General features: G+C 48.4%; 1 protein-coding gene and 1 long non-coding RNA gene across 6 annotated transcripts; both read left to right on the top strand.

The window, feature by feature from the left end:
• The first annotated feature begins 25,238 nt into the window (after nt 1-25,238).
• On the top strand, nt 25,239-28,684 carry MAFB (MAF bZIP transcription factor B). Its single transcript, XM_025470069.3, has one exon. It carries the CDS (start codon nt 25,673-25,675, stop codon nt 26,642-26,644), a length of 972 nt encoding a protein of 323 aa, XP_025325854.1. The 5' UTR covers nt 25,239-25,672; the 3' UTR covers nt 26,645-28,684.
• A 2,869-nt stretch (nt 28,685-31,553) lies between these two features.
• On the top strand, nt 31,554-142,818 carry LOC112673950 (uncharacterized). 5 transcript variants are annotated; one of them, XR_007405605.1, is made up of 8 exons: nt 81,141-81,634; nt 128,084-128,273; nt 128,404-128,884; nt 132,588-133,035; nt 134,249-134,348; nt 138,773-138,902; nt 139,183-139,349; nt 142,122-142,818. It is a non-coding gene; the product is annotated as an uncharacterized LOC112673950 (long non-coding RNA). The 5 variants fall into 5 exon arrangements; XR_004809122.2 differs by lacking the exons at nt 81,141-81,634; nt 128,084-128,273; nt 128,404-128,884; nt 132,588-133,035; nt 134,249-134,348 and adding exons at nt 31,554-31,664; nt 72,421-72,500; nt 72,615-72,664; XR_004809119.2 differs by lacking the exons at nt 128,084-128,273; nt 128,404-128,884.
• Nucleotides 142,819-143,499: the final 681 nt, after the last annotated feature.

The raw sequence follows: 143,499 nt of genomic DNA, 5'->3' as shown, positions 1-143,499 counted from the left end.
GATGAGGGCCACATCCATGCTGGTTCATTTTGCACATATTATCCTGTTGAGTCTTAATACAGTCTGGCAGGGATTATTACAGATGAGGAGGATGAGCTCAGAAAGATGATGTGATCCCCAAGGGATTGAAGGGAGACTTGAACTCTTGATTTCTGACTTCACAGGATGAGCTCCTCCCCCGCCTCCCGACTCTCTTGGGAATGGGGAGAGGAAACTGAACCGCCGGCTTCCTCATCCTTGGCGGCGGCAGGGTGCTGCACAGATCCATCCTGTAAGCAGTACTTACAACGAATCTCGCTCCGCAGGACAACTCAGACAAAGACCTAGTTCACGCAGCTGGATGTGAAATATGGCTCGTGTCCTAGGACGTTTGTATAAAATGACTATTTCTGTAGTGTCATGGCTTCAAATCCACCTCTTATAGGAAGGAGTCCTGCCTTCTTACCAGAGGCCGATCTAGAAGGCAGAAGACTGGGGACTCCTTCCATGAACTCACCGGGGGGCCTCCGGTAAGTTTCCTTCCATCTCTGGGCCTCGCTTTATCCATCTATAAAGGAATATGGTTTTCTGGGTTGATTTCTTTCCCCGGGGTAAAGAAACCTAGGTAGAAATGGCCTCCCTGGTCTGACTCTATGATGTTCAAAAAGAGCAGAATTTTTGGCTTCTGAAGCTGTGTCCTTGTCCTCCTGGCTCTCCCACATTTAGAGGAATCAGCTAGGTTCCCGGTCTAGGGTGAGGGGCCCACCTTTGTCTCTGTCTGATGACTTTGCAGGACCCTTCTTCCTTCCAGCAACACAAGTAAGTACTGGTAGGTGGGGGGTGGGGTGGGCACTAACGTTGGCCTCCTGGCTGTCAGAGGGGCTTCTAGAAGGAAGACACAGCCCTGGAAGTGTATTCTCCTGGCACTTTCTCTTGGGGGCTGGGGGGGGCGGGGAGGAGGGCATCGGCATCTGGTTACTGCTCCCAACAAATCAATATGTTGATAGAGCCGCTCTCCTGTGTGTCCAGTTTAAACACCGATCCCTGCGTGGGATTCAGGCTGACCCACTCCGTTTGCCAAATGCAAATGCATTAACCTTACAATTGGGTAATCTAATAAAAAGGATCAATGGTCTGATACGGTGCTTATGGAGTCATTTACTGCAAGCGAGAGCAATTGAGCCAGGACCCAGACGAGCAGCTTGGGGGAAGCGGAGGGAAAGGCTCGGGCCGGCTGTCCGGGCTGATCCCCTGCGAGGCCCACTCCGCCTGGAGACGCTGGGCCCAGCGGGTGAGAGAACGAGGAGGGTGTTATTCATTCATTACCACCACTTTAATCACTTAGAGGTTCAATTAAGTATAAATCATTAGTGGTATTTCAAGTTACTTTGCCCAGGCCCACACGTAGCACACTTGACTGGCGGTGGGGAGCTTTCTGTGTCGAGATTTAGCGTACGAGTGAACAAGGCAGTCATATGGGTTTTTCTGCTATGAAATTGATAAATGAAGCGGGCATTCGAGGTACAGCAGTAATTTCTGTGGTGCAGCCAAGTGCTCGCTCCCTTGTCTCCTCCAGCGATGAGGGCATGGGCCCCTTTAATACGGCAGCTTCCCCCTGGGGGCCCAGAGGCCAGGCTGGGCGGCAGGCCTGTGCTTTATTTCCTTGCAGAACTTCCCAGAGCGGGCCCTGGTTCATTAGCGGGAATATACCTGGGGAGAGGGAAAAACGAGCAGAAAGAGGGGAAAGGAGGGTCCTTCACCCTCATCCTGGCGTCGATCCTGTCATCATTTCTTCAGAGCAGCGAGCGGGCAGGATGAGAAGCACGGAACTGGGCTGTCTCGGCAGCTGGATCCCCTCTTCCCAAGGATGCACTTGGCCCCCAGTGGCCGGCATCCCTGTCTGGAAAGCATATTTTCTCCTAATCGGTTTTACAGCTCTTTTAAAGTAATATGTCAGATCATTTTCCCCATATACATAGTTAATGAAAGTAACCCTACAAATTCATTTTAAATAGATGGAAGTTGTTATAACCCTGATCCAGAATTTATTACGTTCATTACAATCTTGCTGAAGTAGGTAATGTAATGGACTATTACTTTTATTATCTTTTTAATCCCTCAAAATTATTAGGAACTGACTAATATTTGGCATCACCCTGTTAATGTTTAAACAGAAATTGATACTTTAATTCGTCTAATAAATGATGGGGGCACTCTGGGTGGAAACAGAAGCCTGATGGAGTTTATCTCGATCAGTCCTAAAGACTTGTAAGTGGGACTTAAGGGTCTGAATGCAATTATTTCCAGGCATCGGATCTGCATCAAGTACTTAGGAAGGACAGAAGACCGAAGATGGGCAGAGTGACACAGAGACCCAGCCGGGGACAAAAACGGGGCAGACAAGCAAGAGGGGGGGAATTTGCACTCGTACATCCAAACTGTAATTCTGATTCACAATAAGCTCTGCTTGGAGCTGCCACCACACCAGCGGGCTCTGTGTCTTTTCCATCTTGCCTTCGTCCTCCCCTCCTTCCCAGATTAAAAGGGTTTTTCCCCCCTCAACCATTCCTGTGTTAGTAATCAGCTTTATGGCTAAGAATTCTCAAGTGCTCTAGAATCGGAGCATTGCTGTGACAAATGATTGGGTCACATTCTCCTAGCGAGGAGTGGAGACCCTGCTTGCTCCTCAGAAAATAATGTTGGCTGCTCAATTTGCAAATTACCAGATCTCACTGCGAATCCGAGGGGGCGGGAGGGGCATACTGTTGTGTCTCTTCCAGAAGCGCCAGGGCTGGGTACTGTGTTTACCCTCCAGAGCTCCCTGACCGGTTCCTGCCGGGAGGGTGGCAGGTGGGATTTAGGAGAAATTGAGCCCTTGCACTTTCTTGTTTCTACAAAGCAAAATGCAATGGTGGCTGCTTAAATTAAAAAGAAAGGAAAAAAGGAAGAAGGGAAGAAAGGAAGAAAGAAAGAAAGAGAGAGAGAAAGAAAGAGAGAAAGAAAGAAAGAAAAGGCCTACGAATTCTAACAGGGTGAGAGGAACCAAGTGCTTCCCTTTCTGGCTTGATAAAAGCAGGAGGGAGGTACATTTGGGAGTAAAGCTGGCATTTTGTGTCACTCCAAGGCAAGGGTGTGTTTTCTAACAAAGAAAGCTTCCAGTTAGCAAAGTCACTAATTAGCACAGAGAAGCTCATTAGACTTTAAAGCTGCTTTACTGTATCATGGCTTTGCTCTCTCTAAATGCCCTGAGTTTCCAAAGCAAGAAGTGTATTGATTAAATTGACTCAGCATGAAATGGATCTCGTTTGTGCTGACCCATAAAGAGGTGGCTTCCCAGCTTTCCTGGCACAAGAGCTTGCCAGGAGTCCCGTGAGCTGGGCCCAGGCCGGTGGGCTGGGGACAGCATCCTGCCTGCCCGTTGGCCGTAGCCCCATTGAGGGACCGGTTGCCCATCATTCCCCGAAAACCCGTTTTGATCAATGGAGGGGAAAGCTGCCCTTAACTAAGTTTGTTCCTGACGTCTTATAAATCGTGCTGGTTGCTTTCGTCAACACCGAGTTGACAAGGGCTACACGTCGTTTGGAGCTTGATAAAGAGACTAAAAGGCAGCTTCTCAGCATGTTTATTTTTAATAGACATAAAAAATGAAAAAAGGGGCTTTCTCACTCCTCCAAACCCTCGTTGACAGAAAAATACCGAGTGCACGGAGGTGGAGATGTGCATCGGAGATCCTGGAGCGGTTGTGTCTGTGCGTTTGCTAAAATATCCTTGTAAACACAAGGACAGCTCCAGGACTGAGAATGGGAAAGACTGGGCTCCGGAAAGCTCCATCATTTCCTTCCCCGGCATGATGTGCCAGGTGCAGCGTTCAGGCATCAATGTGTCCGAGCTGTGACAGCATCCTCTGCGCGTCCTGGAGCTCAGGCTGCCTTTCTGGGTATGATAAACCCCATCAATTCCTATTGCGTCTATTACAAATGCAGCATTGTGGACCGAAGCCATGTCTTCTGAGGCACGTCGTTGGAAATCACCCCCCTTTCCTTCTCTAAACCTTTTCTTAATAGAAATAGCTCCTAGACATGTAGGCAGCTTCACTAGATGTGTATGGCACTAAAATAATTTGATGAAGACCATCAAAGCAGAAGGAATATACCTTTAAAAGCCAATTCAAAAATATTCAACAGAAATGTGACGAAGGGCTAATGTTCTTCCAAAAAAAAAAAAAAGAGAGAGAGAGCTCTTTCGAATTGATAAGAGAGATATCAAAAGTCCAGGAGAGAGAGGAGGAAAGTGTGTGAAAAAGAATTTACCAAAGAAGTTCAAGTAGCTAGTATTTATTGAACACTTACTACATACCAGCTATAATTTACATGGGATCCCTCACCCATTCTTTACAAAGAGACCTGATGAAGTATGTGTTATTATTCTCCTCCCTATTGAAAGATGAAAAGAAAAAAGCTTCAAAAAGTTAAATAGTAGCTCCCAATCATACAGATTGCAAGCAGAGAGCCAGGATTCAGGCAGCTTGATCTTTGCTAGATCATACTTGCTGTATGCTAAATTGCTCTGCTGTGATCCCACAGATTCATAGATACGATCAGGTGACGAAGTTGAAAAACAAGTTCATGTTTACTAGTAAATACAAATATGTTAACTTAAAATAACAGTGAAAATTTTCATTTATCAAATTAACAGAAGAGTTTTAAAAATATTAATATTCAATGCTGGAGAGGTTGGATTGCAACAGACCCTCTTAAATAAGAATTGCAATTGGACAATCTCTATCAAGAGTTTTAAGAATGTACAAGTCACTTGACCCAGTAACGCCCTGATAAATAATTTATCCCAAGGAAATAAAAATATAAATGAACCTTTAGGCACACATCTGCATTAAAGCACAGGAAAATAGATTAATACTCCTCATTAGGGGAGTGGTTAAGTGGATTATGGTTGCCTATTCAATGAAATATTAAAAATAATTAAAATGATGTTGTCAAAGGTTTGTGATACCGTGGAGAAATACCTATTCTGGAGGGGAGGGGTGAGGGTAAAGCAGGTTATAAAATTGCATGAAAAATGTCTATCATGTAAAATATGGAGAGAAATCAGAATGGAAGGAAATGTAAAATGTGACCCGGGGAATGTTCTCTGAGTAATGGGATTCTATGTGGTCATAGTCACAGTTTTTTTTTCTTTTTTTTAAGATTTTATTTATTTATTCATGAGAGACACACAGAGAGTGGCAGAGACAAAGGCAGAGGGAGAAGCAGGCTCCCTGCGGGGAACCTGATGCAGGACTTGATCCCAGGACCCTGGGATCATGACCTGAGCCAAAGGCAGATGCTCAACCACTGAACCACCCAGCTGTCCCCATAGCTTTATGTTTTAAAGTATTTTCAAGATTTTCCTGTAGTAAACATGTTCAGCTTCTAAATGGGAGTGAAAGGCATCCTTTATGACTTTAAAAAGTCAATTTCATAATTTAAATTCCCTGCCTGATGGGAATGAATCACTGGTCCCCAGAGCACCACATTAACCCAGGATTCTGGGTATTTTCTCCCTGCATGGGTCCGGGACTACCTAAAAGCAACCCGTGTTCTTCAGCAATCTGAGCCTGCTCATCACCTGTGACATACCCGCTCCTGGGGTTATTGGGAGCACAGAATATGTGTAAAGGCCCTTGAACAGTGCCCGCACAGTATGAGCACTTAATAAACATGAATAGTAATAATAATAGGAATGCAGTAATGATGTGGCTGTCGTTTTGTTAGTAGGAAGGAAACGCCAAGTACCCAGTAGGCGCTGAGAAGTGTGCATAGATTGGCTTGTCCTGAGATGAAACTTGAAGTAATAGGCACTAAAAGTGTCCAGTGCTAGAGCTGAGCTCCTGATGCTGTCCAGGTGTCTAGGCAGCTGCTGCAGAGGCAAAGGGGATGCTCTTAAGTGCACCAAGGACCTCTATGCAGATGCTCACTTCACCCCCACAACCTGGGCACTTCCTTTGGGCCAGGCACAGTGCCGCACCTCCACCCACAAGGATTTTCTCCCCTACAATTTTGAGAAGCAGGTTTCATTGGCACCTCTCTGCTTAAGGCTCGGAGACTAGAAGTCACTCTCCGGGGTCACATAGCCAGTAGATGGCAAAGCTGGAATTTGAACCTATGTTGATTTGGCTGCAGAGATGCAGAAGACTGGCAATAATGGCTGAGAATATGGCTCTGGAATCAGAAAGACCTGGGGCTTTGACTCTGTGTGGCTTCAAGCAAGTAAGAAAGATGTCCAAACCCCAGTTTGCTCATCTGTAAGATGGGACAGTACTAAAAAAAAAAAAAATGGGACAGTACTCCGTCTCTTAGTCCAAAAAGCCAACGATTATATGTTGCACCATTGTTTTATGTCACACTAAGAAACACAAAATCATCGCCAGTTAAGCCATGATCTCATGCTTTCTTATCCCTGAGACTTTTAACTTTATACTTATGGAGAGTATTTTATTTAGACATAGATCTTTATCACAAGGCCTTTGTACAAACCTAAGAAGGAAAATACAAGGGAAACAACTCGCTTAAGGTATTCCTAAAACCTCTTCGTGCTCAGAGATGGGCTCAGAATTGGCGATGTCCACGTTTTCCTCACCCTTCTCTTCTGCAACATCGCAAGCATTAGGAGTGGGGTTTCTTTTAAAACCTCTCCTCTATTTTCCTCGGACTTGGAGCCGCAGATGCACATTCTGCAAGTTCTTTTTTTTTTTTTATTGGAGTTCAATTTGCCAACATATAGCATAACACCCAGTGCTCATCCCATCAAGTGCCCCCCTCATTCTGCAAGTTCTGATGTGTGTTCCCAGACGTGACAATGACATCAAGGCTGCTTCCCAGCTGACAGTGATTGTAAAAAGCATCTCCATTTCAGAGATGTTAAAGTGGAGAAAGGAAGTGTATATGTTAGAATCGATGAGACGTGGTAGCTATCTTCCAGGGTTGTTGGGAGGATTGAATGAGGGGGTGCCTGGAAAGGACTCAAGACGCAACGTGGGACATGTGGTATGTGCTCCGTGTCGCTGCTGCCATCACTGTCACGGAGTTCCTCCCCTCTGACGTGTGCCGCGTGTATGCGAGGCTCGGGCCTGAGCAGCGAGCAGTGCTGATGAACTAACTGCCTTGTGCTGGGGGAAAGTCTGCTGCATTTCTCTTCCCGTCTCTCGCCCGCCCTACCTGCTCCCAGCCTTCTCTCCCTGCCTCCCCGTCCTCTCTCTACTTTTCTCCTCCTCCTCCTCCTCCTACTTCTCTCTCTCCCTCCTCTCCACCCCCTCTCCAACTCCTCTGCAAATAAATGGCCCTGTCACTCCAGCTCTCTTGTAGGTTTACAGTGAATGGAAGTGTCTTTTTGAAAAGCTTGTTCTGTCTGACATTCTTGACCAGCTCAGGAGAGGGGTCCTTTGCACTCGCCTCTTCTGCTCAGAGATTTGCTCATTTAGTTAAAGATTTACAAGGCTGCTTCTAGGCCTCGAGGGCTCCACCCCACAGCAGAGGCAGCTGGGGTGTGTGTGGGGGGAGGCCAGGGGCAGTCCTGGAGGGGTGTGTCCGTCCCCGGTCCTGTGTCTGGTGGCTGTAGGCAGACCGGCTTAGGGCCTGCCTAAAAAGAAACCATCTATTCTCATTTATGATTCTTTTAAAAAAGAAGTTCACGGCTTTTATGATGAGCCTGATACATGCATTTAATGACATCAAAGTATTTGATTATTGCATTAAGAAGAGGTCTGTGAGCTCTCTGGTGTCCTCAGTTTTAAGTGTATTTTAACTGCCTACAATGAAAGGAACAAGACAAAAAACGAGCTGTGGCAGCCTCGTCATAAATTCTGGGCTGTAATTGACACACCTTTGCTGGCACCGGGAATGGTCCAGGCAGGTGGACACAGGAAGAGGACCAGCAGGGTCTACTTTCTCATGGGCCTGGGTACCGAAAGGAAGGCGAGACCAGCCACCCTGCAGTGCAGATCTTTAGCCAGCATCCAGGCCAGGGAAAAGCCTGGGACCAAGATCAGTCCGGGCTCCACACTGTACCCACCGCTGTGCTGGGCTCTTTATACCCATTACTGTGTTCGGCAGGTCCTTGCTACAAGCCCCATTTTCCAGAAGTGAGGCCACGTGTTCCAAGCCTGCAACTATCAGAGCCATCATCTGAAAACCAGTCTTTCTGACTCGAAGTCTCTGCACCACTGCTGGCTACAGCGCTTGGATGGCTTCTGTCTGGGAAATGGTTAATGGAGAAGGAGGAGGGACTAGGTGCTGAGGCCGAGGGAGCACAGGCCTCCAGAGAGGAGGCACCGTGCCTCCTTCCTCCCACCCGCAGGGCCCCTAGCCCCTCGGATTGTGGTGGAAACAGAATCAGGACAGAAAAAGCCACTTGAAATGAACTGCGCCCAGACAGGCCGCCATGGTGGCGTGATTGATACTAGAGCATGCAGGTGTAATGAAACTGATGCCGGCTCCTCTGCACCTGTGATTTATTGAGGACAAATTTAAGATGAGAAAGGGCCCCATACCAGGAGCTGCATCTTCCCCTCCAAGGGAGGGTGGTCATCCATCACCAGCCATTGCAAGGGCCCATTGCGAGCGGCTCATCAGATGAGCCAATAGTCTCTTTGTTGGGGTTCCTAACAAGTGTTGGATCAGCAAAAGTCTATTTATGCTGGTGGACCTTTCAGGACCAATTTGTAGTGGGTCACTGATTCTGCTGGGGTATTATCTTCTTTACTACTCGGGCCAGTTGGGGAACGCGGCAAAGATTAATGGTTTTGGCTGCTGACTTGCCGCCGCAATCTACTGCTTCTGGACCAAAGATTAAGTTTTTTTGTGTTTTACCAGAAAGGGCCCACCTTGCGTACGAGATGTGCTTTGATTTACTGACTTGTTTATGGGGCAAGGAGTTGTGGAAATGTACTTGGTTGTGGTGAGGATTTGGCAGACGGCTGTGAGGCCTGGCATCCACACTCTCCCTCCTAAGACCCTGGACAGGGAACAGGCACCTCCTGGTGCCATGCGTGGTGTGGGTCCCGCAGGCCCTGGGCAAGTCTCCTCCAGCTTACACGACATCCGAGCCTTGTCTGGCTCCCAGGAGCTGGCTCTGGGTTCAGAGAGGCAGACGGTGCCCTAAACTTTATTATTTAAAACTATGTTACTAAAAAAAAAAAAAAATCAGTTACAGCTTTTCCTTATTATTTGGAAAATGGCACATGCTCCTGTAATACATCTTGGGGAAAAAAATTAGAGAAGCAAATAAAACCGTGCATAAACCAATTGCCCAGCACTAGGACTGTTATTTCATTCAGGATTTTTTTTTTTTACTGTGCACAAATGTATGCATGCTATTTGACACGATTAGAATCAGACTGGAGTTATGCCAGTTTTTTTTTTTGTTCTGTGGTTCTATATTTTGCTTTTTACAATGAACATTCTATCAGAAGCATTTCCCCATCTCTTCGTCATGTTAATAAGTCATCTTTCCTTTTTCTTTTTCCTTTTTCAGTTGGATTTGTTGTAACACCTCTGGTGCCAGAGGTGGGTTCCTTTATTCAGCAAACGGTTTGCCGTGAACCTCTTCTGGGCCAGGGCCTGGGCCGGGTTCAGGGAGCTGAATCAGGCATAGTGCTCATGAGGTAGAGGTACGGCATCTGCTCATGGGATGAATCTGTGGCCTCCGGGGAACTGCTTCGCCTGCACCTCTCACGAGGGCCCAGAACACCGCCGATGGTTTAGAGGTAGGGGCCTGTGGCTCGTGACCCCTCCAAAGTCCCAATAGAATCATAGTTTCAGAGGAGGAAATGAGGCCCTGCTTCCACGGGAGAGGAGGCTGCTGATGGCTCCAGATGTCCCAGCTTGGTGTTTTAAGGTGATTTGGGGACTGGGAGCTAAGTCCTCCTGCCTGGGTACCAGCAGCCCAATGTTGGAAGACTGGAGGAAAAGCCTTGCAGCGCCCAAAGGACCAGCCACCCCAGGCAGCTGCAGAAACGTCCAAGGAGGCAGGAAGATACAATAAAAGAGTGTTGGCTCGGAACTCAGGACCTCAAAGGGACCTAAGTTTGAATCTCCTGCCCAGTGACCTTGAGCAAGTCACCTTCCCGAGTGATCTGAAAAGTGGGACATGTCCCTCTCAGCTCCCAGGCTTCTGTGTCCATTGACCACATGGAAAGTCCTGTGTGGATGCCAGTGCTCAGTCCCGGCCAGCCCTGCCCCAGGGCCCATTTTCCGGATATCACGCTGACTCCAACAGATGGATGGGCTCTAATTGTTCCAACAACACGTGTGCACTTCACAGGGTCTTTCCTGGGAGGCTTTGTCTTGGGGCCATAAATCACTGGACAACTGTCCCCACGGTTGGCTGGGACTTCCTTCCCCTGACTAGGCTGGCTGGTGGAGGGAGGGGCTGAGCAGGGCACAGGCTGCTTTTGGTTTTTACATCTCTAATTGGGAGTCTTCCTTACTCAGCATTCTCCAGGTTCCCTTTGTAGTGGCCTTGTCTCTGCCCCGGGGCGGGGTCCCCCCCTTCCCCTCCACCCTGTTCCCAGATTAACATTCTTTAAGTGAGCAGAGCATTTTCACTAGACTACTCCAACACTCGCTTTCCCAGCGCTGGTCGTGGTAACTTGCAGGAACATTTGTCCGCTGACCCAAGGCCTGGATCTCTATGTGGCGTGTTGTTTATGGGGGAGAGGTTTCTCTTGGTCCAAGCAGAGCAATTGATGCCCTCAGACTTTCCCCAGCCTACGGGTCCTTGTCTCATACCCACCTCCTTACTCCCTCTCTGCTTCTGCCAACCCTCCTGGACTTAACATTCCTGAAAATCCCTCCCACCCTGGGACATCTGCCCTTGCTGTCCTCTGAGCTCCTCCCTGGGCTCTTCACATGGTCATCGCCTCACTGTTCAAGTCTCAGGAGAAATGTCACCCACAGTGCTTCCCTGACCATCCCTCACACCAGACCAAACCACGTCCCCCCATGTTAAACTGCTGGTTGGCATGCAATGCACTTCATTCAGACGTCTCACGGTCTGTGATGATCTACGTGCGTGATGGTATTTTAACAAGTTGACTGTCAGCACCTCCAAGACAAAGATGATGATCACCTTTGTTCTGGTGAACCTTTCTCAGGGTCTGGCACATTGGAGCCTCTCAACAAATGGATGGATGAATGGATAGATGGATGGACTGGAGAGTAAATGAGTGAACAAATGAATGGATGAGTGGGTGAATGAATGAATGATTTCTAGGTTTGTGTGCAAAGATCTGTTTTTCCTTCTTTGATGGACAAGGAGCAAGGGAGTCTCCCCTGGCCCTCTCATCTCCAGAGGGGACCAAACCTCACTCAAAACCAATGTTTCCGGGATATCTGGGTGACTCAGTGGTTCATTGTCTCTCTTTGGCTCAGGGCATGATCCCGGGGTCCTGGGATCGAGTCCTGTATTGGGCTCCCTGCAGGGATCCTGCTTCTCCCTCTGCCTATGTCTCTGCCTCTCTCTCCACGTCTCTCATGAATAAATAAATAAAATCTTAAAAAAAAACATTTCTGAAACCTGTACTTGTAGCTTTTCCAATATAGTGATCCATCTTCTGCCCTTTTTCTCCTTTTAAACTATGTATTACAAAAATTTCCAAACATACCCAAAAGTAGAGAGAATGATAATAAAGGCTTGTGCACTCCTTATGCCACCTCTGCCCTCACTGGAGTGTTTAAAACACATCCCAGACACTATCTCACTTCATACATAAATATTTTAGGGGGGCATTACTGATAAGTAATGACTTGAAATTTTTTTAAAACATGACCACAATACTATTATCACATCTAAAAGATAATTTAAAAAACCCAGTTCCTTTAATATCTGCTCTTTGGTTGATGTTCAAACATCCCCAGCTGTCTCAAAAATGTCTTCTTAACATCTAGGCTATTCAGTTAGGTCATCAACGTTGCAGTTGGTAGATACATCTCTTCAGTTTTTAAAAAATCTGCAACTGTCCCCCCGCTTCTCCCCACATTTTAAAAGTCATCTTTTCTTTCTTTTTAAAAATACCATTAGTTTCTTGGTGAACCTGGGAGGTTCATCCTGCAGACTATCCCTTGTTCCTGATGAGGGCCTCCTTATGGTGTCATTGACCATGCTCCTCTGTCCCCTGTGTTTCCTGGGAGCCGGCAGTCACATTCGATTTTGGCTAGAAGCCGTCGGGGGTGGCGCTCTGCACGCCCGTTGCCTTGTGTCCTAATGACCTGTTCTTCTTTAAAGATATTAGGATTGATCGGTGGCTCGCCCTGCCTTCCTAATGAACTCCTGCTCCTGTCTCTGTTTCCACTGCCACATGAGCCTGTTTGGTAGAACACGTCAGTTGAGAACATTGATGGTATCGAGCAGATGTGGGAGCCGTCAGGGTCTGGTGGCGAATGCCCTGATTTAGAGTCTCAGTCCCAGATAAGAGGTTTCATTTCCCTGCCTCTCGGTTTCCTTGATTGTGAGTTTGGGCAAACAGCAGCGTCTCGGATCGCTAATACGTGGGGGGAATGTTTGGTACCCCGCTGTGAACACACGGCACTGAGTACTTCCTGCGTGCTAGCTCGCTTAACGCTCCCAGTGGTTCCGTGAGGTGTACGAGCCATTAACCCCATTATACATAGTGTGGGGAGGAGACACAGTGGTTGGGTAACCTGCCAGAGGTCACACGGCTAGGAAGCAGCAGAGCTGGGAGGTGAACCCAGGCAGCTGGGCTCCAGAGCCCACGCTCGTCGACGCAATGCTGTGTAACACCCACCAAGTCGGCGGGAGGTTCCCTGCTTTCCTCTGTGCCAGATACTTGTCCAGTCATTGCAGGGACTGGGCATCTGTCGGTTCCTATGCTACGGTGCACGTGGAGGGGTGGACTAAGGTAGCCCCAGTGGCCAAAAGGTGTTTGCCCTTTGAACTTGACAAAGTCATAATTCTGTTCTCTCACTGCTCTGAGGTGCACCAGAACCAGCTTGACAAACTCACATGCAGATGAGAGGTCTGGAGACATAAGGTCCCACCTCCATTTTGGTAGGATTTGACCTCTGCTGAAGCCCAGAAAGGTTAAGTGACTTGCCCAAGATCATGTAGTAAGCCTGTCACTGAGTTAGGATCTCATGAGCCTTGGGCTGTTGCGTCCGGCTCTCCAGGTCGTCTCATGCCCACGTAGAGAGGGCTCTCCCTCTACTCCCCACTCCCATATGCCCTCAGTCATTCAGACAGAAACTCCTCTGGGGGTAACAGTGGACAAACACGCCTGCCAAAGGCACTCTGGCTGTTTAGGGCTTTCCTGGCACATCACAAACATTCTCCTCTGGGTCATTACTGTACAAGTCTAGGCCTGCTAACCTCGCCTTCCCAAGGGCATTCTAGAACTGACCTGGCCTCTCCCTGGGCCTCAGTCCTGAAGCAAAAGCAAATCTTGCTGAGCCGGGATTGGAACCCAGTTCTTCTGATTCCAAATTTGGAAGAGCCAGAAGTGATGCCAGCACATCTGCCATGACTACAGCCCCGTCTTCCCCGTAAGGGAAGTGAGGCCCAGAGAGGGGTGGTCACTGGGCGAACTCCCAGAGCCTTACCTACAGCCGTGCTACAGCCTGGGCTGGCTGTTCCCCCGCAGCCCTGGAGATTCCCAGAGTGGTCTCCTGTTGGGCTCGTACCTACATTCAGACCTGAAGGGGGTCTGGTGAACTCAGAGCAGCAGCAGGGCAGGTGACTGGGGGCGCCTTCTGAGCCAACTGAGCCAGCCCACAGTCTGTAGGTCCAGTTTGTCTGGTTACAAAGGCCAAGACAATAATTAAAGATGGCTTTGGATTCCCTGCGCAGGATCTGGCGCCGACGTCTAGTGGCTCTGTTGGCGCCTTGAGCCGTGGGCACTCGCTAATGGACTGTGGCTGATCCTGGGACTGATTGGCAGCCAGCCTCAAGGTCCTCAGGGGAAACCTGGACATCGTGGCCTCCAGCCTGGAGACGCTTTCCCTTCTGGGAGCCACAGGGGGGCTTCTGGTTGGCCCAAGGCAGGAGTGCCTCTGAGCCCACGGGGTGAGGGGAAACAAACGGTGTGCCTCCCTACCCCTGGGATGGAACAGTAAATGAGCCTTCCAGGCTGCAAAATACAGAAAATTGTCAAAATACTGACTCCATATTTCTTCTCCCGGCTGCTCCTCTGCTCTGCAATCCTGGGCTGGCTAGCACATTATTCTCCACCCTTGCCAGAGTGGGAGGGGGCCCAGTAACAATGCCCAAAAGATGTCCTCCAATACCGCATTGGGGCACAGTGTGGTCCCAGGACAAGCCAGGCTTCCTTCACTCCTAAGGCAGAGGAGAGAAATCAACCCTTTCGGCCACCTCTGAGACCACCCCTGCTTTTCTGCCCCCCCCCCCCCCCCGGCACAGCACAGGCAGAGGCATAAACATGCAGGGAGCAGTCCAGGGAAGAGCATTAGGGAGGCGAGGTTAGAGGAGCAGGCCTTAAAAGCAATGCAAGAACCTCAGACCTTACCTGGTTGGCAATAGGGATCCATTGAAGGTTTCAAAGGGAGAGCAGAAGAGAAGAAACTGGAGTCAGCCCAGAGTCATGGCTCTATCGTGAGCACATCAGGCAGGGTTGAAAGGCAGATACAAAACGGAAGCATCTGACCTTTCTCTAGGACACCCAATACTTCTGCGCTTTGCTCATCACCCAAATTTTATTCATTTACCCAAAGAGTGCGAAAAAGGCGCTTTAGGAAACTGCTATAAATCCAGTGCGAGTCACCATGGTAACCTGATTAGCAGCTAAATTAAGTTCATGATTAAGAAGAAATAAATAAAAATAACTCTCCTCCTTGGCTGGGGCTACCCACTGGGCCACTTGCAGCCGAGCAGATGCCAAGGCCTTGGACAGCCTGGGCCTGGGCCCCCTGCAGAGATTCTGGGGCAGGGGTGGGAGGCATGAATCTACCTCCAGAGAAGCAAGGGCCAGTGTTTATCCTGCCTGGGGGTTGATGAGGCCCCTTGCGGCCAGGCTGGGAATGCAGACTGCTCTTCTGGAGGCCAAACTATGCTTGTCACAAGGGGCCCATGACCTCTAATTGTGCCTTCTGGACCAGTCTTCATTTGTCAGGTCATCTCTTCCATGAATTGCTGCCCCTCCAGTTCCAGGGCCCTATGTGCTGGGTGCCAGGGACCCCAACATGACTCAGACCTGATTTTGGTCCTGGAGGGGCCCCAGTGTGTAGTGAAAACAGATTTAATGGACATTTTGGGTACAGTTTGAAAAGCCCTGATGGAGGTCAGCATAAGGTGCTGTGGACACATGACGCAGGTAGGACTCTGGAAGGGGTGATGATTGAGAAAAAGCAGTTACATGGCCGCTGGAGACTGCCTACTTCAGGTGAGCATTCTGGGCCTTTTGTTTGGAGCTGGCTAGCAGGCTGTTGGTGTCCTAAGGCCAACTTCGAATGGGTTGCCATTGGCCCTCATGAGACCTGAGGGGTCTTCTTGGAGGCTGTGTTGTTAACACATCACAGCAATCGGCAGGAGGAGAGACAGATACAAAGAGAGGAATGAGCCTCCCACTGACCCGAGCCTCCTCCTGGACAGAGCAGCCTAGAGCCAAACAGGCTTTGGATCCTCTTTCTGTCATTTGTTGGGTGTGGCTTCTAGCAAGTGATTTAGTTTAGTCGGGCCTTAGCATCCTTGTCTGTAAACTGGGGGCGAAAATAACAGTAGTTCCTATCTTGTGAGGTCATGGTGGGGGATGAAGTGAGATGATACTAACCCTATGCAGTGTGGGCCTTCACACGTAGAAAACACTAAGATGGTTGCTGCTATAGCTTCACTACCCAGGAAGTCTGCCATGACTCAGTGGAAGGGGTGGTCAGGAAATGCCCTGCTTAGGTCTCTTTCAAGGGAAGTTGCTCTGGGGAGTGCAAATGCCGGACTCCCCCAGCATGCTCAGGCTGAGGCTGCCTTTCCTTCCAAGGGTTCTCAGCCAGTGACTGAGCACAGGGCAGGAGGGCAATGCTCGTGCTGGCCCGTTCCTACAAGATGTGGGGCTCCCAATGGGTGACTTTGGCCCAGGACCACCCTGTGAGCCTGGCTGACACTCTCTGAGCAAGCACTGCGGTCTGAGTTGCCTCCCTCCCAAGTTCCCTTCTTCCCTATCTCCTCCCTCCCACAGATGTCAGGCCTGAGGGCTCTCCTGCCTCCTTCTGCTCCCATCACATTTATCCTTCACAGGTGTCTCCCCCATTTGCATGCCAAATGTCATTTTGGTGTTGGCTTCTCAGTAGACCCAAAATGATGCAGAGGATCAGAGGAAGAGTCTCAGAGGTGGGTGGCAGTGGAGCTAGGTACCTGTGGGTGGGGAGTCAGGGCCTTTGAAGACTCCAGACTCTCCTCATGTCTTGTCTTCAAGTGTGTGTGTGCACACACACATGTGTGTAGGGGGCGTGGACACCCCGCATGCCCTCTTCCATTATTGTGTTGACTATAGTGCAGTGAAAAAGTCTGTTCCCACCAGAAGAAGATGAGCTCTTCAATCTGTTCCCAGATCTTAGGGCTGCAGAAGCCCTCATGCATGGCAGATGCTCAGTCAAAATATCTGAGTGCCTGGGACTTGTATCTTCAATTTTTCTTTGAACAAAATTTTGTTTTCATTTTCTGGTATTTTGAATTGCATCGTTAGCTTATTTAAGCTTTTCAGTTCTTTGTGTGAAGAGACATAGACACATGTATAAATCTTTACACCCACCCAGAAGAGAAATAGCAGCCTTGCTCCGTAGAGACTGCACCTGCCAGCAGACCTTAGAGCCTGCCCCTCTATCTGTGCTGAGCCCTTTGCCATCCCCTTTCTAGAAAGGAGCTTGGGAGTCCCTCAGTTCTGCTCTAGTGGATGAATCTTTTCTGGGCCCTCTCCCCTTCCCTCTCTCCTCTGGCTCCCAGCTTTCCCCCCATCTCTCCCTCCCTGCTAGGCAAGATCAGGGAAGCTGCAAACCCAACCCTTACATCAAAAAGGAACTTGAAAAATACTTGGAGCAAAAATTGCTAACTGTGCATCCTTGCTCTGTGCTGGCTCTGATATTAAATCAGGAAATGGCACTGAACAGCCGCTCCAAACACAGAAACAGGGGTTGTCAACACAGAAACCAAAAGCAATCTCTAACAGGCAGAGGTGAAAGGGACCTGGCACCAGGCCGGAATGGGGGGCTGAGGCCCAGAAATGGATTCCTGAGCCTGGCTTGTTCATGCCGTGTCTCCAGCGTACAGAATGCAGCCAGGCTCACAGTCCCTGGCAAAGAGCACACCGTGTCTCCGTGGGAAATGAAAGAGAGTTAAGATGTTACTTAAATACCTTCGGGATGCTCCTTTTCATTTCTACAGATATATATTGAGCACCTACTATGTGACCAACAGTGACCCAGGAAAGATGCTTGCCCCATGTGGAGATGATCTTCTAGCCCTTAAGATAGGGGTCTCTTTGGCAAGGCATTCAAGACCCTTTAAGCAGGGGCTCCTGCAGAACCATGAAGCTCTATCTCTAGCCTCCTGGAAATAGCTCCCCAAGTGCCTGTGACAGCGCTCCTGCTCTGTGCCTTTGAGTTGGACCTACCAGCAGGTCTTCCTGCACTTCTTGGACAATTTCCGCTCAGCCTTCGATGCTTTAGTCAAGTGTTACCTCTGCTTTGCAACCCTGGTCAGCCAACTCCTCTTCCCACTCCCCATAGAACAAAGGGCTCATTTGCTGGGGATCTACTGGCATTATGGATGCATCTCCATCATACCACCTCTCCAGCTGCAATGGGAAGGTCTGCAGTTTCCTGGAGGGGAAGAAAGAAGCCATGCCCATCCCTGTGTCCTCACCTCCTAGTACCGGTCACAGAATAGACACAAATAGAGCTGACACAAAAATGAAAGATCTTGATAAAATCCATTGTTGGTGTGGCTGTGAGGAAAAAGTTTGCCTTCACATATTTCTGATGGGAAATTAAATAGGTACAACCTTCACAGAGGCTAATTTACCAGCATGAACATTACAAATTGTGTTCATCTTTCAACCCAGCAATTTTATTTCTTGCTATCTCTTCTGAAGAAATACTTGCACACATGCAAAAAGGAACTATTTGTTGTGGGATTGTTTGCAAGAGTGAAGTACCAGAAATAGCTTAAATGTCCATAAATACAAGACTGGATAAAAAAAAAAAACCCAGCAACACTACAGAGCATCCACTGGACGAATTGCCACGCATTAGTTAAAAGGAAGAAGCTCTCTGTGTATTGACGCAGAAGTTGCTGAGTAAAAATAAAAAGCAAGCTGTAGCTCTAGACAGAGATGTTAAAACTACATTGTTGCATTTTTTACAATGAGAAAGTAGGCTTGTATATCTTGTATAATTCATTTTCAAAAGAGGAAAGGTAAGAAAGAGATTGAGTGACCACAGGAGCTCCCAGCTGAGATGAGCCTGGGCTCAGGTACAGCCAAACAGCCTTATTCTCTCCATCAGCCCCTGGCAGCAGGTTCCCCCCAGTGTGACAGTGCTACCCACACCCCTGTGCCCAGAAGCTTGTTCCCCAAGCTGTGATGAGCATGTGGTGGGGAGCTAGACCCCTGCAGCCCTGAAGAACATTAAGACAGAGGAGGAGAAAAGAAGGGAGGCCAGTAGGATGGGGTCACTCAGGTCATCCAGATGTGCTCTGAGTTGGTCCCTGGTCTGCAGAGGAAGGAATAGGATTGGTTCAGGAATGAATGATTGTTAACTAGGGGAGAAGAGAGGACTGGAGGGCATGCAGGAAAGGCCTGGGGGTTCTGAGACAGCATACTGCAAGGAAGCACTGGTGTGTGTCTAATTGTTAACTTCATTCATTCATTCATTCATTCATTCATTCATTCTTCCACAACTGTCACTGAGTTCCTCCTGGGATGGGCATGGCACCGGCTGCTGGGGACACACAGACAACTCTATCGCAGTGTCTCCCTCCAGAAGCTCATGGTCAAATTCCATCTAGTTTCTCAAAGGTCATTTCTGGGACCCCAAACATCCAAATTACCTAAGGAACTTATTAAAATGCAAATTCCTGGGCTCTCCTCTAGACCTATAAAGTCAGACTGTGCCCAGGAATCTGTTTAACACATTTTCTCAAGTAGAAAGCATTTGGACTAACTGGCCAAAGCCTTTTCTTGACCTGTATTATCTGTCAAGTCCTCTCCCAAAGTTGAGGTCTGCGTAATCTAGCCTGGGAGGGAAGGGATTGAGGGAAGAGCCATGCCATATGACTTCAGTGTGTGAGATTTCCTTCAAGTGACTGGGACCTTGCCCTGGCTCCTGGACTCTTCTCCCCATGTCTATTCCCAGGTAGGTCCCTCTGAGGCCTGGGAAGAGCCATAGACTACATCTTCTAAGTCCTTCAGAGCAAGAAGACTAACTCATATTAGGCAGGGGGAATGGCCAGTGCAAAGGTCCTGTGGAAGAACATTACTTGGGCTGTGGAAAAACTTACAGTAGGCAGTGTGCTTGGAGCACTTTGAGGGGAATACAGTGAGAGATGAGGTAAGAGATGCTGGCAGAGCAGGGAATTCTGGGGATGAAAGCCATGCTAAGGAGTTTAGTTCTTTGTCCAAGTATTGAAAGAATTTGTAGGTAAGCTGGGGGAAGGTAGAATGGATGAAGGTAGAATGGTCAGATTTATAGAACATGAAAGCTGGCTTCATGACTCTGTGGACAAGAAGAAAGTCCCTGTGTAGTCATCTAAGTGAAAGCTAAAGCAAGAGAGGGAGGACCCAAGATCTTGAGATGGAGCGATGGACAGATAGGTGATGGTTGGTCTGTGGGAGGTGAAGGCCTTGGCCTTGAGGAAATGATGAGGTTTCAGAGTCTCCAATGATGGCTCTGAGGTCATGGGCAGGTGGTAGTGGGAAAGGGAGCCTTGCTGGTCATCCCTCACCGGCTCTGAGTGGTAGTGAACTTCTCATCAGTATCGGGCCATCTCTCTCTCTCTCTCTCTCTCTCTCTCTCTCTCTCTCTCCTCTCTCTCTCCTTCTTTTTCTCTCCTGATAAGAGATGGACAAATAGGAGCTGAAGGGCAAAAAGGCTGAAGGTCAAACTCAGACCAGAGAGAGGCAGGACGAAGGACCAAGGCCAAATGTAGAGGTCAGGTCAAGGCCAAGGGTAAAGGACAAGGTAAGAGGGCGCTGCAAAATTTCTCTCCTTTGGCTTGCATCCCACCTTGATTTCTCTCCCATCCTGACCCAGTGCCACAGAGTCAGGAAAGAGGACAGGGAAAGAAAAAGGGCTCAAAGATGCTTGACTACCCTGCCCTTCTCACTGAGCTGTCTGCAGAGACTTGGCAGGGAGCAGAGGCTCTGCTGTGACCTGAATGGAACCACTGAGGCTGTGAAGAGTTGGAAACCCTGACCCAGACAGCAGATGGGGAACTATGCTGACACCTGGGCCCCAGGACGCCACCTAGTCCCGACAGAGATCACATACTTCATAGTATTCAGAATCCTGGACTCGGGGCCAGAAGCCCCAGCTCATTGCTGCTGTGTAGCCAAAGAATTCACTTTGCCTCTCAGAGCTTCCTCTGTGTAGGTATAGATAACCCTCCCCACCTGAAAGTGCAGCGGTGAGGACCAAACAGGTTGATAAAACCGCTATGTGTCTGTACTTACCTGCTTGCCTACACATCTCTGCAAAATAAGGATAATAATAGTTGCTACCTTATAGGAGTTGTGAGAATTGAAGGAAAAAAGCTTTGCAAGTCCCCATCCAAATGGGAGTGAATATCACAAACCAATACCCCATCTCTATTGGAGGCAATATTGCCCAGTAGGGTGTCTAACACAGCGCTGTCCAATAGGAATAAAGTGTAAGCCACGTAATGTAATTTAAAAACTTCTAGTATTTATGTTAAAACAAAATAAAAAGAAGCAAATGAAACAGTTTTAATAATAAATTCTCACTCCTAAGCGTGTTTGTGTGGGTGGGGGTGGTTGGGGGTGTCTCTGGCTCCCAGGAGAGGGAGTGGGGGGAAGGGCTCTGCAAAGTAGGGTCACTCTGGCTCCCTCCTGAGACCACGGAGTCCTTTGGGTGCTCAAGGCCACCAGGAACCAGAAGCCCAAGCATACCTTTCTGGAAGCACTGGGTTGGAATCTGATGGGCATTGTGTGGGGCAGGGGACAGTGGAAGTGACAGCTGCCTTTGGGAAAAAGGAAGAGGAGGAAGAAAAGGCTCCTGCCTCTTCTTAGGTCTTAGGAAGCTCAGAGGGAGTGGGAGCAACAGAATCCTTCCGGCTGAGCCTTGAAGAAGGTGGCAGAGACCTCTGGGCATTTTGGAGGAGACAGGTGATGGACTTCTGGGTGACTCGGAAGCAGAAGGCTAGCTCCTCTCTGGTCGAACTCATTCTGGGGCGGTTGGGACCACTGGCCTTTTTGGAGACCCGGGAGAGTACAATCCTGCAACCCACCCTGCACTTAGGCCAGGAGCTTCCGGCTCTGTGATTCCAAGCAGTGCTTGTGCCCTGCTTACACACACACACACACACACACACACACACACACACACACTACTGCTCCTGCACACCTCCCACCGCACTCATGCACGCACACAGACGCCGGCTCCTGTGCCAAGCACCGCAACCCTTAGGAAACGACGGGAGTACCGTGCATCTAGAGGCTGAGCGCGGCTGCGGGGCTGCGGGCGGCGGGGAGCGGCGCGCCGGGCTGGAGGCGCACGGAGAGCGCGCCGCGGGGCCACTCTCGGGTTAGCGGGTTGCCGAACAGCAGCCCGCAGGAGCAGCGCAGCGAACCTCCAAGCGGGCGGCTGGCGGAGGGTAGTGCTCCCTTGAGAAGAACTTCTCGGTGCACCCCACCCCGAGGGCCCCGGGGTTCCGCGGTGGCGCGGGCAGCGCAGAGCCTTCTCGCTCAATCAGATACAGCTGGAGAATCCCAAAGTGGTGCGCCCAGGACGCATCGCCTCTGGCCCAACTTGGTGTGCGTAGGGAAAGAAGGTCGAGCATGGGTGAAAACTTCAGATGGGAGTTTTGGGGGCAAGAGACGCCAAACTGTTCAGTAGAGGGCTCTGGCCGCCAACAACAGTCCTCGGCTCCAGTTCAAAAGAGCCTTGGGGGCTCCACGCCCCACTCCTGTGTCTTGGGCCTCGGTCCCTCCCTCTGCTTCTCCTGGACTCTCCACTTCTTCCATCATCCATTTCCTATTCTTCCCCCCCTCCCGCTCCCCCCCCCCCAGCTAGTCTTTTAGGCCAGGAGCGCAGCCTCCAGGAACTGCCCCCACTGACCGACCCCGGCGCACTGATCCCCAGAGCCCCAGCGCAGAGAGGTGGCAGCCGGTGGTGGCTGTGGGGGAGCGAGAGAGGCCAGAGGGTTTGGGGCCCGCCGAGACCCCCCGGCGGAGAGTTGCGGGTGTGGGGGAGGCTAGGCCGAGAAGTGAGGTGGGCTGCCCTGCAGCGGCCTCTGTTCAGGAGCAACCTGCGAGCCTCGTTTACTCACCCAGTTCCAACATTTTTTTGGAGGTGGTTGGGGGGTGGGGTGGGGTTGGAGAGGAGGCACTGGCTGGGCTGGGAGCGTGGCAAGAAACCAGGTTTGGGGGGAAGGTGGACCTAGGGATAGACGCAGATAGCGCAGTCCGAGCCCAGGGGATGGGACAGACCGCAACGGAGACAGAGGTACAGGGACAAAGGAGGAGCGCATCTGCCCAGACAAAGCCCGAGTTCCAGAAGCCCTGAGACGGCCGCCAGACGCCCCAGAAGAGGGGGATGTTTGGATCCTCAGGGCCGGGGCGGAGGGAACCCCTCGGGCCTTGAGAGAGGCCACACTGCGAGATTCGGTTCCTGTCCTGGACAGCGAAGGTCAAGCAGCCCCGGGGCTGGGAGTGGGAGGGGGGACACTGGCCCGACAGGCAGCCTCGGTGCAGACGCAGGGGTCCACAGCCTCAGGTGTGCTCTCGGAGCCACCAGGCTCCTTCCCGGCCCGGAAGGAGGGCGCGCCGGCTGGGGGTCAGCGGCACCCAGAGCGCCTAGCGCGCTGTCCGGCCCTGACCGCCTCAGCCCGGAGCCCCAGTCTGCACAGACCCGGACGGCCTCCAGACGTTCCCCCGCTGAGCCGCGGTGCGGGTGTGCTCTCACCGTGTGCTAACACGACCCGGGCAGGGAGGGGGCTGGTCCCCGCTGCCCGGCTTGGGGCAGAGGTGGGGCGGCTGCAGGGCCCAGGCTCTGCCGGGAGACCGCCGAGTGGTTTCTGCCGAGAGCACGCTCCTGCGAAGGGTTGAGGACGGGCTCTTCCAGCGTTACAGGTTTGCTGATCCAAACCTTTCAGTTCACGTTTTAGTTCAAATATATTCACTTTACTAAAAACAGGCGACTTGAGACCACACCCCACCCCAGCTGCACCGAGGGCGCAAAAGAATAGAGTTTTCAGATTAACTGGAGGCAAATTATTTTACCTTCTCACACTAAAAATAATAATAATAATAATAATAATAATAATAATAATAATAATAATAATTAATAATAAATCTGCCTGTCTCCGCACGGGTGTGGCCCACCTGACCCCTACGCGCGGTGTCAGTCGTGCTGGCTCTGCACGGGCAGCGGCCGGGACACACTCACCCAGGGCGCGCTTCTGCCTTTCGCTGCACGCGCCCAAAGCTGCAGAGCAGAAGGCGACGCGGGAGGCGGGTCGGGTCTCCGGGTACAGCGAATTTGCGATTTATCCGGTTCCTGCGCCCGGGCTGGGGGGGTCTCGGGAAGAGACTTTCCCCCCCCCCCGGGCCATGCTGAGCCCGAGTCAGGAGGGGTACGCAGCGCCCAAGCCCCGCCCGGATGCCTCGTGCGCCGTGGGCTCCCCGTCTGCGCTCCGGGGAGGTTTCTCATCGGACAGCCCTGGGCCCCTCCGCTGTGGCCGTTCCGCTTTCAGCCACTGGCGTAACCCGGCCCCTGACCATCCCGCGCAGGGGGCTGCCCAAGGGCATCCCAGGGTCCCTCCCGCATCCCCTCTGCCCCCTTGCCCCGAGCTGGGGCGCGCGCTAGTTTCACGCGCGGCGATCAGCGCCGAACTCGCGGCGGGGTCCCGGGACGGGACCCGGGGACCCGCGCGTGGCTCTAGGGGAACCAGTCCTGGGCCGCGGTGCTCACACAGCCTCAGTTCTGGGCCGGCCTGGATCGGACCAGTTGGGAAGACCCAGCTGGGCGCGAGGCGTCGTCCCAGCCTGCGGGCGGCGGGGCGGGCCGGGCCGTGCCGCGCGCCTTTGCGCACAGTGGCCACTTGGGGTCGCACTTTATGTCTGTTTGAGACTCGCGGCGGGCTGACGCCGCGATCTGCTAAATCGTTACAAAACGTTCAAACAAAAACAGGGTCGGTTCCCCAGCAGCCGCGAGCCGCCCGGAGCACCGTCCTGCACCGGCCTCAGCCCCAGGCCTCGGGAGCTCGGGCTCCGCGCGTCCGGCTGCGGAGAGGAATTCAGAGCCCTCCGGCCGATTCCTCCGCCGCTCCCGTCCTCCTTCTGCTTCTGTGGGTGGGGCGGGCGCGGGGAGCGGCGGGGCCCCGGGAGTCCTGTCTCCGGCTCGGCCGCGGCCGCCGCACCCGCCGGGCGGGGAGCGGCCCCTGCTGGGCCCGAGGAGGGTCCCCCGGGGCTGAGGCTTGGGTCTGAACACAACTCTTGGAGCCGCAAACCCACCCCCAAGACGCAAATACGCGCAGCCCCGCAGAAGCGCAGCCAGGCACGGCCCGCACCCCCGCGGCCCGCAGCAGCCGCGCGCCCACGGGACGTGCCCCACCGGGCGGGGGCCGCGGGGAACAAAGGGCTCGGGGGGGGGGGTCGCGGCGCTCCTCGCGGGCCTCCTGGGGGTGACACGGGCTGGGGGTGGGGGAGCGAAGGGCAAAGAGCCAGGGGAGCGCGCGAAGGGGTGAAAGGGGCGGCCCGGCCCGCGGGCGGGGGGGGGCGGGGGGCGCGCCCCGCAGGCGAGACGGTGGGGGCCGGGCCCCGCAGGGGGCGGGGGGCTGGGCCGGGGCGCGCCGTCCCACCGGGCTCCAGCCCTCGCCAGGCCTCCGCCGCTCTCCGCCGCTCGGGCCGCCAGTCAGCTGACGCGGGGGGCGGAGGAGCTGTCAGGCGCGCCCCGCCCTGCGCCGCCGGCCGCGGGGGCCGAGCAGCCATTGGCCGGCGCGCTGGGCCGCCCGGGCCCCCGCGCCCCGGTGACATCAGGAAGGCGATAAAAGGCGGCGGCGGCGCCGGATCGAGCACAGCTGCACCGCCGGGCTGCGAGCGGCTGCGACCGAGGGAGCCCGAGAGAGCAGGGGAGCCAGAGAGCGAGCGGCGGGCGCTCGGCCGGCGCCTCCCCTCCGCCCCGCCGCGCGCCCCGCTCGCTTCTCCGCCCCTCCCGGCGCGGCCCGGCCCGGCCCGGCCCGGCCCCGGCGCGGCCCCGGCGCGGCCCCGGCCCCGGCCCGAGCTCCGGGGCGGCGCAGGCAGCCTCGGGACTCTCCGGCGCGCCGCCGCGTCCCCAGACAAAGGCTTGGCCGGCGGCCCCGGCCCGCTGCGCCCTCGGCTCCTCGGCTCCCCGCCTCCCCGCCTCCCGGGCTCGCCGCTCTCCGCCCCCGCTCTCGGCTCGGCGCGCCCCGGCCGGCCGCAAAGTTTCCCGGGCGGCAGCGGCGGCTGCGCCTCGCGTCCGCGATGGCCGCGGAGCTGAGCATGGGGCCCGAGCTGCCCACCAGCCCGCTGGCCATGGAGTACGTCAACGACTTCGACCTGCTCAAGTTCGACGTGAAGAAGGAGCCGCTGGGGCGCGCGGAGCGGCCGGGCCGGCCCTGCACGCGCCTGCAGCCCGCCGGCTCGGTGTCGTCCACCCCGCTCAGCACGCCGTGCAGCTCGGTGCCCTCGTCGCCCAGCTTCAGCCCCACCGAACAGAAGACTCACCTGGAGGACCTGTACTGGATGGCGAGCAACTACCAGCAGATGAACCCCGAGGCGCTCAACCTGACGCCCGAGGACGCGGTGGAGGCGCTCATCGGGTCGCACCCGGTGCCGCAGCCGCTGCAGAGCTTCGACGGCTTCCGCGGCGCGCACCACCACCACCACCACCACCACCCGCACCCGCACCACGCCTACCCGGGCGCCGGCGTGCCCCACGACGAGCTGGGCCCGCACGCGCACCCGCACCATCACCACCACCACCAAGCGTCGCCGCCGCCGTCCAGCGCCGCCAGCCCCGCGCAGCAGCTGCCCACCAGCCACCCGGGGCCCGGGCCGCACGCGGCCGCGGCGGCGACGGCGGCCGGCGGCGGCGGCAGCGTGGAGGACCGCTTCTCCGACGACCAGCTCGTGTCCATGTCCGTGCGCGAGCTGAACCGCCACCTGCGGGGCTTCACCAAGGACGAGGTGATCCGCCTGAAGCAGAAGCGGCGGACCCTGAAGAACCGGGGTTACGCCCAGTCGTGCAGGTATAAACGCGTCCAGCAGAAACACCACCTGGAGAACGAGAAGACGCAGCTCATTCAGCAGGTGGAGCAGCTTAAGCAGGAGGTGTCCCGGCTGGCCCGCGAAAGAGACGCCTACAAGGTCAAGTGCGAGAAACTCGCCAACTCCGGCTTCAGGGAGGCGGGCTCCACCAGCGACAGCCCCTCCTCTCCCGAGTTCTTTCTGTGAGTCGTCGCGGGTCCCGGCCCCCCCGCCCTTGCCCCGGCCCGGACTCCCCGTCCCGCGGTCCCGCGTCCCCAGCCCCGGACTCCCCCGGATCCTGTCCCCGCCTCGGCCCCGGCCTTGACCTGTGTGACTTGAGGGAGAGGGAGGGAGGAAGGGCGCGCGGGCCGCGGGCGACGGGCGGGCGCGCGGGCAGGCAGGGGACCTTGGCCAAGGCGAGAGCGGCGCGCGCCAGCGCCGCCTCCTAGACTCGAGCAGGGCCAGAGCCAGACGAGGGGGTGGGAAGTCCCGGAGCAACTTTTCTCCAGGCTGGAGGGCGGCGAGGCATAGTCCCGAGGAGTCGCCAAGGCCGTCGGGAGAGTCCTGGCTTCCCGAACTTTGCGCGCTAAGCCGAGGCCGCTGCCGCGCGCGGCCCCGGAGCGCAGCCCTGACCAGGAGGAGAGCAGCGAGGAGAGGAGAGGAGAGGAGAGGGACCCTGGCGTCCCGGCAGGCGCGAGGCGAGGCTGAGCGAAGGAAGGAAGGAAGGACAGACGGACCTGTCCGTCCAGGGTCCGGAGAACACTGGCTCTCAGCCCCGAGACGCGCGCGGGCCTCAGTTAGGACGTTCTGCGCGCAATTCTCATCAGTTTTATTGCCTGCTCGATTATATAGAAAAAAAAATACGAAAATCTGCATTAAAAATATTAATCCTGCATGCTGGACATGTATGGTAATAATTTCTATTTTGTACCATTTTCTTGTTTAACTTTAGCATGTTGTTGATCATGGATCATAACCCCCTTGTTTCTTTGAGTGAGAAGGGATGGCAGTTCAGAAACTCCGGCGGCTGCTTTGCCGGGTTTCAGTCCCGGCTGTCGGCTTGTAAATACCCGCCCCGCCAAACCGCTTAGAGAACATGGCAGCAAGCAGAGTGTCTTCGTTTGGGTTTATTATTATTATGGCATTATATTTTGTAAGTAAAAAAAAAAAAAGTTCTGGGCATTTTGCATCAGAAAACAACTTTGTCTTGGGGCACCCTTGGAAGTTGCATGTGTTCTCCCCTTTCCTGTCTCCATTCGGTCCCCCTGTCCCTTCCACTTGAGTTTTTCCATTTTGGTGGTGTTGAAAGAAAGAGGACTCTGGGGTCCCAGCTCCTGGGTACCAGGGCAGGGCAGCTGCGGACTTCCCGCACCCCAGAGCCAGCCAGGAATATCTTCACTCCCACCTCATCTTTTCGCTAAAATGGACACCCCTAACAAGAAGCGAAAGGAAAACAGATCTTATTTGCCTTTTTAATGCCATCCAAATCGCCCCCAGGATCCCTTCAGAAGCCTCCAGGCTCATGCTAATTGCTGTGGCTGCAGTGCTCTTCGGGTGAGCGGGCTTGGCCAGCCCTGACACTGCCCAGTGGTGACCTAAACTTGTGTTGAACCAACCGCCACACTCAGAAAGTACCGGAAACCCAAACATTTGGCAAGGAATTTTGCAACTTTCAAGCGCGTCCTTTAGACCAACACGTTATGTGTGTTTCTTTCCCTGCTTTTTGAGATAGCAGGTGAGTTATATTGGTGGTGTTTCCCTCCTACCCCCCTTCAGTTGTATAGTAGTTATAGGGAAAATCTGGGTGTTTTTCTTTATTACTTTTTTTTTTTCCTGCAGGTCAGTAAAAGGATTTAAGTTGCACTGACAAAAATACCAAAATGAAAGCGTATTTTTTAGTTTCCATTTGAAATTGCTGGCGCTGCTGGCCGGATGCATTTTTTGAGTTTGTATTAGTTGATAAATTAACAGTAATAACAAGATTGTATGAACCGCATGGTGCTTGCAGTTTTAAATATTGTGGATATTCGTCCTGCATCAGAAACGAGCTTCGGTTTTTACGGATTCAACTGTGTTGAAATCAAATTTGCTGCAACAGAAATTTGTTTTTATTTCATGTAAAATAAGGGATCAATTTCAAACCCTGCTTATGATATGAAAATATTAAAACCTAGTCTATTGTAGTTTTATTCAGACTGGTTTCTGTTTTTTGGTTATTAAAATGGTTTCCTATTTTGCTTATTAAAACCATGGAAATGGTGTTTATTTAGAGGATTCTGCGTTCGCCTGACTTTGACTTTCTTCTCTTGCTTTTTTAAGAGTTGCATCAATTTGGGGACACTCTCACCCTCCCTGGCCAATGGAGAAACAGACCAAGTCTGGGCAAATCTCTCCCTTGCTTGTGAGTGTGTACGTACATGAGCCTCAAATGTGTTTCTGATTCTCACTCTAGGTAGAGACTCCCATTCAGGAGCTGGTTTGTGAGCTGAGGGGGGGGGCACACTTTTTTGGGGCTTTCAGACTTGGGGATGAGGACCAGCCTGCTAGCCTGCCGGCTCTGAGGTAGAGATTGGCTGATCCCAAGCAGCCAGGAGCCCCTTGATAGGGAAGCAGGGTCTTTTTTGGCCATCAAAAAAGACAGTTGGTCCTATCACTCTGGCCACTCCACCTGGGCTGGAAGGCTCTCGACTTTCTCTTGCCCAGTTCATCTTGCTGCCCAGAGCAAGGATGCCTGTCTGCCCTGAGTAGAGGCCTATGCCCCATCACCCAGGGCTTGCAGAAGCAAGTGGAATCCAGCACAGGTCTTGGGGCAGAAGGCCCTTCAGACAGGAAGCCCTTCCTCATGGACCTGTTTTTTGGGGGTGGTGTGCCCTGGGCACACATGCCTCTCAGGCCACTCAGATCTGGAACCCTCAGACCCACAGAAGAGCACTGCATGGCTGGACAGGGATTTCAGTGACCCTCCAGACTGGGGGCAAGAAGGGGCTTGGGGCATCATTTTGATACAGTGACTCTGACTGCAGACTGGGAGCTGGGCCCAATACCTTTCCTTTCCTTTTCCAGATTCTTAGAGTCAAGGTGTCCCGCCTAGGTTACGCCAAACCCCTCTCAGCCTTCTCCATATCCTGCCTATAATTTAGAGTTGGCTTCAGACATTCCTGAGAGTTGGAGTGGGATTCCCACCGTCCCTCACATCCCTCCCGGATCCAGAAGGCTTCTCTGCTCCTTTGGCAATGGATGGGTTCAAGGGGCATCTCTTCACCTCAGACGGAGTATCTGCAGTCCCAGGGACTCAGTCTTCCAGCCCTGGGGTTCTCTGGCCCAGAGTTCCTAACATGGAACTTCGGGACCTGAATGGGGAGATGTAAAAAACCCGGCTGCAGAGCCCCCAGCCGGGAACTAGAGTTAGAAAGAACCGAGAGAAAGAAGGGAAGGCTGAAACTAGCAGGGAATAGCTTTTGGCCCAGGATCGCTGGAATCCTGGGGGTGGTGGTTGGGGTCTGGTAGAGACAGACCAGGGAAAAGGCCTAAAAGTAAGGATGCAAATACTAGCAGCAGTGATTTACATTTAACAGTGCTTTGGTGTTGTTTAGTAGAAGTCAGGTTCTGGCTTGAATTAAATTCCAAGGCCCAGTTCATTTCACTAACCCAAAGATGTACCGGGCACAGAAGTCTTTGGCTGTGATCGGGGAGGAGGATGGTGGCTGAATTTGGCTGTGAAGTAGCTCTACCCGAGTGCAAGGGAGCAAGGGGATACGATTAGTTGGGTAGTTGTGTGTACAAGTGCACACGTACAAACTTGATAAGAACATGCCCACATGTACAAGTGTATCCCCTGTGGGGCGAAAGAAGGCTCGGCCAGGCTGAGCACCAGAAGAAGCCCCTGCTGCGTGGATCTGGAGACCAAGATCGCCTTGATTCCTTGTGGTGGAGGTTTGACTCCCTTTGGAATAATCCCGAGAGGACTGGCATCTCCCACTTCTAGAGTCTCCTGGCCTCTCTGCTAGAAACAGCCTCTGGTTGTAAACTCCAAGGCATTGGTTTCCCTTCTCCAGAGCACAGAAACACAGACACCAAGCCAGTGAGGCCAGCATCTAGAATGACACCGTGGGTCAGGCCGTTTCAGAGTGACCCATTGCATCTCTGAGAAGCTGACCACCACACCACGTAGTCCCAGTGACACACTGACACACAGACACCCAGACGCACAGACACCCCATCCAGCACCCACACGGGGTGCCCTTGCAGGCGCTCTCAATCCAGGCACCAACCCATTATTTGAGCGCCAGTCGGCCCGGGACGCACGCAGGGCAGAGCCGACAGCGCACGGGAGGAGGCCGGGACCTCCAGAGGCTCGGGGCGGGCAAGCCCTGGCCGCGTCTCAGCCCGCCGCCCGCCGTCCCGACCCGCCGCGACCGGCAGAGCCGGCGCCCGCGAGCTCAGGAGGAGCGCACGGGGTCCCGAGGCCGTCCGGCCCGCCCCTGCCCGCCCCGCGGCGCCGCGCAGCCCGCGGGCTCCTTTGCGGCCCCCCGCGGCCCGCGGGCCCCTGGCGATCCTCCGCGACCCGGGGGCAAGATCCCTCCAGCGCCGGGAGCCTCCCACGCCAGTGCGCATCCCCAGGGAACAGGCCTGCGCCCGCACCGGGGGACCCACGCCAGTGCGCATCCCCAGGGAACAGGCCTGCGCCCGCACTGGGGGACCCACGCCGGCTCTCTCTCTCTCTCTCTCTCTCTCTCTCTCTCTCTCTCTCTCTCTCTCTCACACACACACACACACACACACACACACACACACACACACACACGGCGACGCACGCGGGGCACACGCGGGCCCCGGGACGGTGGTTCGCTCCAGGCCGGTCCCGGCTGGAGGAGCGCCCCCCACCCTGCCCAACGCCGCCCTCGGGCCTTGCGACCCCCGCTTGGCTCGGTTGTGCGGGAGGCTGGGGATGGGCCGCCGCCAGGGGATGGCGAGGGGTCGGGGATGGCGCTGGGCGCGCCGACCCGGGAGCCCCGGTCCCGACCCGCGCCGCAGGGGTGGCGGCGTCCGCCCGGCTCCGCGGTCTCCCGCGTCCTCACTCTGGCCTTCCCCTTCCCCGCAGCCCTTCCCTGGTAAACTCTTCACTTCGGAGAACTTTGTCCCCACGTCTTGGCTCCTTGTCCCTTCTTCCCTTCCTCCAGGCGCAGCCTGGCCACCGGAGCTCCGGCTGCGGGCTCCGAGGTGTCCGGTAAGTGCGGGGAGCGGCGCGGGCCTGGGCCTGGGCTCTGGAGCCCCGGGGCTCGGCCGGCTGCCCTGGGCTCCCGCCCTGTGGGCTGCGACGGACCCCCCAGCCTGCCCTCCCCTCTCCCCACGACCGCGGCAGCGGGGCTGGTGGGGACTGACGTGGTCAGAGCTGGGTCCCGCTGGCGAGAGGGCCGCCCGGCTGTCCGGGGGTGCAGGAGCCGGGGAAGCCGCCGGCCCTCGACCCAGACCTCTCATTTGGTCACCGCCCGGCTTCCTGCGACCCAGGGTCTCTGGGCATTTTTGTGGCAGGTGGAAACCCCCCTCCCGTCGGGGGTGCCCACCTCCCTCCCACCCACACTCCAGCTGCGCCTGTCCGAGGCTCAGAGTGGAGCTGCACACAGGAGCACAGCAGCAAGGTCCTTTGGCTCCCCCCCACACCCCACTAAAGCTACAGTTTCTGTCAGGCCAGGCCAACCCCCACTCCCCCACCCACCCACCCCTACTCCTCCAGTTCTTTCTCTGTGGGCCCCCGGGGGAAACAGCTGGGTTTAGAGATTCCACTGGGTCCCTTGCACGCTTAGAGATGCAAATCCCGCTTCAGAGCCCCTCTGTTTTCAGAAAGGAAAACCCAGAACTGGCTTCTTGCGTAACCCTTCCCCATACAGCGGCTGTCTGGTGGCCTGGCCTCTTCTCCCAGAGATAGTAGTGTTTGGATTTGTTATGTAAGGAAGGGAGGATTAGAGGTTTACTCTGCCCCACCTCCCCCCACCAAAATAAAAGTCCTCAAAGGGTGCTTTTTGCAGACAGAGTCTTTTCCATCAGCAGCCCTTCTAAAAAAAAGTCCCGTTAGGAGAGCTGCTCCCAAGCTTGGGCCCAGCACAGTACCCTCCGGAGACATGCTAGCTTGCAGCAAAGGGAGAGTCCTTGGTCCACGCTGGACCTGGTCGGCGGAAGAAGCCACCATAAGGCTTCCCAGGCTGGCGCTGGTGTGGAGGTCTAGCTTCCTGTTAGAGAAGGCTGCTGCCTCTGCTGCTGCTGTTGGTGCTGCTGCTGCTGCTGCTGGAATTTCCTCCCTTCTGCTCCAGGGAGCAGGCGTCCAGGCCACAGAGAGCAGTCCTTTCAGCTGGGGAGCACACATTCTCTGGGCCTTGCACACCTGCACCATGTTCTACATGCCTTTTCCATGGATCCTCCTACTATCTTAATGCCCTTCTCCATTGTGCTGCACGTATTATCCTAAAAGATGCGTTTAGATAAGAGAATCAGAGTTTGCTGTTCTCACTTCCAAGAAATTAAATGCTGGAGATAAGTTGCCGCTCCAATTTGGAAAACCACCTAAATTATTGATAGGGGTTTGTTCCGAAGCACAACTCCGTGTTAGCTGCCCTTCTGCATTCTTTGCATGTGAAGTTGTTTTCCTATTAAATAACAGCTGCTTGTTACACATTCTCTTTTATTTGTATCAAAAGGAGGATCCTGTCCTTAGGCTGGGGGGGGGTGGAGGTGGGGGGGGGCCGGGTGGACAGCCACTGAGGCCAGCTGAGGCAATAGGAGGAGGCCTGGTACTTTCTGAGAAGTCAGTTTCAGTGTGAGAAGGGGGCAGAAGTGCACAAATTCAAAATTTATGTTGCCACGCTTTCTCTTGTAGAATTGAGCTCTGCATTTTACTAGGGTTTGCACTCCTTCCAGTAAATAGATGGTGGTGGGGGTGAGGGAGGGGAAACCTGGAGGGTGCTCTTTGCTCCTTTCAGAGCTGGAGAGAGCAAGGCAGGCATGGGGCCTGGCCTGTGACCTCCATCGGGAATCAGGAGCTCACTTTTCAGGTCCCCTTGTTTCTCCTGATGTCGCTTTCACTGCCTTGACCCTGCCAGGGTTACCTGCACCTGTTTCCCACCAAGGTGGTGCCCCTGGGCCAGGATGGATCTGGGGACTCAGCTCTGCTTTCCCTGAGTGGGCAGCAAAGGACTTCACTTCTCAACACAGGGCTTACATCTTCCCTCTTTTATGTCCTGGGAGCTGGAGCCTGGTACATATGTCCCTTTCCACTGACCAGGGGCAACCAGGTCACAGAGCACAAGAGGTGTGGTCAAATCATGAGGTTAGTCCTGTCATGACGTTTCACTGAACTCTGATATGTGGATTATTATTGTCCATGTAGATCCGAGATGGATAGGTAGGCCCAGAGTAGGCACCTCCAGGGTCACCCCGTGGAGGATCTAAAATTTGAGTGCCGTCCTATCTGATATCAAAATTTGTTTTTTTTGGCACCAAACTCCACCAAGTTCACAATCTCTTATCTGAAACACCTGGGGGGACGGGGAACTTGGGGAAAATTCCTTTCTAATTCCCCTTGCATGGGGTAGTCATTTCTTGGGGGTGTGATTACTGTTCTCCATCCATGAGACTTCCTGCCCAGACACAGAGATGGGCAGTGGGCACTTGGAGATCCAGCAGGACAAATGTGACAAGGGGGTTGGAGGGAAACTCTGTCTCCTGTTTCAATCTCTCACAGAGAAGCCAGCAGCTTAGGGTGGTCCTGGTGTGTGTGTGTGTGTGTGTGTGTGTGTGTATGTGTGGGGTGGGGGAGGCCCACTTGGGTGTTGCTAGCTTGGGATACTGGTGCTTTTCATAATTAATTAACAGACCCCTCACCTTTCATCTGTTCTCAGTTGAACTTTTCAGTAAATGGATCATAATCAGCAGAGCAAGTGTCTCCAGAAGCAGCAGCCTCTAGGTGAGGCAGTTTTGATGGAATTATCCTTAGTTTAACCATAGCTGTTTCTGGTGTGGTGTGGAAACGTTGGACCAGCACATAGATACAGACACATGCATAAACACGCATGCAACTCATGTTTATGTGCACGGAGGCAGGCATGAAGGTACACACACTTAAACCCACATGTACTTATCTGCTATATATATATATGCCGTCTCACACAGCATGTGCAAAATGTGCACACTTACGCATATACCTGTGTGGATTTACACTTACACTGAACCACAATGATTATGTATGTATGAACTCTCACAAAATGCACATGGGTCCATGCCCATCTTTGTATGCTCACATGCACAGACGTACGTGCATTGTGTGTTGAACACTGGCCCTCACATTCATTCACACACAAGAACCGTGTAACGAGTGAAATGTGGCACCGGCGGGGTTAATGGAGGCCCAGGCTCCCATAAATATTTATATGAAGCACTCAGGATCTCAAAGTGAGAGAGGAGAGCTCGCCCCACCAGTCCCTGTAAATCACGCAGCTGCTGCGTGTTACCTGTCAGATCCCGGCTGTGCGATCGGACTTGCTCTATGAGGGTGATCACATACGTGCTGGTGCACATGGCCCTCTCCGCGCCTACTCAGACATCCCAGCAAACGTGCTTAGGTTGGTCCCCACTCCCAGGATTCTTCTGCGAGCTTCAAAAGGAAGCATTTCAATGCGGCTGCTTCTGCAGGTGCAGAGTTGAAGGGGGAGCAAAAGCTTTGTCATTATCTGAGACTTGCTTCCTCCCGTGAAGCCAGAAGTTATCCACACAGCACGTGGGAGCAAGAGCGAGGTGGGGCTCCCCGGCCGATCCAGGTTTGCCACGGCCGGGCCTCCAGCTTCTGTCGCTGCTCTGACTCACCTAAACTTTGGGTCCCAGGGGCCTACGGTCCCACTTCGCCACAGCTACTGTGATCCTATGTTCGGTGAAAACTCTGCTTCCAGTCCTGCCACCCAAGACTATTCATTCAATCACCGAACAAATATTTGTTGTTTCTTCCATGTGCCAGGCATTGTGCTAGATGTTGGCAATATAACGGTGAGCAAAACCCAAAATCATCCCAGTGAACAAATCCTCATGGACTTTACAGTCTAGCAGGAGAGCTAGCGAAAGTTAGCTCTTAAATGAATCGGTGTACAGTTTCAAAAGGAGAAAGCAAGCTGGACCTCTGAGAGCATCTATACTACAATGAAGCGGACAGAGACTGGGGAAAGAGTGGTCGGGGAGGGCTTCCTGGAGGAGGTGATATTTGTACTAAGATATGAAGCCTGAATAGGCATTACTCAAGTCAAATGGGTAGGAGAAGAACATTCTGGGTCTAAATTTCTTTCTGGAATAAGCTGATTATTCTCTTTGCATAGGATGTGTGCTTGAGCTCTTCCCTCTACCAGAGTCATCTTCCCCCAGATAAAGCCGCGGCAACCTCCCTCACCCCCTTTACCTCCTTGCTCAAATCTATCTCACCTGACCAGCCTACCTGATGTAGCATCCTGTTCCCCCCCTGGGCACCCCCCCCCCCTTTTTAAGGATTTTATTTATTTATTCTTGAGAGACACAGAGAGAGAGGCAGAGAGAGGAGCAGGCTCCATGCAGGGAGCCCGACGCGGGACTCGATCCGGGGACTCCAGGATCACGCCCTGGGCCAAAGCAGGCACTAAACCACTGAGCCTCCAGGGCTGCCCCCTGGACCCTTCTGATCAGCCTTATTCTGCTCTGCTGTTCCTAGTCTTCTCTCCTCCTGCCCCACCCCTTCATAGTGCTAATCACCTTGGAGCACTGGATTATTTATTCATCTATTGCTTACTTCCTGCTTTTTCCTGCCAGTGCATGAGTTCTGTGAGGTCCGTGTCTGATGGCTGTTTTGTTCACTAATGTTCCTACATGAGTGGTACCTGGCACTTGGTAAGACCCCAATAATCCAGTAATTGGTTGAATGACTATGTGTTGAGTAAAATGTATTTAAAGAGGAAAGGGGTAATTTCTGCCGAAGCATGGCTTGAAGGTCCTGGTTATTTGTCTATCATATCTTATCTATCTCTGTCTATCTATGATCTATCTATTATCTATCTATCATCTATATCTATCTAGTTTTTTGATATTCCTTAAAATACAAACCGCTAATTTAAAAAAAAAAGATTGTTTGCATATCATCCCCCAAAATCTTGTATCCCTCAGTGGTACACTTTGGGACACATCCAGATATCTAGTCTGACGTGAGAGGCAGGTTGGGAAGCCCTGGGGTGGGATGGTAGAGAGGAAGGTCGGAGGGGGGGGCAGTATCATTGTTTCTCCTTAGATTCTTTGTGGGTCTTTGAAGAGAAAAAGCCAGGGGTGAGTGGATCAGAGATGAGTCTGGTTGTGATTCAGGGGGCAGGGAAGGAACCAGCTTGCCTCCTGTTTCTGACCACCCTCCCTTCCTCAATTTATCCACAACCCCCCCCACACTCTAATCTCAGGCAGAAAAAAAAAGCTCCTCTTCTCTGTTGCTTTCTGTGCTGAGAAGAAAGCCTCCTAAATACTTTGTCCCCTTGACAAGTTATTTTTAAAAAGAAATAATGTCTCTAAATCTAACATTTGTGACGATTTTTTTTAAAAAGAAAACACTCCACAAATCAACAGCTTTCTTGTTTTAAGCAATTGCTAGGGTTTGGAGAGCAGGCTGCTTGGTAAACACACTTGGTAAACATCCAGAAAAGATTGTATTCAGTGTCCTCAAGTCAAAATCAACCTTCCCCAAGCTCCTGCTTTGTGTTTCATTGATGCAGGAAGAGGCTTTCTAAAAGTGGCACGCAGATGAAGAGAGGTTGACGCGGTTCCCGAGGACATTTCTTGTGCATAATCGGGGCTGGGAAATGGAAACACATCTGTGAACAGCCCCCGACCCCACCCCACTCCTTTGCCTTCTTCATGACTTTTGGTTCTTTACCTCACGCTGGAAGGGATGAGGCATCAGGGCCATTTGACAGCTAGGTAAATAGAGTCAGGGGGCTCCTGTTTCCAAGCGAAGCTGGGAGAGAGTGTGTGTTCAGGTGGCAGCTGATACCACTGGCAAGTGAGCTCCTCCAAGTCCGTGTTCTAGTTCTTGAGAAATAAGCCGATTTCTTGGGGCCAGATCTGCTTTCATATCCCTTCTGTGATGCATGCTTCTGGCTTTTTCCACCACCGCACCTTCGTTTGGAATGTCCCCACTTCGTTCTGGGTCAGTTCCCAGAGTCTCATAAACTTGCCTTCCAGGCCCCACCCCAGACTGGCCCCTCTCAGACTGCCAGGGTCCTCCTCCAAAAACTTACCTCTGGTCTCGTCACTGTCTTATTGGCAAAATCAACAGCCCACTAGTTTGTCTTTGCTCCGGAAGAGAGCAGTGTTCCAAATTTCAGTTCCACCTAAACCGTGGCTTCGGCAGGCCAAGATGCTGAGCCAGATCCTGAGGCGATTTAGGGAAGGTCAGAGGGCAGAAGCAAAGCACAGAGGCCCCTGGGAAGAGTCTGTCCTGGCCCTCAGATGAAAACCTCAAATGGAACCCATATTTTCCTGCCTGTCCGATTCTGTCTCCTTTAGAGTTAGCAGAGAGTGACCTCTCCCTGGGTTTTATACTTTTATATAGTAGGAAAGTCACAGCTCAGTGGGATTACGGACTTCATAGATCTAAAAGACTTTCCTTTTGCTGGAGATTTCCAAAAAAAAAGGTCGGCTGCATCATATTCTCTCGGGTGGCCCTCCTTCCTTACTCTGTTTGCCTGAGGAAGAAGAGTATACCAGAAAACCAAGAGAGTCCAGAAGTCCTGCTTGCAAAGAGGAGAAGCATTAGTTTGAACCTGGTTAAAATTGTTGCTGTGTGGTAGATGCATTCTGTGGATTACAGACCTGGGAGCCTGAAGTTGGTTCTTGGCATGCTGCCAGGGCGTATTTTTAAAGTGATGGTTCGTTGGTAGTAAACGCACTTGGTGAGTAGTGGGACCCAGAATGGGATCACTGGGAACATACTACATCAGACTCCTCCTGCTTCCATCTTTGAGAGGTAGACCAGGGGCTCTGGCCTCTCAGCTCCTTATGCGACCTTTCCATATGCCTAGCAGTTAAGCGTTTCTCAACTATTAATTCATGGAACCCTTACACTTACTCTGTGAGCCAGGGGGGATAGCGCTATCCCCATTTGCTGGATGAGGAAACTGGAATTATCACAGAGAGGTTGAACAACTTGTCCAAGGTTGCACAGCTAGTAAGTGGCAGTGCTGGGATTCAAATGCGGGCTGTCTAATGCAGAGTCTGTGCTTTTGACTCTAATACTCTTGGGCCTGGGGGCTGGATGATGGGTGAAGTAGAATTTGTAACTGGCTGAAAAATGTTTCTAGAATTTTATTCAGTGGAAACTTGACTCTGAGAGGACAGCACCCCCCACTCCTCCAGACCACCCTGCACCATCCTTTTGAGCCACCTGTGCTCCACTGGGGATATTCCTTTTTTTTTTTTTAATCTTTTTATTGAAGTAAAATTAACACATAACTTTATATTAGTTTCAGGTGTACAATATAATGATTCAGTATTTGTATATATTACAAAATGATCACTATAGTAAGTCTAGTGAACATCTGTCACCATACGTACTTATAATTTTTTTGGTGGGGGGATGAGGAGAGAGTTGCTTTCAAATTAATTTTTCTGAGATACTGGCCACTAGTCCTGCTCAGAAACCATCTATGGCTACTCATCACATCCAGGGCCCATTCCAAATTCTTTGACCTGGCCTCCAGGGTCTTGTACCATAAGCCCTTGCCCCTCCATTCTTCATGTCCTGTGCTCTGGCCACACCAACTCTAGAACCTACCTTGGGATCTCCAGCCTCCACACCTTGGCCTGAGCAGTTGCCCCATGTAGTTCTCTGCCACCCATAGTCCCCTCCTCTCCACCTCATCTCTTTCTCAATCATTTCTAGGCCATGGATGCCAAAAGGAAGACACTGTCTTCTTTCTGAAATCCTCACTGGAGCTGGAGTGGGGGCCTAGAAGAAGTTCAGGTGGCAGAGCCAGGTGGACCTGGGTGTAGACCCAGCCCCTCCTCTTCCTGACTGTGGTCACTTAGGACATTCACCTCGCCTCTCTGCTAAGTGGGGAGTCTGTTGCCCTCTTCTTCTGGCTGCAGGAGGGATGTGTGGGGATGCAGCCTGTCAGTGATGCCTGATGGCTGGTGGAGTGCAGTGAGTGCTGGCTGCTGTGATTATGGTGGGCATGGCTGGTCTCTGTCACCCCAGGAAGATGTAAGCTCAAGAGAGGGCTGCAAAGGAGGTGGGACTTCAGGAAATGCTCCCAGAAGCGACTTGGAAGGATAGACTTAGCCGCAAGCCCAGACTCCCGCATTGCAGCTGGGAGACTGTCAGGCAGGTCTAACCAGTTCCTCTGGCCAGGATCTCTGGCTGAATTCACATGAAATTGATTGGCAGGGAAGGCCCTGGAAGGCGGTGTGCAAACCCCAGCCGGAGCTCCTGGGAAGTGGGATTTACAGCTGTGAACATACTGTGGGAAAGAAGCTGGAGTTTCAGCCCTGAGTGCGAATATTCTCACCCCCACCGGCTCTTTCCAGATGCTCAGAACCCAGGGAGCTTTGACTGACAAGGACTTGCCAGCATTTTCTGGCATGGTCGCAATGCAAACTTGCTGCCCACCTAGGGAACCACTTTTTGGAGAGAACATCTTGAGTCCTTAGGCCAAGAGCTTGGGTCCCTAACTTGGTGACAACACAGTTGGGCTTTTAGAATTTGTGTTTCCACAAGCCTGTGTGGAGTGAGTGTGTCCTGGTGCACATGTGTGTACAGTCACAGGAGCACAGTGTGCCTCTGTGGGGCAGATGGAGGACCCGGAGTCAGGCCTCCTCGGTGTGCCAGCTGCCCCTCTGCACTCCTCGGCCCTGCAGTACTGGAGAGCTTGCTTCTTCTACCTCAAGGTTTCAGATTTTATATCAGCGGAACGGAACTATAATCATGTCAGAGTTAAATCTCTCTTGTGCCTGTGGGGTGCCTGGCTCAGTTTCCTGATGCATAGTAGGTGCTTGATAAATAGTGATGGCTTTTTTTCATTGTACTTTAAATCTAATTAGTACCATTGTAGGTAGGTGTGCAGACTCTGAAACCAGAATGCCAGATCCAGCACGCTCTAGCTGTGTAATTTGGGACAAGTTACTTAACTGCTCCCTGTCTTGGTTTCTTCATCTGTAAAATGGGATGATGATACGTGTACATGCCTCACAGGGTGTGTCATAGAGCGCTTAGAACCGTGCCTGGTAGATAGGTAGTGCTGTGTGTGTTAGCTCATGACCACTACGACCACCACCACCACCACCATCATCATCATTATCATCTTCTCTGTTGTGATCATTGCCTTATGGGCCCTTGTTGATACCCACTTGCTCCTCCAGAGGTGAATTTGCTAATCAGGAGACTTCTAAGTCACTCTATGTCAAACCTTCGAGAAAGGCTTGATGAAGTCTCCAGGCATCATCCAGGGTAGCACATGGCCCTGAATTCGAGTGCTGCCCCACTGCTGCTTCCCCCTCCCACCCCTTGGCCCTTCTGTTCACAAAGCACTGTCACCTATGGCCTGTTCCTTTCAAGGCATGCTGGGTGGTAGGTGAGCAACTGGCCCTCCACCCCACAGTTTGCCTCCTGAGATGACGATTGGCTCCTTCCCGGCCAGGATGGATGCAAGAGCCTGGCTGGCCCAGCTTCCTGGGCTCTGAACAGCTGATTGCTCTTCACTTTTGCCTTCTTGTAAAGGTTCTCCTATCTCAGCCTCAGGGGGACTAGGGCCAGCCTTCTACCTCTGACCCAGGCAGGGGATTCTCACTGGGGCTGGGGAGGGTCCTCACCCTGTCACATGGGCAAGGCCCAACTTCTGCAGGCTGACATTTCTGGTCTGAAGCTCTGACACTGCCATCTGGGTGAAGGGGCAACTAACTGGGGATCAGGTGATCTTTCTGAGCCCCACTTCCCTCGTTTGCAGCATGGGTGCAATTATATTGATCTGGCAAGGGCAATAAAGAGCAATGAGGAGGGAATGAGGAAATGCATGTAAACTGGTAAGTGCAGCAACCCACACAGGTCAGGCTGTCAGCAAATACAGCCTGGATCTACCTGCCTCTCCAGCACCCTCCAGGCCTTGGAGGGTCCCAGGGGGACAGGAGATGGACAGAGGCTTGAAGAAGTTAAAGGGGCTCAGACTTGCTCCCCAGCTGGGCCTTCTGATTTCCTTGGTGGAGAGGAAGAGGATGAGCAGGGCCTGTCTCTTCTGTAGAGTCACTGCTCATGCTGTGTGTGTGTGTGTGTGTGTGTGTGTGTGTGTGAGCTTGCTGCCTCTCTCTACCTACAGGAAACAGGTTAGAGAGTCAGAAGTCAGGGCCCCTCACCCTGCCCTTCCCGATGCCCCCATGAACAGGAATACGGGCCACCACCCAGTGGCTGAGAGTCGAACATGTGTGTAAATTAATGAAAACATGCTCATCTTCAGGTGCAAATCGTTCATTCATTCAACAAACACTCGGTAAGTGCTGTGTGCTCCACATTTCTGCATCCCCGACCTCACTCCCATGCACTCCCGCCATGCCTAGAGTGACTGGGAGGCTGCGCTGCCCTGTGGCAGCTCAGAAAGAGACTGAGGGGGTATGCCCAGGGCCTCCTGCTAAGTGGCTGAACTAGGATTTGAACTGAGGCTGGCCTGCCCCCAAGGCTTTGCCTCCTTGCTTCAAGGTCTCTGCCTTCTGGTGGTCTAGCATCCCGAGAAGGCTATCAGCGCCTTATGGGAACTTGTGGTGCAGGGTAAGAAGGAGCCAGATGACATCGATTGGGAGCTGGAGGAGGGCAAGACCTGGTGGGGCAGTCTGAGCAAGCTTAGGAGAGGGAGGAGGCAGCATTTAGGTTGGTCATGCACCAGGGCAGACAGAGCTGGAGGAAGGGGCCTTGGGGGCAGGGGGTAATTAGCCTGGGTGAAATCTCGAAGATGACAGTGAAGGAAGTTTCCAGAATAGCAAATGGATTAGCAAGATGTCTTATTTGGCTTCAGACTGAGGCACAGGATGGTGGCTACGACTGGAAAGAGGAGGCTACACAAAGGTGTTGAGGGGCTTGAAGGCGTTGATGAGGAATTTGAGCCTTAGCCTGGTGTCACGTTGCCGCTGGGCCAGGCACCCCCATCCAGAGCTCCTCTGCACCGGCCAGCCCGTGGACACGGCTGCTTGAGCCGGGAGTGGACACCTGACCCGAGCGGGGCCAACAAGCATTTACTTCCTGGGAAATTAGAATTTGGTTACTGGGCTGCTGATCAGAGTGTGGTGGAGCTTGAGTGAGAAGACGGGGAGCTCGGGCAGCATCGCCTGGGTCTTGTGCGTGAGGAGCCAGAGACAGGCTCTCTTCTGAGAGCAGGAGGTGAAGCAGACATGCAGAGAATGCTGAAAAGGTTTCAGATGGCTTATTGGGGCTGGGTATAATAGGGTGAGCCAAACCGTATGACAAATCCGTAAAAACAAAAGGAGGCAGAGAGTAAAAGCAGGGTAGAAGGGTGAGAGTGAACAGAAGTGACATTATGGATCCCATAGGATATAAAGTCATGTGGGATGGGCCCCTGAAGTGACTCCGGGCTTCCTGGTGGCCAGTGGGAAGAGGGAAAAAAGATCACCTTTGAGACCTATAGTGCTCCTCAAGGAAACACAAACAGACCCTCTGCTCAGGAGAAATATAGGCATTGCTGGTTCTGGGGCTGGAGGGAAATTTCTCTGGTGGACTGTCATGTGCCCGGAGAGATTTCGGTCAGGGAGGGGGTGAGTGCAGGCAGGATCCTGCTTTAGGCATCAGAGACTCGATTCTGCTGTCAACTTCATGGTGACCCTAGGTGGTTGCTTAGCCTGCCTGAGACTTAGTTTCTTCTACTACAACACGAGACATTTGTTGTTTAATGATAGCTGAGAAGCTTCGGGTGGCAACAGAGCAACAAAGTGAACATTGCCTGTGTGCAATGTTCTAGCTGCAGGGTCCCGTGTGACCACACAGGTCACGTGCCCATGAAGCTGGTCTCGATTCTGTGACAGCAAGGGCATTGAAGGTATAGTTGACTGCTGCTTCCTCCTGGGCCTGGACAGTGCCTGGTCCGTCTTAGCATCTCACTGAAACATCCAGTGAATGAATCGGTGAAAGCAGATGCACGAGTAGAAGTTACATAGCCTCTCTGAGCTCCCATCTTCAAAGTGGGAATGTCTTGCTTTCCTCGCAGGCAGGCAGTGGAGACTCTCAGTTTTAGGGTCATGGGATCATGTGGCCACAGGTCCTGGAACCAGACAGATGCAGGTGGTCAGAGGACAGAGGCCAGCTCTGTGTGGGGCCAGGGCAGCCCGGCCTGATAAGGCCAATGGACTCTGCTCTCTCCAGGCAGCCAGCCCATTTCTGGTGACGTACTCTTACTGGCTGGACGCCAGGGCCTGGGGAGAGGCTAGGATTTCTCTTCTTTAGAAACCCTATTTATTGGGTATCTACCACATATCAGGTACTGCACGGGATATTTTTTTCATGCATGATCTTTTACCCTCATTTGGCAGATGGAGAAATCAAAGTTCAGAGAGTAAAAATGGCATGCCCAAGGCTGCTACTCAGTTGGCAAGAGGCAGAGTCAGCCACGGATGCCAGATCTGTCATCTCTTAGACCAGTGCCCGCGGAGAACGAAAAGGATGCATCACAAGGTTGGGGGGGGGGGGTGTTGCTTGCAGAACCCTGCATGAGTGTGTGTGTGAGTGTGTGCTTGTTTGAGTGTACAGGCCTTGGGCAACATTTGTGTCTTGGCTCCAGACGCTGCTGACCTTCTCCGCGGCCTGCCCACACCTGAGGTCAGCACAGATTCCTGACCAGCCTTGGCTGGTGTCAGTCACTACCAGGTGTACCCAGCAGTGTTAGAATCACGGATTTTCCTGGTGTACCATCTCTCTACAAATATTTGATTATATATTTACTTCTGTGTCTTTATTTTTTATGATTAGAGAAATATAGGTTTTTAAGCTTAAAACTGTACTAAGACTTTTGGGATATCTGTATAAGCTTGTTTTAAAAGATTGAGAAAAGGCAAAATGTAAACAGAAAAAATAAAGGGACAGAGGACCTGGTGTCCTTCGCTCTGACTACCAAACGTACTTCTCCCCCTGAGACACAGACACACACAAAGACACACAGACACAGACATACACACGCAGAGACACACACAGATATACATGCAGATACACACAGACACACAGAGATACACACACAGACACATACACACACCCCTTTCACATATTCCAGGGGCCAAAAACTGACTGTCCACTTTGAGAACTGGGACTTGAATGTTTTACGTGGAGGTCCCCCTGTGCCACGTGACCTGGTCTAACTACCCCCACCCCCGCCGGAGTCTCATATCTGCCCACTTCTGCCCTTGTGACTTGAAAGCATTTGCTTTCTGAAACTTGGCAAGATGCTTTTTTAAAAAACAAAAATGGGTCCAACCTATACCCAGTGTTATGAAACTCCTTTTTTTCTTTTGCTTAACAGTATGTTTTGGACATCTTGTCTGTACAAAGTCTGACCTCACCCTTTTTAACAGTTGCATGGTGTTCCAAAGAGCTGCAGCTTGAAACATTGTTCTTTATCAAAAGACAGCCATGGAAGGTCTCTGGAACAGAATGTGTTAAACAGCAAACTTCAAAGAAAAGTGGTGCTTGGGGCATCTCACCGTGGTCAGGCTCCCAGAAGCCGGGGGGTCTGTGGGTGTGTGACTTTGGCCTTCTGACTTGGCGGGAGGCCGTGGGCCCGTGGGAAAGAGCATGGGGCTCAGTTCTCCAACTGCTTTTGTAAGTATGAGCCCGACCTTCTTGTCCCTAGGATATAAGATGCCAACTGAGCCTTTGCTGTATGCCTAACACTGTCCTGAGAGCTTCATGTGCCATAGTGCACAGTCCTCAGAACGCTTTACAGATGAGAAAATTTGAGGTTCAGACAGGAAGTGTTGCCCTGATGGACACACAGCAGGGCAGGGGCAGAGCCTCATCCATACCTTGCTGTCCTTTCAGATCTGAGAGGAGTTGCCCAAACCTGGCCAGATGTGGGATCTGAGAACCTTAGCTGGGAGGCTCTTGAACATGAGAGCAGCAGCTTGCCCATTGCCAGCCTGCCTACCTCCAGCCTCTTATAGTACCCAGGGCTCTAGGAGCCAAGCGGAAGACAGAAGACAGACACTTACTGGTGTGATTCAGTTGCAACACAGAGCCTTCTCCTGTTTATTGGGGGCAGAATGATCCCTACCAGGTCTGTGTCCAAATCCCCGGAACCTGTGAATATGTTATCTTACTATGGAAGAAAGGACTTTGCAGATATGATTAGGGTTAATGACCTTGAGATGGGGAGATTGCCTTGCATTACCTGGGTGGGGCAAAAGTCATCACAGCGCTTCTTAAAGGTGAAGAACCTTTCTTGGCCCTGAGCAGAGGGAGATTTGAGGAGGGAAGCAGGCTTGGGAAGAGGAGGAAGGGGGTGTGAACCAGGGAGTGCAGGCAGCCTCTACAAACTGGAAAAGCAAAGGAGGTAGATTCTCTCCTAGAGCTTTCTGCAGGCACCTTGCTTTAGTGTCAAACTTCCGATCTACAGAGCTGTGATTAAAACTGTAATATTCACTCACCATTCATCCAGGAAGATCCATTTATTCATCCAGAGTCCTTCTTTGGTCATATCATATGCACACATACACACACACTCCCACCCGCCCCCCCACCCCCACACACATACACAGTCAGTACTACTCGAGTTAAGTGCTGGTGGGTCCAGGCGTGGCTGTAAGTAATCATCATAGTAATGATCATACTATTACTACTAATACTACCAATACTGATACAGCAAACACTTAAATCACACCCACCATGTGTACTTTGCTTTACATTTATGAATTCCTTCCGTTTTCATGACAGGTCTAGGAGGCAGGTAGGTTATACTTCATGTGTCCATTTTACAGGTGGGGAAGCCAAGTCACAGAGAGGTTCAATAACTTGCCCAGGGTCACACAGCTAAGAAGGGATGGAGCTGGGATTTGAACCCAAGCTATCTGGCTTACATTTATATGCACACACACACACACACACACACACACACACACACACATCCCCTTGCATTCACACTCAGAATCACACACTCACTTCACACTTCTAAGGCCAGTCTCCTTCCTTCCCCCTCTCCTATCACTGGCCAGGGAGCATGAGGCAGAGAAAACAGAGTCTGGAAATTCCCTCTCAAAGGGATTTTCGTGGATTGTTTTCAGGTCCAAGCTTCAAACAATGTTATTGATAAGAAAAAAACTTGCTAATTCTGCCCCCCCCCCCCCCGGATTTTGCATCTCCTTTATGAAACTTCACTCATTTCAACCAGATGATTGGTTCAATGTGTAATTAAATGTGAGTCAATGTGTCTGGCTTGGCAGACTTCTGCAGACCTGTTGAGTCCCAGGAGAGAGCTCTCAGAAGCTGCATCCGTGGTTGGTGTTCCTGGACGGTGGGGTCTGGAAACACTGACCCTGCTTCCATGGTGTCCATCTTCCTCTCTACCTCCCACCCCCACCCCAGGCCACAGAACGGGCTGGCTGAACAAGCCAGTGGACTGAAGAGTTAATTAGTGTTTTCAGGCAGCCAGCAGCTGGGGGGTCACCCCTCCACCTCCTTACCTGCCTCTGGGGCAGGGCTGGTCCCCTGGAACCTGTCGGGCTGGTTTGGAGGCTGTTATTACCAGGACTCCCTGGGAAGGGATGGAGAGCTGGAAGGGGGAGGGGAGGGTGGACAGGAAGGAGGGATGGGGAGCAGCGGGCTGGAGAGGAGGAGTGTGGGAGGGGAGCACTGATGACAAGAAGGGGGCTGGGAATGAGGAGGGTAGGGACAAGGAGAAGGAGGAGGAGGGCCGGGCTCACTCCTGACCTGGCCTGATTTCCCCACTTCCCATCCTCTCCCAACTCCAATCCCAGGAGAAGGACGAAATCTGCTTCCCTGGCTCAGCACAGGGCCTGCTATATAATGAGGGAGGCAAACCACTTTGAGAAGCCCCGAATCCCAGGGAGCCCACCTGGTGGGGGTTTGAGGCCTGCTCTGCGTCCTGGGGCTCCCCACTCAACCCAGTGAGCAATGTCTGGAGCTCTGAGTCTGGTGGGCCTTGGGAGAGGGGGCCAGAGCGGCATGGGGTCCACGCATGGGGACCCTGAACAATGATGGGGTTGTTACACAGCACTGGGTACTGGGTAATTAGGTTAAATGCAGTCGCCTTTCTTCTTGCCTCCAGTCATTTTGGGCCTAATTAACAAAATCATTAAAGCCCAAGTTATTTTTTCACTGTTTCTCCAAGTCCAGTCCCATTACCAACCCCCTACCACCTTCTTCTGACGCATTTCCTTCTGTCTCCTCCCTCCCTTCCCCCTCCCTCCCTCCCTTCCTTCCTTCCTTCCTTTTTTCCTTCCTTCTTTCTTCCCTCTTTCCAACAATTTCCTCCTTCCAACAAGCACCACAACACCACCAGCCCTGTGTTTTAGGCTGGGGTCCAGAGAAGACTCAGATCCTCCCAGAGCTCACAGACCAGGGACTCCCAGAAGGCATCACAGAAGAGGTGATGTTTGCGCTGAGGTTTGCAGGGTACACAGATGGGGGTAGGTAGTGGTGAACATCCCCTGAATTCCCACTCTGCCTGTCACTCTATGTCTTCTTTCTCAGTGAATTCTCATGACAAGGGTATGAGGTAGGCCTTGTGGCTCCAAGTTTACTGTTAAGGACATCAATGCTCAGAAAAGGTAAGGTGACGCAGGGTCACCTTGTCCAAGGTCACACGATGGGACCCAAGGGCCAAGGTGGCGGTCAGAATCAGGCCAGTCTGTCACAATGCTGTGTTCAATTGCTAGAGAACCTCCTCTATCTGCTCCAGGTTGAGAAATGACAGGGAGGGGGGTTAGAAAGATCACTGATGGCTCTGAACGATGGCTCTGAACGGTGGGAGAGAGCCCGATGTCATGGCGAGGCAGGGGGCAGCAGTGGGAGCCCTTACAGGATGTGGACAGCCAGGGTCAGACAGCCATGAGAGTCAGGCTCGGGACTGGGGAATAAGGAGACATAGAGGAATCTAACTGGGACAGTAGCCGGGGCCTGGTGCTTGGAGAACTCAGGGCTCCAGAGCCAGCTTGGCAGGTTTGAACCCTGACCAGGCCACTTACTGCTGTGTGACCCTGAGCAAGTCCCCAGACCCGTTGGACTCCATCATGTGGCAGTGATACCACCTACTTTGTGGAGTTGTTCAGGGCATTGAATAAATATAGTGTTTAGCACAGAGCCTGGCACAAATTAAATAGAAAATTATTCACATTTTTTTCAGAAAGCTGAGGACTGGGGCTGGGCTGGGGGATTGTCAGGAAGCCCCAGGACGGATGGTTTCAGTTTCCAGAAGAGACATGTAGAGGCCGAAGGAGGCTGGGGGTGGTGGTGAGAGTGGGCGGGGCAGGCCCTGGAACCCCCTCCTCAGGGTGTGGACTGTTCCTGCCCAGGAGCTCCAGAGGGATGGGGGTGGGGCTGGGGAGGGAAGACAGATCAGAGATGCCAAAGGTCACCATGGGGCCCCAGCTCCTCCCAGGGAGACAGATCCAGGAAGCCAGTCGAGGGCGAGGGCGGAGGGCAGAGGGCAGCTCAGCATCTCTCCACCTGCCGTGCTGGGGGAAGGGCGGGGCTGGGGCCTGGGGCAGCCTGGATTTTCCTGTTGTTTCTCTTTGTGCACAAAATCCGCCTGGTCCAAGTCCCCTCCATGATTGAGCTTTTCCCTCTTGACAGTCCACCTGGAGGTGAGAATGTCTCAAGGTCTGGAAGATGTCCTGCAGGCTCTGGCACGTGCTGTGAGACTATTCTCCTGACCTTCTGCTTGGCTTCCAGGTCTACACCCTAGGAAGTGTCTTTGCTTAGTTTGCAAGGGGACCAACTGCTTTCTTAGGCATAGAGATCACATGCCTGAAGCATCTTTGCCCAGGATTTATGCCCCATCCCTCAGGCACAGCAGCTAGTGTGTGCCTGGGGCCCCCGTGATGCTTTTGGGAGTCCCGTGGATATATTTTTATTTCTTTAAATTCAGGGGACTATTTTTTTTTAAGATTTTAAAAATTATTTGTTTATTCATGAGAGACAGAGAGAAAGAGAGGCAGAGACACAGGCAGAGGGAGAAGCAGGCTCCATGCAGGGAGCCTGAATTTCTTTAAATTCAGATGAAAAAAAGATGAATATAATTCAGCCTGGATTACATTTTTCTTCATACCAACACAGTTCTAATATATTGTTATGGAAGTGGGAGTCCATTAAAGCAAAAGTTCTTAGGTCACATGAAAGTCATGATGTAGCCTCGTCTTGGCACTTCCTCCTCCTATAGGACAAAGTACTAGGGGACAAAGAGTTAGGTTCTCTGGATTCACACTGCACTGGATTTCAGCCCTGATTCTAGCACTTGCCAGCTTTGGGACCCCAGCTAAGCCACTTAGCTTCACTGGGCCTCAGTTTCCTCTTTTGTAAAGTGACATAATGAATGGATGAGGGGCCTTTAGCTAGGTTACCTCTGAGCACATAAAAGCATCCAACTTATCAAAGCTATAAAAAAAAAGCCATTAGCCTGGTATTCAAAACCATTCTTTGTTTTTTTATTTTTAAATATTTTATTTATTTAGTCATGAGAGACACAGAGAGAGGCAGAGACATAGGCGGAGGGAGAAGCAAGCTTCCGACGGGGAGCCTGATGTGGGACTCGATCCCAACACCCTTGGATCATGACCTGAGCCAAAGGCAGTCTCTCAACTGCTGAGCCACCCAGGTACCCTTCAAAACCATTCTTTTAATAGATTTTTACTGAGTACCTGCTATGGATTAGGTTCTGGCCTGGTCCCTAATTATTTGGCTGCTGCATGTTCCTCAGCCTCTGCAGGCCCTGGTCCCTACCCCATTCACATCTGTACTCCCATCATCCCACTCCCCATTCTTGGATTACAGAGACCCTTATGGTTCCTGCCTAAGTCTCTTTTCCTTCCATCTCTCTCAACTCCCTGTTTGCTACTGGATCCTTGGAATGGTCTTCCTGGTCTGGGCAGGCAGCCCAGATCTGGACCCAGTGGAGGTCAGCTATCTTCTCCTGGATTTCTGCTCACTGCAGAGGAGCTGCCCCAAGCTTAGTCCCGCCCTCTCCCCCTTCCTGCTCTCCCCTCCCCCCCACCCCTTGTGCCCCCTGGGTCCCACTTGGACCCAAGACCCTCTGCCCAACCCTCTCCACAGAGCCACATTCAAATTCAGCCCTGGAGTTGTCTGTGTTCACTTTTCTCCAACAATCTGCAGAAACGGAGGTCAGGCAACCTCCCATTTGAAATGTTGACAAGCTCAGCTTCCTAATAAAATAAAAGCCTGTTTTCTATCTTATTGCTGCCAAAGACATCATGAATGATTGATTGATTGATTTAAAGAAATTAAAACATGTCACATATTTTATAAGCAACTACCCACCCAAGCTGGAGTTTGGGTACCTGACATAAAGATTCCAGCTTTAGATGTGGAAATAAATATTTTTCAATATCGAAATCAATATAAAATATGAAAAGCTGAATAGTGAGCAAAAATAATTTCCTTTTCTCTTGGATGACACTAAAAATTTCTGGAGCCCTGGGTTTTCCACGGTTGGGATCTGTGGCTTAAATTAGGGGAAAGACAGATAAACTAAGAAAAAAAAATAACCATTGGCACAAAGACACTAGGTCAATGAGTTGAAAAAACCCTTCCCTCATTCCCTTCTGCTCTCAAGCCCCCAGAACCTTCTGAACCCCTGCTCATTGCTTGAGCCTTGTCTTTTCAGGGCTCCCTTCAACCTCCCCACCCAGTGAACCCCATATTCTGCACCCCCAAGATATGCCTCCCACTTCCACCTGTGTGGTTCCTTCTGCCTATGGTTCCCGCTCTCTCTGCTCCTCTTGGATGTAAGTCCCAGGAGGGCAGAAATCTTATATCCTTTATTGATGGATCCCAAACTCCCAGAAGGGTGCCAGGCATGCAACAGGTGCTTATTAAATATTTGGGGAATGCGTGGTCAGCCTAGAAAACTCCTATCTACACTTCAGAACATTAGTCAAATGTTCTTATTTTCGGTGTCGTCATCCCTGACCCCTTGGGAGCTGTGCTCCCATGCTGCTTTGCAACACCTTCTCTTAGAGCAGTTTGCATGTGGACATGTCAAGGAGCTCCTGGGTCTCTGCAGGAGGCAGATCTGCATTCTAGGCTTGCCTTTGACCCTTCATTCACCCACTCACTCGCTCACTCAACAAAGATTTACTGGGCATCTGCCTCTCGTGTGCCAATCACTGGGAATTAAATGGTGAGCAAAGTGAGTCTGGCGCCTGCTTCTTGTAGAACTTCCTGTAGGCACGTCCATTAGCCTGTCCTCAGCTATGACATGGGTACTATCCCCTTCCTCAGCAGGTTGTTGTGCAGATTCAATTAGAAGTCACAGCTTGGCTGTTGCTGCCTGGCAGGTGCTTGTAGATTTTGCCCAGGCCCCAGCTCCCTCACTGGACTCTGAGCTCCTTCTTGGGGTAGGGGAGGTTCCCATTCACTCTCTCTTCCCCTGGGCACAGAAGAGGTGACAATAAACTGAGGATGATTGTGTTGCTCTTTATGCCTGTCTCTGGGGCTCTCTCTGACACACACTGACACACGCCCGTGCATACACGCAGTCAGACCTGGCCTGACCTGACCACACAGGCTTTTCCAAGCCTCAGGACCATCTTCCACCTCTGAGTGGGCTGGTGCTAGGGACAAGAAAGAGTGCCAGAAGTCCAGGATTCCCAGATCTGGAATCCAGATCTCAGGGCAGCGATGCCCTGGGGCAGGGTGTGCCCAATCTCTGACCCGAGGCAGCTGCGGCCCAAGATACGGTACACTTTCACCCAATTTCTCAGAATCCCTGGGGACAGCCCATCCCACCCCCACTCCTGCGCCTGTGTGGCCATTCACACACCAATGCCTGACATGTGGCCAGAGGGCCATGCACCCGCCCCCTTGAGCAAATAGCAGTGCATGTGAACAGTGTTTGGCTTCAGGTCTGGATGTGGCCAGCTGGTCACTCAGGACTCCTGCCCCATTCTGCGGGGGTGGAGGGGCAGACGGAGTGCCTGGACGCATGGGTTCTTGCCTCAACCTCAAGTATAAGCCAGATCTGGTACATATCCCTTCTTGTCTCTAGGCCTCAGTTTTTCAATCTGTACCAGGGTCTGGCTGGTTGGCAGGAGGAACAAGACTCCAAGCTTTGTTCTACCAAATTTTTCTACCAAATTCTTGGGTTGGGTGGAGAAGAATATGTGGACATTTCAGGTTTAGGTTCTATACATATTTCTTATGCACCTGCTGTGTACCAGCCTTAGTCATTTCTGGAGTCACCCCCAAACTCATTTTGTCTTGAGTTCCAATCTGACCAACATGCTGTCTTCCTCATGTCCTTCCAGGACTTCTCACACTCTTGGGGACCTCTCAGGTTATGGTGCCTCTCACCCCAAAGAAGTAGAGTCTGACATGTTGGCAGGGAGTGAGAACTCCTGCTCCAAAATGGAGCAGGAGGGGATCCTTGGGTGGCGCAGTGGTTTAGCGCCTGCCTTTGGCCCGGGGCACGATCCTGGAGACCCAGGATCGAATCCCACGTCAGGCTCCTGGTGCATAGAGCCTGCTTCTCCCTCTGCCTATGTCTCTGCCTCTCTCTCTCTCTCTCTCTGTGACTATCATAAATTTAAAAAAAAAATAAAAATAAAAAAAAATAATTTCATTTCAAAATGGAGCAGGAGATTCTGATTTCTTAAGGGTGGCTTAGGACTATAAGAATATTTAAATAAAGTGGGAGTTGTATGGCATATGACACAGCCTAGGAAATCAGATGATGTCACTTCAGCAATATTCTATTGATCAAAGTGGTCACAGGTCCCTGTTTCAAGGGGAGGTAGCACAGACTCTACATTTCATTGAGAGTAGTGTCAGAGAAATTATGGCCATGTTTGAAAACCACAATACCATGGCAGACTTGGGGGTTGGGCCCATGAGCAGATGGTGAGGTAGATGACCACGTATGTCTCCCACGCAACTTTGCATCAGAGAAACACTTTGAAATCTGTCAGGCAGAGGAAGAAAGGGGCTTGAACCTGCACAGGCCTGAGTTCAAATCCTGCTGTTGTCACTTAACTTTCCTGAGTTTCCATTTTCCCAGCTGAAAGCCAGAAGTAAGTACTGTCACTTCCTCAGGCTGGTGCTGCAGTGAGAATTTAGTGAGCTGATGGAGGAGGCTCTAGTGTATGGTCTGCGGTCAACAGCAACTGCTCTTTGGTTTCATGGATGCTTTTGTACGTAAATGACAGTGAGAATAATACCGTACAAGCTTCCCCTCATCCACGAGTAGAAGTGAATTCAACGTATGTTCTTGGGCCAATCGCTCTGCAAGGATCTGGAGATACAGAGATGAACACAACAGAGCTGTCAGGCCTTGGGACATCCATACCCAGGGACGGGGGAGAAGGAGGGGTGGGGTGTGTATGTGGGTACTCCCACAGCATGGTGCTCGGTGGGCCCTGGGTCTTGGCGGAGGTCTCCTTTGGTCCTGTCTTAGTTCACATATTGCTCACCGATTCAGTTACATCTAAGAGCCTCCTGAAGTCTTTGAGAATGACCAGAGAGGAAAAAGCCCGTTTGATAAGAACTCCTGTGAATAAGGCACAGTTAGGGCTCTCAGCTGGCTTCTCATGCTACCTACCACCCCTCCAGTACTGTGCTCAGGGTTGTTCATGAAGCATGTAACCAACAGCTTTATGAGACATGTCTCTGTATTACTGCACTTTATAGACAGACACTGAGACTCACAGAAGCCACATGGTGGTTTGTCCAGGGCCACATGGCATCAGAGCTGCCAAAATATGAATAAAACTCCTGACTATGTGGATGGAAACAAAGTGTCCTGAGCATGGCAGAGATACATGGTGTTCTGTGCACATTAGAAGCTCCCCCCTCCATCCCCCCGCCACCAGGGGTGATTCTCACTGAATTCCACTGGGATCCATCCAGGGGAGGGAGGGGGAAAGACTTCAGAGCCATGGGGGTGGGCACTCTCCTCGCTGTGGGACACAGAGGCCTATGAGGCAGATTATTCCCTCAAGTCTCCAGGGTACTCTTGTGGGCCAAAGAGCTCCATGCTCACTGAGAGGCAGAACTTGACCAGATATTAGCCATTTAGAGCTGTCTGACAAGCAGCACAGTTCGCCTGTGGAGTAGTGAGTGTCCTGTCACTGGGGGTGTTCAAACTGCGTGAAGCTGGCAGTGCTGCTGAGGGTTGGGTGTGCGTGAGGCCTCTAGCCTTGCTTAGCATTGAGCAGGTGCTCACAGCAGGGGGCCTCCAGGGTTCAGGATCCAGGTTCTCTTGGTTGCTCAGTAGGAATCACTGTTTGGATCCAGGCAGCCCCTCACAAGCTAAGGAGGCAGGAATTATTTTCACGATGACCAAGCATCTTACATGCATTATTTCATTTGAACCTTGTCTCAATGCTAATCGTTATGCAGATCTTCGGGGATTATTACGGTTGAGGAAAGTGAAGCACAGAGGGGTTGGTTATGCAACTGGCCCAAGGCCATGTAGTCGTTGGCAGAGCTGGGATTTGAACCCAGGCCCCTAGCTCTGCTCACTATTGTCCTTGCCTAAGGACCCAACAGGGGCAGGACTGCCCCTTGGAATCTCTGGCCAATGCTGATAATAAGGCAAGTTGTTCTATCGATAGGACCCCTGAAGCACCGCTGGGCTGCGGGACCCTCAGCAGGACGCGGTTCTGACCCGCCCAATGTGCCTGCATGCCAGGTTCTGTGCTGAGCCCCAACAGGGCAGCAGGGAAGAGGCAAGCGCAGGGCAGGGTGGGTGGAGGGTCTGGGATGGGGGAGGGCCCCAAACAAGGAAAAATGGGACTGGCTGGAGGTCACCTGGTGGACACCCGGCTCCCTCCCCCAGGGGAGGCAGCTCAGCCAGGACTGCCCCACTGGAACCCTCCGCTCCCTGTAGGGGTGAGTTCCCCTTTCCCAGCGGCTGCCTTCATTCCCAGTCTCACCTCCCACCTCCCCGATTAGGTCATGGGACAGACCTGGGGGACTCTGTGAGCCCAGAAGAGGGGCAGCTCACCTGGCTGGGCTGGGACTGAGGTCCAAAAAAGAGCCCCGAAGGAAGAGAAATGTAAACTGAGGCATCAAGGGTGAGTGGGAGGGAGCCAGCTAAGGAGGGTGAGCAGAGAAGGGAGGGTTAAGTGTTTCAGGCAGAGGCACTGGCATCTGGGGAGGTTCGGGGCCAGTGGGTGGTGTGACAGGAAAGGGGGGTGGCCGGGGAGCTGAGAGAGGTGAGGCGGATCCCAGACCACACAGAGACTTGGAGGCCACAGGGAGCAATCTGTATGTTGTCCCTGGGGACCCGCTGAGTGCTGGTTGGCAGGGGGTGTGTGTGCAGCCAGGGCCAGTTAGAGAGGGCCTGGGAGCTGGGGAGGGTGTGTGGAGGCCTGGCATCAGGGGGGCCGCCTGGACTGCTCCCCTAGCACCCCCCTCGGGTGTGTGTATGTGTGTGTGTGGGGGGGCATTGAAACGATTCCTGGGTCCCTTTCAAGGAACTTCCTCTTGCCGCCTGGTCCCCCATCTCCAGGAGCCCATAAAGCCAGTACTGTGGGTAATTACAGGCTGCAAGAGGCCCGGGGCAGGGAGGCTGGGGACGTGAGGGGGGCGGGTGGGGTGCCAGCCAACAGGAGCCGTCACGCCGGCCTGGCTGCCCAGGAGAGAGGGTGCAGACACTGAGGCCCCCGTAAAGTTACTCCAGGGCAGGCCGTTTTTACAGGCATTCTGGGTGGGGGCATGACATCATTGGGAGCCAATTGGGGCCCCCCCAGCCCTTCTTTCTTCTCTGAGGCCTATCTCTGTGGTTGCCGATGTACATTCTTGGGAACGTGGTTGCCTTCCTCTGGAATGCTTGGACCCAGTGGGTTTTGCAGCCACTGGCTGTGCCGGTCCTCTTTCAAGCAAAATCAGCCAACCCCTGTGTCCTACTTCCAAGTCCTCCCTTGGCCGCTGAATGGGCCGCCTTGAGTTCCCTTCAGGCTGCAACTTCCAACTTCTTTTAAAGAATCAGTTTCTTTACGTTCTGTCTCCCTTTCTGATATTTCCCACACATTTCTTCTCCCTTCCCTTGTAAAGACTGCTAACTCTGGGAAACGAACTAGGGGTGGTAGAAGGGGAGGAGGGCGGGGGGTGGGAGTGAATGGGTGACGGGCACTGGGTGTTATTCTGTATGTTAGTAAATTGAACACCAATAAAAAAAAAAAAAAAAAAAAAAAAAAAAAAAAAAAAAAAAAAAAAGAATCAGTTTCTTTTGAGAAAAGTCATCAACATGGATGGAGGAACAAGGCAATAAAAAACAGAGACAATGGAACAGAGGGGTCTGGGTGTGAGTCAGTCCCAGCTCTACTCCTTACCACCCGTGTTGTTCTTGGTTAGGTCTCCACGGCATCCGAGCCTCAGTTGTCCCCGCTGTAAAATGGGGATAATACCATCCGCCCAGCAGGGTGGTTCTGGATGGGTATTAAGTATTCAACGATCTCTCACCAGTGTTTTCCACAAATCCATTCTTCCTCACAACTCTTGATTCAAAGATTTTAAAAGCCTTCCCAGGTCTGCCTATTTCCCACATGATATTTATGGGGCAGATGATCTTAAGGAAGACGGAAGTGGGGCCCAGACAGGCAGAGGGTCTTGTGAAAGCCATGCCGTCTAATTAAGCCCTGTTTGTGGTTCTTTTGTGAAGCGTGATTATTTGTTAGCTCCGGTTAAAAGAAACTATAAAACCAATATACGACCCAACTGAAAATTTAGAGAACGAGGGGAAAAAAAAATCCTTCCCATCAGGCTACCAGCCCAGCATTGCAAGTGCAGTGACTTTTATGTTAACCCAGAGCATGTACTGCTGGTCTTGATAATAAACTGGAGACGTTGAATGTGGCTTTCTCACTCACAGTCTAAAAGCACCTTTGCCTGCCGCTCCAGCCTTACGGATTATCCTATTAATGGATCCCTATTATTTCATGAAATTGGTGTTCAATTTTACTTTCAATTTTTCCCTCTTCTAAATAACGCTTTAATGAACAGGTTTCTTTTTTCCACAGAGTGTTTCTCTTTATTGGTCTCATTTCCTTAGGATAAATTCCCAGAAGTGGAATCAGTGGGTCTCAGGGTAGGAACATTTTTGTGGTTTGTGATACATATTTTCCAATTTACTTTCCATAAAGCCTGTTCTAATTTACTTTGCCTCCAGCGAAGTTTGCCTGTTTAGCAATTTCAGGGCAACCTCACCAGCATTAGGTATTACTGTTTATAATTTTGTTTGCCATAGGATAGACTGTGATTCCTTTTTTATTTTAATTCCTGTTTCTTTGTGGGTGAAAGATATTCATGTATGTATTATATGTATTGATGGATTTGCATTCCCTTTTAAACATTATCTGATATTTTTGGTGTGTTCGAGTAAGATGAGTCTCTTGCTACAAAATGCAAGACTATCATTCCTACTTGCCCGTGAAAGGCGAGTATATTGTCTTCCGTGTCTGGCACTAAGAGTTGTAATAAACTGGGGCTGTCGCCAAGGTTGAAATAAACAAATGGTTACAGCAGACAATAGAAGCGCAAACCTGACCCTGATTAATGAAGTTGCTAATGTGGCTTCCTGGGGTGGATGTCAGCCAGGGGCTTCCCCCGTGACTCGCACTAGGTCCTGGTGACAGTAAGTGGGGGGGGTGTGATAGGATGCTTGCGGGGCTAGGGAGGGGGGTGGGATTTGGAGCAGGTGGGTGGGGTTTGCTTTCTACAGAAAAGGGCTGATTTGGCAGGACCTCACCGGGAGAGGAGTTTGCATGGGGTGCAGGAGCAGACACGAAGGAGGAGGACGTGAGGCAGGGTCCTATGGTGCTTAGATTGGCCATCCCAGACCGAGTCCTGTAACCCAGCCCAGAACTGAGCATCCCGGCTGGGCCCGACAGAGAGACTTGAACAGCCAGACCCGGATTTACTGTGGACTGAGGGACATTCAGGAACCCAGGCAACATGGCCTGCCCCCTTCGCTTCCCAGCTGGGTCTGGCCCTCCCCGGCTCATGTCCTCCTTGTCCTTTAGTGGGCTCCCCTTTTGGACAGCTTATCCTCCTCTTGGTTCAAACAAAGGCTTCTCAGATTGCTGTCCTCAGAGGGCCTGTGCACTCGATGCGTCCACCCCGCTTGTGTGGCCCCAGACTTGCTCACTCTCTAACTAGGGAATAAGTGCCTTGCTCACACTCATGCCTGTTCATCCTTGCAGTACCAATGCTAGCTCCCCTTCCTCCAGGAAGCCTGCTTGACCTCCCAGGTAGCTAATGACTCCCTCCTTTGTCCTCCTTTGTGGAAACTTTTATTGCTGTTCTTGTCACACCAGACCTAGGATCTCCTGGTCGCAGGTTGGCCTTCCTTCCTAAGGGCTGCCGGAAACTACGTCCAGGTCTGGGCCTCCTTCACCCATCCCCAGCACCTGCCAGGACACGTCACAGGCACTCAACGGACATTTGTGCAAGAGTGAATGACCAGCACTCTGCCATTTATGAGACCTTCTCCCCACATATTATCCCGATTGGTAGAAACATTGTAAAGGCAGCAGGGCTGAGTGTCGGTATGGGCATTTCACAGAAGGCAATAACAAATAAGCCAGCAGCGTCTCAATGTGCCAAGACAGTGCTCAGCATTTTACAAGTAGTCTCTCCTCTTGGGAGGAGGCTGGGGCTTGCTGAGGTCAGTAACTTGCTAAGGTCACTTAACATAGGGACGGAGCTGGAATCTGAATCCACGTGTCCCTGAAGCTTCCACGCTGGTAGGCGACACCTCCAAATGGCATCATCTTCCCTGTCTCCATGTCTGGACCTTGAATTCTGAAGGGAGGGAACAGTGTCTTATTTACCCCTGCACCTCTGGTGTCTAGCACAGGGTTGGGCACAGGTAGGTGTCAATAAATGCTGATGAACTGGATGGACGGAAGGATGGATGGATGGATGGTTGGATGTCTTCCCCAGCTCTGTTGCAAGCAGGGAGTCTCTGCTTTTGTGCAGTACGGACGGGAGATGGGAGTTGGGTTTAAATTGGGGCTGATCCCGCACCTGAGTGATTCTGGTCATAAAACACAAGGGTGTGTCCTCACAGGGACACAGTGAGCAGCGTGCCTGCCAATACATCGGATACGTCTTGCCAAACACCAAAGGAAAAATGCAATGTCCTAGGAGATCAAATAGCTGCCTCCCTCCCATGCCAGATGAGCAGGATCATTTTGCTCCATCTACATATGTGGTCCTCCCCTGGCGATGGCCTTGGGAGATAACGTATCCCATATATGTCCCAGAGCGTGGGGAGCAGCTAGCATGAGCGTGATGGGTGCTGCAGGGGTGGGGAGGGCCCCCCTCCCTTTCCAGGCAGCAGACACACTGGAGGGAAAAGCAGGGGTCCCATCCTGGGCCTGCAATATCAGGCGGGGCCTGCTGGGGTCAGAGTTAGCCTCTCTGCCCAGCACTGGCAGGGCCTGAGTACCTGGCCAGTGGACTCTAGCCCTCGGAGATTTGAGCTGGAATTAGTTGTTCTATTCTAAACCCTGCTTGAGGCCCACTGGCTGGACATGCAGCTTAGTTCCCGATCTGTATCTGAGGTCCAAGAACAAAGCACAGGGCCCCCATTTTCACATGTATCCTGCCAGGGCACTCAGCTTCACCAGTCTGACCTCCTTTGGGTTCTGAGCTGGACAATAATAAATATGAGAATAGCTAAAATTTATTGAGCATTGACTTTCTGTTAAATGTGAATCTCATCCAGGCTGTTGATATTTCAAAGTACTTAAGGGCATGGATGTTGGGGTTAGCAACACTCGGATTCAGCTTCTGACACCTTCTGCTAATAGCTGTGTGACTCTGGGCAGGTCACGTCACCTGTCTGAGCTCAGTCTCCTCAGCTGGTGAGCCACAGTCTCTGAACCTCAGAGGTGGCTGGGGGTGAGGGATGGCGGTTAATGGAGACCCCATGTACATGGGCTTTTGCATCCTGCCCAGCATGCTGCTGGAGAGACAGGACAAGAGGTGAGGGATGCAGAGTGAGGAGGCTGAAGGGCCATGGGGAAGGGGGATTAACCAGTCACATCCCCACTCTATGCAGCCAAGGGTTCATTCTTGGGCTCTGCTCAGGGTTACGGGGCAAGGACAAGACCCTTCTCTGGGAGGACAGTGACCAAACCCACCTGCTCTCTGTCCTGCCTGGCTAGTACAGGAGACAAGTGCCAGGGTTCTCTGAGCAAGAGGGAGGGTCAGGGCCTGGGAGAGGGGGCAGTCAGAGGAAGAGGTCTGGGGCTGGAGCAGGGAGAGGAGAAAGGAGGCCCCCTCCCACTCTGCACCCTGCAGCCTGACTTCCCAGAGCTCTAGACTGGAGGCAGTGGGCAGCTCTGCTCTGCGTACTTCCGTCTGGATTCAGCTCTCTTGTCCGGTCACAGCCAGGCTCTCTCCTGTCCTCCGTGCTGCTTCCCCAAACTGGGTCAGAAGCCACAAAGTGGTGACAGTGACTCTTTTCCCCAACTGTATTCTGAGGACCATGGGTGTCTCTGGTTTTCTCATCTGATGTCCTAGGAAATTTTATTTTTGACAAAAATGTTTGATGAATGAATGAATGATATGTGAGAATGCTTATGGTTGCCTGGGGAAGTAGAGATTGTTTGAAATAGGCTTATTCCACAACACACGGGCAGGGCATGTCGTCACACTGGGTAGTGTGTGTGTGTGTGTGTGTTTACACGTGGGTGTGAAAGGTGGAGGGAAATAGGTGGACACACCCCTAGAGCCACTCGCTGCCCCCAGACCTGAGGCTTCCCAGGCAGGATCTGTCTCCACTCACCCACTCGGCTGCTGGGGGTGGGGGTAGGGAGAGGGGGCCGAGTGCCAGTCGGGGGCTCTTGTTTTCCTGGGAGGGGCACCAGCCCTCACTGGGGGATTTGTACCAGCAGCTAAGCAGATAATTGCTTGTCAGATTGATTGAAGGCTTTTCAAAATGTCTTTTCCTTGAAATGTCCTCCCATCCCCCCAATGAGCAGATTATTTGAGTTGGAACGTTTCCCCCTCAGCTTTTTCCCTCCTTTCTCAAAGTAGTAATTACTGCCCAAGTAGCCCTCCATGGCGTTTCCTGTCATCTGGAGGCTGAAGCCAGCGGCTGTTTCCTCTGCTGGGTGAACAAGCCAATTAGGGGAACACCCTACCCCCAGCCCCAGTCCCAGCCCTGGCGGCTCCCGGTGGCCTGGATGGGCCACGAAGGCCTGGCTGTCCCCTGTGGGGATGGCGGATGGGAAGGAACTGGCTTCACTGACCAACTGAGGTGGCCCCACTACCCTCTTCCAAATCCCAGAGCTTTCCTTATGCTTTGTGTCCTTGTTCCTTTGTGTGTGTGCATGTGGGTCCACGTGCTCATGCATGTGTGTACACAAGGATACGCTCCTGCATATATGCATACCTGCGTGTGTACATGTCAAGTGTGCATGGGCTCTTTGGTCCCAGTAAAAACCCCAAATTACTTGCAGTGATTTTCCCAGAGTTGCTCAGCTTGTCTGCCAAGTGTCTTCCCTTTTTAAGTGGAATGATGTCTGGCAAGACGGATAGAAAGGCAAAAATGCAAATAGAGTGAAATGCTGATTGTTGATTTTAGGTGGTGGGCTTATGAGTGTTCATGGCACGATTCTTTCAATGTTTCCATATTTCCAAATATCTCCAATGTGTTCACAATAAAAATGTGGGTAAAAAGTTTGCAAGGTTGCTCCACCCACCTCGCCCACACTCAGGATTTGTAATGGCCAATAGCCTTGCACTTTGCTTTCACGTTGGTCCTCTTCCTCCTCTTTCTTCCCATCTTTTCCTCCTCTCCCTAAGACTGACCTCTCAGATGCAGCAGGCCAAACTGAGCAGGACAGGACGCAGTTCAAGATGAGATTAATAGCTGAGGCTCATGAGTCAAGATCGGTTGGGTCTATTTTAAGCTCTGCTACTCTGTGACCTTGGGCAAATGACCTAACCACTGTGTGCCTCACTTTAGCCATCTGTAAAATGGGGCTAATAACAGAAACTTCATAAGGTTGCAGTGAGCACTGAACAAAAATGCATGTAAGATGCTTAGCACTAAGGCCTGACCACGATCTGTGCTTAACAAATGTTTGGTAAACAAATAATAAAAAGAGATGTTGTAGGGAGGTACATAGCATAGAGAATCATGGGTGGGGGGGAACATGCCAAAGAGATGAGTGTAGGGGACCCTAATGGGTTCAGTGTGGCTGGATTATAACATGGATGAGCGGAGTGTGGAAGGACAGTGGTGGAGGGAGGCTGGAGTGGAGGAGGTGTTGGGAATACTTTGCTTTGATGACAAGAGTAGGGACCTTGGGATCAGATAGCTTGGTTCAAATCCCATCCCTGCCACTTGCTAGCTGTATAACTGGACAAATGACTCACATCTCCATGCCTTACTTTCTCTATCAGTTAAACATGAGGACCATGGCTCTTCTCACCTTACGGGGCTGGATTCATTGAGTAACTGCAGAGAACGTAGACCAGTGCTTGGCTGCCTGGGCCATGGGAACGTGTGATAGAAGTGTTTGCTATGATTATCTTCCTTAGACATGTGGGCACAGACCCCACACAGTTGTGTGCCTGTGGCTGTCTCAATGTGCTGAGTACTCATGTGGCAGGTGCATCTTCAGCCATGTGATGCATATGTGTCCATTTGTAGGTGTGTGATGGGCACAGGGCACAGGGAGTCCATGGGGCAGCAGAACCATGGGAGATGGTGCATCCATCCTGGGCAGAGTCTCACGGGTCCCCGGCAACAGTGGAAAGTATGATTTATCGACAAGAGTCACTGTCACTTCCTTACCTGAATGCCTCCTGTGTTCATTCAGCCGACAGACGTTTCTAGAGCACCCATTACGCACCAGATGCTCTGCACTTGTTGGCTTTGCCTAGATTGCTCTTCCACATATATTCTTTTTGGACTTTTAGACTCAAGTCCAATGTCACTGCCTCTGTGAAGGCTTCCTGTCTACAGCAGACCATGTTAGTGGGTTCCCTTGCTACCTAGCTCTTGATCTTGCAGGGGAGACCAGTGACTCCTGTCTATTCACCATTGAATTCCTAGCACTGGGCACAGCTTCAACATATGTGTTTTGAATGAATGAATGGATGAATGAATGAATGGTTTAGTGTGAAGACATCACAGGGGATCCAAATCCTGCTGACTAGTTCAACAAAGAAGCTGGGAGTTGGTTCACCAATTTCTTAGTCACCGCAGTCTGTGCCACCAGCTCCCCACCAGGAAGGTGGCAGAGGCTGGGGGTGGGTTGCTCAGGAACAGTCCCAGGAGCAGCGGGCGTTGGCTGTGCAGAGCATGGCATGGTGGTGGGCGGGGCGGAGGGGTGGTGGTGAGTTCCTCAAGGCTGCTGGATGTGTTGGGAAAAGCAGGGCAGGAAAGTTGTCAACGTCCTTCAGATAACGGGGGACATTTCGACCTTGGGCTCGGCCCAAGGTCCTTCCCTGGAGGCCCTGGTGGCCCTGGCGCTCTAGGCCCTGACACCCAGGGGAGGCCAAGGAAGGCGCCTTGGCTGCAGCAGCATGGATACTGAGCCGCCCTTTATCTCCTTGCACCACATGCCTGCTAGCAGTGGTGGGTACAGAGTGCACTGGGGGTTCACAGGAAGCCAGAGGAGTTTCCGCCCCTCTGGGGGTCAGAGGTGGCTGGAATTTGGCAGCCAGGGAAACGGAGAACTTCCTGTGGCCCTCTTCAGAGCTGAGATTGGCAGCAGGAACCAAAGAGAACTGGCAGCCCAGAGATGCCAAAGCTATGATTTTCATGGCCAGTTCCTCCTGCAAGACACATGGTGGGGCTGGATCTCACAGTATATGGGAGTATAGTATGTGTATATGTGTGTGCGCGCATGCACGTGCATGCTATAGTGTATGCATATGTGCATGTGCACAAGCATGTGTATGGTACACATGCACACACATGTAGAGTGTGTGCACACATGCGTGTAGTGTGTCATGCACACACATATATGTGTATGTGCACGCACGGCTCTGAGTCAAGAATTTAGGGTCTGTGTGTCACTAGATACACCTGTGTTTGTGTCCAGTTTGGATGTGAGTGCTCTTGGCATACACGTGAAGCAGGAGTTTATATATGTGTGCTTATATATATGTCTTTTTTGGCTAATAAATATGATACTTGACACTCAAATATATGAGCACTAATACTCTCTATTAAATAAGATTCCCAGTCGCACTCAGCCTGGGTTATTAATCAGAGGTGGGCAGTTGGAAGGAGTGGCCGCAGGGTTGTCTTTATGGGTGAGGGGCAAGCAGAGCTTCTCGTCTGCTAGGGAGAGGCTTGGGTGTGGCAGCTACATGGGCACCCCCGGCAGTCCAGCCCCATCTGGTGCCAGGAAGCAGGTGATCTCAGGCAGGGTGAGGAGCAGGATCAATGATGGGGCCCAGGCCTCTGGGTTGGACATGGAAGTCCCTGCCTTGAATAACCACAGATATGCACTCTAAACTCAGGGCCGTGGGAATTGAGATAAGGCCTCTTGGGGAGGAGGAGTTTGAGTAGAATCTTCGCCTTCGTGGCATCTAAGAAAGTTTGTTATTCATAGTTATTAAGTATTTGTGTGATATCTGTTTTCTAATACTAAGCCCAGAGTTGGTGAAGTATGGTCTGTGGGTCAAATACGGCCCACTGTCAATTTCTGTAAATAAAGTTTTATTGGAACAACACCACATCCAGTTGGTTATATGCTCTCCGTGGCTGCTTCTGTGCTACAATGGCAGAACTGAATAGACCCTATGGCCTATAAAGCTTAAAATATTTACCATTTGATGTTTGTAGAAAATGTTTGCTGACCTCTGTATTAGACTTAATTTCATGAAGGTGGGGATTATAAGGTTGACACATAGCAAGTACTTAATAAATATTAGTTAAATAGATGAATGACTTGATCTATTTTGGAAGGTGCTTGTTAGAATTCCAGGCAGAGGGAATAGCATGTACCAAGACATGTGGCCAAGAAATGGCACAGGGTGTGCTGGTCATGGGCATATTTGGTGTGGTTGAAGTTCAGAGAACATAACACACACACACACACACACACACACACACACATTGGGGACCATGGGAGCCCAGAGATGAATATAGCAGAGGGAGTGTTTGGTGAGGGAAGAGTTCCTTGAGATGGTGGCATTGAACAGAGTCTTACGGATGTGTAGGCATTTTCCAGAAGGGAGAGGAAGGGCATGCCAGGTGGAAGGAGCAGCAGAGGTAAAGGCTGGAGACTCAAGAGAGACAAGGTTGGATGCTGGGTACAAGATCTTGCTAATTACTCTGAGCTTTGATGAACATGTAATGGGGACCACGGGGTCCAGCATGAAGCTGGAGAGGTTTTGGGAGGTACATTAGCAGGGCCTGGAAGGTTTCCCTCAAGGGATCTGTGCTTTATTTTCTGGACACTGGGGAGTCTGGGGAATAGTTGCGCCTGCCTCCCAGGGCGAGGCTAAGGGTTACATGACATTAGGAAGATGAGCACATCCGCCCTGTGCCTGGCACACAGTGACAATAAGCAGGCTTGCCAGATAAAATACAGGATGCCCAGTTAAATCTGAATATCAGATGAATGAGAAATCATGCATTAGTATAAATATGTCCCATACAATATTGGGATCTCACAGTATAGTTATGTCCCATACAATATTGGGACATACTTATACTAACGCATGATTTGTTTTTCTGAAATTCAAATCTAACTCAGTATCTGTATTTTTACTTGTGAAATCTGGCTCCCCATTATTACGGGATGTTGGCTGAACCTGGGTCTTTGTTGTTGGCTTCAAGGCCGGAAAAACTAGCCAGTGAAGCCAGAAATGGGATAACAAGCAGTGGGACTGGACACTGGGGCTGTGAGCCCAACCTCTTGGCTTATGGGAAAGGAAATAGAGGCGCAGAGAGGGAAGAGGCCGACTCAAGGCCACCCAGCCAGAGATGGTGCTGGCCTCCTGCTTTTCTCTGTGGTTGGTCAAGGAAAGTTTTGTCCCTTAGGGAGGCTCCCCGACACAGTCCGAAGGCAGGAGGAAGGCTCCAACCAGAGGGCTTGGGAACTCTTAGTGTGGCTTCTGGAATGTTCAGAGCCATCCCAGGCTTGGCAGTAGATGCAGTGTGTGATCTCGGTCACATCCCTTACCCTATCTGTGCCTCAATTCATCTAGCTATAAAATGGGGCTAATTACACCTACCTCACAGGTGAGTTGTGAGGATTAATTAATGTTTGTAAAGGCTTTGTGATCCTTGGATGAAAGACGCTCCTTACATAGAAAGGGTCATTATATTTATTATTATTATACAAGTGCCAAGTATTATTACCTTAATTAGCTTTTCTAGATATCAAAAGCAATTAGACTGATCACTTGCTAAACTCTGCTTTGGAAACCCAAGTCAAAGAGGCTCGCACACTGACCTGTCAGCTAGCATTTTGGTGAGGAGCTGCCACATGCCAAAAGGGAGGGCTGGGATTTACAAAAGAAATTTGTTTCTGGCCCTGGATAAGGTTGGTCCCATAGCAAAATTTTCCAGGCGTTTAAAATTCCCTGAAAACAGAGGTTTTTCAGTGGAAATGCTGATACAGGGAGCTCTTAGGGGGAGCTTTAGCTTTGTGGCCAAGGCAGCCTCAGCTGGGGGTGGAAATGTGTCCTGTTTTCCCTGTGTACCTGGAAGCCCCAGGGCCAAGTGCAAGTGAGGGGGAGGTAACCCCATCTTTGATGGGGGCGTACTGTGTGTCAGGTGCTACCTCAATGCGTGCATATCTTTAATCACAATCCTACGCGGTAGGTAGGAACTTTCTGACCCTCATTCTACAGATGAAGACACTGTGGCTCAGAGAAGTTAAGTGATCCCAGAAGGTCACACAGCTAGGCAGTGCAACAAGAATGCAAACGTGGGTCTTGCTGATTCCTTAGCCTTCATCCAGGTTCTATGTAGTGGACTCCCTCTGTGGTACCTGCAGTCTACCTGTCCTGGGTTGAAACCAGTCCCTAAGTCATCTGTTTTCAGATTGGCTCGTATTCAAAAGGATGGATGACACCACATAGGTCTGAGTGGCTCACTGTGGCATTGGGGTTACCTACAAACTCAGGCCTTGGTCCGAACATGGCTTTGCCTATTCGGAGTCTTTGGACCCAGTTCAGAGCCCCAGGCTCTGGCAGAGGAGGGGCCTGTGGCCTGAATGTGTCCCATCAGGGCAGGCAGGACAGGCCGGGGCAGAAATCAGTGGGGTGAGGCTTCCTCTGTACTGTCCAGTTAGCTGGGAAGGTGTGAAGATGGCTGTAATTAACTTTACCAGCATCCTTAAGAGAGGTGAGAGGATCTTTCTCCCACGTCCCTTTCTATTCTGTCCAGCTTCTTCAGTGACCTTGAGGACCCTCCCAAGGCTGTGACTAGGCAGGGGGTAGCACTGGATGGAGCTACATTGCCAGTGTGTACCAACCAAGATTATATTCCAGGCATGCATGCTCTACAAATCCATTTTCTTTTCACTGAGCCACCCCGAGGGCTGGGTTGGGGCCTTTGTGAAGTTAGTGGGTGTGCTGGGAGGTAGTTGAAGTGTTAAGGGCTTGCTGGGTGAGGGGGTAAGCATTGCAGGAAGAGGTTAGCATGTCAGTGGAAGAGTTGCTGGCTGGCTGGCTGGGATGGTGGATGGGAGTAGGTACTGGACAAGGCATTGTATGCGTAGATGGAGGAGGGCCGTGCATTAATGGAAGAATCGATGTGTGGGTGTAGCGAGAGATAAGGATAGGTCAGAAACATACAGAGGGGTTGGAGATTTTGGGGGATGGAGAGAAGATGTGGAAAGCGATAGAAGGGCTGGTGGGGTGGAGAGTTGGACGGTTGGCAAATGTATGGAGAAACTGGTCAATGGGTGGAGGGCGTGTGGGTGGTGGTTGGAGGAGTTTGGAAGCGAAGGGGAGGGCAGTGCACAGGTGGAGGGCATATCAGATGGGGAACGGGTTGGCAGAGATGAGGGCTGAATTGAGGATGCAGGGGTTGGTGGAAATGGGGGAGGCTGAGGGAATTAGTGACGAGGTGGAGAAGTTGTCTGCGAAGGAGGGATGGGTGGAAGGAAGAGAGGTTGGCAGTTGGGTAGAGCAGGTGGTGGTTGGATGAGGAGTGGACAGAAACATGGAGCCATTGATAGATTGGTGGGTCAATGGAGGATGGCGGCTCAGTGGAGATGTCAGGTGGGAGAAAGTATTGGCAGATGGGAAGAAGGATCGGCAAAGAGGGGGAAAGATGGCAAAGGGGGGGAAAGGTGGCAGGGGGGGAAATGTTCAGTGGAAAGAAGGAGGGCTTGGTGGAAGAGTAAAACTGTTGTCTGGAGGACAGGCAGGTTGGCTTTGTGGCCCAGCCTGGACAGGCCTCCCTTTACCTCCGGGGGCCTCAGCCTCCTTGAAGGCGGCCCAGAGCAGGTGGCAGGAGCCTTGGCAGCCAGCTCGGTGGGTGGCGGTGACCACTCCCCCCTCGTGTCTGCCCGCCCCTCCAGCAGCCAGCTCTCTCTGCGCTCGTAAATCCCGGCCGGGCAGGCTTTCTGTAATTATCCCTGGAATATTAGCCCCAGAGGTGGGGCAGGTGGGGCTGGGCAGAAAGGAGCTGACTCAGAGGCGCTCGCTGTCTTTCGGGGGGTGCGTCCAGCGCAGCCAGTGTCCGGCGCGCCCGCCCGCTGTCTGGGGGGCCCCGGCCTTCCTGGGGAGCTTGGGGCCCCGAGGAAGTGTTAATTAGGTAGGATCCAGACAGGCACGTCTCCCGCTGTCCCTCTGTCTCCCTGTTTCTCTGTCTTGGTCTCCTGCTCACATCTTGGCTGTACTCTCTTTCCTTCCTCCACCTTTATCACTTCCTCTGGCCCTATTGTCCCCTTCTATTCTGTTTTCTTGTCTTTTTTAAAGATTTTATTTACTTATTTGAAAGAGAGCGAGAGAGTATGAATGGGGGGAGCAGCAGGCAGAGGGAGAGGGAGAAGCAGACCCCCCTGCTGAGCAGGGAGTCCCATGTGCGGCTCGATCCCAGGACCTGAGATCATGACCAGAGCCGAAGGCAGATGCTTAACTGACTGAGCCACTCAGGTGCCCTTCTATTCTGTTTTCTATTTCTACGGTGTCTGACTCCTGTTTTCTCCTCTGCTTCCTCCCCTCTCTCCCTCTCTGTCCCTTCATTACCGGTCTTTGCTGCTTGTCCCTCTCCCCTCTGTCCTGCTCTCTCCCCGATCTGCCCCGCCCGCCTCCTCTCCTGCCGCCCTCCTGCGCCTCTCTCATGGGCGGGGTGGCCCATGCACCTGCTCCCCATAGGAACACCATCTCTATTCCGTGTGCGTCTTGTACACGAAAGCAGAACGGTTTCAAAGGAGGTGCTCTTTTGGGCTTCAAGTTATGTTTAGAAGCTTCCAAGAAAGCATTTTTTCCTTCTCCTATTGATTTATGATGAAAGGGTATAATTAGCCCACCCAGAACTCTGGCCAGAGCTGGAGAGGAGAGGGAGAAGGGAAGACAGCGGCAGCTCTCTCTCTGCAGGTGGCAGACCCCAGCCAAGGAAGACCCTGACCCCAGAGCGCTGGGGGCAGGAGGGGAGATCCTGCACAGACACAGGTGGGAACCCCGTGTTGACTCTCTCATTGGGGCCACAGAATACCATGTGCTGAAGAGCACTTTGGAGTTTGAGAGGCCTGGGTTCAAATTCCACCCCTCTTCCCTCTCCCTGGCTGTGGGATCTTGGACAAATGGCTTAGCCTCTCTGATCCTCATTTTGCTCATCACTAAAATGGGATCAACAAGACCTTCCTTAGGGACTGTTGTGGAAATTAAATGAGACTGTGGGAAGAAAAGCACCTACCAAGTTTCAAGCAGAGGAGCAAAACCATTAAGAGTGATAGGAAGCAAGAAATTGATTGTGAGGATTTGGTCCCACGCGATGGTTGGAGAGGAGGAAACTGTCTCTGGAAGGTGGTTGCACTCCTGTTTGAAGTCAGCAGGGCAAGCAGTCAAGAGGGAAAGGCATACAGAAGTCCAGAGCAAGGGCAAAGGGAATCTGAGCTGGAGCCCACAAGGACTTATGGGTCCCCAGCTGCAAAGATGCAAGTGACATCCTGCAGAAGCTGATGCCCTGCGCTGCAGAGCTCATCGTGCTCCAGGCCCAAGACCTGGGGGATCTAGGGGAAGAGAGCTGATCAGGGGCTGGAGGAGGTGTGGTCCGGGTGCTGCCCTAAGTCATCCAGGTGAGCCTGCAGACCAGCAACAGCACAAGTGCTCCCCAACAGCCCCAGGGGACCCCTGCAGACTTTCTGAGCATCAACGGCATCTGCCTGCTGTTGCTTTCCTTCCACTTCCAAATCTCATGCAAGAGGTCTCCTGGGGCCTAAGCCAACTCCAAACTATGCAGGGAGGGGTTAAACTTAGTCCCAGTTTATTTAGATTCACTGTGTAAACCCGCCAGGGCACCGGCCCCAGCCGTGATATATTGACCTCCAATATCTGTTCTTGTCTGAATCACCTAGTGTGAGCTTTGGGTCCGAAGATGGCTTCCTTTGTTGCCAAGTGACTTAGAACTTTTGGGTGAAGGTCATATTTTAAAATAGGTTTTTGCTTTACGTGTTTTTAAAGCTCACCAAGTATTTTTAATGCATGGGAGGGCATGGGAGCCATTCGTCCATATGCAACGTGACTGCTCCCAGGGGCTGGGGGGTGGTAGGTGCTCAATAGATGCCAGGATCAGAGAGACCCTACGTGACACAATCGTAAGTGATGGCTCTTCCATCTGGCCGCAGGCCTGTGGTTCTGCTGTATCACACTGCACCCCAAGAGGACAGGCCAGGGGGTGGAGACATTAGTAAGCTTATGTCCCTGTCACTTGGAAGACACCTGTGGAAGTCGGGAGGCTGTCACTATCTCTGTAGACTCTGCTTCTCTTTCCCCTGACTGCCACAGTGTGCCTTGCTGGCAGGACATTTTTAGCTCTGGGGCTGTGGCTGGGCTAACCCCTTCCCAGGGGCCAGGCGAGGACTTGGAGATGGGAAAAACTAGCTATGTGCAGCAGTGGCTGCTGGCTTGTCCTGTCCTTGCATAGCCCGGGAGGAAGTGGCTTGCTGTGGAGAAGTAACCGTCCACCCAAGGACTGTGTTTCCCTGGTCCTTTTGCATCAGGTACGGCCGACCTCAAGTCCTCGCTAATGGCATAGGACTGGGTATGATGACTATGGCAGAGCCTCCAGCATGTGACTGAGTGGAGCACTCGCCACCCCCCAATAACACCTCATTTCAACAGTTACCTGGTGTGATACAAACTTTCACTGTGACAAGCCATGGACATTTTGGAGTTTGTTGCAACATCTGGTGTTGCTGTACCCCAATGGTCCTCAAAGTGTGGACCCTGGGCCAGCAGCACCAGCATTTCCTGGGAACATGTTAGCAGTGCAAACTCTCAGGTACCACCCTGGATTTCCTTAATCTGAAACCTCTCCTGTGGTGCCCCCAGGGGATTCTGATGCAGTTGAAAGCTTGAACCTTTCAAATTTATAGGCCCCAACCTATACACCTTTCACTCATAGCTCCTGAATGGAGACTGAGGACCGCTCAAGTGGCTTCACTCGTCCCCCTCACACCATCCTCATCCCCACCCAACCTTGCCTCCTAGGGGCCTCATTCAGAACATAGCAGTTCTCATTCTTGAGATGAAGGCAGCATAGGAAAGTGGCATTCTCACGAGATAACTTGTTAATGCCTCTCCTTTTTTCATTCCCTCGACTGTCAAGGAGATGTGTTGGATGCTAAGCTGAAGGATAATCTTGACTCGAGGAGCCACAGAGTACGGTTTGGACCAACAGCCTGGCAGGTAAGTTTAGTATGCCCACAAAATCTAAGCCTCAGAGGTGCTGATGAGTGGTGGGACTTTGGACACTGTTATTACTTCCATGTCTACACATTTCAGATGGTTGCTCTTTTGCAGACGGAACTCATTGACTGCAATCTCTTTGCACTAAGGAAGAACCACATCAGGTATGCCGGCCATTCAGGGAAAATTTGCTGGTCCTGTTTTTCTGAATATATTAGATGGGGGCATATGTTTACTTTATGTCTCTATGAGTCCAATACTTCCCGGAAAAGTGAAGGAATGAGTTAGCCAGTTACTGGGCAGTCGGGTAACTTGCTTGAATACTTCATCTAACTTTGCATATCTAGAAACTTCTTGGCTTCTTACACTCAGAGAAAACACTTTGGGGATTGCTGCAATTGTTTGTGGAGGACAAACAAATGGGCATGGTCCTTGCAGGTGGTGGGTCTCCGACTGGAACATGCGTCAGAATTACCTGCAGGGCTTGTTAAAACATGAATTGCTGGGACACCTCCCTACCCCCCACTGCCAGAGTTCTTTGAGCCCAAATTTTGCACTTCTAACAGTTTTCTAGGTGCTACTGCTGCTGCTGGTTGGTCTGGTCACCATACTTGGAGAGCTTGAATAACACTAACTGCGATAGCATACAAACCCCCAAGTGTCGGTAGCTGACACTGTGGAAGTGTATTTCCCACTTATAAATAGGGCAGTGGTCGAGTATGTTGTGATACTGCATAGGACACAGCTATTGGAAAGAGTCAGATATGAGTGCAATGTATGAACTGTTGGCTGAGAAAAGCAATTTGTCATTTATATAATGGGATCCCATTTTCTTTCTTTTGTAAAAACAGAAGCAGAAAACAAAATGAAACAATCCATTTCCCCAAGCTCAAACCCTGAATATGTTTATAAATATAGTAAGAAGGAAGTATGACTATACCAGGTTATTAACATAGAGATTCCTCTGAAAGATAAGGGAGATTATTAGATTTCTAATCGTATGCCTGTGTTATGGTAAGAGGGTGTGATTTTTAGAATAATATTAAAAAGTAACAAAACAGTGAAAACTACCCAGCTCATAAAGGGCTGGGTTTGAGTCTTCCGCGTTTTTCTACATGTGTAGCCCCCTGCAGAACACAGGGCAGCATTTATTCTGTTACAGGGCATGTGCTGTTGGAACTCATGACAGTTTTGATGAATGAATGATCACAACAGTCATCAAATGCATAAACTGCTTTTGGAACCTGGACCTGCCCATGGGAGCAAACCATTTGGGAGGCTCCAGATGGGGCTATTTTGAGGGGGCAGCTACTCCAGGATGTCCTCTGGGATCTCCTGGCTATAGAGGGCTGAGTATGCTCCAGGATCTACCTTTCTTGAGTCCAAGTCTCTGGTGGGTCCCAGAGATTCAATACTGAAGCTGGTGAGTGGATGGCAGAGGCTTCAGCATGGATGGGTGGAGAAGGATTTTTCCCAGAGGAAGGAAGTGGAGGTCAGCTTTCATTACACACCATGCTCAGAGTCCCTGGGCCTGAGGCATCTGATCCTAGGGAAGCCAGGGCAGTGCTTGAGGCTCCACGGCCCCAGGCTGCAGTCTCTCCCTCACTGGTGAGTGGCCAGGCCAGTCCCAATAAGGGAACCGGAGACCTGGCTCCTCGAGGTTGGGAGTGAGGATCATTGTTTCCAGACTGGGAGGGCTGCCAGCAGAGCTCACTTAATAACGAGGCTCCTGGGCAGGGCGACCTAAGACCATGTGTTGGGGTCTCCACCAGCCCTCCCGGCTGCCAGAGGTCAGAGACGCTGTATTACATTCTGCAGCTGGGGCCTGGGGTCTGGCCCCTGGGAGAACTGGGTGGGACAAAGCAGCTTGAGAGCCACTTGCGGTTATCCCTTGGGAAGTGGGAGGTCATCTCCATGTTGGGGGTGATGGTGGAGAGGGAGGAGCTCTGGGAAAATACTTTGGCCAAAGTCAGGATGGGAATCCATCCCAGGAACAACTTGATTCAAACTACTTGGGACGGGGGAGTGAGCACTGGATAGGAAATCCAGATCCCGTTTGTGCCACTTAGTTGTGTGACCATGTGCCCCGTCATTCTGCTTAGCTGAAATTTTAGAGATAATAGCTGATTTCATCTTCGTAACAGTTCCACATACTCGGTGTCAGCATCCTCCATCATCATGTTTACCAACGGGGAGACAGCTCAGATGTCAGAGCGAGCCACTGAAGGAGGCAACACCTGGCCCCAAGCTCTGTGCTGCTATTTTCTTTACTGACATCCTCATATCTTCTTCCTTAACTTCTCTGAACCCCACTTCGGGCTTCGTCGGTAAAATGGATTTGCATTGGTCAGTTTCCAGCCGAGAGAGGGGAATTGCTTTAGGTCTTCCCAACAGAGGGAATTTAATACGGGGAATTAGTTACATGGGTGACTGGGGAGGTGGAGGGGCACCCCAAGTGTGTAAGCAAGAGCAGGAAGCTGCTGCCACCCTTAGGGCCTGAGGTACAAAGGAAGAGGGAATCAGTATTACATCCCTGGAGTTAGGACCATCAGCAGAAGCTAAAACCACAGTAGTTTATACCCAGAAGGAGGGGGTGCCTGGGCGGAGATGTAATCACTGCCAGAGATGCCCCAGGGAGCAGAAAGAAGGGAGGGACTTACTTTAGTGCCCACCTCCCCCCTTCCTCTAGTGCTTCCCATTGGCCAAACTACCAGGAAGCCAGGGGACACGGGGTGCTGGGGAAGGCAGGTCCCAGAGCACAGCAGAGCAGAGGAAGGGCAGGGAATGGATCTGAGATCAGATAGGTGGTCAAGCAGCCCCCAGTTCCAGGTCGTTGGGAGCACCAAAGAAAGGTCACGTGGAGAGAGCATGACCTAGGGTGGGGCACACTGTGTGTGACCAGCCTGGCTGATGACTGGCTGCCACTGCCATTCCACTGTCAGGGAGCGATGGTTGAAGACAGCGTGTTTGGTTCCATGGCTGTTGAAACTTCTCGAGGGATGGCAAAGCTATTTGAAAGAGACACAGAAGGAAGGCAGTCAGCTCCACGGCCAGCAGGGAACTTGCCCATTTCCCTGACCTGCTGACATCTTCCCAGACTCTGCTCCAGTCTTCCAGGCTATTCCTTTACTCTGTCTCCTGCTGCTGCCTCCCAGGGCGCACCCAAGGGACTGCTGGCAGATTTCGAGCTGCTCTATCTTCTTCCAGCTGGGGTGGGCGCCTGGCTGGCACACGAGGAGAAGGAGCCACAGAAGACACACATCTGTGTCTAAGACTCAGATATTCCAGATATTTCTCTGAGACGTTCGAGGTGGGGACTGGGGACTGGGGGTGTGCGCCGGTCTCTGCTTACATCTGAGCATCGCGATGTTCACCCCAACAGCAGAACTGCTAAATTTTGGCTCAAACCAACTAGGATTCCTCTATGACCTACCTCTCTCCATCCTTCCCTCCAGCCTCCTCTCCTTTTCTCTTTCCCTCCTTCCCCTTCTTTTATATTGTCTTCCAGTAATCTTTGATCACTGAGTATACACCAGGCATTCTGCTCTGTAAATATGAGTAAGGTAGCTTTAAAAAAAGTACATATAGTTTTGAAATTGAGAAAGCCATTTCTAAGTAGCGCATGGCTCAAATGAGAAATCATAAAGTATGTAATATAGTTAAGATTTATAACTGGAGAGTAATGAAAATGCTATGTATCAAAACTTGTAGAATGTACCTAAGCAGTACTTGGAGTGATATTTATGGCGTTGAATGCTTATAATGAGCTTAAGAAGATAGGAAAAAATAATAGTTTAAACCCCAAAAAGGTTTAGTAGCAGAAGAAGCAAGTAACATAAGAGCAAAAATTAATAATATACACAGATAACATGGGGGAGGATCAGCACATCACAAGTAGACGCTCCTCAAAAGCAAGAAAGGAAAGAGAGCCTGATTTCATATACAGCAGATAGGCATTCCAAATAACAAAAGAATATGTGAGTCAGTGTATACTAAAATATTGGAAATCTTTTTGAGGGGAGGGACTTTAAAGAAAAATATAATTTACCAAAATGGACTTAAGAAAAAAAAAAGTCCACTGTGTCTATAGTTATTATCTTACTATTCCAGATAAAATATGTAACTTCTATTTTATAAAAAAGGAGACAGAAGGTCAGAGAGGTAGAGTTGCTTAAGATCCTATGGGCAGGAAGTGGTGGAGGCAGAGCCTGGTGTGGGTGCACCCCCACCCTTCTGGGAGTGAGAGCCCATCCCCTGTGACCTCTGCTGGGACTTTCCCCAGGGATGCCTGCTACTGCAGTTGCTCAGGACTTTTAACGCACCTCTAGGGAGAGGCATTTGGCACCTGAATCTCCCCTGAATGTTTCACCATCTCCAATTAGTGGATGCTCACAGCAGCCCTGCACTGCCTCCGGATTTTTCAATACCGCCCCGCTGAAAGCAGCAGGGCTGAGCAGCCTGCGCGGAGGCCTGAGGCCCTTTGACTCAGCCACCTCCCCGGCCCAGGGATACTCAGTGCCTGACTCGGTGCCCATAGCCACAGCCCAGGCCTTGGAGCCAGGTCGCCTCTGGTAGAAAGCAGGTGGCAGCCTGCCTGGGAGCCTGGGTGGGTGATAGACTCCCACGGTTGGAAACCTGCATCTTGGGATGGGAAATGAGCCTTACAATGGGAATTGTGGTATAAGGGGGTTATTGAAGATCCGACGGTGGGCTTTCACCCTGATAACCCTTGAACTGGCATCTATCATCTCTGTTTTGCATTCTTTCCTTCCCTTCTTGAGAATATCAGCCATCTTGCCTCCTTGGGGGTCTGGTGGCTTTGCCAGGGACAGGGTCCTATGATCTCTGGCATGTGACTCAGCTAACCAGCTCTTCCCTCACTTTTGATACATGGGCACAGCCTTGCTCCTCTCAGGTTGCTAAGTAGGCATGATATAAGCCTGCAGTTTGGGGAGACATTTCTATCTGCCTATGCAGCAAGACAGCCAGAGAAGAAAACAAGGGAGATAATTTCACTGGAAACAATGGTTTCCGAGCCCCTGGATGCAGACGTGCCTGCAGTCCAGCTTTCTCATTTCTCTTAGGTAGTGGGAACCAATATTGTCTCTTTGTTCTTAAATTTGTGGAGTTGGGCTTTCGTCTTTTGAAACCCAGCGAGTCCTGACTAACACAGTTTGTCTTGGCTTCTCGTTCTCTCTCTGTCCGTTTTGAGTGGTGACTCACCTCGCTGGCACCTCACAGCTCCCCCAGTATCCTCCACTCAGGAAATGGGCTGTGGTGCATTCAACTTGCTGCATCAAGTGGAATGCCTGGCCTGGTTCTGAATATTGTGATGACTGATGTGGCGATAAGGGACCACGACAGAGACCCTTCAAGGGTGGGAAGAAATCCCCCAAAACATCTTCTTGGGGAAGGTTCCAGTTAAGAAATAGTAACTACGGCTAACACTTGGGTGTGGGAGATGGTGCTGTGTGCTCAGAGTGCATTAGTTCACTTCATTCTTGCAGCGACTCTACACCCGGGTTCTACTATTTCTCTTATTTAACAGACGAGGCATCTGAGGGTCCTGGGGCTCATGCAATGTGCCTAAGATCACAGAAGTAGAAAGTGCTGAGGCCAAATTTTGAAACAGGCAATTTTATTTCATAGTCTGTACTCATAAGCACTCTCTTGACTTCATTATGTTTGTGTGCTGGAATTAGGCAGAGTCTTTTTTCTTTTCTTTTTTTCTTTAATGATTTTATTTATTTATTTGAAAGAGAGAGTGTGAGAGCATAAGCAGGAGAAGAGGGAGAAACAGATTCTCCACTGAGCAAGGAGCCTGACTTAGGGCTTGATCCTGAGACCCTGGGATCATGACCTGAGCCAGAGGTGGACGCCCAACCAACTGAGTCACCTAGGTGCCCCCAAGGTGGGGTCTTTTTGCAAAATGATTTTCAATATCTTTTACCTTTCTCAATGTAAAGACCCTTGAATAAACAGGTTAAATCTGTTTTGTTTGTTTTTGGAGGGTAGGGGATTCCATAAGAAATGTCTTAAGTCAAAGGAGAAACTAAAAATAAGCCCCAAACCCCTGCCCAATGCTTTCCACCACTGCCAGAGTTATCCCTCTAAAGCAAAGTCATGCTGTTCTTTTTATAAAAGGAAGAGCCTTTGCAGCTCTCCTCTGCACGGAAGCTAAAGATGAAGTCCCATCATCTGACTTTCAAAGACCTCTGCAGTCTGGTCCCAGCCACTCTTCCCAAATTATCTAGACTACATCCCCTTCCCCGAGGCAGCTTCACTGCGCACCTATGAAGTTCCAGCTCAGGCTCTTGCTAGGGGACCCATGCTCATGGGTTGCCGCCAAATTTGCAAAAGTAAGATATTTTTAACAGAGATAGGTTAAAGCCACTACTGTTTCCTTTGACTTCCGTACTATCCCTCCGTCTCCTCTTACTGTCGGAGTGGCTCCAGGGACTCTTCTGAGAGCCGGTTGAGCGGGGGATACACAGAGTTTGGGTTTATAGTTATGTGACTTGCAGTTGCTTCCATGCATTGTTAAGTAATCCCTAGTCATCGCGGTGTAGAAATCGCCTCCAGGGAAAACTCGTACCACAGATTGTGCCGACTCACATGTGACACGTGACATGTTGTGACATGAAGGTTTGGGGCCAGCGGCTGCGTCATGGCATGAACGTGTCCTGTGGTGCCCCAAGTATGGAGGAGAAACCAGCTAGAAATGTCCAGAGCCAGAAGCTCGTCTGTGGGAAATTCTCACAAGTCTCAGAGCCCAAGTGCGAGAAAACGTAATAAAGACTTGGCCAAACATTCTAATAATCCTAAAAATATAGATGGCATTGACAAAAGGTGATGAAACTGGGGGGGGGGAGCATTTTCTAAATGACCAATAAAAGAAAACGAAATTTGATCCATCGTTGATATTTTAAAAAATCATGATATTGACAAGCGCAGAGACAAAGAGAATGAAGCCAAAGTACGTAGGGAGAAAAGCATTACAGACATACATCAAGCCATCAGTTAAGGCACAATATGGCGATTTTTCTGGATATTGCCGTGCTTGGGGTATTTGTCGGCTTTTAAAACTTGAAATTAGTTATTTCTCATTCTAAAAGAATATTCCCTTTGTACCTAAATTCTTACGTATTTATTTTAAAAATAAGCCTCATTGAGGTATAATTCATATATAATGAAATACATATACCCAAAGGCATAGTTTGTGAATCTTAATGAATATATGTACCCGGGTAGCCATCAGGATATACAACATTTCTGGGCACCTGGGGGGCTCAGTAGGTTGGGTGTCTGCCTTCATCTCAGGTCATGATTGCAGGGTCCTGGGATCAAGCCCTGTGTTGGGCTCCCTGCTCAGCAGGGAACCTGCTTTTCCTTCTCCCTCCACCCCTCTCCCTGCTCTTGCTCTCTCTCTCTCAAATAAATAAATAAAATCTTTAAAAGAAAGATATAGAACATTTCCATCACCCCTGACCTTTCCCTCTTTCCCCTATGTCAACCTCCTTGCATGATGCTGCTCCAGGTAACCATTAATCTGCTTTCCATCACAATAGATCTGGACAGTTCTGGAGCTTCACATAAATGAAGTCATGCAGTACCCTTTGGTATCTGGCTTGCTTTAGGGGCTAGTACAGGTCAGCATTGTGCCTCATTTTGTGTTACTAATAGTTTTATATTTTTTTCTTAACTAAAACCTCATAATTCGGTTACTGTGGGTCTGGCTTTGCTGCTTCCCTCAAGTCTAGGTATACCAGATGTCTGGGTATACCAGGAGGCCGTCTTGGTCAATAAATATCCTGCATACATGTCTGAGATCATGCCTGAACACTCTCTTCCCTCTGCTGGAATGCCTCCCCTCCTGATCCTGGTGGCCCAGGTTAAATGCCTCCTACTTTCTGGATTCTCTCGGTCAGAACTGAAAACACTCCTTTCTCCTCTCCAGGAAGCACTGGCTTAGACTTCTCACTGCTCATGTGATTGTCTTATACTGGAATCAGCTTAGTTTTGTTTCTCTGGCCATCTGGAATTTGAGGTTTCTGGTAATAGGTGCTTCATGTTGGCACTCCCCTTGAGTCCTGGCTCACCCCAGGTTGGCAGGTAGCCCAATTCAGAGCAATAAACATTGGTTGAAAATGAAAAAAAAGTAAGGGTAACTCTTCGTTTGGGGTTACAGAAACAAGACACAATTCTCTTCTTTGATGATAGCCATTTCTCCTTGGTTTCTCGCTCTGAGTTTGGCAGGGACAGGGCATTCACTGTTCTTCTAAACAGATCCTATGGGGAACCTCAAAGGACATTTTGAGTGAGGGCCCTGCTCGGGACTGCGGTGGGTTGAATAGCATGTCCCCCCAAAGTATGTTGCAAGCCCTAATCCCCAGAGTCTCGAATATAGCCTTCTTTGGAAATAGGTTCTTTTTTTTTTTTTTAAGATTTTATTTATTTATTCATGAGAGACAGACAGACACACACACACACACACACACAGAGAGAGAGAGAGAGAGAGAGAGAGAGAGGCAGAGACACAGGCAGAGGATGAAGCAGGCTCCATGCAAGGAGCCTGACACGGGACTCAATCCCGGGTCTCCAGGATCAGGCTCTGGGATCAGGCTCTGGGCTGAAGGCAGCGCTAAACCACTGAGCCACCTGGGCTGCCCCTGGAAATAGGGTCTTTTCAGATGTAATTAAGGCCAGGATTTTTGGGGTGAGATCATCCTGGATTTGGATAGGTCACAAAGCCAATGACAGAGGTCTTGTAAGACAGCAAAGGAGAAGACACACAGAGACACAGGAAGACAGCCATGTGAATACGAAGCAGCGACTGGAGGGATGTTGCCACAGGCTAAGAGAGGGCAGCAGCCACCAGAAGCTGAAGAAGCAAGGAAGGATTCTCTGCTGGAGCCTCTGCAGAGAGCACGGCCCTGCCAACACCTGATGCTAGACTTCTGGCCTCCAGAACCAGGAGGGAATCAACCTCTGTTGTAAGCCACTACACTTGGGGGAAGTTGTTGTGGCAGCCTTGGAAACTGACACAGACTCCTCAGTTTGAAAGGATTATGTATATGAACGTGAGTGTAAGCCGGTTGAGATGCGGTAGGAAGACTGTGGAGCTGTAGCCCCAGGTTGGTTACAAAGAATCAAAACCCCAGAGAACCAGCAGGATGCTACCTTTCCTATTTGTTTTCTTTGAAGAGGGGGCATAATTTAAATTATTGAAATTAAATTAGTTAAAATTATTGAAATAGTGAAATAATCCAAATGAAATAAAAGGTATCATTTTCATCCATTAAATTGACAAATATGGGGGTATCTGGGTGGGTCAGTCAGTTATGCATCTACCTTTGGCTCAGGTCATGATTCCAGGGTCCTGGGATGGAGCCCCACATCGGGTCCTGGGATGGAGCTGGCTTCTCCCTCTGCCCCTCCTCTCTCTTGTGCTCTCTCTCTCTCACTCTCTCTCTTTCAAATAAATAAATACAATCTTTAAAAAATAGACAAATACAAACAAATCCCAATGTAATATCCAGTTCTCACAGGATGTGGAAAAAAAGTAAAATTTTATGCTCATAGTAGGAGTCTAAACCTCCTGAATTGTCGATAGATAGAAAAAAATCCTAGGTACATATCCTTTGACCAATTAACTCCACTTCTCAGAATTTATGCTAAGGCAATACCAGAGATGTAAATGATGTAAGTAAAGACATATTTAAAGTTATTCATTATCGCATTATATGCAATAGTGGGAAATTAGAAACAACTTACGTCTTGAGAGTCGATTGGTTAAATATGTATTGGTACATTCACAAAAATGGGAAAATGTGTCCTCAAAATTTATGTTAGAGAGAGCTACCTTATAACTTGAGGAAATACTCATGATAAAATGATAAGCAAAGAAAAAAAAAGGACAATAAAAACATTATTCAGTATGATTCTGATTTATTTAAAAATATGCATAGAAAACTGGAAGTTTCATGGTTATTTCTGAGCACTGAGACTGAAGCTGGTTTTATTTTTCTGTCCATACCTATTTTTGAGGAAAAAAAAAAACACAAAATGGGCAGGTTTTGGTAATCAGGAGAAATAGTAAGTTGAATTTTAAACAGTACTAAAGGTTTGGGTTTTGTTATGGTCTATTAGGGCTTATAGTGTGTCTCTTTTTAGACAAAAGTGCCTGGGTACAGGGTTCAAAGGGCGCTTAGAATTACATATACAAAAAAAAAGAATTACATATACACACACACAGGCATATATATGTATACACACATATGTACATATATACATACACACATATATACATATACACATACACATATATATATATATACACATTTAAGCCCTATATAGCTGTCACTTGGCCCAAAGGGAAAGTTAAAAAGGTCACACAAAATGCTGCAGATATGTCTACCTATATGTCACTCGGGTCCCTACTCTGCTGAACAGTGTGGCTCTGGACAGAGCAGAGTGTTTCCTCTGTCCTCCTTACTCAGGATGTGGTCATATCCCTACCTCCCTGCCCTCACAGCACACCTGGACTTGGATCTTCTCCTTGCTAGGTACTCAAGGGGAACTCCACTTCCAAGTGACCACCGCAGGAGGAGGTGGGGCCAGCAGGTAGACCCAGGAGACAAGCAAGAGTCCTTCTCTGTAGCCTGGCTGGATCCCAGGGAAGGTGGTGGGCAAGTCATGTCCCTGGGGCTGCTCAGCCTTTGTTGTTTCTCTGCAGGCTTGGGGACACCCTTTCCTGAGAGCCCTTGGATTGTGCTTAGAGTGACCAGACATCCCCATTTGTCCAGGGACAGCCCTGGTATGATTGTGATGCCTAGTGTACTCATTAATAGTGTCCGTTTTGACTCTGATTGGGAAGATAAACAACCACTAGAGTTTTTGTCCAAATGTGAACTATTATATTTAATAATTCATAATACAAAAGACAATACCTGTTGCTATCATTCACTGAATACACATACCATGTGCCAGATTTCAAGCATAGATTTAATTTTTACAAACTTCTAGTCACTAGACTCTAGTCAATGTCTCATTGACTGAGACACTTCAGTCAACATGGCCCAAGCCATCCCGTCCTGTTCCCTTCCCCTGCTATCCTGCTCCTTTTCCTGGGCCTTCTCTCCTAGGACATGGCACAGCCAAGTTTCTGGTCACCCAAGCTGGAAATCTGTTGTCATTCTTAGTTACTCCCTCTCCCTTCTTCTAATCATCCCCCAGCTCCCAGTGATTCTATCTGCTTAATATCATACTGTTTTCTAGCCACACTGACTATTCTATTCTGATGATTCTCCATGGTGTCTTCAACCCCAGGGTACATGCTATTTCCTTGCCTGCTTCTGCAAAATTAACTCCTACATTTTACAGTTTTCAGCTCACTCATAACTTGATCCCAATTCCGGTAGGGTTGCCCTGTTAAAAAGGACATGCCATGCTTTATATTTCTTTTGTGGCTTTTGCGAGCTTATTTGGATGCTGTTTGTGGACCCCTTAAATTGTGAGCTTGTGAACGTGGGTATTGTGTCTATCCTGTTCTCTGCAGAATCCCTGGGTTTTAATGGAAGTTTCTCAGTAAGTATAGAAAGATGTGCTTGAGTGTATCCTGTTTTCTCCATTCTTCTGCCTCTGCTGCAGTCCAGGCACCTGGTTCTTTGCAGTGGCCTCTTGTTTACATATTACTTCTCCAATCCATTCTCTGCCTAGGAAGATCTCATAAGCTGAACTGCGTCACTCTTCTACTTAGAATATTCAGTGGCTCCTTATTATTCCAGGGATAATGCCCCAAATTCCTAAACAGAGGCTTTTTGTCTTGGCCCTGAACTCTCTGGACTGGACCATCTATCTGTTATGTCATACCTAGTCAATTTCTCCTCTTCCAGATTTCTCTTTAAATATCATGTCCCTCCCTAGGAGAACTTCCTTTCATGCTCTGGTGGTTAGACTCCTCCTTGGTACTCACACAGCCCTCCAACTGCTGGATGATCACAGGTTATTGTGTTTAGCTTCCCCCCCCCATCAGTCCTTGGGTCTGGTGTACTCAATTTGTATTCAAGCTTTGCTGTATTCATATTTCTGGCACAGTATTCATGACATAGGGAAAAGTAAAAGAATATTTGTGAAATGAGTGAAATTATCCTTGTGTTAATGGTAAGGAATTCAGTAAAGAAAGAGAAAATTCTTTGAATGTCATATAGCTGGTAAATGCTGAACACAGGTTTCAAGCCCAGGACAGTGTCATACTGTTACAGGCTGAATTGTGTCCCCATCCTCAAATTCATATGTTGAAGTCTTAGCACTCTACTACATCAGAATGTGACGGTATTTGGAGACAGGGTGCAAAAAGAGGTAATTACGTTAAAGTGAGGTCATTAGAGTGACCCTAACCCAATATGACTGGTGTGTTTATAAGAAGAGGAGATTAGGGCACAGATGTACACAGAGAGAAGCCCATGTAAGGACGTAGGGAGAAGACAACTACCTACAAGCCAAAAAACGAGCCTTAGAAGGAGCCAGCCCTGCTGACACCTTGATCTTAGATGTCTAGTCTCTACAATTGTGGGAGAAAGTAAATTTTTGTTGTGCAAGCCACCTAGACTGTGGTACTTTGTCAAAACAGCCCTTGCAAACTAATACACATGCCTAAGACTTTCCTACTACACTGTATTTTAATTGTCTAGAGCAGAACTGTCCAACAGAAAAATACTGTGAATCACATATGTAATTTCTGGTAGTTGTATTATCAAGGTTTAAAAAAGGAGATGAATTTAATTTTAGTAATATTTTTATTTAACCTAATAAATATAAAATATGACTATTTTAACATATAATGTATATGAGACATTATTAGTAAAATGTTTTACATTCCTTTTTTTCTACTGTTTGTAATCTGATGTGTATTTTACGCTTAGAGCACATACCAGTTTGGGTTAGCTACATTTCATGTGCTTAGTAGCCACATGTGGCTACCATATTGGGAATCGCAAGTGCAGTAGATAATCCCTTCCTTTCTTTCTGCACACCATTTTTTAAAAAAGGTTGATATTTTATTATTTTTTAAAAATATTTTATTTATTTATTCATGAGAGACAGAGAGAGAGAGGCAGAGACATAAGCAGAAGAAGAAGCAGGCTCCATGCAGGAAGCCCGATGTGGGACTCAATCCCGGAACTCCGGGATCAGGCCCTGAGCCAAAAGCAGATACTCAACCACTGAGCCACCAGGTTGTTCTGGTTGATATTTTATTCTGATAGTACACCATTTTAAACAATTAAAATTCCAGCGAGTCAGCTAGGGATGTCATTCCTGAAAATTTTGTCTTTGCTTTTATGTTAGCAACTCTACTAGCTGGGTTAGCTGTTCTTCAAAAGACTAAACCATTTGGGCATTTTGGCCTTTCATCTCCTGCCTGGCATTGGACTGTAAGCATCAGATTCAGAATGTTCCTGTGAGAAAGCGTTTTGCCCCTCATCCCCTCTAATCACCTGTCCCTATGAATTCACTTGGAAATCTAGATGCAACAGTACATTGCTACATGCTTTCATTCTCCAAACCTCGACCACAGCTGAAGTACAGTGTGTCTGTTGGATGATTGTCCTGAATTGGTGCTTTCAAGGAGGTGGTTTGAGTCAGATGTTGACTTCTGTCCTGATCAGCTGTGACCAAGACGGAGTCGTAGAGCACATGCACGACCTTTTTTTTTGTCCTTTTAATGTTGCATTTAGTTGGAAGAATTAGAGTTAATGAGATAGAAAATGTAGGTGAACATGATTTGGTGAATAGGATGATCATGGTTTGGTCAGTAAGCTGAATGGAGTTGTTGACTTAGTAAAGAGTAAGAAACTGTACAGTTTTGAGTACAAGTTGTGACCACAAGAGAAGTGAGACTTAGGAAACTTTGCTCCAAGGTTAAGAATTGAGACCTTGTAGAGAGTGGCTTAAGTTTGGATGAATAAGGGAACCATTGGGTCTGTTTCTTGTGTATGGTTCATCTCTGTAATTCTTTCTTTTGTGCACTGAAGATATAATAGTGAACTTGCTGTCACAGAGCTCACACTAGCTTCTCCTGTTGGTGTGGTTTTATGCAAGGAAATTGAGTACTCATGAATTCCCATTATTGTCTTATTTTTCCTACTTGAAAGCACCAATTCAGGAAAAAACAAACAACCCCCGCCCCCCGGACCTGAAGAAGGTGGAAGTCATCTCCTTGGTGATTTTAGGAAACTAGCTTGGGGTCCGATCATTTATGGCCAACTTTTGCTTGGATTCAACCCTGCACTCCTTTTTTTTTTTTTCAACCACAAAGGGTTAAACTCACCCAGAGGAGGCAGCAAAGGAGGTAAGGGAGTGTGACACTGATTTATAATAAGAAATATATATTTGGTCTTCATCCCAGTTTCTGACACAGAGCTCCTAAAACCCTTAGAATTTCCTAAGCGATAAGAGTGATAAAAATGTCTTGATATTTATAACAAACCCCTTTCAACCACACCTGAGTTTCTGTTAATGAGGTGACTTTTGGAAAGCCCCTAAAGATGGGGGCTGGTTGCCACAGGAACCAACCATGTGATTGGGGGTTAGAACTTTCAGTTATACCTCCTGACCTCCTGGGAAGGGAGAGGGGCTGGAGTATCATACTCAATCACCAGTGGCCAATGATTTAATCAATCATGCCTATGCAATGAAGCCTCCAAAAAACCCAAAAGGACAGGATTCACGGGGCTTCCAGGTAGGTGAACATGTGGAGTGCTGGAAGGATGGCATGTTAAGAAAGGGCATGAGAGCTGTGTGCCTCTTTCTACACCCCTTGCCCTGTGCATCTCTTCCATCTGGCTCCTCAGGATTGGGTCTTCTTGGAGTATCCTCTTTTTTGATCTTTGAAATAACCCTTTGAAGCCACTTTGTCAGCAAGTAAGTGCACAGATACGTGTATGTTATTTGTAGCAGTTATAGGAAAATGGTTCTCTTTCCTTCATAGACACCTCACAAATTTTAATTTGATGGTAACTGAGGCACCTGAACCAGAGGGAACTGACTGGATTCAGATGGCCTTGGCAGGATCTTCAGTGGACTTTTCAGGATCTTCAGGTCTTTCCAGTGGCCTTCAGATGGTATTTCCAGGACCTTACAGAAACTCTGGAGTAACCAGGGAAAAACTTTGGGAAAAACTTTGGAACCCAGAGGCCATGGTTGTCAATCCATTTGGACTCTTTTTTTTTTTTTAATATTTTCTTTATTTATATGAGAGAGTGAAAGCACTCAAGCAGTGGGGAGGGACAGGAGGAGAGGGAGAAGTTGGCTTCCTACGAAGCAGGGAACCCATGTGGGGCTCAAAACGAGGACCCTGGGATCATGACTTAGGCTGAAGGCAGATACTTAATCAATTGAACCACCCAGGTGCTCCCCATTCTGACTCTTGAAGGGAATCTTTGTTTCTGAATGTAGCTGGGGACATGATTATCTGGGTTTTGCTGGAATTATGATCACATTGATCAGTTCCCCCAAAGGAACAGTCAGGGCAGGTGAATGTAGTCAGGCAATGACTGGGGCAGAACATCAGCCAAAGAAAGGGACAAATGACCCACTGTGGGCTGGAGGTATACTGTGTGCCAGCCAGCAGTGTGTCTGTAGAGCAAAGCATTATGGGTTCTTGAAGAAATCAGCTGGAACACTTCCAGTTTAAAATGGCATCTGGCTAGCTACAGCTGCCCCTGGCACAGTCTCTCTTGCTTTCTAATTAACCTCTTTAATGAAGATATAGAAACAGCACAGCCCCATTACCATAAAAGTGGATACCCTCTCTCCTTGTCCCTCTCTTTGCATTGGCTTAGAGACATAGCATTTGCAGCAATTAAAAATTTGCACGGCCATCTCTCAAGTCTGTGAGTATTGCTTTTCTCACCATCCTCAATATATTTTTTTGGAGAATGTGTTTTTTATAAAGTGATAGGGTAGAAAGTTGGGGCCATATTACACTGATTGTGAGGAGAACAGACAGCCCAGGGGCAGTTGTATAGATGAGGATTGAGACAAAGAGAGACCAGGTAGCAGGGTCTGTTGGAAACTATAGATTTTAATGTATTCTGTTGGTTTTGAATGTCAGAAAATAAGGCAGTGGAAGGCGGAGAAGATTCCAGTAGAGCAGAACTCTATTAGATAAAAGGCTGAACAAGAATGAATAACAGATCTTAAAATAAGCCCCTTCCCCAAACACACATATAAACAAATACCAAATACTTTATGTAAATGCAGAGTCAAAGGAGTTAAAAAAACAATCTTCCTTCGAAGAAAATTCCAGGCTTACATATTTTTATCGGTGAATTCTTTTAATATTTAAGGAAGGAATAACACTAATCTCATGTAAACTCTCTCGGAAACTAGAGGAGGAGGAAACAGTTCACAATTCATTTTATAATATTTATTTAAGAAGTCATTATACACAATCTTAAATAAATTACAAAAAGAGAAAGGAAGAAAGACATAAAGAGAGAAAAGAAACAGAATTACTAAAATCCTGCATGAATATAGGTTAAAAAAATCCTTAACAAAATATTAGTACACAAATCCAGCAATATACAAGAAGGATAACATATCATGACCAAGTAGGATTTATCCCAGAAATGCAAAGTTGGTTTAACATTGGCAAATCCAAAAGTGTAATCCACTACATTTGCAGAATTAGGAAGAAACATATATCAAGGAGAAAAAGTATTTGATAAAAATGAACATCTATTCATGATAAAAACTCAGGACACTAAGAATAAAGGAAAAATTTCTCAATCTGATAAAATTTATTTATTAAAAAGTTACAGCAATCGTTATACTTCCTGGTAAAATACTGAACACTTTCTCACTAAGATTGCAAATAAGGTGAAGATGTCCTTTCTCACCATTTCTGTCTAACATTATGCTGTCTAACATTTTCTTTTGGCCAAAAGAAAAAAGGGCCAAAAAAAAAAAAAAAAAGATAGGAAAGAAAGAGATAAAATTGTATTTGTGTTCAGATGTTATGATTATTTATGTGGAGAATCCTAAGAAATCTACCTTTTAACTACTAGAACTAGTAAGTGAACTTAGCAAGTTCATAGCATTCAAAGTTAATATACAAAGATCAATTTTATTATTTATATACTAGTACCAAATATTTGGAAAGTGATGTTTTAAAGATTCCTTTGCCAGTGCATCAAAAACAAACCAAAAAAATATACTGCCAATTAAATATAACAGAATATGTGTAAGACTTCTGCTCTGAAAAGCATGAAACATTGCTGAGAGTAATTAAAGTGGACCAAAATCAATGGGTATTTATAGGTAGGAAGGCTCAGTGTTGTTTAGATATTAATTCTTCCCAAATTGCCCACTAGATTCAACATAATCACAATAGAAATTCCAGAGGGTCTTTCACAGAAATTGACAAACTGACTCTAATATTTATCTAGAAATGCAAAACACCCAGAATATCAAAAACAATTTTTCTTTGTTTTGTATATTTTTATTGGAGTTCAATTTGCCAACATATAGCATAACACCCAGTGCTCATCCCGTCAAGTGCCCCCCTCAGTGCCCGTCACCCAGTCACTCCATCCCCCCGCCCACCTCCCTTTCCACTACTCCTTGTTCGTTTCCCAGAGTTAGGAGTCCCTCATATTCAGTCACCCTCACTGATATTTCCCACTCATTTTCTCTCCTTTCCCCTTTTTCCCTTTCACAATTTTTTATATTCCCCGAATGAATGAGACCATATAATGTTTGTCCTTCTCCAATTGACTTACTTCACTCAGCATAATACCCTCCAGTTCCATCCACGTTGAAGCAAATGGTGGATATTCATTGTTTCTAATGGCTCAGTAATATTCCATTGTATATATAGACCACATCTTCTTAAAAGCAGCCTTGATAAAGAAAAGCAAGGTTGGAGGACTTATACTCTCTGACTTCAAGACTCATTTTAAAGCTATGATCATCAGAAGTGTGGTATCAGCATAAAGATTGACAAATGAATCAATGGAAAAGAACATGAAGCTCAGAAATGAACTCAACTGGCCAAAAAGTTCTTAAAAATCTTATTAAGTTTTTAATGTTAATTCCAGTATCGTTAGCATAATAGTATTGTATTGGTTTGGCCAACTAATTTTTGACAGAGTCACCAAAGCAATTCAGTGCAGAAAGGAAAGTCCCTTCCTTCCTTTCTTGACAGCCTTTCAACTAATGAAATTGGAATAGTTATTCATAAGGGGGAAAAAAAAAGACATCAATTCCTACTTTATACAAAACCACAAAGCTTTCAGGAGAAAACATAGGAAAATGTCATCAGGACTTAGAGAGAGGCAGTGTTCTTATAGGACTTAGAAAAGAAAAACCAGTAAGTTAGGCTTTGTCAAAATGTGAATATTTCTGCTTATAAGCAGATACTTTTAGAAAATATGTAGGTAATCCACAAGCTGAGAGAAAACATTAGTAAAACAGATACTTTACAAAGAACTGGTATCCAGGATATAGAAAGAACTTTTGTAATTCAGTAAAAAACAAACAAAAACAATTAAAATGGGCAATATCATTGGATATGTATTTCACAAAAGAAGATGAATACATGGCCAGTGAACATATACAAAGTACTCAACCTCATTAGACATTAGGGAGATTCAAATCAAAACCACAGTATGACAGCCTTATGCATCCTTTAGAAGGTTTAAAATTAAAAAGGCCAATAGTCCCAAATGTTTGTTTTTCTTTTGTTGTAAATTTGTTTTTATTTAAGTTTGATTTGCCAAAATATACTATAACACCCAGTACTCATCCGTCAAGTGCCCTCCTCAGTGCCCATCACTCAGTTACCCCAACCCTTTACCCACCTCCCCTTCCACAACCCTTTGTTTGTTTCCCAGAGTTAGGAGTCTCTCATGGTTTGTCTCCCTCTCTAATTTTTCCCACTCAGTTCCCCTCCTTTCCCTTATAATACCTTTCACTATTTCTTATATTCTACATAGGAGTGGAATATGATGATTGTCCTTCTCTGATTGACTTACTCTGATTGACATAATACCCTCCAGTTCCATCCACGTTGAAGCAAATGGTGGTTATTCATCGTTTCTAATGGCTAATATCCCATTGTATATATAGACCACATCTTCTTTATGCATTCATCTGTTGAAGGACATCGTGGCTCCTTTCACAGTTTGGCTATTGTGGACATTGCTGCTACGGACAGTAGGGTGCACGTGCCCTGGTGTTTCACTACATTTGTATCTTTGGGGTAAATATCTAGTAGTGCAATTTCTGGTCGTAGGGTAGCTCTATTTTTAACCCTTTGAGGAACCTCCACACAGTTTTCCAGAGTGGTTGTACCAGTTTGCATCCCCACTCACAGAGCAAGAGGGTTCCCCTTTCTCCACATCCTCTCCAACATTTGTTGTTTCCTGTCTTGTTAATTTTCACCATTCTCACTGGTGTGAGGTGGTATCTCATTGTGGTCTTGATTTGTATTTCCCTGATGGCAAGTGATGCGGAGCATTTTCTCATGTGCTTGTTGGCCATGTGTATGTCTTCTTTGGTGAAATTTCTGTTCGTGTCTTCTGCCCATTTCATGATTGGATTTTTTGTTTCTTGGGTGTTGAGTTTGGTAAGTTCTTTATAGATCTTGGACACTAGCCCTTATCTGATATGTCATCTGCAAATATCTTCTCCCATTCTGTAGGTTGTCTTTTAGTTTTGTTAAACAGTCCCAAATGTTATCAGGAAGGTGGAGCAACTGGCCTTTCATACGTTGCAGGTGGGAGTGGGAAAATCTAACATTTTTTTTTCAAAAATCTAAATACATATCTATTTACCACGTGACTCAACAATTGCATACCCATGTAATCATCCAAGAAAACTGAAAATACATGTCTACAAAAAAGTTTGTATAAGAATGTCTCTGGCAGGACATCATTAAAAATAGTAAAAAACTGGGGTATCTGGGTGGTTCCGTGGTTGAAGTTCTGTCTTTGGCTCAGGTCATGATCCGGGGGTCCCTGCAGGGAGATGCCTGCTTCTCTCTCTGCCTATGTCTCTGCCTCTCTTTCTGTGTCTCTCATGAATAAATAAATAACATCTTTAAAAAAATAGTCAAAAATTGAAAATAGCCCAGGTGTCCATCAATAGGAGAATGGGTAAACAAATTATGGTATTTTCATTTAATGGAATACTATGCGGCAATTAAAAGGAACCATCACTGATGCGTGCAATGATGTGGGTGAGTCTCAAAATGTCTTGTCATGTGAAAGAAACCATACACACAAGTCTACACTGTATGATTTCATTTGCATGAAATCATTTTTTTCATTTTCATTTGCTCTAAAAAAGGCAAAACTAATTTATGGTGGGGAAAAACTCAGAATAATGATTGACTCTGAGAATAGGGGATGGGCATTGACAAGAAAGGAGCATGAGAGAATTTTCTGGGATGATGGGATGTTCTATCTTGATAGAGGTTTGGGTACACAGGAATATGCATTTGTCAGAAGTTGGGAATGTACCTAAGTCAGATTTGTGGCTTTCACTGTATGTAAATTTCACACCAAAGAAAAAGACCTGTAAACAAACATTAAACTCTAGTTAATTATTTGCACTGTGAAATATTGAGGGGGATGCCAACTGATGTATGTAGTTTAACTTGAAGTGCATCAAAAAAATCAAGATGGTTGGATGGATAGATAGACAGATACATGATAAAGCAAGTAAAGTGTTGATGATAGAGTCTCTAGAAGTACTCGCTATAAAATTCTCTCAACTTTTTAATTTTTATTTCATTTATTTATTTATTTCTTAAAAATATTTTTATTTATTTATTCATGAGAGACAGAAAGAGAGAGAGAGAGAGAGAGAAGCAGAGACACAGGCAGAGGGAGAAGCAGGCTCCATGCCGGGAGCCCAGCATGGGACTCAATCCAGGGACTCCAGGATCATGCCCTGGGCGGAAGGCGGCAGGCACTAAACCGCTGAGCCACCCAGGCTGCCCTCTCAACTTTTTTATAACTGAAACTTTTCATTGTAAAATATTAGGAAAAAATTAAAATCCAAATCGCAAACTTCAAGAGATATGAAAAAGAAGGAATGTATGGAAAGACAATCTTAGACCTCGCTGAAAAGAGTGTTGATTCATACATTTAACATAGTTTGGAATTTTGATTTTCAAAGTTGATTCTAACTTACATTAAGATGTAATTACAAGAAAACAAAAATAAAAATCTTACTAAAATGTTCTATATATTACATATATATATTAGTGAAAACAATATGGTATTATACCACAATTAAAATACAATGACATGAAAAGGAAGGGATCATCTGGAATTACATGATAGACTACCTATGAACTTGATAGAATATACAAAAAGTGGTGTGAATTATTTGAAAGAGATGTATTTTTCAAAAAATGTTGAAGTGAAATCAGTTTAGAACTTTAGCTCACATCATCTCCCAAATTAAGTTACAGAGCTAAATTTTAAGTTTACAGAGCTAAATTTTAAAAATGCAGGTTGTTTTCCCTTTGGATAGTTATGCTATGCACAGATTTTACTTAACATAGTATTAAGAGCAGTTAAGATTGCCTGCATTGGAATGACAATAATGTAGCAAAAGATCTTCTAAGCCCAAGAGCAAAGGAAAAAATCCAAAGTATAAGAACAATGTATTTGGCCACTTAAATAGAGAATTTCTATGTCTTCAAAAAATTATAAGCAACAGTAAAAGAAAAATGTCGAATTGGAAAAAATACTTGCAGTAAATATAGCAGAAAGGCTTACTATCCTTAACAGACATAGAGATCTTTCAAATCAATGTGAAAAAAAGAAAAACCTAAAGAAAAATGGCTGTAAGACTTGCATATGTAATTTGCTGAAACATAAAAACAATATTCTGCTCAAGGTTTCTGTGAACCTAAAAGTGCTCTAAAAAATACAGTCTTCATTCTCTAAAAAGAAGATAATGAACTTGCAAAAATCTCTTATTGTTACTAAAGAATTTACATTAAAAATGAAGGATACTCTCTCTCTAAATTAAATAAATACATTGTAAAAAGAATAGGGCAGCCTGCGTGGCACAGTCCTTTGAGAATTTGACTTGGAGTTTCAGTTCAGGTTAAGATCTCAAGGGTCAAGAGATCAAGGGTTGGGCTCCATGCTGGGTTGGGCTCCATGCTGAGTCTGCTCGGGATTTTCTCTCTCTGACTCTCCTGCTTGTGTGTGAACGCTCTCTAAAATAAATAAATCTTAAAAAATGAAAGATAAGATTTTGTTTTACACTTAGAAAGTTAGAAAAAAACTTTTCTTTTTTTTTTTTTTTGAAAAAAACTTTTCTGAGGTAGTTTTGTTAAGTTTGTGTCTCCTCTGCTTTGCAGTTAAGGGTGATGGCGTGGTGAGCATTCTCATATGGCTTTGATAAATCTTTGATTATTTCCTCAGTGTGTTTATCCACGTTGATGATGTTTTATTTTATTAATACTCTTTATTTCTTAAATTGGTTGAAAAGCATGTAAGAGTCCATCAAATGACTGTTTCTAAGAGACCATTTATGACTAAGGATGTTAACCATTTGTCATGCATTGCAAATGAAATACCATGTTTTCTCACCAATATTTTACTGTGACGTTTTCCTTTTTGGTTGTACAGAAGTGTTCTATTGAAACATAATAATGTTCTGCTTAAAAAAAAGTACCTTTAACATGTTTGAAATGGTACCTAATGCATTAAAGGATCTCTGTGTGCAAAAGGCAGAGAAAATGCATGAAAATTGAAATAAGTGGCTATCATTGGATGGTATGATTATGGATGATTTCTATTCTCTTCCTATGGTTTTTCCTAATTTTCTAAAAATTAATGAATTTTAAAAATGAGAAATTAAAAATGATAGTTTGAAATGGCTTTTCTTTCAGCACTTGGTATCACGCCTGGCACATAGTAGGTATTCGGTATACCTATAAAAACAGCTTTATTGAGATCTAATTCACATACCATAAAATGCAATTTTATTTTTTAGCAAATTCACAGGTATATGCAGCCATCATCACAGTCAATTTTAGAACATTTCCGTCACCTCAACAAGGAACCCTGCACCATTTAGCTGTCACTTCCCTGTCCCCCTACCGCCCCTAGCCCTAAAGAACCACTGATCTACTTCCTCTCTCTAATATTTGCCTATTCTAGCCATTACATATAAGTGGAATGACCCAACATATGATGCTCTTTTGCCACTGGCTTCTTTCACTTACTGTAATGTTTTCAAAGTCCATCCATGTTGTAGCATGTGTCTGTATTTTATTCTTTTTTTTAATGGCTGAATAATAGTATATTGAGTGGATATTCTACTGCTTGTTGATCTATCATTAGTCGATGATATTTGGGGTGTTTCTACCATTTGACTATTATGAATAATTATGCTATAAAATTTGTCTAAAGCTTTTGGCATGGACATATGTAATGTGTCTATTTCTCTTGGTTATATATCTAGGGATGGAAATGCTGAGTCATAGGGTTATTCCATGTTTAATATTTGGAGGAATTTTCAGGCTGTTTTCCAAAGTGATAGCACCATTTGACATTTCCATGAGCAGTGCATGAGAGTTCTGATTTCTCCACCACTCCAACCCTGACATTTTGTTGTTTCTTAACTTTTGTTGATATCCAGGCTATCCCAGCAGGTGTGAAGTGGTTTCTCATTGTGGTTTTGATTTGCATTTTCCTGATGACTAATGATGTTAAGCATCTTTTCATGTGCTTATTGGCCATTTGTATATCTTCCTTGGAGAAAGGCCTATGCAGATTCTTTGCCCATTTTTTAATTGGGTTATTTGTCTTTTTGTTATTGGGTTATAAGTGTTCTTTTACTTTCTAGTACAAGTACCTTATCAGATGCATGATTTGCAAATATTTTACCACTCTGTCCTCTTTCTACTCTCATGGTAGTGTCTTTTGAAGCACAAAAGTTTCTAAGTTTGGTGAAGTTCAATGTATGTATCTTTTTTCCTGTCTGCGCTTTTGGCATCATTTCTAAGATACCATTCTCAAATCCAAAGTTGTGAAGATTGACCAATATGTTTGTTTCCTATGATTTTTGTAGTTTTGGCCCTTTGTATTTAATCCTTTGATTTATTTTGTGTTAGTTTTTGTACATGATATGAGGTAAAAGTCCGCCTTTGCTCTCTTGCACAGCTATGCAGTTGCCTCATCAGCTTTTGTTAGGAAGATTCTCCTTTCCCCACTGGATGGTCTTGCACCCCAGCCAAAAATCAATTGGCCATAGATACATGGGTTTATTTCTGGACTCTCAATTTTATCCCATTGGTCTATATGTCTTTCCTTTGCCAATTTCCTATACCTTGATTACTATTGCTTTCCAGTAAGTTTTGAAATAGGGAAGTTGTGAGTCCTCCAGCTTTGTTTTGTTCTTTTTCAAGACTTGTTTTGGCTATTCTGAGGACCATGCAATTAAAATGAATTTTAAAATGAGTTTATCTATTTCTACAGTGAAGCCAGCTGAGATTCTGATAGAGATTGCTTTGAATCTATTGATCAACTTGAGGAATATCGCCATCTTAACAGTATTAGGTCTTCCAATCCATGAACGTGGAATACTTTTCCAATTTTAAGATCTTCTTTCATTTCTTTTGGTAATGTTCAGAGTACACATTTTGCATGTTTTTTGTTAAATTTATTCCTATGTATTTTACTTGTTTTGATGTTGTAAATAGAATTGTTTTTTAAATTTTATTTTGGATAATTCATTGCAAGTATATAGAAGTATAATTGATTTTTGCATGTTGATCTTGTATCCTGCAACTTTGCTGAACTCATTTATTAGTTCTAATAAATCACTTTTTAGTGCTCAGGATTTTCTCTATATAAGAGGATACCATTTATAATAGAGATAGTTTTACTTTTTCTTTCCAATCTGGAAGTCTTTATTTATCTTTTTTTCCCTTATTGCCCTGGCTGAAACATCCAGGACAATGTTGAATAGAAGTGGAGAAGGTGGAAATCATTCCCTTGTTTTTAATCTTAGGGAGAAAGCATTCAGTATTGAGTATGATCTTAGCTGTGTGTTATTCATAGATGTCCTTTATCAAATTGAGGAAATTCCCTTCTACTCCTAGTTTGTTGAGTGTTTTTATCATGAAAGGGCACTGGATTTTGTCAAGTGTTTTCTTCTGCATCTATTGGGATAATCTTTCAGTTTTTGCTTTTTATTCTATTGATACGGTGTATCCTATTAGCTGATTAGTTGTCTGTGCACTTTTATTGAATGTGTCCCATGCTGGTAGGCACATTTGGGAATGCAACTGAATCCTTTATGTGGTTTAGAGGCTACAGGCTGCCATATGGCTGTTTTTGGATGAGAGATGCCCTAGCCTCATCTCTACCAGCTCTTCTCCAGTTTTCTTTTCTGTGCTGATGCAGTGCCTTGCACCAGTCAAGTACTAACTTACACCTCCAGTCAGGTAGACGTGTTTCAGGTTAATTAGGGGCCTCAGTCAATTTAGTTCGTAGGTTGTAATTACAGGCACCTGAGACCTGCAATTTCTGTTTTAATTAAAATAAACAATGTGGAGGGACTGACATCACACCAGGGCAACCGATGTGCAGGGCATAGGTAATTACACCAAAGCTGAGCCTCTTGCTGTGAAGACGTCTGTTGGGATCCATGATGGAGCACTGGGCCTGGCCATCCTGGTGAATGCTAATTACGTGCTGCCAACCACAGCTCAAACCAGACGGGTCGGTAGGTTGTGGTGATGATATTAAAACATGTTTCTTTCAAGTTGGAACTGAGCTGTGACCTTTGGGGCATGTAAGCGTGTGTGTCCATTTACATATACAATATCCCTCTAAATGTATTTACCTATAACATGCTTCCACATACACATGCAGTGGAATGAAAAATTCTTATTTTAACTGCTGGTTTTAGAGATCCTCTTGGGAAGGGAGTCAGCCTTGTTAGAAAAATAGTAGTTCACTTGGACAGAGTCAGACATATCCTAACTGCTCAGCCTTGGCAGTAACAGGAATTTGGGGTGGGGTATAGCAGGGAAAAGGGAGGTGGTAAGGGAGAGTGGAGAGAAGCAGGGCTGGAACGTGGCAGGAGGTTGCAGTCTGAGAAGAGGGTAGCCAGTGAGAGATGCCTGGTGGCTGGAGTGGCTCAAGTCCATAGAAGAACAAGGTATTTAATTTTTATTTTAAAATTGTTTGCATCATACGAGGTAAACTCCCTCTGGCACTGCAAGCCTTCAGTGAAGTCATAAGCATACACCAGTGTTTTAGATGAGTGAGTTTCTTTTTTTGGGGAGGAGTGGGCGGTAAAGATCGAGGAAGAAAGATTTAATTCTACATTTGAGTTGGAGTGTAGGGGATCATACATGAAAAAGTGAATCCAGAGCTATAGGGAGCAAGAAGTGACTAAAGACTGTAAATCTATGAGACTTTTCAGAAATCTAGGTCTGGGAGTTGGACTTCCCACAGACATAGGAGAGAAATCCACATTCATTTTATTTTTTTTTTATTTTTTTATTTTTTTCCCACATTCATTTTAGAAAAGAAATCTCAACATGGCATTCTGCCATGTGAAACCTTCCGATGACCCTCATTACTATCAAGACAAGGTGTAAACTTACTTAAATGGCCACAAAGATATCCAGTCCTAATCCCTGAAACCTGTAAATGTTACCATTTTTTAAAAAGTCTTTGCAAAATGGTATTAAATTAAAGATTTTGAGATGGGAGATTATCTTGGATTATCTTGATGGGCTGTAAATACCATCACATGTATCCTTATAAGAGGCAGAGAAAGGGATCGTACCACACACAGAGGAGGGGCGGGCACAGACGGAAGAGAAGCAAGGCAGAGGTTGTGGCCATGTGGCTGAAATCAAGAGATGCCAGTAGCCACCAGACCTGGAAGAGACTGGAAGCAAATTCTCCTCTAGAGTCCCTGGAGGGAGCACAGCCCTGCTGACACTTCAGTATTGACCAGGGAAGCTGATTTTGGATTTCTGCCCTCTGGAACTGTGAGGGTGAAAATTTCTATTGTTTTAAGCCATCCAATTTGGGAAACTAAACAGGTAGCTTCACCAGACCCTTTGAGATCTGGCCCTTGACCTTCTCTCCAGCCTCATCTCTGACCCTGTTCCCCCATCACACCCCATCCCCCACCCCACACTCTGGCCATACTTTATATGTACTGATCTCCCTGCCTGGAACATTCTTCAGTCTCCGCCAAGCTTGAGAGATGTGGCAAGCTAGACCAGCTAATGGATAAGGAAACAGCATGCAGCCCACGCGCCTCAGAGGACCGCTAAGCTGGTCTCTAAATCAGTGCCTCCCTGGCCAGAGTCTCAGGCTGGGACAGTTGCCTTCTTGCCCATTCTCCCTGGCTGAGGCTCTATGTCATGGCAGGCTGGAAAGGCCCACCTGTCTTACATTTGACCTCACCAGATTGCCTCAGATTCCTACCTTCTTGGGCACAGTGGAATAAGGACAGGCCTTGGTATAGGATAAATTGGGTTAGAATGTTGTCTTTTCTGCTTTGATACTGTGTGATCTTGCATAAGTTACTTAACTTTTCTGAACCTCTGTTTTCTCATGTATAAAGTGGGGCTTTTTCAACGGTTGTTGACATCTTTAACATATAGTTATGGAGCATGCACTCTATGTGAACAAGCCCTGGTCCCTGCTTTTGTGGAGGATGCATTTACTTAGGCTACTGAGGGAGCAAAAGGAGGCCTGAAGCAAGCATCCTTTCCCCCCGCCCCCTCCACATTGTCTGAGGTTCCCTTTTCCTTAGGGGGTCATATCTGGCTCATTCACTCAGCCTAAGGGAAACCTCCCAGCAGTCAGTTCTGGCCCAAGAGGAGGCAAGGGGGTTTAGTTTGGGAGCAGAGTTTAGCTTCAACTCATGCCATAACCCAGACTTTAACATGTGGGAGGTAACAGTTGTCTTTGTAGAAAGATTTGTAAATACAGAGGGCAGGTGGGTATGAGTGAGCTCTAGATCCTTCTAGGTCCTTCCTGGACCTTCAGTGTGTGACTAGGGGCAGAGACGGGACACACATGAGTTCTGACTAAGTGTGCTTACTGCAAATGCATGTGCATATGTGGGCACTCACACACCCGCCCGGGGAGATGCCACACCCTTAGGCACATGTGCACATATGGGTCTCTGGGTACACTCACGCATGCATTGTATTTTTACTGCATTTTTGTTTGTTGAGGGGCATACTTGTCCTCTTTTCATACTGGATGTTTGGAAAAAATAATGAGGAGGCTCAGAAATACAAAGTTCCTTCATGAAGTTCATGCAGCCTTCATAGGACAGTGTTAAGCCTCAAGCCTGAGGTCTCAGAAGTGTCCACCAAATTAGGCTGCCTTTCTACACACACACACACACACACACACACTCACACACACACTTTCTCCCACTTGCCTAACTAGGCAACATAGCAGGACAGTTGTGAGCACGGGCTCAAGTCAAATCCTCATTCTGCCACATTTTAACTATGTGACCTTGAGAGAGTCACTTCACCTTTCTATGAGAACCTGTTTCACAGGGTTGTAGTGACCATTAGAGATAATGAATGTAAGGTTCATGGCTCTTTGCCTAGCACAGAGTGAATGCTCAATGAATGTTGAGTTTTACTAGGTAGCAGGTGCTTTAGTAGGCCCTGAGATCTCATGAAATCTAGTACCTTGCTAGGAATATTACTGAAATATTGTTTCAAACATGACTTAAGGGGAAAGGCGATACACTGCCCAGCAGGCCCTAGTTCCAGAAGAAAGATGAAGAAAAGCCTAAGGACAGAGCCCCTATGGTGGCGCTGAGATCCTCCAAAAGGTCTACTATTTGGAGATTCTGTTCTACCCACCGCCCCAATCTATAGACCCACGCCCCACTCATTTCAAGGTCCTAGGTCTGCACAGGCTTGGAGACATGAGCCCCGACGGCACAGGGCAGCTTCCTGGCCAGCACCCGGGGACAGGAGGGCCAGTCCTTGCTCGCCTCATCCCAGAGACCTGCACAAGCTGTAACAGGCTCACCGAGGGCAGGAGCCAGCAGCGACCCAGACGCTTCTGTGGTTTTTCTGGGCGGAATGCCTCCCTTGCTGGGCTAGGCTGTCTGTTCCCCGGGGCTGCTTGCAGGTCTGAAGAGCCAGGATCTGCCCTGTTGGGCTCCCTGTCCCTCTGTCCTGTCCTGCATGCTCCCCTGCAGCCCCAACCCCAGTGGAAGGATTTTTTACAGCTCGTGGTGCAATTCGAGCCCCTTTATACCCACGGTCAGAGGGTGGTTTACGAGAACCCACACCTCGTTGGGTTGCCATAAAGATGAAGTGAGGTAGTGCCAGAAACACTAGTGTTGGCACGTAACAAGTGCCTTGTCATCCTAGCAGCGACTACTGTGGTTCATGATTATTACTGTCATCATCATTGCCATTGTGTGCATCATCACCGTCATCGGAGCCTGAAGGCGGCTAGCCAGGGATGACATCCAGTCCTTAGCCATGTGACGTCAGGCAAGTAGCACCTCTGTGCCTCAGTGTCTCATAATGCAAAGTGGCTACTCTTTTTGAAGCTTCCTGCCTCCATCCTATGCCAGTGTCAGAATGTCTTGGATAAGCATTCTGAGAGCCTTCCCAGTGGGAATTTGGGCAGGTAACCTCACTTCTTTGAATCTCTGTTTTCTCAGTAGATGTGTACAGTGCAATTGCAAGGATAAAAGAGACAAAGAAGCAGCACAGACTGGCCTTGCATAGCTCCTGGCCTGCAGTGGGTGCTCCTGCACGGCAGCTGGACACCTGGTCTACCTTCTATTCCATTAACAGCAAGGAGGCTGGGAAGCTGAGAGTTTTGGTCCCAGCACCGTGAAGGCAGAAGCAGAAAAATACCTTGGTTTTGTCCAGGTCTTCGCAAATCCAGCCTCTCATCCTATCTTGGCCCGGAGGCTTAGCTCTCTAGAGCAAGTCTTGGTTCTCTTCGAACCTCTGACAGTTTTTCTTAGTGTCTGCTGTGAGCAAGTCTTTCTCAGGTCATGTGTAAATGCTGATACTTTTCAGAATTCTATCCTTGGCCATTTCCTCTTTTTCACCAGGGGTTTCTTCCGCCTTCGAAGCTCACTTACCAATTCTGTCCTGCTTACCCCCAGGTCATCATCTGCCACCCTGAGCTTCCTCTTGACCTCTGCATCTCAATATCCAACTATCTGCTAAAGATCTGTGGTGGAAAAAACTCTTGCCCAACATCCCCAAACTTGACTTAATAATTTTCTCCTTAAACTTGCTCTATCTTCTGTCGTCCATGTCCATGAAGCTATCCAAGTCAGAAATCTGTGGGCATCCTCACTCTTTCCTCTCTTGTCTCACATACACACCCTCTTCCTCCTCTTCCCACTCTCTTCCACTAGATAAGGATTTCACGTATCTGCTATGTGTCAGTCACTGTTTTAGTTGTTGGGCCACTAGGTCACTAAATCCTCTTAATATTATCCTCAGATGTCTAAGAATTGTGTCATCTCTGCTTCTCAGTTGCAAATGACAGCATCTATACCTAGGAGGAAAATATATTGAGTAGCGCCCAGAATTGATGGGTGAGATGGAGAAGTTGGCTGGAGGCCAAGCTTCTAAGAATATCTAAAATCACTCTGAATCTGGCTTATGGGGGGGAGCTGCCATGGCCACTGCTGAAGCTGCCATTGAGTACTAGACCCCAGAAACCCGATTTCACTGTAAGCCACTGCCATTACCCACACCCGTGTTGCCTCTGGGTTGGCATTTTGACTTGGCACTGCGCTGCCCCGGAAGCTGAATGCTTTTGTTGTTTCCTACTCCAGCAAAACTGCAAGTGAGCTCCCAACAGGGCCAATCCTCACACAGACCACTTCCCATCTGGAGCGTTTGAGCGATGAAGGCTGGTCATGTGCTTGTGGCACAGGGGTAGGGGAGTCTGGAAATTATTTGAGTTCTGACTTCTGCCTTGGAGACAGGAACTCATTTTGTCTATTTCCCCCAAATTGCAGAAGTCTGTTAAAAAGGTGGTGGAAATGACAACTTTGAGGTATAGCGATGTCTCTTGTCCCCTCCATTTTCACTGTCGCTGCCCTGGGCCCACCTCATCCCCTCTCACCCATCCCATCCTGCTCAATCTTCACCCTAAGGTGTAGTTCTGGCATCATCTGGTCAGTGTCCATCTGGTCAGTGTCCTGGTCAGTGTCCTCTGTGGCACTCATTGTCCCAGCACCTTGGCCACCCACTGTGGTCCCTCACACACTGTACAGTTCTTCAGCCTCATCCTCTGAAAGCCAGGACAGCCATTGGGTGACAGTTTCTTGACAATGTCTGGAGGATAGCATGGCAACTAGTCTCATGAACCCAACATAACTTAGAGTCACAGCAGAAGACAGGGAAGATCCTGTTGCCCAAGGATGCATGCAGGGCACACCTGTGGTTGACTCAGGGCAATTTGCTGAGGGCTTTCCCAATATCTCCTCCACTAGGGCCAGAAAGCTCACCACTAAGTTCCACCTCTGGGTTCAGCAATTCTATGTATGACCCTTATAAATGGCAATCCATTGAGAAGGGCCCTTCATGAAGCTTCTAAGGCTTTGAAGAAAGGGGTCTTCTTGTTCTCTTTCTCTCTTTTTTTAAAGTTCTCTTAATTCCTTCATTAGGGTCCAGCACTCCCTGCTCCACTTCCGAAAGCACCTGACAAAAGCCGAGAAGATTGTGAGCCATGGGAGAGTAAGTCAGGAGGGAGAGCTCATCACCCAGTGAGCATGGGTCACCACTCTTAAATAGAAGACGGTGAACAATTGTTTTGGGACTGAAGTTATGATTAGAGGGTGTGATGTCACCCTCCACAACCGCAGACTCAGAGAAGCGGGGTCATTTCCAAAGATAAGCTTTCCTGGTGTGTTAACGAGGGGAGAATCTGAGGTCAGAGGGAGCCATGGGCATGCTTTCCATCCTGCCAGGAGTGACCTGTCTCACGCTGACTGGAGTTGAGCAGCCACACCGGTCACCCCCAAGCTGCCTGGCCCATCTCAACCCGCCCTGCCCAGCCCTGCCCAGCCCTGCCCAGCTTGAGAAGTGCATTCTGAACCTGAGCCCCACCCTGGGTGGGGTTTGGAGTTTTCTTTGTTCCCTGGGGGGTCCCAGACTTGGCATGTGCATTCCTGTGATACTCACGTTCCCCATGACTTAGCTTATGTGTGTGCCCCAGAGCAGTATCAGTTATAACCATGTATTGAGTGAGAACTACTTAAGTGTGCAGGGTGGGTTTCCTCTGTGCTTTGGAGGCAATAGACTCACTGGCAGAGCCTGAGTTCCAATCTTGGATTATTTATTAGTGAAACTTCGGCCACATTATTCCACGTCCTCCCATGAGCTTCTGCTTTCTTCTCTATGAAAGGGGAATAATGTTAGTGTGCATTCATCAGTGTGCTGTTAAAAGGATTAAATGGAATGTTACTCATGAAAGGCTTAGCACAGTTTTTAGGACATAGCAAATAATAGTAATGAAACCAACAGCTTCCATTCTTTGCTTGTAACAAAAATCATTTTGTTAGTAATTAAGGTATAATTATCACATTCTAAGATGCACTCATTTTAAGAGTCCACTGACTTTTGACAAATCAATATACCCACCGACCACCACCACCACTACCAGTGTATAGAACATTTCCATCACCCTCAACAGGCTCCTTGAATCTCTTCGCAGTCACCCTGGTCTCCCACTTTTGGCTCCAGGCAACCACTGATCTGCTTTCTATCCCTTTGGATTAAATTTATCCTTCCTGGAACTTCTAAATAAAATCATACAGTATTTATTGTTTTAGGTTCTGGATCATTTTACTCAGCCAGGTGTTTTTGAGGTTATGCCGGCTGTGGCCACGTGCCCAAATTGTGTTCTTTTTTATTTCTGAGTGTGATACAGTTGTAATGGGCTACCCCACAAATCATGTATCTGTTTGTCAGTTGGGCATTTGAGGCCTTTCCAGTTTTTGGTTATCTAGGAATAAAGTTGATCTGGTTATTCATGCACAAGTCTTTGTATGGACATCATGTTCATTTCTCCTGGGCAAATACCTAAAAGTGAGATTGCTGGGTTGCACGGTTAAATGCGTGTTTAACTTGCTAAGACACAGGCAGACTGTTTTCCAAAGTGACTGCACTATTTTGTAATCTCACCCACAGTATGAGAGTCACACCTGCCCCACCTCCTTGTCAACACTTTGTGACGTCAGTCTTTCAAATCTTAGACATTCTCATTTTAGACATGCGTGTTATCTCATTTCGCTTTTAGCTTTCTAATAACTAAAGATCCTTTCATGTGCACATTGGTGACTTGTATATCTTCTTTTGTGAAGGATTTTGCCAATTTGAAAAGTTTGGGTTCTTTCTTTATTATCAAGTGGTAAGAGCTCTTTCAATATTTTTGACCCAAGTTCTTTTTCAGACGTGTATTATGAATATTTTTTCCAATATGTATCTTGTTTTTGTTTATGTATCTTAATGGTGACTTTCAAAAAGAGGACATTTTTAATTCTGATGCAATTCAATTGATCTTTTTAAAAAATGGGTCATGTGTTGTTGTTTTTTTTTTTTTTTTTAGGTCCTATGTAAGAAATATTGCCATTGGGATCAATGTTGCAAAGATTTCCTTCTGTTTCTTATAGAACTTTTCCAGTTTTAGCTTTTCCAGTTAGGTCTGTGATCAGTTTTTAAGTTAACTTTATGCACAGTGTGGGGCAAAGGCCAAAATTCTAGTTCTCTCTTTTGTATGTATGTATGTATGTACGTATTCTTCTTATATATACGCATCCAGTTATCCCAGCACCATTTGTGAAAAAGACTTTGCTTTTCTCATTGAATCACCTTAGCATATTTGTCAAAAATCAACTGACTGTGTATTTATGTGGGTTTATGTCTAGACTCTCCATTGTGTTTCTTTGATGTGTATGTCTGTTTATCTCTACTTTGAGACCACACTGGATCACATTAGCTGTACGGTGAGTTTTGAAATCATATTATATAAGTCCTCCAAAGTGTTCTTTTGCAAAATTGTTTTGGCTTTTCCCACTTTCACATACATTTTAGAATCAGCTTTCAATTTCTCTATTAAAAACCCCCCACAAAACAACTACTGGGATTTTGATTGAGATGGCATTGAAATTAGAGATCAGTTAGGGGCAAATATACATTTTAACACCCATGAGTCTTCTAATCTGTGAACATGATGTATCTTCCCCCGATTTAGGTCTTTTTAAATTTTCTTGCGGCAAAGCGTTGCAATCTTGACTGCATAGTTCTTGTACCTATTTTGTTGAATTTGTCCCTAAGTGTTTCATGGCTTTAGAATTCATCCCTAAGTATTTTTTTTTTCCCTAAGTATTTTGTGATGGCACTTTGAACTTCAAGCCCCCGGTGACTGATGCTAGTGTGAACTGCTGTTGGGTTCTGCATTTTGCTACGCACGCCGTGATCTTGCTAAGCTCAGTTCCACTTGCATTTTTGTAGATTCTGATGTATGTTCTTCATTTCTTCATCTGTACCATGGGGATGATGTGAGTACACATATGAGAGGGCTGTTGTGGAGAAATAAGACAATATATCTAGAGGACTTGTTCTGATTGCTGCTCACATTACGTAGTGTAATAAAACTGACAGGACCATCTTCAGTGCAGGCAAAACCAAGCCGTGTTGCCAGAAGGAGGGTTAGGGGTTACTCTTGAGAGGCAATAGCAACTGGAAAGGTATGGAGTGGCATGAGAGTGGGGGCTTCTGGGATGCTGGGCATGTTCTGTTTCTTGATTTGGGTGCTGGTTAGACAGTTGCTTTCAGCCTGTGAAAACCCATGAGCTATGTGCTTATGATGGGTGCATTTTTCTTCATTCTACTTCATTATAAAGTAACAACACAGTCCAACGACTAATGTCTTTTGAGCCTGGCTCAAAAGAGCCTGGCTCTTGATATGGTTTATCTCATTTAATCCTGTGAGCTGGTTGCTCTCATCCCCATTTTATAGGCGATGACACTGAGGCTTCAAGAGACAGAGCCACTTGTCCATGCTCACAGAGTGAGGGTGTCGTGAGGGTCAGTGTCACACCAGAGCTCGTGGCCTTAACCACTGTGCCATGTGGCCTTGCCTAAGAATTTGGTTGGAAAGTTGGATCCATAATTTGGGGCTGATGGGTGGGAAAATGGGTTTGCTGTACCTGGACAGCACAGGGCAACTCTGGGCAGGCAAGAACAGTAGCAGAGGGGCCTGGGGGTTCTGGGAAAGCCCAGGGACCCAGCTGGCTTTTCTCACTGCCATCACTTCTCACTGCAGACTTGGTGTCTCAGATACACTCCCCTCAACACTGAATAATTGCCTGATCTGGACTAGTGAACAGGGTGGAGGTGGGGGGTTGTTTATTTTTCATTAAAAGGTCAGAACAAGGTGATGGGAGGTGGTGCTCAGAGAGGGAGAGCTGCCTCAGAAAATGTGCTGACTGGTCCAAACCTATCAGACTGAAACACAGGTTTCTGGTACCTTCTGCCGCCCAGGTGGGCCTCACTCTTTTCAGTCTGAGTCTTGATATTGCCAAGCTTGCCAGGCCTCCAGAGATGATGGCATGAGCTAATAAGGGAGGGGAGTGAGAGAAGCAGGAGGCCAGGGTTCAGATTTTCTGTCATGTAGGAGGTAGATTTTGACAAACTTCTTATACCATCCTGGGCCTCGGTTTTCTCATCTGAAAAATGGCAATATGGTGTCTCTGCTGTAGGGTTGTTATGGGGGTCCAGCTTTGTGTAGATAGTAACACACTTAGCAGAAACCAGTCAGTGCTTGGTGAGCGTCAAAATGTTTGCAAACTATAAAATGTGGTTAAAGCGGCTTTGTCCTCCCAATCCTGAGTCTCCATGTTCCATGTATCTAAGGAGATAACTCTTGGCTGCTGGGAGAAATAATAACAATAATCCCTCCCAGAAGGCTCTCTTGAGCACTTGTGCAGACCCATACGACGTCCACGTGGCCTACATATGTGACTAAGATGCAGCCGGTTGTCTCTTATTTGGGTCATGTAGTGACAAACAGCTCCCCTGACTGAATTGGGCAGAGATTTGGGTCTTCCACCCTTAACCCCCACCCCAGGATCCAATGCTGTCCAAGATGGCAGCCCTCTTACTAGCTACCACTGAGCTAGGAGTAGGGACGCCAAAGGACAGGGATAAGAAGGTCATGGCTGGGATGTTTATCTCACTCTTCCTTGCATGATGAAGTCTGGGAGAGCTCTGAGTTGCTGGGCTTGGGACATCAAGGGCCACCTTGACCCAGCAGGCTTGGTGAAGTTGACTCTCTAAGCCTATGACTAAAGTAGAAATGGGGTGTCAGGCAGAGGCCAAGCCTAGGCTCTGCCCCCTATTGTCCACTCTCTTCCTTGGCAATGGGTGTAGACAAGCTAAAGCAAAAAGGCTCCTTACTTGGACCTGCCCTGTTTTTCTCACGTTCCCCTCCCTTGATTCCAACTCTTTGCACACTTAGTTCTTCACTCCATTCTGCCTGGGCAATACATCCATTTCCCACTTTCCTCCCCTATTGTCTAATGGGATGTCTCAAGATCATTCCTCCAGGAAGTCTTCCCTGATCCTATTGGTCTCGGTCAAATGCCCCTTCTCCATGCGTCTGTAGCCCTTTCTGCTTCTCCATCGTAATACAAAGTGCACTGGATTGTAAGTCCTAGCTGCTTGTCAGCACCTTCCTACCACCCAGCTGTCAATTCCAAGAGCGAAAGATTGCTTGTTTATGGCTGTACCCCCAGCACCTGCCACAAGGTAGTCGACCAACAGATACTTGTTAAATGAATGAATGTCCTGTGCAGGCATCCAAATCTTGCTTTCACGTGTCAGGTTGGAGGCACCCAACTCATTTGCCCTTAAGTAGTAACTGGAAGGACTCTGTAATTTAGGACTTAATGAAGACACAAAAATGCTAGTAGAGAACATTGAGCCCATATTGTAGAAGGAGAAACCTATACAACTTGGTAACCAGAGGACAGAAAAAACTATGCATGATACACTCGGGTCTGTGCAAGCTCTCACTTCACCCTCACTAGGTACCTGGGGAAGATTTCCAGCTCATAGCAGCCAAGAGACATCTAGTTCTTCTTGGAGACACATCTGATTTTCTTCTAAAGATATGCTGTTCTTTTTTCTCACACATGTCTGGCCTCACATTACTGCTTGTTTGCAGAAAATTCCCAGCTTCTGCTTCTGTTTTTTACCTGAAGTTTACTTTATGGCCCATCAATGATACTTCTAAATATTCCTAAGGAGCTTTGTTTCCTTTAATATGCACTAGAGGATGCCTGCCCTGGCTTGTTTTTCAGTGAATCACTGCTTTCTCCTTGCTCACTGTGCACAGAACTACACCTATAATCCATAATCTGGGCTTCCAAGCTTCCTGTGGTCCATCTGTGATTAGAGTTGTCATGAGGAATTACTGAAGGTTCTAGCCTGATACCTCTCTGGTAGGAAAAGTAACTTCTGTAATAAAGTTTGAGCTGAAAATGGATTTCCCCACTGGGTGGAAACATGGCCACCATGGCACCTCACGATACCTTTTTTAACTGTCTTCCTCTCCCACACTTGTGAAGGCTGGTCTTAACATTATTTATAGATACTCTCAGCCTTCCTCTTCCTCCTGACAATGGCAAGTGCTCTTATTGGCTCATAGGCATTCCTTCTATATCCTGAACTATATGCTGGGTATAGTGAGGTAAACTATCAGTTACATCTTTGGAGGAATTTAAAGTCTAGATACAAAATATGTACATTTTTTTAAATGAAGATTTTATTTATTTACTTGAGAGAGAAAGCTAGCAAGGAAGAGAGCATTAGCAGGGGAGATGGGCAGAGGGAAAAGGAGAAGCAAACTCTGGACTGAGTAGGGAGCCCAATGGAGGGGTCGATCCCAGGACCCCGGGATCACGACCTGAGCCAAGGGTAGATGCCTAATGGACTGAGCCACCCTGGCACCCCCAAAATACTAAAATTGATAAGAATAGATAGAAGTTGTTTTAATGGCTACCAAGGCAAATAGAATTCCAGGGAGCTTGTGCAGAGGCACTGGGGCATAACAATACCTAGTGCGTTTAGGGAACTAGAAGATACCCAAAGTGGCAGACCTCCAAGGAACCTGGAAGAAGTGATGGCTAGAAAAGCTGAAGGTCAGACTGGGGCAAGGGTCTTGAATACTTGGCCACAGTGGGAGAGAGTCCTAGAAGTTTCCAAGCAGTGACATTATCAAAAGGATGCTTCAGAAAGATACCTCTGGCAGCTTTGTAGGGGAGGGCCTGAAGTAGAGTAAGATCAGAGGCAGAGATGTCAGAGAGGGAGCTATGAAAATGCCTACCCAGGCATTTGCTGTTTCCGGGAAGAGTACCCTACATAAGCTAGTTTCAAGGAAGTTCACTTTTGTAAAACAGGTTTGGAGTCCTCCTTGAATACCCCTCTTATGATCATTAAGTGACACTAAAGACCCTGCTGGGACACAGGCAGACCCTCATGGCCTTAGGTGGGGAAGGATAGGTTGCAACCACAGTCTATGGAGCCTCATGGAAAGTGATAACTTGTACCTTTTCTCCACCCTTCCAGGTGGAGAAATCTTGTCTTGCCAGGATTGTGTCTCATCCCAGCAGCTTCTGAATGAGCTGGAGGAAGTGCAGACTCATTGGTTTCTGAACTAGGCCAGTGGCACCTGGTTGCATTGGCAGTGAAACTTTGGCATGATCTGCCCATTAAGACATTTTAATCAATCTCAGAAAGAGTCACACTGATGTGGTCAACTGAATTTACTACTGACTTTGGGCAAAATCCTTCCAAGATGTTGGCCTCAGTTTCTCCATCTGAAAATGGGGAAAATTAAAGTAAATCCAAGAATCTTTTACTGTTATTTGTCTAGGAGGTCTAAAGCTCAAGTTACCCTGAAGGGCTGATAACTAACTGATAAGCTTTCATGACCAGCCCGGTGGCATCTACTACCATATTGTTGAGGTCAACCTTTCCAAACCCATTGGCTGTGTTCAGATGTGTTGACTCAAGAAGGCACACAGGTTAGACTCTGAAGAAATTTTGTACTAAAATTGTGTAAATATGAGGAGAATGCAATTTGTGTTTTTACTCATGATTGGAAAAGAGAAGAGGGAACAGGGGTATACATGGATAGTTGATTATGAAAACTTGACCAAGGAACTCAGTGTGGCTTCCAGTACGTGGGTGATGGGCTCTTATCCCTGAGTGTCCTTCATTTTAACTCTTGACTTTTACTTCATAATAATTTCTTCAGTGTCAGTGTTTCCCAGATTCGGAGTTTCCATCTTGTTCTAGAAGCCTCTCGAGGCTCCAACTCAACCAAGACCCTCTCCAGGACAGACTTCACTCCTGAATGTGGAATACATTTCCTGGCTTCTGGAGGCCTCCTCTTCTATATCTTACAGCAACTTTAACTTGACAAGTCCCAGCCTGAATTGATCCTCTTTCCTGCCTGACTTGCTCCTCATCCTCAATTCCCCATTTCAGGAATGACACCATTCTCGCACCCAGTCACCATGGCTGGAACCTAGGAGTCATTCCAGGCTCCTTGCCAACACACTCCTACATCCATCCGTTGTCACATCTCGCGTGCTTGGCCCTTGCTTAGCTAGAATCTGTTCTCTCCTACCAATGACTCCTTACCCAAGTTCAGTTCTGACTTACTTCATATTGTACTGGAGGCTGCTCCTATTTGTTTACTCACCTGATCTCCTCTTCTTCCAGGTTGACTTGCCCTAAAACCCAAATCTGGCCACGTCTTTCTGCTTAAGATACCATGTAAGGTCTTCATGGCTTGTAGAATGAAGTTTAAATTTCCTAACCCAACATATGAAGTCAGCAATAAGAGACCATCTGATGGATCCCTGATGTACCTTCTTTTTTTTTTTTAAGCTCTATGCCTTTCCACATGTTGGTCCTGCTACTTGGTTTGCTCATCTTCTCAGTTATTTTGTATTTGACCCTCCTGATCTTTGATTCCTGTTGACCTCTCAAGCCTCATACATTATTACTCTCCCCCCTCCTATGTGCAGTGCTGCTGTCACCTAGCGTGCTTACCCCATCCCTGGAACAGTTTCCAGAGGTGGCCAAGTCTACCTAATTTGTGCACTTTTGTGATGGCTCAAAGATGACCAGTGGCCTCTCTCAGATATGATGGATGTGTGATGTGCTCTTCTGAATTGGCTGTAAGTCATGTGGACAAGGGACAGACATTTCTTGTGTGAATAAAACCATTCTTCTTGCTTTTCCCCGGGACCCTCATCAGTGCTCACCACTGGTACCTGTGAGTGGAAGGCAATTATGTGGTCAACACTAAAAGTGGTCATCTTCTAGGAATACAGTGATCATAGCTGAAAGAGTTCCAGATATGATTGGAAGATGTCTTTTTCCACGTGCAGTTTGTAAAATTCCAAGTGATAAATTTGACATAGCTGGAATGAATCATCATTCACATTTCCCTGCACATTCTTGGTAAGATTTGCATTTGTGGTCTTCATCAATGAAATTTAGTAATAACCTTTGAGTCATTGGAAGCTGGTATTCATAGGTGGCATGATTGATGAGGCAGCATTGTGAGTAATGATGTAACTGGCCTTGAAGATACTGCTAGGGAACTACACAGGCACAGGGATCTGTATTGTCTCCAAATAAGCAGGTTCTGAAATGCCATGTCATTGAGAGGAAATACAACATTAACACTTTTTTTTTTTATCAGTGTAGGAGACACAAAACCAGCCAGAAATGGTGCATTTGACAATAAAAAAACACAGAGATGGTTTCTGGTCATGAATAGGAAGAGATAGAGCCTGGACCTTAAGAAAAATCTTCATGTTCAAGTGCTCTATTGGACAATAAGCAAATGCATTGTTAACCTCTTCTTTATCCATTATTCTAAGTCTTCATTGATAAATCACAGTCTCATAAGGGTCCGTGAATTTTATAATATATCTTAAATTAAATTAATTATTGTCAGGGATCCACAACAATTTGCCCAGGGCCACATACACTTTAGGGATGGCTCTGCTATGGAGGAAGACTTTTTTAAAAAAAAGTTTTATTTACTCCTGGGAGACTCAGAGAGGCAGAGACATAGGCAAAAGGAGAAGCAGGTTCCCCATGGGGAGCCCGATAGGGGACTTGATCCCAGGATCCCGGGATCACGCCCTGAACCAAAGACAGATGCTCAACCACTGAGCCACCCAGGCCTCCCTCTGGAAGAAGACTTTATAAATATCTTGAAATGCCCCTAGTTCCCCAAAAGGAACATTATGCATGCCATATAGATGATATTTTATGTTGTACCACTTCAAAGAACTCTTTAAATTTGTTGGATATCTATCTGTCCATCTGTTTTTTTAAGATTTTATTTATTTATTCATGAGAGACATACAGAGAGAGGCAGAGACAAAAGCAGAGGGAGAAGCAGGCTTCCCTGCAGAGAGCTTGATGTGGGACTTGATCCCAGGATCCTGGGCTCACACCCTGAGCCGAAGGCAAATGCTCAACCACTGTGCTACCCAGGCACCCTGTCCATCTGTTTTCAAGTGATGTGGTAGCAAGAGTTCAGACAAATAGGCAAAACTCGATGTTCACTGAAGGGAAAATACCTAAGATAAATAAAAAAAAAATGCAAACCCATGAGGGGCTGTTGCAATGATACCCACCCTGTGTAGCTCTAGGAGATTGAGTAGCTATTATTATCCTAGTTGAGAGATAAAGCTCACACTGCTAATGAGAGATGCAGGTGATGTTCAAGTTCAAGTCTCTGTGAAGCACAGCATCCTTGTTCCTTCCATTGTAGAATCCTGATATGGGTGAACTAGAAAGCAGTGTGACTCCTTAGCATCACCTCCAATAGGTTTGGGTTTTAAAAATATAAATACTAAGAGAAAGGGCACACAGCCAAGCACCTGGGAGAAAGTACCCGTGTTTGTAAAAACTGTGTCCAAAAGCCTGACCTAGAGTGAAGCTAAAGCCTTGGAAAAGCCAATGAGAATAGAAATGAGGGTTTTTCTTGTTTGGAGACAGTTGGTAGAGAAGGAAGGAGAGCCCATAGCATGGTGTGATGGTACAATGTTGACAGTTATCGGAGAGAATTGAGAGCTGCTCAATTCATCAAGGCAAAAGCTTTTAATCTGGAAAGATTGAAATCGAAGATAGGGGAAAGGCAGAAGGCACACCTCACTGCTCTTAATTAATTCAAGTCTCCATCCCACATGAATTATAGCCCAGGGTCTTGAAAGGACTTGCAGAAATCTTTGTGGGATCCCCGTGAGTCTTATTTGGAGAACCATGGTGGGAGAGACGCCAGGAGACTGGAGATGGGCACGTCTTGTCTTGATTTTCAAAACCTGGGTTCTAGAAATTATAGGCTTAAGTCCAGTTTCTGGTGATAAACTAGAAATGATTATTTAAATGGTGTATGGGTTATGTGCGCTTAGAAGAGGAAGTGGAAATCAGTATGGAACAGTCTAAGGTTCACTAAGAGCTAGCAATTTTAACATATCATTTGTTTTTTTGGGGGGGGGAATGCTTCCTAGATATTAGTGCTGTGGATATGTTATTATTTTTCATCCTGCCACCATTTGGACTCATCTGGGGGAATTCTCACCTTTATGGATCTTGGGGAGTTGTGGAAGCTGATTTCCTCAGTAAAACTGAAAATGCCATGTGCTCAATTTCCCAGGCTCCCTTGCGGTGAGGTAATTGCCAGAGTAATTTATCCAGGTGAGTCTCCAAGGAGATCTCTGGTGACAAGCTACAGCAGGCAAAATAATGGTCCTTCAAAGATGTCCACATCCTAATCCCTGGAAACTGCAAATATTTTAGGTTACATTGCAAAGAGGAATTAAGATTGTAGATGAAATTAAGACTGCTGAGCAACTGTCCTTAAAATAAGGAGCTTAACCTGGATTACCTGGGTGGGACCAATGTAATCACATGGGTCCTTAAAAGTGGAAGAAGGAAGCAGAAGAGTCAAAGAAGGGAAGATAATGAAGGAAGCAGGGCCAGAGATGCTATATTGCTGGATTTGAGAATGGAGAAAGGGGGCCATGAGCCAAGGAATGTGGATGGCCTTTAGTAGGTGGATAAAGCAAAGAAAATTCTCCTTTAGGAGCCTCCAAAAAGAAAGTAGCACTGTTTACCCCTTGGTTTTAGCCTGGTGAGACCTGTTTTGAACATCTGACCTGTAGAATCATAAGATAACAAATTTGCATTGCTTAAGTCACTGAATTTGTAATAGCAGCAATAGGAAACTAGTATATGTTCACTGTGTCTCTGCAATTAACCTTTTCTAGTGGGAGATTTTATTAATGACATGGATCAATAATTTTCAAACGAGGCTGGAAAGAGTTCCAATGGGGTATCTTAGAGGCTACCAAGAAGGGAAGTTGAGAATGGAAAGGCAGAGGCAAAGGGATTCTGGGACACCCCATCAATACAGCCACTAGAACAATATTGCTTTTATCTATATTAGATATTAGAATTATATGAAAAAGGTTTGAAAGCCATCGTCGACATCATAGATAAATGTACTAAGTATAATAATAAAAGATAACATTTATTTAATGTTAATATAGACTGGATGCCATGCTTAGCAGTGTATACATATTAGTTAATCCTCATAATAATTATAAGAGATAGATATCACCTTTGCAGATGGGGAAACTGAATTGCAAAGAAATTAAGTCACTCAGCCAAAGTTTCACTGTGTGTAAGTGGCAGAGATGGCATTTTATCTTGGAGAATCTGACTCTAAAGCCTGTACTAACAGGCAAGTGCATCAAACAATTGGGAAGAGCTAACTAGAGTATCATATTGATGGTACAATTCAGAATTCAAACATATTTGTATGATAGAAGATATCTACTTGGGAAAGAAGCAAAATACTGCATTTGGGTTCAAAAGCAATTATATCAAAGTGTGGGCAGTTCAAGGGAATTAATCAGGCTATCTGTAGGTTTGTTGCAGAGAGGTACTTGCAGCAGAAGGTCACCACCTTCTGGGTGTATTACAAGTGTAAGATTCCAGGAACCCTATGATTAGAAAGTCCTTTACATGAGAGAAGGGACTACCTCATGATGTTGTGAGCACCTTGTCAAGAAAAGATTGAGTTTATGGTGATGAGGAGTTGATTGAAGTTCCTTTAAAATGTAAAATTCCAAGATCTGAGGGTTGTTGTGCATAGGATCAAATATTGGGAGGTCTTAGTGCTTAGCTTAAGCAACCCCATCTTCTTTAGACTAATGGGGCAGAGGAAATTCTAAACAGATAGTTCTTCCTTTGGGACACACAACCTATGGGGCTTGGATTTTGTGGAATCCATAGTAAGTGTTTAAGCACCAACCTAATAGGAACCAATCTGCATTTCTGAGGGACAAGTAGATCAGTGGGGGAGAAACTGAGTCAGGGGAGCAGCTGCTGAAAAAGTGTGTGAGAGAGGCATTTCTGGGCCAGGGCAGACAGAGCCAGGAGAAGGAGGCTGAGAAGGGAAAAGAGGGTGGAGTACCCGACAACACCCAGGTGAGGGCTGGGCTGGGTGGAGCTGTCCAGAACAGGCGGTGCTGGTGCCTGCAGGCTGCGGGAACTCCAGGGCACAGAGAAGGTTCACAAGAAAGGTTGTCTGGGGAGGAGCCTTGTGGTAAGTGGGTCATAGACTTGGTTGACTCTACAGATGTATTAGTCAGAAGTGGGTCAGGATCTGGAGGTCCAGCATCAAGACAGGTGGAGCCCTGTGATCCCTACTCCACCTGTGGTTTGAGGACCTGGTGAGGACAGACAAGAGCTCTTGTTGGCCTGGCAATGGGCCTGGCTTCTGTAGGATGTGGGCTTCTGGATGGGTTGGAGGTGGCAGAGAGAGCCAGCCTGTGAGTCCCACTGACCAGGAGTCCTGCGCCACTACCACCCTACTCCTCAATGAATCTGTATTTACCAGACATGAAGGAGAAACACATTCACCAGCTACCACTTCCCTCTGGCCTTCAGAATAAACCAGTTCACTCTTTCCAGGAATTCATCCACCTCCACCTGTCACTCTAGGACACTCATTCTAGGACACTCCACAGCTGGAGCTTTAATCTATTAGTCTTTTACTTCTACCTCCTTTCCCACACTAAATTGATGGAGCCTCAGTTTCTTTATATGTAAAATGGAGATAATAGTAATCCTTGTTGTACAGACCGGTATTGCAAAAAAAGCTCATACATATAGTGAGTGTTCAATAAAAACTAGTTATTATCAGGGAGGTACACTAAACTGAATAATGAGGAGTCAGGTTATTCTGATGGGAAACATAGTATAATAAGGCTTGGCAAGACTTTTTTTGGGAGGGAGATAGGGAGAAGAGAGGCATAAACATGGAAGCCATGGAAGCGAGAACAGAAACACAGAGTCAAGAGAGGGCAGCATGATAGTTTGGGGCATGCCGAGGCCAGAGGGTAGGGAGTGGTCTAGGACTATGTGTCCAGATGCACCTGCTCATGTTTCTTCCAACTGCTGAGTCTGATGGCTAGGTAACCTGAGTGCAAGGCTCAGAACAAGTCAGCATAGATGTGACTCTCACCTGTAGAGTCTAGAAAACCTAGTTCCATTTCCCATTTTTGCTCTTTTCCCAATCTGTGACTCTACAACCCACTTTTCTCTCTCCATGTAGATGTTTTCAGCTGTAAAATTAAGGAGCTAGGTCAGGTTGTCTCAATGACCCCTCCCAGCTCTGACATTCTAGGACACTGAACCAATCATCTGATTGAACCTTCTCCCTGACCATAAGTAAGTCAAACTGGATGACAGCTTTAGATCACCTTTACTGCAGGCCTGTAACATGCCAGGTCATGGGCTAGGTGTCATTATATGCATAGAAGCATTATATTTCAATTATGGGGTTTATTACTGTCAAGGTGTTCTGAGCCCCACCTTGATAGCACATCATCACCTCTATTTCTTTTCATGTCTTATTGCATTGGTGAAATAGTGCCACCTTCCTAGTGCTCTTGAGCAATCTCAACAGTGATTTCTACTGTCTTTCTAGCTTCAAATTGCCTCAGGAAACTCCCCCCTCGATTCTACCCTCTGCAATCCTCTTACGTTTATGATATTCTGGAGGGTTGGTGGGGGCAGGTCTTATTTTTTCTGTATGTCATTACAGACATATTTCCAGGCTTTGTCAGCTGTTGACAGTACCCACAATTCCAGGTATCTTGATTCCGGGGCCTGCTAGTACGCAGGAAACTGAAATCAGGAATAACTCTCAGAGGTGGTGCTGGCAAGATCTGCACAGGGTATGGAGACCATCCAAGCAGACTGAGTTCCAGCACCCAGTAATAATAATGGTGAACATTAATTAGGCATATTTTCCAGGCACTGAGTTAACTCAGCAGTTATTTTCCAGACACTGGGTTAACCCATCCCAAGCAGAAATGATGTCAGGGGATTTGCGGCAATGTCTAGAGATACTTTTAGTTGTCACAAAGGAGGGGAAGGTGTGCTCCTGGCATCTAGTTGGATGTAGGTTGGGCTAAACATCCTACAATGCACAGGGTACCCCATAAAGCAAGTGATGTTCTACCCTGAAGTGTCACTAGTGCTGAAGTTGAGAAACTTTGGGTTAAACGCTCTACATGCATTATCTCATTTAGTCATCAAACCAGCCCTATGAAGCAGCTGCTACTATTATTACCACTCCCCTGTTTATAGTTGGGGGAGCTGAAGAGTAAAAACATGAAGCAATTTACTCAAGTTCACCAAACTGGAGAGTGACAGAGCTAGGCTATGATCCCAGGTTTGGCTGACTCCAAACCCGTGTGCTTCACTACTTCTTTGGGAATTGGCCAACTGAGCTTGTAGGTCAGGATGAGGAACATGGATTGGGAGCTGATTCTCAGAGGTTTCTGAGATCTCCAGGGCCCCCCAAGGCCCAGACTTGTTGCCACTGCAAGAGAACACAAAAGCTCAGCCTATCTTCTGGGGGCACAGGCTCCTGGGGGGTCCTTGGATTGACCTGAGGGGCTGATCTTGGTTACTCTCAGCTGAGCTGAGTTAGAAAAGGCAGGACATCATCCTAGTAACTTCAGCATCAAGTCCCATGGCTCTGACCTCTCTAGCTCTGGAATCAAGTGCTGGGAGGAGACTCTGACAGCTGGCGGCACATGCTCACAGCCAAATGAGAGATGTGGCAACACGCCAGAGGTCAGGTCTCCTCCTCTGATGTTATCTGCAACGTACTCAGAATATCAGCACAGTGGGAGCTGACATGTGCATGGACACAGGCCTGGTATACAGTAGGCCCCCGATAATGAGTGAACGGACAAATCAAGTGGGCCAGTTGAGACTTCTTCTATGAGGTCAAACCTTGGAATAAAGTGAGAGGGCTGGGCATAGATCACAGAGGGGAAGGCAGGGCCAGGCCTCTGGGGTGATGCTTTGGTGGATGGGATAGCGCCAAGTCTTCCAGAGGGGTCAACAGAACAGCAGCTGGAGCTGTATCTCCTAGAACACAAGCCACAGGAGACTGGGGTAGTCTGACTCCTAGCACCTTAGGGGCTTGACTAATTTTTGGACTGCATCATTGGAATGTTTGGCAAATAGGCTTTAATCTCAGTGACCTCCCAGACCCAAGGGCTGCAGAGCCTGGAGGAGCCTTCCTCCCCAGGACATCCCCTGGGTGAGGATTGAGGTCGCAGATGGACCAGGAATTTAGTTTATTGTTCTTGAAGTGGAAATAATTCTTAATATTCTGGTTTTCCCTTTCTAGGCCCTTTCAAAGACCATATTTATACCGATAAACTGGTGTTATGGAATCCAGAGAGATCCGCTAAAGGCACATAACTCTGGGATCTTTCTTCTTCTTGTTGTTGTTTTATCCTCTATGGAGGAAAAGGGAGGAGGGGACAAGGGGGAAAGGGAACTGAAATTCATCAATGCTTTATGTTGGGTTGAGTGCTTTTCATGGTCACATTAACGAGGTAGCAGAGTGACCTGCAATGGTGCCATGTAGACCTGGGTGGCCAGAGACTCCCTAAATCTCAGTTTCTTTGTCAGTAAAATGGGATAATACTTGTACCTATTTTCTAGAGTTGCGATGAGGATTTAGCGAGCTAATACACTAGATGTGCTCAGCCTGGCAGCTGCCACAGAAGAAGGCCTCACTAAATGTTAGCCAGCAATGTTGCTGTTTTAATTTTTTTTTTTAATTTATCTATTTGACAGAGAGAGAGGAAAAGAGAGAGAGAGAGAGGAAAAGAGAGAGAGAGAGAGAGAGAGAGAACAATCAGGGGGAGCAGCGGGCAGAGAGGGAGAGGAAGAAGCAGGCTGAGCAAGAAGCCCGATGTGAAGCTCAATCTCAGGACCCTGGGATCATGACCTGAGCCAAAGGCAGATGCTTAACTGACTGAGCTACCCAGGTGCTCTGTTGCTGTTTTAAATTTATGACTCCCCCCACCCTGGGAGGTGGGACCCATTGTCCCCATTTATGTCTGAGAAAGTCAAGGCTTGGCAGGGTTACTGTGGTGCAGCTTTGCTCTCAGTTCCTCCAGCAAGTCTCTGCTGGCCTCCAAGGCTGGGGCAGGTGTCCCCTGTCCACGTGGCCTAGGCGCCTGCTCTTCCCTCTTAGCTTTCGTTGCAGCATAGAGTGAGCGCCTGTTCACAGTCTCAGCCCCTGCCACACTGCAGGCCCATGAGGACAGCCTCTGGGCCCAGGGGATCGTTCTGGGCTGTGAGTACCTAGCAGAGCACTGGTACATGGTGAAAACTGAGGACACCTGGGTAATTCAAGGCCACTGGACCTAGTGATCTGAAGTTGGGTTTGCTTCTTTCTTACAGTGTGTGTGTGTGTGTGTGTGTGTGTTCTTTCTTAGAAATGCTGAGAAACATGAGTGGCTGGGGATATCCTTTAGATGTTAGCTGGTCTCTTCTCTGGCATCGTAACTATGGCCTATTTTCCCTCTCCTTGCTGCTCATCTCTCTCCACCAATTTCTACACAACCCAATATTTCCAAAGAGAGAGAGTCAATGTGCCATCCATCTAGAAGGGGTTGGGAGTCAGTTATACGCTTCCTTGGTGCAGAGATGCACAAATCATGATGGATCCTTGCAAGTGACAAGGAAACAATGGCTGATTTCAGCATAGGGCTCTAAATCTTTCAACGACTGTCAGTTTTCTTCCTTCACTTTTCACTCCTAGCTCATCCAGTTCTCCTGTATCCCATGAGAATTACTCAACACGGGATCTTGGCCAGTGGATCGAGGGTGAGCCCAACTCTACAGCCCAACTCTACATTAATTGTTAATCCAATGGTTTGAGCTTCTACTCTGTGCTGGGCCCATACTAAGCACTGGGGGTATAATACAGGACAAAAAGAGATGTGCCTGCCCTTCAGAGCTTACAGTTTGATGGGAGATAGAGGTGATAGTCATGTAGTCACTCTGTGGACATAATGAGTCTGAAACTACACATAGATATAATTGTTCTGGAGGAAAAAAAATAGTTCTGTGAGTCCTTGACCTAGATTGGGTAATCAAGGAAGAGTTCCCTTAGGAAGTAAAACTGAGCAGAGATCTGAAGAATGGATAGGAGGTGGTGGGTAGAAAGTTCCAGACAAAGGGAACAGCTTGTGCAAAGTCTCTGACAAGGGCTGGTAATAAACAGAGACCTTAGAGTGAGAGTATGGAAATTGAAGGTGTGTAGGGTGTGTGCCAGGCTGGAGAGGCAGGCAGTGCCTGATTGTGTGGGACCCTGATGGCCAAGGTTCGGATTTGGCTTCAAGTCTAAGAGAATTGGGAAGCTGTAGAAGGGGATTTAGAATCCAGGATACAGTTTGGTTTCTTCTTTAAAAGATTGCTCTGGTTGCTGTGGGGGAAAATGGAGAGTGCCCGAGTGCATGGGGAGTCCAGGGACCAGGGAAGAGACAAAACTGGTTGTCCAGGGGATGGCTGCCAGTGCTTGGATACAAAAGGATGGTGGAGAGAGGGAACAGAATGTGGGCTTCAGAAGTAGCATCAGGAGGATGCAGGGACCCAGGCAAAGGGAGTTGTCAATGGAGCCTTCCAGGTATCTGGTCTGGCAACTGGCAGGATGGCAGTCCCACTTTGGGACACAAGGATGCTAATAAAGGGTGAGAATGAGGGGTGGAGGGAGGCAGATGAAGAAGATGGCCTGGGACCCACTGAGCTTCAGGGCTTAGGGGACATCCGAGTGTAGATACTAGTAGGCACTTAGATGTATGTGTGTGTCCCTCTCATTATCCAACTCTCCAGAGAGCTGCTCCTGGAACTCTTTAAGACTCGGCTTTATTTCTCTGTTGCTGCTCAGTTTTGATCAGGATACAGTTAAGCCATTCGAGTTTGTTTTTTTTCATATTAAGGTTTCTAAGTGAGAAAATGTGGTTCCCCCAAGAAGATATAAACCTGGTTCTATTATTACCACCATTAAGGAGATGAGATGAAATGTCCCCGTGACAGGTCTCCCAGGTGAGCCCCGAGACTACATGTCCCGGAGAGGTCTCACAGCCTGGGTCTGGGAGCGCTTTGTCTCACCTGCACGGAGCTGGTGGGAAGGGTTCTCCTGAGTAGGAGGTGGTATCTATCTTTATCCCGCCAAAGAAATTTACATCTTTTTCTCATTGTTTTTAATAACGTCATTCAACTATTTACTGATTTATTTAGCCAACTTGGATTGGGTATGCTGTTTTAGATTCTGGACACAGCATAAGACAGATGGAGTCTCAGTTCTCATGAAGATTGCACACCAGTTGGGAGACAGGCAACAATCAAAGAAACGAATATGCAAACAAGATAATTTCCAATGACTTTGGGGAAGGCATCTCTGAAGACTGACATTGGAGGGGAGCCTGATGAATGAGCCAGCCAGTCATGCAAAGGGCTGGGTGGTAAGAGGGGAACAGCTGTGGGAGCACCCATGTGTAGGTTCTGAGGATACATACTTGAGGAATAAAAAAGAGTCCAGGGTGCCAGTTCAGTAAACAACGGGGAGAGTGATAGGAGATGAGATGATGGAGACCACAGGGCCTGGACCATGTGGGCTATGGTGGATTTTGTTCTAAGAGCATTGGTAAGGCGAGAAAGGCTTTAAAACAGGGAATGATCTGTCCTGATTTGTCCTCTAAAACGATCACTCTGACTGCTGTGTAGAAAATGTGTTGTTGGAAGGCCAAGGGTAGCAGTAAGGAGTCCAGTGAGGAGGATGTTGCATTGTCCATGGGAGAAGTGCTGAGGCCTGGACCGAGATGATGGTGGTGGTCATTGGCTCTGAAGCCTTTCTTCTGCGTGCTTATGTGAATGACAAATGCCCCATGTCCAGAGGGACGCAATAATTCTGTCATCTATTGCTCACCATAGCTACCACTATGGGTATTTTCCAAAACAAAGAAGGGTGAATGAGTATTTCTTCCCATTAAGCAATCTGTAAGTCTCATTTCTCTTATATTCTCTTATAGTTTAGCATCATTATTTTTTTCCCCACCAACTAAATCACTGATCACTGTGATGGTTAATTTTATGTGTCAACTTGAGCAGGCCATGAGAAGCCCAGATCTTTGGTGTCAAACTTTCTTTTGGGTATTTCTGCGAATTTTTTATTTTATTTTATTTTTATTTATTTTATTTTATTTTTATTTATTTTTATTTTTTATTGGTGTTCAATTTACTAACATACAGAATAACCTCCAGTGCCCGTCACCCATTCACTCCCACCCCCCGCCCTCCTCCCCTTCTACCACCCCTAGTTCGTTTCCCAGAGTTAGCAGTCTTTACGTTCTGTCTCCCTTTCTGATATTTCCCACACATTTCTTCCCCCTTCCCTTATATTCCCTTTCACTATTATTTATATTCCCCAAATGAATGAGAACATATAATGTTTGTCCTTCTCCGACTGACTTACTTCACTCAGCATAATACCCTCCAGTTCCATCCATGTTGAAGAATTTTTTTTTTTTGAATGAGATTAACATTTAAATTGGTAGGCTGAGAAAAGTTGATGGCCAGCCCCCATGTGTGTGGGCCTCATCTAATCAGTTGAAGACCTCAATCAAGCAGTTGAATAGACCAAAAAGGCAGAGGAAGAGAGAATTCTTGCCTGACTGCCTTTGACCTGGAACATCAGCCTTTTCCCTGCCTTTGGACCCAAATAGAAGCACTGGTTTTTCCGGGGTCTTGAGACCCCTAGCTTTTAAATGGAAATTATATCCTCAGCCTTCCAGGTTCTCAGGCCTTTGGACTCAGGCTGGAACTAAACTATTGGCTTTTCTGGATCTCCAATTTCCTTACTGACCGTGCAAATCTTGGAACTTGCCGACTCCATAACCACTTGAGTCAATTCCTTATAATAAACCTCTTTGTGTGTGTGTGTGTGTATACACACACTACAGAGATTTATTATAAGGAATTGACTCTATATTTTCTTTACATATATACATATATACACACAGACACGCACACATTTGTAGGCAGAAGGAACAGATATACAAATATATATGTATATACATACACACATATACATGTGTACACACGAAGAGATTTCTATATGCATTTACATCTACACACCCATGCACATGTCCTATTGGCTCTGTTTCTCTGGAGAATGCTGACCAATACAATGAACCAATGCTTTGTGTTATCACCAGGAAGACCCAGTAACAGAGATGGAAACAGTGCTGCTCCTCTGGGTGTGGAGGTAGGTTCGCAGTCTAGATCTGGTAACAAACGTCTAGGTTTCTGGAAATACCCCATGGAGGATTAAGCTATATTTTCAAAAGCATGAAAAGACATGATTTGTTTAGGAAAAGCCAGATAATTTACAGTGCCCAGACCATAGTTTTGGTACTTGGAGCAGTGATTTAGCAGGAGGGAGATGTAGGGAGAGGAGGGTGGAAAGGGTTTGCCCGATGGGATTTGGCAACACTAGGGAGAAAAGAAGGCTCTAGAGCAGAGCCTAGAGGACTGACACACCTAAAGGCCCACTCTAGAAAGGCCTCCCTGGTCGCAGTGAGAAAGCACTAGAGAGGGTAAGGCAGGGAGCAGGGAGCAGGATTAGGAATCTGCTACCATAATCCCAGGGAGTGAGGAGCAACCTGTGGGTTCAGGTGTGGGTATGGGTGTGGAGGGGAGGCGGCCCCTAGAGGGATGCTTAGAGGTGTTGGTGCAGGGCTTGGTGGTGGTTGGACACAGAGGGAGTAGGAGACACAGGCTGGGAGGATTCCAAGGTTTCTGGCTTGAATGGCTGAGAGGATGGCAGCAATGTGACCCTGGATTATTACAGTTAGGAAGCCCCTCATTTCTAGGTTTTATAAAATAAATCAGAAAGATGTTGCTGTAGGTTGTTTTCTACTCCCTCCTGTTACCCCTTCGAAATGTATCTTTGCAGCTCCTGCCATCAAAAGCTGGAGTCTCATTTCCCCTCCCTTTGAATCTGGATTGGCCTGTGACTTGCTTTAGCGCCGCAGAGTGGTGTGTGGGGTGGCTGGCATGCCAGGTCTGAGGCTAGGCCTCCAGAGGCTGGGGCGGGGTGGGGGGGCTGTGATGCTCTTTCAGAACCCTGTCCGGCCATCGTGTGAACCAGGCTAGCCTGCTGGATGATGAGACGCTCTGTGAAGCTGAAATGAGCCATCCCACTGCAACTGTCCTAGGGCAGCTGGGCTCCGGCTGACGAGCCTCTAGCTGAGGTCCCCGAGGGGGCTAGACTGAGGGCAGCTGCCCCCTGAGCCACAGAATCATGAGCGGAGTAGATGACTATAGTTTTAAGCCACTAAGCTTTTGGGGGGCCGGCTGGACAGAGAGCACAGTAAAGGGGTACAGGTAGTTATGAAATAGATGTAAAGCTGAAACCCACAGGGGACGGTGTGTGGCTATTATTATATAAGCTTCACTGTGCTCTGCGGGTGTTCAGGAGGGCGAAATGAGACTAAGAAAGCCCCTTGATTCACCCTCTCCTAACGTTCTTAGAATATTTTGTTTAAGGAATCAGTGTACATTTTTCCAGAAAATTCATTTTGCCCCCTTGATGACCTTAGTCCTCATCCCTGTCACAATGGGGCTGTGCCATATTTGAAGACAAACAGTCCCGGTGTGTCCAGAACTTTCCTGGTTTGGGGACCGATAGTCCCACATCCTGGGAAACCCTTTAACCTCAAGTAAACTGGGACAGTGGGTCACCCTACAGTGCTTTGTGGCTTGCAAGTCGGCTGTGTACATGTTCACCCACTGGCTTCTGACGTGGGTGGGGCGGGGCAGGCTGGGGGAGCTTTGTTCTTGCCGGTTTGATAGACAGTGAACCTGAGGTCCAGCAAGTCTGAAATGACCCTTGGACCGCCCAGCTGGAAGGCAGCCAGGAGAGGAGCTGACCCCAAAGCAGCCTGATGCTCATACCTGAGCCTGCTCTTGCACACCTGCTATGTCTGGGGGCAGTGACACCAGCCCCTTATGATGGGGCTGTGGAAGTGAGGACCTGCACCCCGGACACACTCGGGCACTGCCGGCACCTCTCCATCTGGATCATTTTCAAACATATCGGTGCAGATCTGACACCAGGACAGAAGAGCTCACGGCATATTTTGTAGCTCACTCCACGGAGGGAGGCAACTCGGGCCACCACCAGCCCTGACCCTACCCTCTGAGGCCAGAACTGCTGCCAGCTCTGATGTGACAGTGGCTATGCAGATGAGAGAGACCTCGGAGAATCCAGAAAAAAGATGAGGCAGGCAAGGGCGAAAGGGACAGGAATAGAGGACTGGTTTCGTCTCTTTCAGGAACTGTGTTGATTCTTTATCGTGAACTCTTTGTTTAAAAAGAAAATCCATTTTTCATACATTCAGAATTCCAAGCTGCCGAAAATTTCCTCCCGTGATGAGACGCATTCAGAACAAAAACGTGCAGCCTGATTTGTCTTTCCCTGAAATCAAGGGCACTGTTCTAAAGAGACTGCGCTCGCCACACAAAGGTAGCAGATGTTTGCCGAGATTGAGCCGCACAAGCATCCACACGTTCAATCTTGGGAGCGTTTTGGTTTTTGAAAAGAGGAACAGTTTTGTGTCGTTCCGCGTTGCACAGAAGCTTCTGGTCCCAGTGCTCAGGTGGGGTGTGGATGAGGGCGAGTTTGCTCCGGAAGGATCTGCAGGGGAGGATGGGGCAGGACGCATTACAACATCGAGCTCCCGCTGAGCTCCGCGTGTCTACCCAGAGTGGAGTCAGGCGCAGCAGCTGCGGGGTGCAGGGCCTTCAGGGTGCCACGATCTTCATTCTTGCCCACAAAGAGTTTCTAAGTCCGAGGCTTCCTACGCTCACGGATTCAGAAAGCCGATCCTAAAGCTCAGCTAGCTTTTAACTTCCCAGGCGCATTTCCTTCCTGCCATTCCTACCTCTCCCAGATTTCTCCCTGTCCCTCATCCCTGGGGTGTAATTGGTCATAGAAGCCTGCATATCCTATCCGCCCCAAATGGAGTTCAGAATCTATCCTCTGTTTCCATTTGCAATGCAGATTTAATCCCTACTCCTGGAGCCCTAGCCACTAGAGACACCCTGCTTACACCTCTCATGCTGTTTCACAATGATCCGTTCCCACGTCACACGGGAAACTTCTGGATGAGGTTCACCTTGACTTTTGCAGTAGCCAACACAGGCTCTGGCATCTTCCCTGGGTTCTTCAATATGCAGGAGTGAATGAGGAGGTAAGACTGTCAGTGATGGGATGTTCCTTAACCATCTCCAACCACACCCTTCAGATCCCTCTGTCTCTGTTCACACGGCCCTCTTTTTTTTTTTTCACATGTCAACTCCTACTTATCCATCAAAACCCAGTGCCCATGTCGACTCCTTCAAGAAGTCCTGACATCCTCAGCCTGTGTGGCTTATTCATTTCTCCCTCCACTTCTGCAGCATGTGCACAGCAGAATACAGACTATAATGACTAACGTATCTGAGTTCTTGTTTGTGGCTGCCAGGGATGGCAAGTAGACTTAGTTTCACAACTCTGTTTTGCCTGATGTCGCTGCCTGAAGCAGTGTTGAGCTGGATCCTGAAGGTGCCTTTTCAGCATTATAGTCGTATGTCCATAATGTTTATATTTTATACAGCATGTATGATTTTTCAGTAGATTAGAAGGAGGAGGCCCGTTTCCTAAGCAGGAGTAAATCTAAAGAATGTGATGTCAGTGACAAAAGGCCATGATGCAGACAGGCACGTGTGGGTCAGCCCGCAGACTGGTGTGGCTTCTAGAAGATGAAGCCTGCTTGGTGCAGAGAGGCTGAGGATTACTGATCCCAAAGCCTGTGTGTGGAAGGTACGTGACGCCACCCTTTAGCTTTGCTTCTCCTCCCTGTGCAAGATGGTTGATAAGAGAGGGGAAGGGAGAAGAAATGGGTAGGAAATATCAGAAAGGGAGACAGAACATAAAGACTCCTAACTCTGGGAAACGAACTGGGGGTGGTGGAAGGGGAGGAGGGCGGGGGTGGGGGTGAGTGGGTGACGGGCACTGAGGGGGACACTTGACGGGATGAGCACTGGGTGTTATTCTGTATGTTGGTAAATTGAACACCAATAAAAATTATTTTATTAAAAGGGAAAAAAAAAGAGAGGAGGTTCTCTTGATTCTCAGCTTTCTCCATGCCAGGCAGATGCTGGGCGCAAGGCACTAAACTCTGATAGTTATGGGGTAGACTTTAGGTTTAGAAGAATTGGGTTAGAATCCCCACTCTGTCATTTCTACTGGTATGACTCGGGGCAAGCTACTTAGCTTCTTGAAGCCCCAATTTCCTTAAAAGGAAAGGGAGCTTTATACTAAAAATCAGCCTTTGTAGAGTCCCTGGGATGTGCCAGACAGTGTGTTTTTTATTATTTTATTATACCCTTTCCAGCCACTATGAGGTAGGTACCCTTGTTGTCCCCATGTCTCAGATGAGAAACCAAGGTTCAGAATGCTTAGGTAACACGTCCAAGGTCACTCGGCTAGAAAGCTCTAAGTCCGGGTGGAAACTCAGCCTAACTTCACACCCAATGTTCTTAGCCATGACCCTCAGTAGTTGCTTTATGATAAAGATTTTTGTAAGAATTGCATGAATTATTTTTTAACACGGGGCTCTAAATGCTTAATAAGTGATAGCTTTTCATGATACTTTTGGAGCAATTTACTGAGTATGCAAAATGGACAGATTCACATTCCAAGAAAAAAAGAAAAAGCCTTCAGAGTTCTGGACACAAGATATTTCAATTCTAATCATAACTTATTTTTGCACTACAAAAAAATCAAGGGAGAAGTAACCAACCCCTTATCAAGAATATGAAAATCGAATGTCTTGAGATTTCTCCTTTGCTTGCTTTCCAAGGAGGAGCCCTTACAAGGTTTCAAAGAAAGATTGGGACCTAAGAATTTTGGAGGCTTTATAGTTCCAGGGACAGGCAGACATTCTTTCAGGTCCAAGGACTCACGTAGACTTATGATAGAGATGTAAGACAAATGAATGGAAAGAAGGCGGGAATGAGGAATGGTGGTATCAAAGGACATGTGATTTTTTTTCTTTTTGAAACTTTGACCCCAGGTTCCGAAATCCAGGATGCTGTCTGTATTGTACACCTGAGCCCATGAACTCTCACTATTTCGCTCAGTTACTGTTCTGCTTCTGCAACTTCCCTGAGACCAGGAAATATATTTCCTTTTATTCTTATCTCTTTCTTAATATGGATTCTATCATTTAATCCAGGAAAATAGGGATTAGGAGTTCCAAAGGGATTAGTGGATGTGCCCGGGTCCCAGAGCTATTGAGGGGTGGTGTGGGACTCCTTCTGGGCTCTCCCAGATGTAGTTTCTGCCAGACAGTGGAGCCCCATCACCCCAGAGCAGAGCTGGAACTGACACGGGCCACCTGCACCTGTGCAGCCATTTCCATAGTCTACCTGGCTTTCTGTTTGGGGGCTCAGGAGGCCCAGGTCCCGCTCTCCAGAGCTTTCTTCTGGGCCAAAGTGTGGCTGCCAATCCTGACTCGAGGGTCCCAGCTGAAGTTGCTCTGCAGAGCAGGGATGGAGTCTTCTCAGGCCACAAGTGGCCCCAGAACCTTTCTGCAGGGAGCTTTCTTTAGGGAAGTCCCTCAGATCCTTGGCCAGAAAACCAAGAGTGAGCAAGTCTTCCTCTTTCAAGATAGCCCTCTCCACTGCCCCAGAAGGCCAAGACAGAGGGAAAATCTGCAGCAGAAAGGGCCTGACATGTCACACTCATAGTTCCGACCTTGCTTTTTTTAGAAAAGGAGCTCTTTCCCATGGTTAAGGGGAGAAGTCAGACTTTCCTGTTCCTCTTGGGCTGGGCATGAAGCAATCTTCAGCCCTGATGTTGACACCAGGTCAAACCCTAGACCTTCTCTCTGAGTCTGGGCTCCTTGGACTTCTGAGTTCTGACCTTGGAAAGTAAGAAAAGGACCCCCTGGCTGGGGGTTGCACAGCAGCAAAAGTGGTGCAGGACCCTAGCCGAGATGGAGGGAGCAGGACAGTGCCAGGGGCCTAGCCCTGGGGCACGCAGCTCAACTTGGACCCCAGCTTCACCACACACTGGCCAGGAGGCCCTGAACAAGCTCCTCAACCTTTCTGAATCTCAGTCTCTCCACCAGAAGTGGAGAAATTGGACTCTATTTGCAAAGCTGGTATTTATAGAAAAATAATGAGAAGATCTATGTGGAGAGCTTTCTGTAGGGCTTAGCATGTGGTACTCCCTCAACAGACCGGAAGCTAGTACCTCAGTCTTTACTTTGAACAATTATACAGGACATGGGAGTAAGGATTTTATATGCTCAGAGGTGGGGGCCTCTGGATTTCCCAAGATCTTCTGGGTCTTAGTCCCAGCCCCATCCCACATCCCCATGCTAGTAACAGCATGAACTGGGAAAAACTCATCCTTTTCTCTGATCTTGAGCTTTCATCTCCCTTTCTGGGTCCCTGTTGGTGGGTTGTGGTGGTGGGATTTCTGCATGTGCTAGGCATATGGTGGACACGCAGTAACTGCTCCCATTATTACAGGGGAATCAAGTCAGATCCATCCAGTGGATGGCCTCAACCTCTGTGGGGCTGACCACCATCAGATACGTGCGGGTGGGTCCGTCCTCTGGCCTGGTATGAGGTGGAGAAAATCTAATGGAAAAATGAAGGTCAGAGGGGCTTTCTCAGTGTGATCATTCACTTTTTTGTTATTTTCAGAGCCTGGCACAGGGCCTGGCTTATTTTAAGCCCTCGATACATACTTGTCAAATTAAAGAAGGCTTTGTTAAAGCCGACAATTTTGTTCCGACAGGGTTGGCTCCATGGGCAGGGCCCCATGCTTAGGAGGGCCCTGTGCATGGCTTAATGCTCTCCTGTTGGCATCTTGAAATTCTTAATACTGTTTGAAAAAGGGCCATTCGTTTCCATTTTGCTCTTGGCCCTACAAATTATGTAGCAGGTCCTGCATGCAGGCAAATATACCTAGAAGCAAATCCAAGCTGCTCAGGCTGACTTGCTGATCTGCCCTGCTCCGTCGCTGAGCTCTGTGGCCGGGTGCCACCATGCTTCCTGAACGCTAGCCACCCAGACCTGTTCCTTTAACAGGTCATGCCCCCAGCCCCTCCCCAGCTCACCCTGTGGTTGGCTCCTGTCACTATTCCTGTCTGGGCTCTTTTTTTTTTTTTTTTAAGATTTTATTTATTTATGAGAGACCCAGAGAGAGAGGCAGAGACATAGGCAGAGGGAGAAGCAGGCTCCATGCAGGGAGCCCGATGTGGGACTCTATCCTGGGACTCTAGGATCACGCTAGAAGCCAAAGGCAGATGCTCAACCACTGAGCCACCCATGTGTCCCCTGTCTGGGTTCCTAAGTCGCCTTCACCGGAGGGCCCACCCTGACTACCCTCCAGCCACTCTGTCTTATTAACCTGATTTATACTCATTATATATGAGTATAAATGATTCTTCTTTCTGAAATCCACTTGTTTTTTATTTCTTGGCCTGTTTATTTCCTGTTTCCTGCAGTAGACTAACCCCAGAGATAAAAGGCAGCAAGCAATCTTCCTGTGTTGTTCCCTGCCTTGTTCCCAAAGCACTGCACGGCCCTTGGCACACAGTTGGTACTCAACAAATGCTTACCGACTTAAGAATGGACGGCATTGGCAGCGTTGGCTTTTCAACTCTGATCTCCTGAGACTCTCTAGGATGGGAAGGTGAGAGCAGAGCTGGCAGCACAAAGCCGAGGTGGGGATGAGAATGGCTGTGTGGGTCCCCAGCACCTGCCACGCTCGTATTCTCCTGACAACAGGGGCTGGGCTCCTGGCTCAGGCCCCTGCAATGGGAGTCCTTTCTGCTCACGGGGGACTTAAAAAGGTCTCAGCAGCTGCTTAGGATCAAGAGGTGGGAAGTCAGAACTCTACTGCTGTGCAAACACTGGATCAGAGGCCACTTAATCCACTGCTCCATTTTGTAGGTGAGAACATTGAGGCTCAGGGAGAAGAAACTTATTTTGATGGGGTGACTGGGTGATGGGCACTGAAGGGGGCACCTGAAGGGATGAGCACTGGGTATTATACTATATGTTGGCAAATCAAACTCCAATAAAAAAAATATATATGTAAAAGGAAAAAAAAAGAAACTTATTCTGTAGCCATAATAGTAACAGCAAAAACCCAACTCGACCCAAACCAACAAATCAAACAAAAAGAAAAAACACAGTCAGAGGCACTATAGCACACAAGCATAATATTAAATGCATTAATATTACAAGGTACTTAGGACACTTTCTGGCACAAAGAGTTCTTTCACTGTTCCAGGAAATTTGCAAGACCCTTACTCGTATCGCTGCATTGATTGAATCCCCCCGGCCGCCTGTAATACTGCAGTCCCATTCTGCAGACGAGGAAATGAAGGCCCCGGCTAGGGAGTGGAAGGGCTGGGGTGTGACCCCAGGCTGGCTGACTCTAGGGCTGGGTTCTTGGGCTCTTTCCTGGATTGCAGTTATGGGTAGAGAGGGCCTGGCATCTCTGTGCTCTTTCCCAGCACCGGGCAGGGGATTGGCCCGAGTGGGAAATGCCTCTGATTCACATTTGCTCTGCTGGGAAGCCACCTTACTCATTGGCTCATTCATGCTACAAGTATCCTTTGCCACCGTCTCCCCTGTGCCTGGTGCCATGCCAGGAACTGCAGACAGATAGGTGAAGCCAGGCATCTTCTGGGTGTTTGAGCAGCAGTCCCAGGCGGGGCCCGGGGATGGCATTGGCAGAAGGTGGGCCACATGCCAGACGGCCAATGGGCTCAGGCTCTCTGACTTTGCTGTTCCTCCTGGGGTCTTTGCCCACCCTATGCGGAGGGTACAGCTGACACAGGAGGCATGAAGGGCTGGGATCCCAGAATTATCAGAGCAGACCAGGCCTGTGCAGTTCTCCTCTGCAAACTGCCACCGGGAGGGCTATGATGAACTCTGGTAGCTCCGATGTGTCTGAGCTGTGTTCACTCATGGGCCAGGGGAGCTATGGAGAGGGAGTGGAGCACCAGGGGAGCCCATCCTTGGGAGACCCCAGGGGAGCCCATCCCTGGGAGACCTCAGGGGAACCCATCCCTGGAAGACCTCAGGGGAGTCCATCCCTGGGAGACCCCAGGAGCCCTCAAGCAGTGATTTCAGAGTCATCTCTTCTTCCCTGCAGCCTGGCTATCCTGCCTGGAACCTCTGAGACTGTTCTGTTCCTCACACCCTCTCAGAAGCATCTCAGCAAGCCCTGTGGGATTCAGTGTGGGTCTCTTGAGGTGCGTGGTCCCTCTTCTGTCCACAGCAGAAATCCTAAACCTGTGACATCCATCGACTTTGCCTACCTATTCATGCATGCACTCAAGACTTTCTTTCCACAAATATTTCCTGAATTTCTCTCGTAGGCTGGGCATTGTGCTGGGCTCTGAGGACACATCTGAAAATAAATCAGTCATGATTTCCACCCTCACAGGGCCCACATGTTAGAGGGCCAGCATAAATAGAATAAAGCAAGGAGAAAAAAAATAATCACACACCCTAAAATGTGCATGGAGGGAAAGAATGGGGTGATATCTAGTGGTTTTGGAGCTGACTCTTCTCAGCTCATGAGAGACCACCGTTAAAGATTCAGGAGTTTGATGAGCTGGTGGTTAAACACAGGCATTACAAAAAATGAAGGTGTGAAAATTTATAATGAAATAAGTTACATTAAAAAAATAAAATGCATCACTTCTTAAGTATTTTACTCTTAGCTCTGCTCTTGAAACTATCTGCTCCCGTTGTCTCCATAGAGTGGAAACACCCTCTACCTATGTGTCACTGTGCCTCTCTTCCTGACACCACCCCCACTGGGATCCACGAGAGAGGAGCAGAAGAACGGACCTCAGGCTGGGAGGTCGGGGCCGGTGTCTCTAAGGAGGGGGTGTTTTTGCCGAGGGACCTGAAGGACCAGAAGGGGTCGACCATATAACCGACCATATGGGGTTTCACATGGAGGGAAGAATAAGGGCGAAGTCTTGAGGTGTGGCTGTTTCTGGGCATAAAGAGGAGACCAGTAGGGCTGTTGAGAAGTGTAGACATCTCAGGCACGGTGAGTGAGGGCAGAGGACGCTGGAAGAGTGGGCTGGGGCCAGACCTTACAGTGCCAGGGAGTTTGCATCTTATTTGAAGTGCAGTGGGAAGCCATAGGAGGCCAGGCTGCCTCCGTGTCCCCTCTGATTCCAGGACAGTACTGCCTCCTCCCCACCTGCAGGACACCTCGAGTCTGTCCTCCTTCTGCCCCAGGGCTTTCTCCAGAACTACCGGGGTGGGGTGGGGGAAAGGTAGCAGGAAATGAATTCTCCTGCTGGGCCCCTTCATCTCCTTCAACCACAGGAGATGGAGAGTGGTGGATAAAGCCTCCTGCTTTCCAGATGGGGACTTCTAGGAGGCCTTCTGCACTCTGCTCAGAGGCCCTGTGCACGCAAGCCCCTATGCCTACTATAATGGCCTCAGTAATGTCCCCTTTGGGAAGCTGGGCCCTTTCTCTGTCTCCCACTTCCTGCTCTTTCACTCATGCTTCCTGGGATCAACTCCCAGATCGATTACCTGCACCCAAGTCCCTGTCTCAAGCTCTGCTTTTGGGGGACCCCCACACTAAGATCAGTGTGGTGATGTGAACACAGTGAGCATAGAATGGGTGGATTGGGATGGGCTGGAGGCACCCCTCCCCCTCAGCTCCCTCTCCCTGTGCCTGGGGCCCTGCACTCCTTCATGGTCCCCTCTCCCTGGCCCCAGAACCAGTCCTGGTCAGGGACAGTCCCTGTGCTGAGGCCTGAGCATGTCAGCCAGCTGGTAAATCAACCCTGGCACCATGGTGTGAGGACACCCCAGAAGCCTCGCTGTGTCTGCACCCGATCCCCTCTGCTCCATGGTGGCCTGGCGTCAGGCTCCCGATGCGGGTCATGCTAGGCTGGCCCATCACTTGCTGGTCCCCATCCTCCCACATGGTTCTGCTAGGCTGCAACCTAGATCAGACTCTTCGGCGAGCCGTCTGAGTCCCCATGTGGCAGCATGGCTGGTCCCCAGCGTTGAGGATATGCCTGAATTAGGCTGGACCACACGGACCTCTGTCTTGTGGGTTTCTCAGGTCCTCGGCCAGAGGCTGCAGCCCCACCCTATCGGCCCAGCCTGGGTCAACTAGGATACCTAGTCTTGCCTCTTCCTCAGTTTCCCTAGTTCAGAGTAGTTTAGCAGCCCACTTAGCAGGGTAGGCCTCAAGATGTGCTTCTATTGTGGTGAGAGGGTCTGAAATTAAGAGCAGCTAGGAGCTGGTGTTGTGGGTGTCCTGTGTGCTCAGAGTAGCCTCCACACACCCCCTTCTAAATCACTCCCTTCTTGGCCCTGCAAAAGCCGTGTCCTTCTAACTCCCCTCCACTCTGCACCCCCCAGTACAGGCCCTTTATCAGGACATGAGTTGCCTGTGGCAGTGGACCCCACTCCTTCTAGGACGTTCTTACTTGGCTTGATGCCTGGGAAACCAGCCCATTCTCCTCCCTCTCCCCTGGGGGCCTGGCTCTCTTCCCCACCATCAGCTCCTCCTGCTGCTCCCTTCTGAAGCTCTCCAGAACATTCTGACTCATCCTCTGACTCAGGTGGAGTCTATTTCTGTTCCCACGTTCTGCTCCCTGATGGGCTGGAGATCACAGCTGTCACTCTGGGGGAAGGGGGCAGCGAGGATCCTGTGCGTGTGCTTGTGCATGTGTGTCCACGTGTGTGCAGGAGGCACACCACCCCCAAGAAGCTGGGGAGGGTGGTTCTCGTATTCCTCCCCCACCTTATATCCCCCCAACTCCTCAAGAGCTGACAAGCATCCCCCAAAGTTCCAGGAGAGATGAGTGGTGGCAGTAGCCACGAAGAACCTCACCCTGATCTTCTCAAGCTCATTGTATTATGGAAGATGCTTTTTAGCAAAGAACCTCCAAGTGGACGATCGCTTCTGGCAAACTCTGAATCCTAGAATCTCTACATAGTAGAGTTGACAGGAACCTAGAGGTTTGAAGACAACCACCTACTTGATACTTTGGGCCTAAAAGAGACCCAGATTGGTGAGGAACCATGTCTGAAATTAGCCAGCAAGCAAGTGGCCGAGCTGGATTCAAATCATAATTAATTCAAGCCTTCTGTTGATGTCAGATAGTTTCCTGTCCTCTCGCCTGTCACCACCTAGGCAGGAGCCCCCTTCCACTAGGTATGGTGGCCAGAGCCACTTGTAGCGATTAGCAGTTGAAATGTGGTGAGTCTAAATTGAGAGGCATTGTAAGTATAAAATGCATGCCAGATTTCAAAGATGTAGCATAAAAAATAATAGGAAAAATTCTCCTTAATGTTTTTTTTACATTAATTGCGGGTTTGAAATGGTAATATTTTGGATATATATGGGATTAAGTAAAATATAGTAAAATTAATTTCACCCATCTCCTTTTTAAAATGCACCTACTAGAAAATTTTAAATTCCATGTGTAATTTAAATATGTAATGGCTCATGTTTGTGGCTCACATTATGTTTCTGTTGGGGCGGATCAGCCCTCAGGCCAAATCTGGCCTGGTGCCTGTTTATATAAATAAAGTTTTATTGAAACATAACCAGGTTCATTCATTTACATAGTGTCTAGGGGCAACTTTGCTTTATAATAGCCGAGTCCATTATTTGAGACAGAGACATTTTGACCCTCAAAGCTTGAAATATTTACTCTCCAGCCCTTTACAGAAAAATTCTGCTGACTCTTGCACTAGACCATCAATTTCATGAGAACAAGGATTATGAGCTTGACACAGAGTAAGTGCTTAATAAGTATGAGTTGAGTGAATGAATGACTTGGTTAATTTTGGAGGGTAAGTTGGTTGGAATTCTAGGCAGAGGGGCTAGCGTATGCCAAAGCATGGGGCCAAGAAATAGCACTGAGCATGCTGGTGATGGGGGTATCTGGAGTGGCCCTTTATAGAAGATTTGCTGACTCTTGCTCTAGATGCTTATATCAGCCTTCTCCTTGCTCCTTTGCCTGGTGGTGTTCCTTCTCAGGCAACTGCCATTCTGTCTATACAAACCCCACCAAAATCATTAACCTGCTCCAAAATCTTCAAGAGCCAGGCCATCGCTTGTAGGAGGAAGCAATGCTTCTGAGCCTGCCTTCTCCCCTCCCGAGCTCCTCTGGGCCTGCTCTTGCCCGAGCCCCACCCATTCTGGTCTCTGAGCCTTTCTTCATCCCCCTCTGCCTGCAAACCTTGCCTTGATCTTGCAAGTCAAATATCCACCCTTCCAGGCTCAGTTCCAATATTTCTTCCTGGAGACACGATGTGGCATGTTGCCAGTTTGAGTTTCTTTTAAATAATTGTTACTGTAAGATAAATGATAGGAGGCAGTCAGTTCCCACAGCACGTTGTATCTTTTTTCTTTCACTGCAACGCTCATAATTGGAAGCAGGAAATCTCACTTTTTATCTAATACTTACTGTGTCCACCACACTAAGCTCTTCCCACATATTGTCTTTTAAAATTCTCTCAACTTTATGAAGAAGGCACCATTTTACCTCCATTTTACAGATGAGGAAACAGACTCAGAGACGTGACATAAAAATAGTGAGTGGTGACTCTGAACTTCAAATTCAGGTGGGTTGGACCCTAGAACCCAAAGTCTTAACCTAAGTTCTGTGCTCTTTGCTAGGTTACTTCCTACTCATCCATGCCTGGGCCCCTGGCTCCTTCTGCAAAGACTCCCATTCCAGGTCCTAGAAGCAATCCTGACTAGGGACAGCCTAGACCCTGCTCTGAGGCCTTAGTGTGTGAGCCAAGAGGTAAGTCATACCCTGTGGGGTTTGTAATGGGGCCTACCCGGACCTCACTCCAGACCTCACTATCTGCTCTACCCTCAAGGTAAGTATAAATGAACCCTTTGCTCCATTTTTGGGTCTTGACACATAAGTCATCTCCACAGGGAAGTCCTCTATGATTGCCCAGATTGGATTAGATCTTGGATACATGTTCTCATTATGCTCAAGTCTTCTCCTTCCATAACTCTCATCACATCTGACATTTTTGGGTAATGAGTCCTTTATCATCTGTTTCCCCTGCTAGACTAAGTATCATGGGTGCAGGGGTTTTCCGGCACGGCTCCAAAGCCTGGCACGTGAGAGGTGCGCAGTGAATATTTGACTGGATGAATGAAATCCTGCTTGTTCTCCTCACCTGGATATCATATCAGCCTTACTGGGCTCCAACTCCACAGGGAAGCAGAGAAGCACGTGAGTTTCTGTCCCCTCCCCACCCCTCCCTGAATGACTTAGTGTGGAGGACACTGGTATGTGTTGAAAGGAGACTATGAGAGATCGATGATCATGAGGCCAGTAATAGAACTTGAGACAAGAAGGCCCCCTCCTTGGCCTCAGCCGACCCGATGCGCCCACCATATGCCCTGTGGAGGCACAGCCTGTGGCTGACGACCCACAGGAGGAGAGGAGGGGCCGTGCCTCACCTCGCAGACCCGTCTGTGGCACAGGTGGGGAGCCAGACGGAACCCACCCCCCTCGCCCTGCCCGCAGGGAGTGCTGGGAAGTCTGCTGATCAATCATAGAGGACAGCTCCAGCGCTGGGAGGAGGACTAGCAGGAGGAGTCTGATCCCCAAGCATAGCCAATGGCTGCCTGCGTTTCTCCTCCACAGTGGATGTGGCTACAGAATTTGGGTTTTCACCTTGTTCAGAGGAGGCCTGGGTAGGTGAGGCCTGTAGCAGTTGGGATTTTATGCTGGCCCTGCTCATCCTTTTTTTTTTTTTTTTTTTTTTTTTTTTTAAGGATTTTATTTATTTATTTGAGAGGGAGAGATAGAGATAGAGAGAGCATAAACAGAGGGAGAGAAAAAGGGACAAACAGACTCCCCAGAGAGCACAGAGCCCAAGTGGGGTTCACTTCCAGGACCCCGAGATCGTGACCTGAGCCAAAGTCAGATGCTTAATGGACTGAGCTACCCAGGTGCCCTGCTCATACTTACACATCTCAGGGCTTGGCTGCTGGGCGGGAAGGTCAGCCTGCTCTGGGGCACCTTAGCATTCAGTCTCACAGGCTGGGTCCAGGTGACCGGCTCACTGTGGTTTGCCTGGAACTGTCCTATTATTAAGACTGTAAGTCCCACTGCCCAGGAAATCCCTCATTCCTGGGCACACCCAGAAACTGATCACATTCCCGAGTGACCCTTGCTCTATGTGATCAGCTATAACACACTAGATGCACATCACAGCACGCTGGCCACCTCTTCTTCAGCTTGGCACAAGACTGCAAAATTCCTTGGGGTTCAGGGTTGGGCTGGAGCTGGGGACAGGCAGCAGCCAGTTCAGGCCTGTGAATCTGACCAGTTCATAGGGACTGGTATGAGCCCTATCCGATCCCGTGTCAAAACCCAGTGTGGGGGCCCCGAGACAGTCTAGTCTACGAGGCTGTGATGTGGCTACATAGAGCTGGCCTGGTTTTTGGGAGATGCATATGTTCGTACAGAGCATAATAAGCCAGACCTGTATACACTGGAAATCTAATGTGAGCTACACAGGTGATTTAAGATTTTCTAGAAACTATATTTAAAAAAAAGGGGGCACCTGTGTAGCTCAGTGGTTGAGCACCTGCCTTTGGCTCAGGTTGTGATCCTAGAGTCTTGGGATTGAGTCCTGCATTAGGCTTCCCACTGGGATCCTGCTTCTCCCTCTGCCTACGTCTCTGCCTCTCTCTCTGCGTTTCTCATGAATAAATAAATAAAATCTTATAAAGAAAGAAACAGATGAGATTGATTTTAGTAATACATTCTATTTAACCCTATTACCCAAAAATATCATTTTAGCTTGTGATCAATATAAAATTATTAATGAGATAATTTACATTTTAAAAAAATTCAGCACATCTCAATTTTGTCCAGCCACATTTCAAAGACACTTGTGGCTAGCTCTGGACAGTGCAGAACGAGGCACTTTTATGGCAGGGAAAGGACCTCTGTTCAGACAGGGCTTCTAAGGTCTTAGTACATCCATTTTGAGGGGGTATTTGGGGTCCTTGAAGATAAAGATAGATCTGTGGATTTCAGAGTCATTGGTTGCCCTGTTGCAATACTGACACTGTCTCGGAATCCTATCCCAGGACTGTAGGTCCACTGGGGCAAGAGTGGTGTTGTTAGAGTTCATCTTGGTAGGGTAGCCAGACCACAAGGAGGAATGTCTGCGGGTGTGGCTGGGGAGGGGCTCTTTCTTACTCTTGGAGAAGGCATGTAGTCAGCCTGCAGGCTTGGCGAGTCTGAGTCTTAATGGAGCAAACAGGAGCAGGAGCCTCCTGCTGGGAGAGGGTGCCTTCCCTTCCCACCTTTCCTTCCAACCTGGAGGGGCAGGTTGTGGACTGAGTTCTGTGTCTGGTTTCCATCTCAGTGTCCAAGGGTCCAACATGTCCCAGTGCTTCCTAAGAATTGTTTTGCAAATGTCAATCTCCTCCTCCTCCTCCTCCTCCTCCTGTTTCTTCTTCTACTACTAGATTTATTTATTTATTTATTTATTTATTTATTTATTTATTTATTTATTCATTCATTCATTCATTCATGAGTGACACACAGAGAGAGGCATAGACATAGGCAGAGGGAGATGCAGACTCCCTGTGGGGAGTCTGAAGTGGGAACTCAATCCCAGGACCCCGGGATCATGACCTGAGCCAAAGGCTGATGCTCAACCAGCCACCCAGGTGCCCCAAAGATCTCCTTCTTAAAGGCAGTGTTTCTTTGGCTTTTGAAACTTATGTTTCCTTCCCTCAGGAAAATGGACAGTCCAGTATGTGCATACACCCTTTTAAATATAATCATAGGGGTACAGAGGCTCCCAGAAGCATTCTTTGCCCTCAAGAGTAAGGATTTCCACTTCTGGTAAAAAAAAATACGGAGTCCTCATGAGGCACAGAAGTGAGAGCTGAGCCCCATTCTGTGTCTCCCTATTACACATGGAGTCACTCACATCGACAGTCAAAGCTTTTCTTAACTCTTTTGTTCCCACTCTAGGAATGACTAGGGTGAAGCCGACCTTTGCGGAGCCCACGCAGAAAAGATGCCTCCAGGACCCCAGAGTGGGACAGCTCTTTTGGACAACATGCTTCAGTACTGGAGGCAGCATCTTCTCATAAATCGTCTACAAGACAACGTGCTTTGGAACTCAAAGAAGCATCTCTTTTCACATAACCAATTACAGAACTAATTACAAACTGTTTTTATCTGTTCATTAAGGTAGATATAATTAAGGCAACATTTTGTTAAACTAGTTTGAGTGTGTGCTGTAGAGTAATAATTACTACTTTTATTTCTTTGCGATCCTTTCTAATTTGTCTTGGCTTCATCTAAAGCCACCTCCTGTTCTTTCTTGCTCTCTGCTCTTCATCACAAAGGCTTAGGCCCCTTGTCCTGCACCCCTGTCACTTTCCTGGTTACGTTCCCCCTCTCTTGCTGTCCCCTCAAATTGTGCTTCCTCAGGGGGGCCTCCCTGATGCCCCAGACTGGAGAAGTCCTTTGGCGTAATCCCCCCCCCACTCACCATTCCACTGTTGCATCGATATGCACCTGTCACCTGTGCTTCCCACTGCACCGTGAGCTTCTCGAAGCCCAGGCCTCAGGCCTGTGCCATTTCCTTCTGTGTCCCGAGTGCCCCAGACAATGCTTGGCTGTTGGTTATATTCAATAAACATCGGTGGATTGATTCGTGGTAGATTTGGGCTGGCTTTGCTCCTTGTTGGCCACTGTTGGAATCTGCTCAGATCATAACTGGGCACAATTCTTTGTCCCACCCTCCACTGTCCACTTCCCCTTCTCTTCCTGTTTTGTGAATACGCACTCACACATAGGCACACTTGTATGCATGCACACATGTGCGCATGCGCACGCGCGTATACACACACACACACCACACACACACAGAGGGGATGAGTGGCATCTGTTCATATCTCCTCTTTGCCTTTAGGTCAGAACTCCTTGGCCCTTGTTAGCTGGCCTGGTTTCTGAATTGATCTATAGAGGGAGAAAGGGGCCTCTGTGCTGCTTCTGAGAGATGCATTGCCTTCTGGGGGTGTCTATCTTCTCAGGGGGCCGTGGGGATTATCTGTGCATCCGTCTACCACCTCCACCTCCCACCAGCCCCCTGGCTAGGGAGCTCCTTTTCCCTAAAGCTCATGGCCTGTGCTCCATTTCTGCCATTCCTAATAGATATGCCCTGGCACTCAGACTGGGGAGCCAGCGGCTGGAATCACACCTCCTCCCCTCCCTAGCCCTGCCCAACAGGGGTCCCAGGTGGGAGGTTACCTCCTTCCAGGCTCTCTAGGAGACCTCCCCCAGCCAGCACAGGGCCCTGGGCAGTAGGCCAGGCTGCAGTCCCTAAGGGGGGTGTGGCCTG

The sequence above is a fragment of the Canis lupus genome, chromosome 24, assembly GCF_003254725.2.
Source record: "Canis lupus dingo isolate Sandy chromosome 24, ASM325472v2, whole genome shotgun sequence".
In the NCBI taxonomy this organism is placed as follows: Eukaryota; Metazoa; Chordata; class Mammalia; order Carnivora; family Canidae; genus Canis; species Canis lupus.
The sequence above is the reverse complement of the archived record's forward strand: the minus strand, read 5'-3'. Positions and strand labels throughout refer to the sequence as shown.

Bases quoted from the DNA above. Each gene is read 5' to 3' on its own strand.
- MAFB (XM_025470069.3), top strand. From the start codon at position 25,673: ATGGCCGCGGAGCTGAGCATGGGGCCCGAGCTGCCCACCAGCCCGCTG.